Source organism: Mesocricetus auratus, unplaced genomic scaffold, assembly GCF_017639785.1.
Source record: "Mesocricetus auratus isolate SY011 unplaced genomic scaffold, BCM_Maur_2.0 Super-Scaffold_4256, whole genome shotgun sequence".
Lineage (NCBI taxonomy): Eukaryota > Metazoa > Chordata > Mammalia > Rodentia > Cricetidae > Mesocricetus > Mesocricetus auratus.
In genome coordinates this window covers 112,441,415-112,566,962 of record NW_024429182.1, presented here as the reverse complement: position 1 = coordinate 112,566,962, position 125,548 = coordinate 112,441,415, and the positions used below count along the sequence as shown (strand labels likewise).

Here is a 125,548-nt window from a genome sequence, read left to right as displayed (position 1 = left end):
TTACAGTGAAGACAGACTCAGATGAAGTTAAACCTCTAAAGGACTTAAAATGTGTTCAAAAATATATGTAGGCTTGGGGAAAAAAAGAAAGATAGGAACTGGGTGTGGTAGCACACACCTTTAATCCCAGCAATTGGGAGGCAGAGACAAGCAGATCTCTGTGATTTCAAGGCCAGCCTCATGTACAGAGTGAATTCCAGGGCAGCCAAAGTTACACAGAGAAACCCTGTCTCTTGAAAGAAAAAAATAAAAGTAAAAGAAATAGGGTAATAATAAATAATTGAGTAAGTCATGTAAAGATGGAAAATACACAGCAGAGTGACTGCTGAACTTGCAAAGCAAGATGGGACAGTCCTGAATGGTTCCTACTTCATGGAAGTGTCTGCCAGATATTCTGCAGGACACAGAGAAAAATGACTGACAAACTATCAATACAGGTGGGATCACTTCAAATTTCCTGCTTCACTGAAAAGTCTGTCAGATACACTGTGGTGTATGGGCTGAAGATGGATGCTCCAATGTTACAGAGGAACTTTGGGTGACTGACCAGGCAATGAGATGTCTCTGTCAATTCTATAGTATATATATTATCCTTCTGTAGTCTTTGATGGAGTTGAAGACAGATAGTTACGGTTATGGTTTTCATTAGTAATGATAATAGATAGGTTACATATAAAATTTTAAATTCACAAAGATAGGATAGATGATAGAATATTTTCTTTGAATCTTGCTGTTAATAGAATCAATATTGTAACTATAGTTCTTACATGATAACTGTTTTGTTATATATTTTACTATGTTAAAGTTAAACCCTTCTTTTTATTTAGATAGAAAAAGGAGATGATGGAGAATGTTGTTCTGTGCATATGTTTATCTTATTGGTTGATGAATAAAACACTGTTGGCCAATAGGGTGGCAAGATAGGTGTCTAGGATATGGGGAGGATTCTGGGAAGCATAGGTAGAGAGGAATTGACATGTGATCCCAAGAAGTGATGTAGCTGGGCAGAAACTGCCACTAGCTAACCACAGAGATGTGGAGGTCTGTACAGACAGACAGCAAGTGACATAGCTGGGCAAAATCAGAATATAGGCAGGGACCGACAGGAAATCACTCTCCTCTTCTCTTCTCTGTGAAGACACTGAACAGACGCAACAGGATGCCAGAAAGGTCCCTAGACCTTTCTCTGTTAAGACAAGACCACATGGAAATACTTTGATTGATAGAAATGGGTTAATAATTAAGTCAGAGCTAGCCAATAAGAAACCTTAGCCAAGAGCCAACAGCTTTATAATTAAAGAAAAAAAAAGAATCTCTTGGAGGAGTAAGTTGAACTCCCAGCAGGGAGGAATAATGGCAGATGCAGTTTAATATCAGAGTCCTGGTATCCCAGGATATGTGTGTGTGTGTGTGTGTGTGTGTGTGTGTGTGTGTGTGTGTGTGTGTGTGGTGTGTGTGTACACATGTATGTGCCTGTGCATGCATAAGCGAGGTGTAGCATGTGGGCACATGTGCCCAAGTGTGCCCATGTGGAGGCTGGAGGAGAATGCCAGGTGTTTGTCTATCACTCCCCTTCCTGACTTCCTTTTCTATCTTCACCCTGCATAGCACTGGGATTACAAACACATATGTGGCCACACCTGTCTTTTTTAACATGGGTACCAGGGATTTGAACTCAGGTCTTCATGCTTGTACTGCAAGTATTCTTACCTATTGAGCTATCTTCCTAGTTCCTGTTTCTTTATGTGAATGTGAAAGTGTGACCTGCTGCATTATTCCATAACATTTCATTTGTCTCAATTTATAGTGCCACCTAGGCATGAGATTAATAGAGCTAAGGCTGAAGAGATGGCTCAATGTTAGAAGCATTTCTGCTCTTCCAGATGTTCAGTTCCCAGCACCTATGTCAGGTGACTCACAACTGCCAGTAACTCCAGTTCAGGGTATCAGATCCTCTCTGGTTTCCTTGGACATTGCACTCAGGTGGTACTCATACATAGACTCTGGCACATACACACATGCACATATAATAAATAAATCTTTTTTAAAAGACTGATAGCATTCTGCAAAAATACTTCTGTTGAGGAAACTCATTTTAACAATTTGTATAAATTTGTTTGTTTTTATTTCTTCAAGCTATAGGACCACTTCCTGAAATAATACAATAATGATTAAAGAATTATTGGAAATATACTATTTGTTTCCCTTTGAACTTGATAATTTGAGTAGCTTGAACTAAAAATGACTCTCCAAAAGAAATCTCTAGTATAGGAGGCAAGAGACACAAATTTAGGCATGATTGGTTTTAGCACCTAACCCTTTGAAAAGAAGCCCCACAGACTCTATACATCTAAAAATGTTGTTTGAGAATTTATACATAAATATAATATATTTTAATCAAATCCATCCCGCACTAACTCCTCTCCACCTCATCACCTCTCACCACTTTCCCTCCAAATTTCATATATTCTTTTTTTAACCCATTGAATTCACTTAGTGCTGCTAGTACCTCAATGTGGACAGTCTATCAACGGTCAAATATGAAAATAAAATGACTATCTCTCCCTCCAGCAATGATCAGTCACCAACATTTCCTCAGTAGAGGATGGAACTTCATGAGTCCCACAGTGACTCGTGTGGGGATTTGGGCTGGCTTTATCTTCTGCAGGTCTTGTGTGTGCAGTAATAGCCACTCTGAGCTCCTGTGTGCAATGTCCTTGTTATAACCACAAAGCTCTGTTTCACACATTACTACTTCTGCCACTTACAACCTTTCCTTCCTTCTGAGATAATCACTGAACCTCAGGGAGAGGTGTTTCCTATTTAGGTTCAAATACTTGACAGCCTCTCATTCTCTGTGTGCTTCTGTATTAATCACCATCTATTACAAAAAGAAACTTCTTGATGAAGGTCGAGAGCTGCACTTACTTATGAGAATAAAAATACGCATTTAGAATACAGTTTAATATTAAGTCTGTTTAGCTAACAATAGGAGTAGGTTCTCCCCTATGATCTTAGGACCTACCCAGCTGTGGGTCTTGCCCAAGTTAACAGTACCAAGCAGAAGTTTTCTCTTGTTGAGGGGTTCCAAATCCAATCAGAAATCAGTTGGTTACTCCCAAAGCATCCATGCCATTATTGTACCAGTAGGCATGTTTTGCTGGACAAGTTATTGTATTTCACAAGGTTCACAGCTGGATAAGATTGTTGATGACTTTTCTCCCCCAGTAGCTTTCATAGCACCTTCAACACTATGAAAGCTATCCAGTAGGGATGAAGCTTCTAGGTCACTGCAAGATTGATTTCTCCCTACCCTGTGACACAAGTATATGGTGACTTCAACAATAATGTTACCATCAAGTTATGGGAAGATACGCAAAAACAATGTCAATAGCCTGTATTGTTGGGAGTTTAATGGGACCCTACTGAACACAACTTGAAAGAAAGTAATCCACGTCTCTAATGGGGTTTTAGTTTGATAGCCTGTGACATCTGAGAGAGGCATTATCCTTCCTTATAAAGTAACACAATTTTATCTGTTTTTGTATATGAGTGTGTTTAAGAATACAATAGTTTTTTAATGGCTTGTGTGAAAGACTTTTTAGTATTGGTTACTAATCCCTGTTCTCTCTTCTCCACCATGTTCTCCCATCTTTCACCCCATTTAATCCTTCCTGCTCCATTTTTCTCCTTTCCTCGTTCAACTACCTGCATTTTACTATATTCCTGCCTTGAAAAATCTTGCCTACATGGCCCCTTTCTAGTTTTCTGACTTCTACTGCACTTCAATTTTAAACATACATATTAAAAGATTAAAAGCTAGGATTTACATATGAGAGGGAGTATAAAGCACTTGTTTTTCTGTGCCTGGGTTATCTCACTCAGAATGATTTCCAACTCCATACATTTGCTTGCAAATTTCATAGCGTCATTTTTCTATATAGGTGGAAAAATCTCATTGTGCACATGTACCACATTTCCACTATCTATCAGTTGATGGACATCCAGGCTGTTTCCACTTCCTGGCTATTGTGACTGGAGCAGCAATGAATATGGATAAGCAGGTATCTCTGTGATAGGCTATGGAGTCTTTCAAGTACACTCTCTGGAATGGTATCACTGGGTATTATGGTAGATATATTTGTAACTTTTTAAGGATCCTACACATTGACTTCCATAGTGGCTAGACCAATATTCACACCCACCAACAGTGAATAAGTGCTTCCCTTACCCCATGGTCATGTCAGCATTTGATGTCATTTGTTTTCTTGATCTTATCGATTGTGACCACATAGACAAGACCAGAAAATAAGCTCCCCGTGTTATAGAATGGTTAAATAGTGACCCTATGGAACAAAGAAATGATATGAAAGCTACAAGAGAGAAAGACCAAATAACATATCAAAGCAAGTCTATCTTAGTAACAGCTGATTTTTCAATGGAAATTTCTGAAAGACCACAGATACCAGTCCAGACTACTATACTCAGGAAAACTATCTGTCACAACAGAAAGAGAAAGAAAAACTCTTCACAACAAAAGTAGATCAAAGGAATTTCTGACCACCAAGCCAGCCTGACCAAGGATACCAAAAGGAATCCTTCAGACTGAAGAAAAGGACAATTTTATCTGAGAAGTGACAGGAAAAGAACAAACCGTGTTAGGTCAGTGACTAAACAAATGATAACTAAGAAAACAAATACCCCAGATCAACAAACTGATAGTAGTCAACACACAGCTTTCACCAATAACGTTGAGCACTAATGATTCATTGCCCTGAGTAAAAGGCACAGACTATCAGACTGGATTTTAAGACATCATTTTGCTCCCAACAAGAAACACACCTCAGCACCAAAGATCAAAAACCTCCTTAGGGTGAAATGGTAGGCAAACACATTCCAAATTAATGGAAACAGGAAGCAAGCATGACAAACTAGGGAATGAAATACACTTCAAATGAAAACTAATTAGAAGAGATAAAAGTCACTTGAGACTAATTAAGGGAGCAATCAATCAAGAGAACATTACTATGCTAAACATATGTACACCAAACTCAGGTATACAAACAAACTTCATAAAGTAAGTGCTGCTAGAGATACAGCCATAGATAAGTTGCCACACATTAAGTGTAGATGACTTCAGCATCTCACTTGCACTAATGGATAGTTCATCTATGCACAAAATGAACAGAGACGTATGATGCTAAATGTCTTCATAGACACCTACAGAACATTCCATCTAAAAACTATAGAGCACACATTCTTCTCAGCATCCCATAGAACTTACACTAAAATAGACTACATATTGGTGTAAAAAACAAGCATGTCTCTACATATACAGGAAAGTTGAAATAATTCCTTGAATTTTATCTGACCATAATAAATAAAGCTAGATAGTCCAATGCAGGGATATGTATCCACCTGTGGAAGGTGCAGTGCACATAGCTGTAGCAAGCAGAGTTTGAATGTGCTTCTTCAGTAACTGGACTGTAAAATGTCCTTCTTTTATCACCTTTTGTCAAAGGCTTTCTCAGCATCTAATGATATAACCATGTGCTTTTTTCCTTTACAGTTTGTTTATATGGTAGATTACATTGACAGATTTTCATATGTTGAACCATCCCTGCATTTCTGGGGTGCAACCCACTTGATCATGGTGGATGATGGTTTTATGTGCTGTTTGATTCAATTTTCAAGTATTTTTATTGAGTATTTCGCATCATTATTCATGAGGGAAACTGGTCTGTAATTCTCTTTGTTGAATCTTTTTGTGGTTTGATATCAGGGTGATCGTGACCTCATAAAAAGAATTTGACAATGTTCCTTCTGTTTCTATTTTGTGAAATAATTTGAGAAGTAATGGTATTAGCTTTCTTTCTTTCTTTCTTTCTTTCTTTTGGAAACCTGATAGAATTCTGAGCTGAGACCATCTGGCCTTGAGCTTTGGGGGGCAGGGAGACTTTTAACGACTGTTTATATGTCCCTGGGGTTATAATTCTTTTTAAATGTTTTATGTGGTCGTGATTTATTTTGTATGTGGTCTCTTTCAGTCTTGTAGAGATTAGGAATCAAGGAACATACCTAGACATAATAAAAGCAAAATATAGCAACCCGACTACCAACATCAAACTAAACGGAGAGAAGCTCGAAGCAATTCCATTAAAATAAGGAACAAAACAAAGCTGTTCATTCTCTCCATATCTATTCAGTATAGTACTCAAAGTTCTAGCTAGAACAATAAGACAATAGGATACCACGGTGATACAAATTGAAAAGGAAGAAGTCAAAGTATCAGAATTTGAAGACAATTTGATAGTATACATAAGTAAGCTCAAAAATTCTATCAGGGAAGCATATAGCTGATAAACACCTTCAGTGATGTGGCTGGATACAAGATTAACTTAGAAAAAAAAACAGCAGCCCTCCGATATGCAAACAATAAATGGGCTGAGAAAGAAATCATAGAAACAACACCCTTCGCAATAGCCACAAATAATAGAAAATACCTTGGTATAACCCTAAGCAAGAAAGCAAAGGACTTGCATGACAAAAACTTCAAGTCTTTGAAGAAATTGAAGAAGATACCTGAAGATGTAAAGATCTCCCATGCTCATGGACAGTAAGATTAACATAGTAGTAAAGTGGCCATCCTACCAAAAACAATCTACAGATTCAATGCAGCCCTCATTAAAATCCCAACACAATGCTTTAAAGACCTTAAAATAACAAGTCAACTTTGTATGAAAAAACAAAAAATTCAGGATAGCTAAAACAATCCTGTACAATAAAAGAACGTCCAGAGGTATTGCCATCTCTGATTTCAAGTGCTACTACAGAGCTATAGTAATAAAAACAGCATGGTACTGGCATTAAAAACAGACAGGTGAACCAATGGAATTGAATCTAACACCCAAATGTAAATCCACACACTAATTTTTTAGACACCGATTTTTGACAAAGAAACCAAAATTATACATTGGAAAAAAGAAAGCATCTTTAAAACAATGGTACTAGCATAATTGGATGTCAGTATGTAGAAGAATGCAAATAGATCCACATCTATCACCCTGCTCAAAACCCAAGTTCAAGTGAATCAAAAATCTCAACACAAACCCAAATATACTGAACCTGATAGATATATACTGAGCCTGATAGATGAGAAAATAGGAAGCAGCTTTTAATGCACTGGCACAAAGACAACTTCCTGAACAGAGCACTAGTAGCACAGAGACTAAGACTGACAACTAATAAATGGGACCTCGTGAAACTGAGAGCTTCCTTAAGGCAAAGGACACTGTCAATAGGATAAAATGGCATCCTACAGAAAAGGAAAAGATCTTCACCAACTGCACATCTGACAAAGGGTTGATCTCCAAAGTATATGAAGAATTCAAAGAACTAAGCATCGACAAACAAAATAATCCAATTAAAAATGGGGTACAGATCTCAACAGAATGACACATGGCCAAGATATACTTAAAGAAATGTTCAACAGGCCGGGCAGTGGTGGCACACGCCTTTAATCCCAGCACTCGGGAGGCAGAGGCAGGCAGATCTCTGTGAGTTCGAGGTCAGGCTGGACTGACAGCCTCCAAAACAATACAGAGAAACCCTGTTTCATAAAACCAAAAAAAAAAAAAAAGAAAAAAAGAAAAAAAGAAAAAAGAAATGTTCAACACCCTTAGCCATCTGGGAAATGCAAATCAAAATGACTCTGAGATTTCATCTTACATTGTCAGAATGGCTAAGATCAAAAACACAAAAGACAGCTTAGGCTGGAGAGGATGTGAAGCAAGTGAAACACCCCTCCATTGCTTCTGGGAGTGCAAAGTTGTACAGACCCTTTGGAAATCAGTATGGTGGTTCCTCAGAAAATTAGGACTCAATCGACCTCAAGACTCAGCTATACCACTGTTGGGCTATACCCAAAGGATGCTCAATCATACCACAAGAACACTTGCTCAACCATGTTCATAGCAACTTTATTGGTAATAGGCAGATCCTGGAAACAATCTAAATGTCCCTCAGCTGAATGATGTATAATGAAAATGTTGTACATTTACACAACAGAGTATAACTCAGCTGTTAAAAAACAACAACATCATGAAATTTGAAGGCAAATGGATGTAAGAAGAAAAAAATCATCCTGGGTGAGGTAACCCAGACCCAGAAAGACAACAGGCAATACACTCATTTATAAGTGGATATTAGCTGTAAAGTAAAGGATAACTATGTTATAATCCAGAGCCCCAGAGAGACTAAGCAACAAGGAGGCCTCAATAAGGAATGCCTGGGTCTCCCTGGGAAGGGGAGATAGAAGAGACCTGGTGGGTAGACTGGGGCGCAGGTGGAGAATGGAACATGACGAATTGCATCGGGGATGGATGGAGATGGAGAGTACTGAAAGAGGTGACTGGAAGGAGGTAGCATTTTGGGGTTAAGTGGAAATTAGTGCAAGGGAAACTCCCAGGAATGTATGCACAAGGAGGACCACAGCTAAGACTCCTAACAAAAGTGGATGCATAGCCTGAACTGGCCATCTCCTGTGGCTGGGAGGGGCTTCCAGTGGATGGATTGGGACCCAGGCCCAGACACACTACCTTTGACCTACAGTCTGTATACCTTTGGGTAAAGTGAGAATTTGGGCCGTGGGGGGAAATGGTGATTGTGGTAGTAGCCAGCCAATGACTAGTACAGCCTCAGATCCAACCCATGAGAGCGAGCCCCATCCCTGACACTGTCTAGAAAGCCAAGATCCAGAGTCTGGATGGCCCAAAGTCCTAGAATAGAATCAAACATGACTGGAGAAAAAAATGTCAGCGTAATGATGCCTAATGATATTTTGTTGTACTACTCATAGACTAGTAGCTGGCAACAGAGAGCCTTCATCCAGTAACTGATGGAAACAGATGCAGACCCACAGCCAAGCACTGGGCTGAACTCAGGAAATCCTGCTGAAGGGAGTGGGAAGGATTGTATGAGCTAGGTGGGTCAAAGGCATCACAAGGGAACCCACAGAAACAACTAACCTGGGCTTATAGGAACACACAAAGTCTGGGACATCAGTCAGGGAGCCTGGGACCAACCTAGACCCTCTACATATGAGTGAGAGTTGTGTAGTTTGGTCTACTTGTGGGACTCCTAGCAGAGGGAACAGGGACAGTCCCTAACACTTTGGCTGGCTCTTGAGAACCTAGTCCTCATAATAGAGAGGAGCTTAGTCCTATTGAAACCTGATATGCCATGCTTTGTTGATACCTACAGGAGGCCTGTCTCTTTAGGAACAGAAACAGAGGAGGAGTGGATTGGGGGTGTGTGGAGGGTAGGGGAGGGAGTGGGAGGGAGGAGGGAGGAGAAACTACAGCAGGGATGTAATTAAATGAATACATTTAATTAATAGAAAAAGCCTTGTATAACCAGCAGAGGTCAGCAGGGAGCTATGTCCTTGGAAGATCCATGTCTAAGGTGTCTAGACTCTTGGATCCGTAGCTTTATCACTTGGCAGGAGAAGAAGGAGCCAAGAAAGCTCTGCACTGGCAATTAAATGCTACAGAGCCTGGGAGAGACACAATTCTAATCCATTACCAAAGACATCAAGTGTAATCTCCCTTTGTGCTCAGGAGAGAATTGGCAGGGGCCCAGAACTTGAAACATCACCCCAGGACCTCAGAGACAGACACTCCTGGAAACCCAAGACTGCCCAGTTCTTTTTGTGCTCAGAAGAGAACTGGCAGGGGCCCAGAACTCGGAACATCACCCCAGGATCTTAGAGACAGATGCTCCTGGAAACCCAAGACTGCCCAGTTCTTTCTCTGTGCTTATTACACAAAAACATGCCATCTAGGCCCCAGCTGCGTACAGGTGCTTGCCACCAAGCCTGACAACCCTATTCTAATTTCTGGGACCAGCATGGTAGAGGAAGAGACTTGACTGCTTCACGTTGCTCTTTGATGTGACCTCCACGTCTGCAGTATAACACGTTCATTCCACCCACTCCCACATACACACACGTGCACAGAACATGAGAGATAATAAAAAACCTTTGTTAGGTATGCAATTTATCTAAGAGACAGAACGTTAGGGAATCCCTCTGCAATTCCATCACTCTAACAAAGGTTTTGGTTTTCAATAATTTTCTTCTCCAGTCCATATTGCTGTATAATTAACTTTACAGAGTTCGATTTCTCTTTATGTGTTACACTACATCAAAGGCCACTTTTCCACACTGCTCCATGTTCTCCATCAGCATCATCCTAGTAACTATCAATCACTTCACTTCCTGGGTTGTCCTATGTTCACTATATGAAGGGCATTATATCAAGTGTTTAAAATGTATCATCTTTCTGAGACAGATGGGTTGGCCCAGTCCTGCCTAAAGATATTGGGCTGAGAGAAATCAGTATTGCCGGACAAAATTTGCTGAATAAAATGTTAAAGCTTGGCTGTAAAAATATTACTGAATTTTTTCCTTTGAATAATTGAAGCTGTAAGGAGTAAGGCACTTAGGTGCTTGATTGACAGCTGTCAGACCCTCTCTTTGTGCTTGGATCCCTTGAGCAAGGAAGCTGTCACCCACACTTTGTTGATCGGTCAGATTGTCAACCTGACATGCTGGCCATTCTAAATCCTTCTGATACTTCATGGACACTGCAGGACAATTTTGCTCCTGCTGCAAAGATTACAGTGACTACAGCTGCTGTTGAAACCATGGCCTTTTCTTAGGAGCCCTTTCTCTAGTCACAAGTCATGCTCCACATGACTCTCGCTGGCATCTGAACACCACATCTCTAAGTAACCTTGCCTGAAGAGGAATTGGGTGGCCACACGTTTCATAGCTGTTCCCACTCAAGAATTGGGAAACCCTTCTCCAAGTAACTCTGAAGCAAGCCTATGGTTGGCAGAGAGGAAGCTGTGCACACATGAAATTTGTGGTTGGTAACAAAGAAAGCTGTGCACGAGTCTACCCCACCCTTTGGTGGGGGGGCATATAAGCAGTCTGCTTTTGGTCTCTGAGTCAATCTATGCTGTTTTCCTCTTAGGTGCCCCCCTGTGCTATTACACCAATCTCCAGTAACGCTGCTCTCAGAGGGTCTTCTATATTTTACAGCTGACTTTTTGTCTTTATCACAGGTAGAACAAACTAAGCTGGTTGCACAAAGAACAAGCAAACCCCTGGAGCTTCCAGCTCGGATGACAGCGGGTAGATGACTATGACAGAATGATTTCCAGTGTTGTAAGGCCCTGAGAATGCCTGGGGCTGTAAGCCTTTGGCTCACTCAGCTGAGAGGAGATGGCTGCAGAGATGATGAAGGATTGCAAAGGTGCTGAGCAGGCATCAGTGGGTGGGAAGGTAAGACTGGGGAACACTACAAAGATCCAAGTGGCAGAACAGCCGGCGCCAGCCCACTGACATCTCCCTATGGCTGAGAGCTAAGAGCCGTGACAGCAGCAGTTGGGAACTCTGATACTGGCCACTGAGTGCTGGACCATCGGTCTTCAAAGACGAAAGCAGTAAGCCTCTGATTGAAGGACCTTTGGCTATAGATCTCCAGCTTTGAAAGCCAGCATCATAAGTCTCTCATTCCCAAGGCCTAGCTCTAGAAGCCTATGGGTTAGATGCCCAGCCCATAGGCTGCCAACACCTTAGGCTGCTTGCCACCTCTTCATTTCCATCTGATTAGTGTGTGTGTGTGTGTGTGTGTTAAAAGTTTAACCCTCACAACAGTCCTAAAATGAAGACATCATTTTATCCTCATTTATAGAAGCCTGAGACTTGGAGGGAACACTACAGAGACCATACTCTCTTCATAGGCAGGTAGCAGAGTCAGATTTAGAATCCGTGACAGTTACCAGGGTTTCACATTCGGGATTTCAGGAACCCAGAGGCTTTGCTTCTGCCTCTTCCCCGAATGACCTCTACTCGCTTCTCCTGGGGAGACCCCCACAAAGTTTTTAGAGCAAGGTAGATGTTTAGTGAAGATTATCTCTGCAGGGGAGAGGGAGTACTTTAGAGCATGTCTGAAAATGTGCGATTTCCTGAAAACTTGCTCACATCATGTCAAGTCTGTATCTCCTCAACTTCTTTTGCCCCCAACTCCACCATCTTGACACTCTCCAGAGTTCTCCTTGCTCTCCTCCTGTTAAAACTCTGAAATCTTCATAACTCCACTTGGAGTCAATTCCAACAAGCTTGTTCTCTGCCTCTGGTTTCCTGTCCTCTCCCTACTGTTTTCCTCTAACTGTATCTATCTTTTCTCAAGCAGAATAATCGGCCCTCTCTTGACTCTTCAACTCGCCTCTTCACACACCCTGAGATGCAAGTCCCAGATGTATGGACCACTAAACCTATCTTCTTAAAAAGGTAACAAAAGACTGGGGAATGGGGGTGCTTCCTACACCGTGCCCTTTCCCTCACACTCTGCCCCTTCTCCCCATGGTGCAGCCAGGAGACTTGAAATGGGTAACAGCAGCATGGCATGCCCTTTCTAAGTATGAGGGAGAGAGTTCCTAGGTTGATGTTTGCCTCCATGTATCTCCTCCTGTTGGTTCTTTCTCCCTCTGCACTATTGGCTCTCAGGGACTCAAAGCAGTTATATTTTTGTTTGTTTGTTTGTTTGTTTGCATGGGGTTTCTCTGTGTTGTTTTGTATGCCAGGCTGACCTGGAACTCACAGAGATGTGCTTGCCTCTGCCTCCCGAGTACTGGGATTAAAGGCGTGCACCCCCACCACCCAGCAACAGTTATGTTCTTGAGTCTTCCCTTGCTAGCTAAATATTCTCAGTCCTTGGCTTGACAGAACCTAGGGAGCCATTAGCCCAGGGAGTGTGCTGCTTAATAACAGTCTCAGTTTCCATGTGTGACACTATACCAGGAGGATGTGGCAGGCAGAAACTGTCAAACAAGGATTCAGATGACTAGAGCACTAGTTCTGGGACATGGAACTGAAGTCTTGACACCTTGGTTATGCTGCTTAACTGACCTCTGCCTCTATTTCCTCACCTGAAAATGGGTGCAAGTTGCCACCTACTCTACCGTCCTGTAAGCTAATAACTGAAGTGCCCACGATGTGTATGAGTGAGCCCTGCACACAGGAGGCTGGTCCAGCAGGCTGCAGTCATTCCTTTGACTGTCTCCTTTTCAAGTTGCATCATCCATCGGCTCTCCCAAAGTGCAAAGAGGAAGGATGGGCTGTCACCAATGTCTGCTTCTCTCTGCTGTCTAGCCTCCTGAGAGGAGTGAGAGCATGAATCAGCCAGGAAGCTTTGGCCCTGAAGCCCATGGATTGGGCAGGAGGAGGATCTGACCCCCCAGTGGCCATGCTGTGTCATCAGCAGAGGCAGGGAGCCCAGAACAGAGGCATAAACAGCACCTTGAGCTAAATAACAGCCAACAGCTGGGGATTTGCCAAAGCTTCCCTCAAAAGCAACCTCCTCCTCCTCTCTGTCCCTCATCCAGGGATAGAGGAAAGGAAACCCAGCACTAACAGGAAGCTCAGAACCTCCGGGACCCCGATACAGTGCAAAAACTGAGACCAAGACAGCAGGCGACTGGACCAAAGCAGTGCATGGATAATCCAATGTGTGGTCACCAAGCTGCTCCCGAGCTGGGAAATAGAGGTCTTTTCCGAGGTGGATGTCTCACCTTGCATCTTTGGGGCCCTTGTAGCTGATCTGCGCTTCAAACAGAAGCCAAACAAGGCCAAACAGGAAAGAAATCCAAAGCTCAGCTTTCCCTGGAGTAGGAACGTCACCCATCCTTGAGAAACAGCTGCGTTAGGCACCTGGGCGTTCATGCTCTCAACTCACACTTGGCACCGATGATACAGAATCAAACAGTATCTCTGCCCTTGTACGCTAGTGGGTAGACAGAGCTGGGGTGGATCAACAATCGTGTCACTAGACAGCAATGCAGAAAAGCGCAGTGAAGCCAGGCAAGTGAGATGGAAAGAAGAGGAAGAGAATGGCTGCTTGGAAGAGAACCATCATGGTGTCCCACGCCATGTGAGTGAGGATCTCTGGAGGAAGAGCAGTCTGCGCAGAAGCAGCAGACAAACTGGAGTACAGGAGAATTGCTTACCAGCTGCCAGCGCGGGAGCAGTGTGAATGCGGGAGGGGCACCAAGGAAGAGTCCGGAGAAGGGTCTGGTGGTCTTTTACGATGCTCTGAACCATTCAGAATGGGATGAAGGCTACTGCTGAGCTCTGTGCCAAACAGGGGTGTTCTCTGACTAGGCCACTAAAGGGGGATTTTTCTGCTGCTTGGAAGACTGGCCACTTTCAAAATAGATTTATAGGCTAAGGCAGGAAACACAGAGTGAGAGAGGGTACACTGAAGAGGACTCCCGGTCTGGAGGCAGGAAGGCTTTGTCTTCCTGAACTGCATTACATGTGGTTGGGTGGTTTCTCTGAATATGCTCCCCTTGTCGTTCCAAGGCTGTGGTGGGTCAGAAGCACAAGCATCCAGCTTCCTTTCCATAAGGCCAGGAAGTCAGAACACTGTGACCTGGAAGAAACCTAGAAAACAGTAGCCAAACCCATACCAGAGCTGAAACCCCCTGCCATCTCTTTCCAGCAGCTTGAGAACATTAACACCTGGCCTGGAGTGGCAGCAAGGGACTCTTCATCTGAGGCATTGACAGTTCCTGTAGGGTAAGCATTCCCTGATGACTACACTGGTAATTCAGATAGAGTAAATACTGGTTTTGAGCTGCCAAGAGTTTAAAACAGCTAATAAGACTTGAGAGAGGCTGGAAGTTAGCACAGTGCTTGCCTAGCACTCATGGAATACTGCCTTTGACCCATAGCGCCACATAAACTGGGCCTGGTGGCACATTCCTGTAGACATTTCTTTTCCCCAACCAACTCCCTGTGAAACTCACAACACAAATAGAAAAAGGCCTGCTGGCCAGAATAGTAGTCAGGATAAGCTAGGTTATGCTATGATAACAACTCCTTCAACAGGAGTTAGGAATCGGGAAGCTAAAAGAACATGCCTACTTTGTGACACGGTCACTGTACACATGTCCCTTGTTGCATTTGACATTTGTAAGCATACAGGAAGCCCATGGACACAAATTGGGCTTTGACTGTAATTCTAGGGTACAAGTGAAATGAGGGCAAGGCAAAGAGAGAAGGGAAAAAGCAAAGGGACAAGGTCTGCACTAGGGTAGCATTGGTATCAATTCAGTACTTCCAGTCACGGCCACAAAGAAGGTAGGCTTCCACGGAAGCCGGCTCCAGTGATTAGTTACCCACTGAAGCCAAGACTGAGACCTAACTAACTGTGGAAGATGACATCTATTTTGCACAGATGCTATAGGAGATGCTATAACTACAGACTGTGTTCTGACAACGAGGTGAGATGAAGCACGTGCCACACAGCCTGATCCAGCCATTCTATGGACACATATTTCAAAAATATGTAGTTCACCACGTTTTTGCCAAGCAAAAATAATTACCTAATTAAAAAGTGCATCTGGATACTGTACAGTTCTTAGCAAGCAATTACTATTTATTTGCACTAGACACGGAGGAAAAAATAAGCATCCTCTTGTAAAGTTTACCAGTGGGTTCTGAGCCTCCCCTGCCATGCTGCTACTGGCTTACATTTGAAGCCAAGTTTGATTTCTTCAGCAATCCTAAATAAATCATTTGCTTCATGACTGAAAATATGGCAAATACCATGTCTTCACAACTGGTTATCTACCCAGTGAGTTACAAACCGAGAATTGTAACCCAGGGCTGTCTGACCCCAAGTCCATTATTTCATCCGGAGTCCTCTCTTCATGATGACTATGACGGAAATGTATGTGGTTGCCTGTCCAGTGTCCCACTTTGATTTTGTTTTCCTCTTCTTCCTGCCCCTACTCTCTTTCTTGCTCTCACTCCGTGTGTCTATGTGCATGTGTGAGCAGGTGCACATAGATGACAGTGGTCCATACCAGTGTCTTCCTTGAGTGCTCTTCACCTTATTTCTGAGAGCTTCCCACTGTATCAGAAGCTTGATGATTCAGCAAAACTGGCTGGCCAGCAAACCCTGGAAATTCTCCTATCTCCACCTCTTCAGTCCTGGGGTTACAGGAGCAGACAGCCATGTCCAGCTTTTTTTCTCAATATATGTTTTAATTTAAATTAGAAATGTGAATGTTTCACATGTCAGTCCCAGCTACCTCTCACAACCCTCCTCCCTTGACCCTCCACCAGCCCCCCAGCCCCCCACATCATTCCCCAGGGAGGGTGAGGCCCTCCTGGGGGGGGGATCTCCAGAGTCTGTCATTTCATCCAGGGTAGGGCCTAGGTCCTTCCCCATGTGGCCAGGCTGAGAGAGCATCCCTCTATTTGGAATGGCCTTCCAAAGTTCATTCATAAACCATGGTAAACACTGATCTACTACCCAAGGACCCAGTGATTTCTGTGGCCTCCTCACTGGCACTACATTCATGGAGTCTGGATCAGTCCCTTGTTGGCCTCTCAGCCATCAGTCTGGGGTTCAAGAGCTCCCCCTTATCTGGTCAGCTGTCTTTGTGGGTTTCATCATCATGATCTTGACCCCTTTGCTCATCACTCCTCCATCTCTGTCACTAGGTTCCAGGAGTTCAGTTCAGTGTTTAGCCGTGGGTATCTGTCTCTGCTTCCATCAGTCACTGGATGAAGGTTCTAGGATGGCATATAGGATAATCATCAACCCTATCATCAAGGAGGAGCTATTTGTGTAGTCTCTCCACTATTGTTTAGTTTGCCAGTTGGTGTTATCCTTGTAGATCTCTAGAGATCTCACTAGAGTCAGCTCTCTCCTCAAGCCTATAATGACTCGATCTATTTTGGTATATCTCATCCTGCTCTCCTCCATTCTTACCTCGACTCAACCTTCCTGTTCCCCCATGCCTTCTTCTCCCCTCCCCTTATCCCCCTCTATTTTTCTTGGTTCCCTCTTCCCTCCTCCAATGTTCCCAATGTTCTCAGGAGATCTTGGCTCATTCCACTTCTCTGGGGTATCATGCATCTCTCTTGGTGACCTCCTTGTTTCCCAGACTCACTGGCACTGGGATTGTAGGCTGACACTCCCTGATCCATATCTAAGGCCCATATATGAGTGAGTACATACCATGTTTGTCTTTTTGTTTCCTCTAGTGCCATCCATTTGCCTGCAAATTTCAAGATTCCATTGTTTCTCTCTGCTGAGTAGTACTCCATTATGTAAATGTACCACATTTTCTCTATCCACTCAGTTGTGGGACATCTAGGTTGCTTCCAGGATCTAGCTATTACATATAATGCTGCTATGAACATAGTGGAACAGACATCATTGTTGTGTGAATGGCATGCCCAGCTTTATAATGTGGTTTCTAGGGATCTGAAATCAGGAATTCATGCTTACACAACCTGCAATTTACCAACCAAGCCATGTCCCTGGTCCCCCACTTTTCTAAATGTAGCCATGTCAAAATGTGATAGCAGTATCTGTCCCATCAGCAGTTGTGGTTGTCAGTGCCATTGGCTATATACAAGCCCAAACCCTTGGTGCCAGTGTCCCCAGTATGTAGAGCTGTAATACTGGTCTAGGAAGCTGGTAATTCCATTGCTTGGTCAAGTGCCTTACTCTGGTAACAATTTTATGAATAAGGCCATAGTTGACCACATTCTTTCCTGGTCCTCCCATGAGACCAATACACTGAAGATATAAACTGCTTTTCCATCCTGGATTCCCAAGTGATGTTAGCCATGTAGAGCCAATCCACAATCAACCCATCATGGATGTACAACATGAGTCATGGGTGAATAACTGCTTTGAGATGATGAGAATTAGAGGTTGTTTGTTATACAGTACATGTAATTTATCCTAATTGTTGCTCTACCCAGTAGGCATATGCTCCAACTTGGGTTTGTAAAGCCCTCATACAGACATCTTTAAAGTGGAACCCAACAGAGTTAATGTGTTAAGGTGACTAAAGCTGTTACACAAAGCTCTGGGGGCTGCCCATTTTCATAAACTGGAGAGGAATAAAAGTGTGGAATTAAAAAAGAGAATAACTGATAACAGACAGGAAAGACAGGGAGTGGAGAGAGAGAGGCCTTAGAGTTGACAGTGACAGCAACACTTTAAGCTAATGTACTGCTTCACTCTCTGTCCCATTTTCTGGAAAACAGAGGAGCTAGCTGTATCTTCCTATTCATTGAGGAATTCTTTGCTTTGATGAGCAAATGCCCAGAAGGTGCTTAAAATCATACTGTTTAACTTTAAAATCTCAATATACCCTTTCATTTAATTCGCTTAACTACTTCTTGTATCTAAAAGCATTTAGATTGTATTCAGTTTTTCACTATTACAAATTATGAACATTTGTGTTATGTGTTTCATCCAGTGGTCAACGATTTCCTCTTTTAATTAATACATTTATATGTTATGCGTGTGAGTGTTTTGCCTGCATGTGAACCATGTGCATGAAGGGTTTACAGAAGCTGGAAAAGGACATCACATCTTCTAGACTGTTGACAGTTATGAGCCACTCACCATATGGGTGCTGAGAAACAGGGTCCTCTTCAAGAGCAGCAACTGCTCTTAAACTGAACTATGTCTCTGGTCAATCAGATGATTTCCTTAGAAAAGCACCTGAAAATGTGTTTGCTTAGTTTATTGTTACAAATAATAAGTACTCAGTTTGGCATTTGTTCACAATCTGCCTTCTAGAAATACTGTACTAATTTACATTCTCATAAATGCATGCTCATGTATCCAGCCACTTTATTACCACTGAATGTTGTCAATAGTTTCAATTTTTCCAATGTTACTTAAAAGCACGTTCTCCTGTTTGTATTTATTGCATCACCAGAAAGAATGGTGGTTTTGTCTTGTTACTTGAGTTCTTGTATTGTAAATTGTCTCCATCTCTCCCTTCTCCTCCTTGTTTTGGGTGTGGGAGCTAATCCTCCCTTTGTTTAATAATTGTATGACCTTTGCAAATTGTGTTAAGATGGTTACAGAGAAGATATAGGACCACCACTTAACTTTGACATTTGGATACATGGTAAATGAAACTGTTCACACTAAAAAGTAACTTGTGAGCCCAAACATGGTGACTTGTGCCTGTAATCCTAGCAAGCTGGAAGCTGACACAGGGAGATCATGATTTCAAGGACAACCTCAGCTGGCCAACTAGTCCCAAGATAGCTTGGATCACCCAAATAAAAATCAATGAATTATGGTCTATTTGAAAATAAAAATTAACCAAAGTTTGCATTTAAAATTAAAGTTAGCAACCCCTTGTCACGTGTATAGTAAATTTTTCCAGCTTATTTGTTTTTCAATTTTGTTTACCATGTCTCTTAATATAAAAATCATTTGGAATTTTTTATGCTCACATCTATCAGCATTTTCCTTTATGGTTTTATGATGTATTAGAAAGGCTTTCAGAACCCCAAGTTTATGGCAATTACCTATATATATTTGGCTTCATGAGTTTTTTTTTGATTTTTTGAGACAGGGTTTCTCTGTGGCTTTGGAGGCTGTCCTGGAACTAGCTCTTGTAGAACAGGCTGGTCTCAAACTCACAGAGATCCACCTGCCTCTGCTTCCCGAGTGCTGGGATTAAAGGCGTGTGCCACTACTGCCTGCCTTGGCTTCGTGATTTTTACATTCATCATCTGAGTAATCTGTAATCTATCTGGTTAGCGAACTACATAGAAAGCATACTCCTGTCTCCTGATTATAACTGCAGTTATTGCAATCTAATTTACTTTAAAAGTTCACTTGGTCCACTCACTGAAGTACCACCCTCTATCCTGAATTTTTTTCCTGCATTTCTACTTGGTGCAGTGGATCTTGCTCCAGAGGTGGTCCTCTGGGCTTTGCCATGACATTACAGTCACTGCTGCTCCGCAGTGGAACCAAGAACTGTGACACAGATGTGTGGATCCCACAGGCATCGCTTTCCTGACTCCTCTTTTCTATGTGTGCGACATTGGATACCTACTTCCATTGCTTATCTGTGAGTGGCAGCGATGCCATTATCTGCTTCATAGACTTGTAGTAAAGAATAAAATGCACTAACCCTATAAAGCGCTCCTGAGGCAGTAACGCACATATCACTTCTCTGTAATATCCTGCAGGACTGCTTTCCCATCTTCTTCTTTGTCTCCATTTTGTTGACTGTTCACTTTTCCCAACTGGGCCCTAAAATCACCATGTCAATTTACAAAAAAAAATTCTGTTCAGAATTTGGCAATAATTCTGCTGGAAACAAACACGGAGGATCTGATTGGGTAACAGGGTTTCTTTTCCTTGTCCATGAATAAGGCTTGTGTTTTAATAGAGTCAAATTCCTCTATTCCTCCAATCAAACATAAAAGGGTCCCCAGTGTGATGTATGTTCCCAGATAATGTTACCAAGGAAATTTGGATCCTCTCTCAGGGTTCTTAGTTCCATTAATAAAGGAATTTTAAAAACATTTAGAAGAAAGCTTGAGGACAGCTTCGTTCGACTGTGAAAGAAAAACTCCAGTGCAACACCAGTAGCTGCTTTAGAATAGGAAGATGGAGGAGGGCAGAAAGCCATGCTTTCTGTAAGAGGCCAAATGGTGGACAAGCAGCCATATGACAGCGGGTTAAAGCATGCCCCAGCTTTGATACAGCACCAAATACAAAGAGACAGAATGAAGAAATGATGGAAATTGGGGTTTCTGAATTCTTACTCAGAAAAAAAAAAACAGACTTTAGCTGAGCCTCAAGGCATGGCCATGACTCTGTTGAGCAACTCCAGGGGAGTGCACTCTAGAAAGGAAAAGCATAGTATCTCATTAAAGGGATGATTATTTCTCCCATTTCTTTTGCATGTCTTAAATTAGCCTTCTGGAGTGGTGGTCCCGCAACCGACTGGCACGGCCTCTGGATAGCTCTCCTGTTTGGATAGCTTGGAATATCAGGTCTCACCTAAAGTCAGAGGTCGATTCCATTCTTACCAGAAGGAAATAGCTTTCACTTATTGGATCTCAGCAGAGCCCTAAGCAAGACTACTGTAACCGTGAGTTTATATCTCCAGATATTTATGATTGCTCTACTAGTGAAAAGAGATTTTTGTCACCCATATTAATGACAATAACACTGTGAGTTTGTTGTGTTTTTATCATCATGACCTGCCAGTTCATTGGGGGGGGGGAGACTACAATGCAATTGTTGTCTTTACTTTGGATTTTCCTAACACAATCATATCCCTACAAACTGCATTATGTTCCTCCTGGTTCCCAGCTTAAACCCACGGCACATACTAAGACACACTCAGTCAGTAACTTGTACTTCATTGCCTTCTTTCCTCGTCTTTCTCTTGCCTAATTGCCTCCAGCCGACATTCCAAGCCAGCCTCCCAGTCACATCTCTAACTTTAGTGAACATGTCTGTGTAGGTACTGAGTGAGCATAAGGCAGAGGATTCCTCGCAGGAAAGCTTCATGGTTTGGGGGTCTGGTTTTTGCTTTTCCGCCTTACAGAGGGACCTTTGCAAAGCCGGTGCGCCCTCCCCGAGCCGGCGGCGCTGCACTAGGGGCCGAAGTTTCTCCCTGCGTTTCCGCTTGAACAGCGTCCAAGCCTCGCCTTTAAAATGCCAGGGTGGCCTAGGCTCTGCTCACAGCCGCTCTCGGCGGCTGCCCGGGGCTCACCGCGCCGCCGCTGGGCGCTGACTCAACCGCAGTCGGTCTGCTCCGCTGAGCAGGACCTGGAGAGCTGCGCGCCCGGAGCCGCGGGGAAAGCACACCGCAGCGCTTGAACCTCGGGCTTCCGGACCTGGGGGGACTGGCCCATTTGGGTCCCCGAGCGCACGGGACTCGTCTGGCCAGGTAAGACTGCGGGAACATCACCGTGAGCATCCTTCCAGCGGGGAGGGGTAACAGCACCGTTCGCCCGGCGGGAGATCAGTTCCAGTCCCAGGTAGCAGGAGCAGGATCTGCTAATGCAGTGGGGCCTGGCTAAGCACTGGCCGCCAGGAGACCTGACAAGACTGGACTACAGGACCCCTTGGCTGTCCGGTGCCTATTACCTTAGCGGTCAACCTGGAGGGCCAGTCCCGAGCAGCCGGTAAATGCAGCACTTTGGGCTGGAGTGGCTCAGGGCTATGCTTAGCAGCAGACAGCTGCCTTGCCCGCTTGGGTCTTAACACCAAGGAAGCTGGTAATGCTGGGTTCAGATGCATCAGCTGGGAGGTCCTTCCCCCTCCGCCTTTAAGGAATCCAAAGAGTGTGCTGAAACTGAATCAAAGTTACCAATTCTCTCTTGCGAAGTTCAGTGCCTAAAATTCCGTGTGCTTGTGGCTGCCAGCAGCAGAGAACAGATTCTCGTCAGTGTAGTTGATGAAGGTCATGATTGATGGGACTTCTGGGGAAAGTTCGGTCGGTGGCAGTCTTTCTAAAGAAATGTCAAGTTTCACTCGGATTTTTCTCCTGATCTGTGTGCAAAGCCTAAGCCAAGTTTTCAATATTTTCTCCCATGTCAGTGGAGAATGTTTCATGCGATGCTGTGAAAAGTGTGTTATCGGGCTAAATTTGATAATAGTGTCGTGATTGCCCACGGGGAAAGTTCTGGAATGGGAACTGTCAGTCCAAGGCTGTGCATCTTCTCACTGAATGCACCCTGGGGTTCCAGTGTCTTATGGATCTGTCAAGTAGAGGCTGTGTACCCAGAAAAGAAACCTCACCCAGCCTCCCTGCTGCCTTCCTGGGAGAGGCTCCTTGTAACCATTTCTGCATCAGCTTGGATGTTCAGGCCCCACACCCTTTGAAATTTCTCTGGCCTCCTAACTCCCAGCCAGGCAATCTAATCTTCTGGCTGGAGAGTATAAACACAAGCAACCTTGCTCTTTCCCCCAGAGTATGTTGTCTAGTGAATCCTGGGTCCAGCAACACAACCACTCGGTTTCCCTCAGCCTGAGCAAGCCGCTTCCTCAGCAGGGATGTAATAATCTGATTCGTTGCAATTCATGGTCTTCAGCAAAGCAGGTTTAGGTTATCATAAAGCCAAATATCAAGGCTGTTGGTGTGATTTTTAAATTGGACTTTGGTTAAGGTTATTTTTTGGAGGTAGCTCGTGGTATGATATTGCACCAACTTTGCAAACACATGGGGAGGGTTGTGCAAGCATTCCCCCCCTCTTTAGGAAAGAACCCGTAGCAAATGGCCTTACATTTACTCCAACAAGGAACTGTTAGTAAAGCTACTCATTTATTCTCTGTACCGTTGCATTAAGACACTCTGGTTCCAGGGAGTTAATTCTCTAATCACTTTTTGAGTAATGCCATTTATTATTTCTGAGCAAGGTGCAGATAATGAACGCATGAGGCGTAATATGTTTCGGAATTCACCTACATGTGGAGAATCATAGCAACTTTCAGGCTGTTAAAGGGCAAACGTAAGTCTGCAATAAACAAGGTTAGGGTGGAAAGGGGATATGTATGCGCTGGTGAAAAAACACCCATGTATGTGCCTGAAAAAAAAATAACCAGAAATTCAATGGCTGCTTACAAATTGACTTAGTGAATTGTGTCTCTTTCCAGCCTGTTTCCCTACTGAGTTAATGAAAGATTCAGTCATTCTGAATATACTGCCTCACTAGTTAATCTTTCTTTGACAAATATTTACACTATGCAGGCACAATATCACAGCACAGCCTCAGAATCAGCAGCCCTGTGGCGATCCACGTATGGTATGGCTCAAATTCAACACTATTTCCAAGACTTAAATGGAAACTGAAATGACATCGAGGAAAATGTCCTTACATTATCCTGCCTGGCTACAGTAGAGGGAATGGTGTTTATGAAACTACAGGGTTCCAAGTTTCTGAGGTTAATGCTTCTAATAAGTTCAAATGTGGAAGCGAGGCATAATGGATCTGAATTTGGGCATCGAAGGCTCTGGACTTGTTCCATGTCTGTGAATGTTTTAGGTGGCTAAAGTTTGTTCTTGGAGGTGACATTTTTGAGTATTTGATTTGGAAGGAAATGCCTTCTCCTGTCAGAGGGTTAGCAAATGGGAATCTGTGTTTCCTGCTGACTCAGGGTGGGATCTGTGAAACTCAGCTATCCTGGGCCCCTTGGGGTAAAAGTTCATGGGTGTGTGTATGAAAGGCACTGGTCAGAGTTTTGTTTGGACTGTGTAGCTAATCACATGACCTTAAGCAAGTGACCTTTCTGGTTCCCTTGTTTACTAAGTCCTAGGACAATCAATACCAAGTCAATTACACTTCCCTGCCACACACTAAGTACTTTGTATATACATTCAGTAACTTTCACAGTCACATTTTATGTCTGCATATGAGTAGTGTAGCATGTGTGTGTGTGTCCATATGTGTACAGGCCTGCATGTATGTAATAAGTGCACGTAGAGTCCAGAAGTCTACATCAAGTGTCTTCCTCAACCACTCTTCACCTCACTTATTAGAACATGATCTCTCACTAAATCTGGAGCTCACTGATTCAGCTGGACCAGATGGTCAGTAAGACCCAGAGATATTCCTGTCTCTGCCTAGGACTACAGGCATGAGCCGCTGAGCTCAGCTCTTATATGGGTTCTTGTGTTTCTAAGCAGATACTTTACCAACTGATCCATCTCCTCAGCTCTCAGTATCAGATCTTTATCTCTATTTTCTAATGAGGAAACTAATAATTGAAGGAACTACCTTAACTAATCAACGTTGATCAAGCATAAGAAAACTTGGGTTCCAAATTGAGATGTCTGATTTTGAAGATGGCATCTTTCTTCCCTGAACTGTACTCATTGCATGACATTGCTTAAAGAAAGAAAAAAGCCAACTCTGGGAGCGTTAGCACTCAAAATTCACGATGGTGCACTTAGTGGTGACAACCAGTTCCATTTTCTGAAGACTAAACTGCATGAACCTTTTCACGTTTGGGGCCTCTGAACCGGCCCCTTTGCCACTGTCTGTTACTGGCAGTGACTTACCCATTATCCTCTGAAAGCTGCGGTCTGCCTGTAGGACTCAGTGTCTTTATTTATAGCGTAGGGAAATTCTGCCTTCCTTACTGGGGGAATGTGGGAACTGGGACTGGTGATTTATGTGAGTAAGTCCAGCACACAGCAGGTATTTAACACATAGTGCTTAGAATCTTCCTAACTGGTCCCTCCCACAGTCTGCTCCTATGGTTTCACAATGGAAAATGGTGGCCAGCAGATTTCAGTGGCATGTCCTTGAACACAGACTTTTGTAGCTAGACATTCCCTGAAGTGTCCCTTGATGTGTTTCCTTGATGACAATGCTTCAAGCCTTTTCAGATAAAGTGTCCTTGTGAAGTTCATTCCTAGAGTAATGTAGGGAGGTGGTGTCACTGGCCAGAAGAACTAAGGTTGGGATGCCTACTCCCAGAATCCCCCTGGAGCCCCAGGTTTAGAAGAGGCTCCCATAGCTCACAGAGACTATGCACACTCCAAAGCTCATGTAATCTTCGACTGCATCCCCTCTCATGGCATCTGCCTGGTTGCTTGACTAGGACATCTTTTGAACTCATCCCGGGGTGGAGAGCAAAGCAAGCCCTGAGCGAGTGAATCCCTGAGTGTGTGTGTGTGTGTGTGTGTGTGTGTGTGTGTGTGTGTGTATGTGTGTGTGTGTGATATTGACATGGGCAGGGCATCAGACCTGTGGGAAAATGTCAAAGCTTTCCAGACCCCAGGTTGAGGCCCATAGGGAAATGGCAAAGATTTCCTCTGATCTGTGTGTGGATGTTGCTAATGGGTGAAGAAAATGTCCACCATAGCTTCCCCTTGCCCAGCCCTGACTGGGTACCTATAGCCTGAAGACTGCTTCTCTACAGAGACTGTTCCTACCAAGATTAGTTAAACCCGTCTCCTTGACCCAATTGTATACCATAAACCCGGCCTATACCAGCCCTATACCATAAACACGCTGCTGTTCTGTAGTGCTGTGGTGTCTCTAGCAGAAAGGTGAGACCACCCCCACTATGGTCCCCATTTTCTGTCTCTGTGTCTGCCTGTCTTTCTTTTCTTCATTCTCTTGCCAACCCAGTCAGGCCCATTCCTGGAGCAATGCTAGACAAGGCATCCCAGGTCTACACTAAGAGTAGAGTAAATGCCTCCTTGGCCCTCTCCTCAGGGTCCAACCGCAGTTTTGGCACTCAAGACCTTTTAGGATTTTTAAAGTCTATTCTTTTGTTTTGCTTTTAATTGACTCAAAATAGCTTCACGTATTTATAGAGAGACTTTCAAGTGTTTACCACTCACATAGCAAGGACAGGTCCAGGCAGAGGAGTGAAAAGACAGGGCACCTAGCCACTTAGACTTGAACCTCTCAGATGTCTCTTCTGAAACCTACTAGTGACAGGAGATGTGACCCTGGATAGTCAAAAAGTGGCCTCAACAGCATTTCGCTTTCATGTAGAATTTTCACTCTGACCTTTGGGGAATTTTGTGTTCTGTCTCTACAAGATCTGACTCCTAGGTCTTGGCCCCATTAGAATCCCAAGGACTTCATTCCTGCCCTTGGGACAGAACGATGGGAGGTTGGAAGAGGTCAGAACTCTGCCACTGCTCCTGCAATCCAGACTGGAGCAGACAAGGTGAATGAAGTGCATTATCCTTTCAGTGGGTGTGACCTTTCATGCTCTGTGGGCATGATGGCATGTGTTTGTCATCTGGAGACTGACAGCTGACAAATGACCAGATACTGCATGTAAGCACCACACCCCTTTCTTTCTGGCAATGCAGGTTCTCTTTGGCCCAAGTGGAGCTTCTTGTGTTCTAGAATACTATTAAAAAAATGGCTTGTGTTTGTCACACCTTCATATGCCCAGAGCAGACATTGCTAACTGATCATGATGCTGAATAAGACCTTGGCAGCCTCCAGAAGAGTTCCCTATAGTTGACTTGAGAAATGATCCCTAGTGGGGTTCTGTGGCTGATAGGAAGCAGTGAGGAGTTTTAAGCCAGGGGAACAATATAAAAGTGAAATTCCTGAAAGGGGTTGCCCTTCCTTGCTGGCATCCTTGCCTCTCCCAAGCCAAATGAGCATCATACAAAATCTTCCCCTCTACAGTGCACCATGCCCCAAGTGTCCACACACAGACATATTCCTTCTAGGTTATTTGATGCTCTTCTGCTTAGTTTGATAGGGATGTGTCTGTGTCTACCCTGGGCTACTTTAAATTATGTGTGATTGTAGAGCTAAGACATCAGGGAGAACAAGACTTAAGATTCAAAATGTTTTCATTTCTGAGGAGGCAGCCTGCATCCTGGCATAGCAAGGAGGCTTCATGCATGAGAACAGGGACCTCTGGATCTCTGAAGGGCTAGATGGTCCTGCCAGCCAGACCTTCATTAACACCATGGCCTTCATCTTCCAAGATGACCCCACTCCTGAAAAAGTGTTGCCCTCTCTCATTAACTGAAGTCTCAGAGGGGCCCTTGTCTTTCCTGGGCCAATTGATTTGACAAATAGATATTCTGGGCCAACTCCCAGGAAGGGAGTTCCGCTACACTGGCATCAACCCTATAGCAAAATTGTTCACTCGCCAGCAACGCCTATGTCCCCTTCCCCGTGTCCCAGTTACAATATTAATATATTCATTCTTAGCTCTGCAGAAGAATGGAGAGAAGCCGCCACTTTCAGCAAGCAGAGGCAATGAAAGCCATGCTCTCCCCGGCGGCCACATCTCCAAGTGAACAGGACATTATTGTTAATCAATATACATGCCCACTGAAATTCAGCACTCTGAGAATTCATTTTCTCCTGCAGAAATTCCCCTGATTTCTGAGACTTCATCTGAGAGAGACAGAGGACTTTTATACTATCGTGGAGAGGGAGGATTTGAGTACTGCTACTCCCCCACTGTCCCCAGGACCCTTGTACTTTACAATCAGAGGAGGTGTTCCAACCCATGATGCCAAGGAGGGAACTCTTCCCTCCTTGAGAAACCACAGTCAAAGCCTTAGACATAACTTAACCCTTTGACTCTTCCAAAAGAGATGAGGTGTGCTTCTTAAAAATTCTTTAGAAGTTCTGATTGTGAGGGGATGGGGGGTGTCTAAGAGAGCTTCCTACATGTGCACTGTTCCAATATGGAGTAAAGATGGAAAGAGGAAAGATCAGTTGTCAAGGCCCAACTTTGCATAATGACCAATTTCAGAACCATATGAGTACTCATCCTGGAGATACACAGGAGCCTATGCTGTCAAACTCTCCTGCTGTAGCTTCAAATCCTAACTCCACTTTCAAGTGATGACCACACACATCCCACTGCTGCTCTGAGCACCCTTTTCTCCAGGATGAAATGGAGGCAGGATGAAATGGAGCCTCAGGAAAAGCTTTCAGTGGACAGTGTATGACTTACTAAGCACCATGCTCAGGGAAGTGTGTTTGGCAAACTAGCTTGATTGCTAGAGTGCATCCTATCATGCTGAAAACAGGAAAGTGGTGCCCCAAAAAATCACCCAGAAGGCTCATTGTACAATACAGTGAGGAGCCCAATCCCAATCTCCTAGACCAGAACTTCCCAGTATAAAAGCAGTAATGCACATTTTTAACAAACCAATAGAGTCAAGTATGAAAGTCACACGGCACATACGTCAGGGTTTCACACTTGCTTGACCTAAACTCCACATCCCCTGATGTCCAAAGCTCAACATCTGGACAGAAAATTAGGTGCCCTGTTTCCCCTTCTAAATGCACTCATGCACATTAGCTCCCCCAACAGCCTTTGAGAATGCATTTGTTAATTTTCTGCTTTCCACAAAAGTCCTGACACCATCCGTTGTCAGCTGTGCCAGGACCAAGAGCTTCTCAGTCCAGCTAATGCAGCCCCACTCTTCATTGCTCCTGCCTAGAAAGATCATGGGACAAAGACAAGACCTGGATCTGGAAAAAAACACGGGGCTTCTAGCTTTGATGATATTTGTCTCTTTCACCACCTGCTATTGTGTAGCAAAAGCCCAGGATAGCTCCAATTTCAATGTAGAAGTAGGTAGTCTGTCTTCATTTTAGGACCAAGGGTGTGTGTGTGTGTGTGTGTGTGTGTGTGTGTGTGTGTGTGTGTGTGTATGCGTGTGTGTTTCCATCTTTACAGAAAATGAATTTTGGAATTATAGACAATGGGGTCCTTTGTGGGAACAAGAACTGAATAGCTGACTTCTGTGGACTCACACAGTAAGGGTTTACCAGTAATATTTTGTGGCAGTTACGGTTCAATTATGATGCTGCAGATTGAGCCCATATCTTGTGAGGCTAAATGTGTACTCTATCACTAAGTACTTAACCAGTTCTACACTAGAATATTTTCTGGAAACTTTTTTGGGCTTATTCAAGATGTGCTATGTGGTGCTTTCAAAATATTCTGGAGAATATATAAAAAGAAGAAATGACTACCTGTAATCCCAGACCCATGACCAGTATCTCCTCTGGTTTTTGCCTCATTTTTGTATCTTTGTGATGTTCTTATATTACAAAGACCACATGACTGCATTATGTGAATAGGAAGCAGAGTAGACAGTTCATAAGTTCTGAGACCTGTGTGTCCTGGAACAACATGGGACATGGACAGGCAAGACCCTGGAGAAGGTTCTATGCAGGTGGTGGAATATTGGCCCCAGAACCAGGTATAGTGTTTCAAATAGAGAACACAGGGGTGGAAGGGATTAAGCTCAGTGTGGCTTCTTTGCAGTCACTCACCATGATGTAGAGGAGTCTATTCCCCTCCCCCAGACACTGAGAGGGCCACTGAGGCTGCCTCAGTAGGGCTGAGGAGGCACAGTCTGTGCTACTGTTTGCTGGTCTCTCTTCAGACAATATTCTATGATCTTTGATCGGCCATAACAGCTGCCCTGAAGCCACCATGTGGGGCCACATAGAGAATCTCCCCAGGCCAGGGCCTGGAGCAGTGAGTAAAAGGCCTTCTTCAGGACCCCACCTCAAAACCATCATAAGACAAAACACACAGAACCACCCCCAGCAGAGTCCAGTCACCTCCCAGATTCATGATCAAAGCAATGATTGTCATTATTTTAAAAAAATAAATAAATAACCAGGGCAACTTCTTGGGAAACTGCACTTATTTTAGGCTTGAAATAAACAGATTGCCAAGGGCAACATGCCTGGTGAGGCTGTCTGGGGACAGAGTGGATAAACCTTGGTGTTGTAGCATGGCAGGATGACAAAGGCTCTCTGTGTTTGATGACAGCCCTGACTTTAGAAGGTGGACACTCTGGTCACTGGCCGTGAGCATTCCGGAATCTGAGGCCAAACATATAAAAGCACTCACATGCTGGTTCTAATAAATGGTGAGACCATTTTTAAAGCCAACGCTTGGTTCTGTCTCTACTGTCCAAACTGATAGCTGTTTCAAGTTAGGTGGAAGCTTCTGGTACACTGATGGAAGACCATGTCAGAGTCTCAGTAAAGTATGAGGTGTCTGGCTGGCTGGAGGTGCTGAACTTTCCCTTCCCTTTGGGAAAGATCCAAATGACAGGCTTTGGGACCTATGGTAACAGCATTACCAGGAAAATTCACAGAAAGCAATTTCTAGTCATTTGAGCTTCCTTGGCTCCAAACTCAGAGAGTGGCAACTGGGTTAAACTTATACCTGCTGCCAGAACTATCCAAACCCTGACTGTACACATTAGATTTGTTTGGAACAGTCGACGCAGAGGGAAAGCTACCTCCACATTGTCAGTAGAGTCCTGCTTTACCATTCCTGAGTCTAAGACCTCTCCAACTCCTGTGCACATGAGCAGTCTCCTGGATTGCCTGGCCAATGGCTTACCTAACCCAGCCTCCTTCAGCCATCTGGGTTTCTGGTGTCAAGAATGCTGAAAGGACCACTGCAGCTCCTGCCGATTCTGACCCATCCTGCTGCTGCACAGCCCTCACTGTCTAGAGCCCAGGTATCTCTGGCCTCACCCGGGCCTCTGAAGCTTGCTTGCTGGTCTCAGAAGGAAGAAGGCATGTGTAGAGTCTGAGCATGATTGCTTTATGTTCATCCAAAACTAGGCAGGCGATTTCAAGGACTCCTAGCTGTGAAAGGTAATGTGTAGATGCTGGGTTGATCTTTCCATTTCTCACACCCTTAGTGACTAGGAGGTGGAAATAGAGATGAACGAGGATCAGACCTAGGGGAAACTTGGCAAAGCCTCACTCCTTTACCCTCTGGGTGCTTCTCAAGTGTCTACCAGCCACTACCCTGCCCTGGACACTGACAAACGGCTCTTTCCACTTGGACAAAACACTCATTGTTCTACCTCCTCCCACCAGGCTGTCAATCGCAGAGATGGAGTGTCACAATATTCATGAGAAGGTTTGAGAGGACTCACTGACTAGCGATGGGTGGGCCCAGCCTCCAGCCCCCAACTCCCAGCCCAATACAGGACAGTGTCAACAACACAGGGGGAGGGGCTCTGCATCTAAATTTTGTAGGAAAGCAGATAAGGAAGATGAGAATGGCAAAGAACCCTAATATGTTACTCCCATTATTAGCCCTGGAGGGTAACTCTGGCCACTTATGTAAGGCATGTGTGCATCCTGTGTGGACCAGCCTGTGAAAGACACTGCCACTGCGGGACTCAGACTCACCCCTCACAACTCACCCCAAATGATCACCCATATTCTCCTTCTAGAGTTCTTCAGCTTATCTAAGAGATTGTACTGAGGTGACAGCTGGCAAATGGAATCCCCAGATGCCCTGGTACCTATTGGAATATCCATCATCTGGTGTGCACCTTGAACCCCAGGCTCAGGGGACATAACTTCAGTTTTCCACCCTAGAATGGTTTATAACATCCTCCATTCTGTAGGTCACACAGGAGTCCCTGGGGCTCCTTCCCCACCGCCAGGCCTGGCTGGCAGTACTGACTGGCATCTGTTATGGGTGTCAGGTTAGGGGAAAATGTTAGGTATACTTGGCATCACCTTCCTGAGGGAAAGGACTCTGAAAAGTGGCAGGTAGAAGCTGCAGCTCATGCAGTTGTCCAACTAATATCTTATGAATCCAAGGTCCCCGAGTCTCAGAGCAGAAAAGCTTGGAGGCTGTCATCCCAAGCTTGCTCCCTGAAATCTGCACATTCATGGATGGCAAAATCAGACACCCGTGGAAGCCAGGCAGGTGCCGTGATGCCTGAAGCAGATGAGTCTAAGAGACAGGATGGGCGAACCTGGAGAACAGACCCACTGGCAGTCTGCAGGGTGCTGCTTGAAACTACAGTCCCAGCCTAGCCAATCTTCCCAAAGCAATACATTTCATGTAAAATCTTCCAGTGGTCAACACCTTCAAGTGAAAACATCATATAACTTTGTTTGGATCAGCATGACAGTCACCATGTTGTGAGCTTTGGTTTAAGTGCCCTGTGGAAATTGATTAGTGATCTGCGGTTGCTGCAGATTTTCAAACTTGGGGATACTCCAACACAGAAACAAATTGTTCTGGTGGACGAGGACTCAGAGGGAGTTTTAGGTTGGCTTCTCGCTCTTACCTCACAGTGTCCAAATCCTGAGGCCTCTCCATTAACCTCTGCCTCAGACAGATGTGTTACATGCCTATATTCGCAGCAGTTCAGAGGTAAAGGTAGGAAAACACATAGTTAAAGGCCAGTCTGGAATACTTATCGAGTCCAAAGCCAGTCTAGACTGTATAGCAAGACTCAGCCCACCTTCAAAACTGAGGGCTGGGGATAGAGCTCAGTTGTAGAATGTATGCATAGCATGCACAAGGCCTACATTCAATCCACATCACTGGGGGGGGGGATAAAGAAAAATCTTACTGCCCTGGTGCACTGGACCTTCTTCCCCACCGTGAACCAGGCATTGCTGCAGACTTCAGAGATCCAGAATTGCTACCAAGTCCTGAAAGCACAATGAAGGACATCTGGGGTGCGGAAACTCCTTTTAGACAATCTCTCGGCGCTGCCACCACGCAGGTACAGGTACATTCCCCGTCTCTTTAGATGCCCCAGGTCTCGACAGTCTTCATAACATGAAACATAAATAAATGCAGCTACTAGCCCCGTGTCTCATTCCTGCCCTGCCCATCTCATCAGGGTGACGCTGGAATGAAAAAGTGCGATATGGACCGTCTTAGTTAGGGTTTCAGGTGCTGGGGTGAAACGCCATGACTAAAACGCAGACTGGGGAGAAAGGAGGTTACTTGGCTTACACTTCCAAATTGCTATTCATCACTGAAGGTAGTCAGGACAGGAACGCAAACAGAGAAGGATCCTGGAGGCAGGAGCTGATATATAGTCCATGGAAGGGAGCTGTTTACTGGCTTGCTCCCCATGGCTTGCTCAGCCTGCTTTCTTTTTTATTCTTGTTTTTTTTATTAAATCCTGTGGTTTCTCAATTTTATATGTACATATATATGTATATATTAAATTAGAAACAAGATTGCTTCACATGTCAATTCCAGGTTCCTCTCTGTTTCCCTCCCCTCCTCCCATGCCCTTCCACCGCCCCCCCCAATATCTTCTCATTTCCCCAGGGAGGGTGAGGCCCTCCATGGGGGAGTCCATAGTCTGTCATGTCAGCCTGCTTTCTTATAGAACCCAGGATCACTAGGCCAGGGAAGGCACCACCCACCATAGGCTGGGCCCTCCCCCATTGATCACTACCTGAGAAAATGCCTTATAGCAGACTCTCTTGGACACATTTTCTCAACTGAGGTTTCTTCCTCTCTGATGACTCTAGCTTGTGTCAAGTTGACACACAAAACCAGACAGTATATGGACATAACAGTGTTTCCAACCGGGGAGCCTGGCAGGAGAAAGGGCATGCTATCATTCAGCACATCTGTCTTCCTTACTCGTGGGAAGAGAAGACAATGACTTTGACATTTCTGTGCCTCCTCCCAATATACTTTAGACAGATTTCCCAGAGGAGGCCGGGCCTTGTGGGTTTCGGAATGCACTGACCATCAGAACTGATGGCTTTGATTAACAGTGTGTTACTATCGTGGTGTGCTGGAGAGGCAAAGCCAGCCACAAGGTCTCCCTGCAGACACCCAGGACCAGCACCAATGGGCACCTATGACTCTGTAGCTTGTTCAGCTCTGTCATATATGAGGGAGGGAGGCAGAATGTCTACTGTCTTCATCCCACTTAGTTACAAGAGCCCACTAATACCGAGAGGATGAAGTGCAGGGTCCCTGCCCTCACAGTTGCCAAAGCCTTTACATGTCGGGTCATAAGTAACCCAAAAGGGAGTCTTCCAATGGGACTTCCATTCATTAAGATTTCCTTGGGCCTTTAGGCAGAAGGGCCTGTTGAGCAACACATAAACGTGGGAAAACACATACTGTGTTTAAGGATTTAGGGGATTAGAGAATAACGTGTGAGAAGAGGAGATGGAAAAGGGAGGAGAGGGGCAGAGGTGAGGCAGATCTTCACACCTAGGAAATGGAAAATTGGGATGTGTCTTTTTCCGCCTCCTTCTGTCCAAACTGCACTCACAGAGTGGGGTCACTCCTTAGTGGGAAGCCTTCTCCAGTGATGCCCTTCTGGGGTTGCTCCAGCCCTGACTCTGGGGAGGGGCCAAGGTTACCAGTTACCCTACAGATGCATTCACCCCAGCTCCATCTCCTAATCCTCGGTAGCTAGTGCTGTCCTCCATCTCTCTGTGTGAGGACCACACAGTTCCTCTCCTAAGTCTTCTCTCAAAAGGCCTAGTGAGAACAGTATACGGGAGATGAAGCGCAGAGCTCACAGCCAGGTCTAGGGTTTCAGCATCTTTGGGGGTATCTAGTATTGTCTCTGTAGGATGTGGGCTCCTAGTGGACTACTTCAGGGTCTGATAGAACAAGGTGAGAAGACAGGAAGCCAAGATTGTCCAGGAGAAGTTCTAGGCCTCTAGAGACCCAAGAGCCTGGAAGGAGATTCACATTGCTGCCCTGTTATCTCCAAGTGACAGTAACTGCTGTGTGTGCCTTTATTCATTAGGTTTATTTTCCCTTTAGGTGGCATTTGCTCCTAATCTTTGTATCTTGTACAGAGTGTCTCCAATAAGCAGATGCATCTTCAAGAGTGCTTATCAATGAATCAGTGAGACAAATTAGCTTCTAAGATCCTGTTTCCCTTAACATCTTGTCTGGAAAGGTCTCAGGACTTCCAGATGGGAGAGACTCAACTTCACAGGATGAATTGGAACTGACACAGTGGCTAAGAGCTGGGGGATGGGGAGGGAGCAGAGCAACCAGAAGTAATGAGATGAGTGTGTAAACACAGTTTAATAGCAGAGGTGAGCTATGTCCCCAAACGGTACACTGATTAAGACAGGCAAACAAGAGATGAATGGAGAGGAAGAGACAGAAAGGCAAGAAAGAGACGATCTCTCTTAGACACAAAGGACAAAAGGCAGATGCAGGGTTTATGGCTCCTGAAGGTTATGCAATTTGGGAAGTCCTTTGTAATAACAGAATAAAAGTAAGTAAAAAAACCCAAACATTTGGAATGAGTAAAGTCATAGCAAATTACAAATAGTAAAGATGGTCTATTTTTATTCCTTTTTCGTAAAGGAAAAGAATATCTATGAAAATGAATAGTCATAACAAAATATATGAAAAATGAACACCTTTCATTATGTTTCATTATTTATGTGTGTGTTTGTGCATGTGTGTATACATACATGCATGTGGGTGGCTGTGGAAGCCAGAAGAGGGTTCCAGATATCCTGGAACTGGAGTTACAGATGGTTGTGAGCTGCCTGATGTGGATTCTGAGAACCGAACTTAGGTCCTCTACAAAATCAGTACACACCCTTAACCACTGAGCCATATCTCCAGCACCTAAGAATGTTCTTTAAACAGTTTACTACTGAATCTACTTCAAAGACATTTTCAGAAATTCAAGCTGTATCGACTGAGCTAGCCATGCACTTCACTTCCATGGCATTTAAAAGCATGTTTTGGCTGATCTTTGATCTACTATTTATATTTTAATTACTTTTATATAATCATTTCTATAGAAAATATAAATATTGCCAGTCTCCTTGCATAGTTGATCATACTTTATTGGTTTAGCTCAGAAAAAAATTAAATTCCTAGTTCACAATGCCATGAAGAAACCCCTGTCAATGTTCTTTCATGACCAGGCTGTAAGCTTTTTTAGGCATTTCCAATTTTCTCAGGCACCATGAATCTTAATGACTCCATGGATTGATGGCATTCATTAACCAGTCATCTTCAGTGAGACTGGGTGAACTGCCTCTTGTTTCCCTGGGAGTGAGTATTTCATGTCTAATAAACACCAAGTTAATAAGAGTTTCACAGACAATTGGGCCGCTTTAGCTCAAGGCAAGAAAGTGGGAAGAGGCAACAAGTCCATGTGGGGCATCCCAGCAAACATGGAGCATGCGATGAGGAAGGAAACACATGGGAACAGGTGAAGGGTAGAAAATAGCATTAGACACTGGCATGCCTCTGAACAGAAACTGTGAATCAGGATCTATTGATAAGTTGCTGAGCATACAACAGCAAAAAAAATGTGTTCCTAAAACAGTTGACTAGCAGAAAGCCAGGGTTCAACTCCTCCTTACCATCAAATACCCTTGAAACCTTGCTACATGTGAACTCAGTGTGCAAAAGTAGTCTTGAACTAGATAAATATGTGCTATAAATCAACATGAAGTGCAACCCCAATTCAACTTCTCCACACCCCCATCCCCCAAATACTGTAGATCCTCAAGGATTTGCAGATAGGAGCCCAGAGTCTGAATGCTGGCACAATGACTGTGGCTCTCATCAGTTGCAGCCATTGCGCGTAAGTTCTGGGAATTTGCTGAAATAAGGAACCACGTGACCATACTATTCCAGTGTGTGGCTCCTCAGACTTTAGAAGAGGTTCCTTCGAGTAAGGAGGTTGGATCTTAAGCTCCACTACCCTGATAGTAAAATGTACCTCTGTAGTGGAATCCAGAAAGGAAGGCTTCAGAAGGGAAGGGGAAACATAGTCAGGCCTGCAGACTCTAGCTGGAAATGAGCATGGACAGTGCAGACACAGAGACTAATATGATAAGGGTTCCAGTATGCTCAGGACCGTGGAGTAGAGCAGTGAGCGGGAGTGGGCTTCACATAGACAGAGTCAGATGCTGGAGAGCCCAGGACGATGCTCTGCGAAGAAAGTTGCTGGTAATGCTGCCACTGGAGATACTTTGTGTGGTGGTGGACACAGGATAGAGACGTGGGTAGTAAGAGACCAGAGAGGGAACCCAGGAACAGAGGACCCTGAGCTCAGGTGAGACCTGGAACAGGAAAGCTGAGTAGGGCAGATCCAGAAGGCGGAGCTCAGGGCCTGAGGCAGAGGTGATAAGGGTAAGTGAGAGATGAAGGAGGTCCCTTGGCAACGTTCCCTGGCATCACTGTCTGTTCAGGGTACCAACTCATGGCTTGGCAGACAAGAAAGATGTGCTCACTCATTTAGGAAATGCTTATTGTGAAACAGCTAAATTGGAACTCTCAGAACCTATAAGAGGAGTCAAAGTAGTGTTCTATAAAGGGCCAAGATGGAAATACTTCAGAACTTGTCAGCCCTTTGGTCTTTCACAGTTACTCAGCAGCTGAAAGAGCAGTCAGAGATGACTCTGGGTCAAGATGTATGGCTGTACCCAACCAACTATGAACACAGAAATGAAATTTTGTAATATCCATACATTTCATGGCTTTCAGTTTTTTAATGGTGTCTAACCATTTTAAAATGCAGAAGTGAGTGGACTGTTAACCAGATTTGTCCATGGGCTACCAGCCATCCCCTATTACCATGTTTTGGGAATCCCCATTGCAGAGGACATGATCTAAGTGACTCCCTGCTCTCCAGGGAGCAACCCTCAAGGAGCTCTCCATGCTACACCATTTAACATGCCTGCTGTTATGTGACATGTTGAGTAACAGTCTGAACCTGTGGAATTCTGGACAACTCCCAGGCAAAAGTGGCCCACTTCCTGAGTGCACAGTGCTGTGTTCACTCTGAGCCAAGTATGAAGCTACGATCCTGATAAACAACAGCCTAGCTTGCTCCGCCTCAGGAGCACATTACTGTGTGTCCCATTTTTCAGAAGAGCAAGCTGAGGTTCGAAGGCGATAAGGGATGTGTTTCTGAGTGCCTGGTTGTCAATGACAGGGCCACACATGATGCTGAGGAGAGGAAATGGGACCATTATGTCGCAGTGAGAAGGCAGGGAAGGGTCCTTGTCTTGACCACACACTGAGGACTTTGTGGTGCCAGGACAATATCCAGGAGCACCCCAGTGAAGACCTTCAGCTGTTGAGCCTCCTCAGGAGAGAGGCCAGGCTGAAAATGGAAATTGGGACTTGATTTCCCCTGAAGCTTTCCACAGTCTTGTTAGGCCGCTCCCAGCATGCTGTCTGCCCCAGTCAGTCAAACCCACAACTAGGTTATACAAATGAGTGTGATTTAGGGTAAGTTTCTTGTGTGATGCTGAAGCAAGGAGGCCAGCATCCTGACCAGTAACCACAACAGGACACTACAGTTTTTGGGCTCAGGGTACCCCTCCCCTGTACACTTCCTAAAGTTTGCCTTAAGTGGTGCTTTGCATACTTAGAGGAAGAAACTTGTTCCCTGCTACACCCACCTCCTGGGTCTTGGGAACCTCCCAGGTCCTTGCTAGCACCCAATGGGGTAAGGAGGCCCACACACTGGCTCTCTGTCTGTTTAGCTGAACTCAAAGGGGTACCTTGTACCTATCTGGCCCAGCCAGTTCAAGAGTTTTTTTCTTTGCTCCAGTTGAAATCCAAGATCAGCTGAGAACAGAGGGAGAGCCCTGGCTGAATAGCACAGAGAGATTAGGCAATCTATCTGAAGTCACACAGCCACCAAATGGCAGAGCCATTACTCAAACCCTGAGGATCGGTCCCAGCCTAAGACTCTCAATGTCTCACTGCTGCTCCCTCTTGGACCATGGCTAAAAGGACCATAGCAGGTGTGTGCTCAGAAGTGGCCAGAGCAAAGGTACACTGTGGAATACTGAGTAGCATCCCTGGCTGTATGTGATACAGGAACATCTTGACATTGGGGATTTTCCAAAGCATCACAGGGTGGAATGCTAGTGTTTATTTTTCCATAGTGTGAATAAACCACAGCTCCATCTCCCTCTATCCCTGACTCTGATCCTGCTCTGATTCTCTGCACCCTTGACTCAACTGTCTCACTGAATTCATGCATTTCTTAGATTAAGACAATGCATGAGTAATTTGTTTTCAAAGTTTCATCTTAAATGCTCCCATCTCAGGGGAGCAGCCTCCAAAATGCCAGCTTTCCATAATCCATATATGTGTCCCCAAAGCCTCCCCACATGAGGTATACAAGTGCACTCTAATGAGGTGACTATTTTCTTTATTTCTTGGCTTCTACCTCACACCCTGCATACAAGGACCCTCTCCCCCATTACACCACAGCTGATATTGAGAATGGTCTGCCTCATGACTCAGGGTCACTCAGCTTGTCCCCAGCAAAGACCACCCCTGTTCTGAAGATGCATTCCCTCTGTTGATGGGAATGGAGGAAATACCAAGGAGCTGTGGTGGTGATTTGATTCCTGGCCACTCCTCAGAAGCCATGGACAAGTCCTGTGGGTTCTCAAGGGTCACTGGTGTCCAGTGTGGGGGTGGACTGTCTGTCGCAGCAAACATTTCTACAGATGCAATGAAACATGTTTTATAGACGCACACAGCCTCTGTGACTGCTGCTTTCAAAGGACCATTAATTTCAGGGAGATTAATCACTCTCGAGACAGCCAAGCTGGTGGCTTGCAACTCCCTACAGCTGATGTGAGTCATTGTGCAGGTTGTGGATTTGAGACATTTCCCCCAGAATCTTCACCTCCATCACCTCATCTGAGCTGGTGCAGTTTGGTCCTTACCACCTCCATGTAGCCCCAGCTCTAAGATCACTTTGAGCAGGGTGATTGTGCCTTATAGGACTTGGTCCTTGTGAGATGTCCCCTTGTCAGAGTAGAGCAGTGGCCATGCTGTGAGTAAAACACCATTGACAATGAGGTGGCATCATTGCTTGGAGGATCGGGATATCTTGGATACCTACAACCTGATTGGAAGACTGGGCATCTACAGAAGGAAACAGTGAAAACAAAAACACAAACTGTAGATTTATATTGTTTCCTTCAGACACCACCTCATTCTTTCAGTTCAGTAGCTTGCTTTTATTATTTTTTTCCTGCTGAGCATGCCTGTGTTTTAAACACTTTAGATCTGCGTTCTCTTTTATTCTTCTCAGAGATCCAGAGATTCAGTGGGAAATTATTATCCCATTGTGAAGGTAAGGAGACTGAGACTTGGCATTGCATGCCTGGAGTAAGGCCACATTGCTGGCAGTCAAGCAACCAGCCAGAGCTGAGATTTTACACCACAGGACATGTCTGCAAGGGCCTGGTTTCCAGCCTCCCTTGCAAAGATCTTTGGGGTTTAAACTGTGGTGGTGAGACGTTACTGCTGAATGTCTCTGGCTATCTTTAGGTAGCATTGTTGGGGACGGGGGGTGTTACTTGGGGCCTCTATGCTTGAGGTGTCTGTGTGGATCTGAAGGGTTTTTATGAAAGGAAATCTTGGTCAAATGCTGTTATATCATGCTGCCAAGAGGACACTCACTGCCCAACCCTGCCATCCAACTCAGTTTCTTGGTTTGAAGAAGAAAGCTGATTTTTAACATAAAAAAATCCATCATGGTCAAGTATGGTGGCTCACACCTGTCATCCCAGCACTCAGAAGGCTGAGACAGGAGGATTACAAGTAAGATTCCAGACTGGGCTGCTGTAAGCGTTTCGTCGGGATGGGTCAGGACAGGATGGAACAGGAGTGGGTCAGGTATTCTGGCACTCGGGAGTCACAGAATACCTAGTGTTACACAGCTCAGGTGGAAAGGTATCCTGGAGCTCGGGAGCCAAGGATACTGAGTGTTACACAGCTCAGGTAGAAAGGTATCCTGGAGCTCGGGAGCCAAGGACCACCACAGGTTGCAGTAAGCTTGGCAGCTTACAGCCTTGCCTCAGAGAAAGGCTTCTCCGGTGTATCAGCTCCGCTCCGGCAGGACAGGGTCTTCCAGCTGGGGATGTTCGCCTAGTGTAGCAGTTTTGCTCCGCAGGAGGTTTCTCGGGCGAAGTTGCTACAGTTCAGCTCTGCTCCTGGAGAGCCGAGAGCGGAGAGCAGGGAGCCGGGCGGGAGCAGAGTGTAACAACTCCGCTCTGCCAAGGAAGGTTTCCGGGCAAGTGTTACAGCGCTGCTCGCTCTGCTCTGCTCTGCTCTGCCCAGGGTCGCCTCTGCTCGCTCTGCTCTGCTCTGCCCAGGGTCGCCTTTGCTCTGTCGCAGCCGCAAAGAAGATCTTCACCCGAAGCTCATCCAAAGGTGTTTATTGGAAGACAGCTGGACCAGCCAAGCTGAACATACACAGGGTTTATATAGGGGTTCCTGGGGTTGGGGAAGTTTTTCCAGGGTAGGGATTGGTCCGATTTCAGTGCTGAGCTCAGATTGGCTAGAGCTCTGCTCCGGGATTGGTTACTTTTTACACAGGATTAGGGTCAGATTTGGCTCTGGTTTCAGGGCCAAAGTGTGTTTCTTTCTCTGGTCCTTTTTAGCCTTTTGGCTCCAATTTTAGGGCCAGGGTACATTTCTTTCACTGACTCTGATTCCAGGGACAAAGTGTGTTCCTTTGGCACTGGTTTTAGGGTCAGGGTACATTTCTTTGGTTCTGGTTGCAGGGCCAAAGTGTGTTTCTTTGGCTCTGCTCAGGGTGTGTTTCTTTGACTGGTCCCTTTTCCCTACAGCTGCCAAGTGAGACAGCCTCAAGAAGAAAAATCAATTGAGAGCTCCTTGCCAGGGTTTAGCAATGCAAATTGTAAATAATCACATAAAGGGCAGCAGATTAAATGGCAATCAGATTAGAAATGAAAATCCAATTTCCTGAAGATGCTTTTGGCCACTGGTTTAACATATTTGGAGACTGCCAAGACCGTGAACAATCCCTCTGAGACTCAAGGGAAGACAGCCACGGGAGTCAGGGTTATCCCTGTGTTCATGGTAACTCCCATCTCTGCAATTCCTTGCTGCCCTGCCTGGTTCTCAGCCCCCTGTCTTTCCTGCCTTCAGTGCTCTCCATAGTCGGGGTCCACCCTATTCTGGCAGCCATGCTTCTGCCCCCCCATCCATCCATCTTCTTTTCCAGTCACAACTGGAGCTGATCCCCACGGCTCTGGCCCATCCTGACCCCAGAAGCTCCATGCCACCCAAAGCACATGAGATCTCCACAGTTCTTTTGAAGCCTTGTGAATGAATAATCACAAGAACCCACTGTTTGTTCATGCTTGATGACACCATGAATGGAAATCCTTTTCCAAAATATCGATTATGGACAAACGGCAGCAGCTGCTGTTCTCAGTGTACATACAGTTTTTCTGGGTGCTAAGATAACATTACAAAAGTTAATGTGCCCTTTATCATTACGTAGTGTTAAGTACAGGTCTTGCAGGGAGGGGAAGAGAATGCGACAGAAGGCATGCAGGGGGAAAAAAGCCACAGGGATAGTCAGAGATCAACAAACAAAATGTGATGATGCAGCAGAAAAACAACCCTGGCAGTCAGGCTTTCTCCCGAGAACCAATCTTCCAAACTCCCTTATTTTGCTTATCACAGAACAATGTATAGAACTTGGCTCATAAATCTCTCCCATGGTGTTCACCATCTTCATGCTCTTAAGGAGGTGGCTTGCATTCCGGAAGGGAACTCTGGCAGGGGAAGTTAAATGTAACAGGGCAAAGCAAAATATGCAAAGGGAATGGGGAGAGGTCAGAAGACTGTCTCCCAATCTTTCTTATTAGTCAGATGGGACGGAGAGTGTCAAGATGCAGAAAAGAAACTGGGAACAGTGAGTCATTTGGCCAGTGGGACTGCTGGAAAGAGACCTTAAAGACCCCCGCCCCCAATACAAACAAGGAGCAAGAGGAAGAAGCAGAGGTAGGAAGATACTAGAAAAGTTCTAACTGTTTCAGAATCAAGCAATGCCTTTTAGCAACCCACCCATCAAAGGAGAGAATAATTGAGGGCAGAAAACAGTTGGAGCTTATGGGTTACAGTTAAGTCGTTTACAACTTCAAATGAGGACTTGAAAAAAGAGAAAAGGTCAAAAATCAATAATGAAAGTTTCCAACTCAGCAAGGCAGAAAAAGAAAAGTAAATTAAACTCAAAGAAAATCAAAGGTGGGAGATAAAATAACGACAAGAGCTAAAGCAATGAAACAGAAAGCAAACAACGGAGAGCTGCTGGTGCGGGGTCTAGAAAAGTTATAAGCTGGTACAAGAGAAGGGAGGAGGGTGTGGACTGCCGGTATCAGGGAGGCAAAGGAGGCATCACTGTAGATTTGACCAATATCTTAAAATAGCAAGAGGGTTGTGTGAATGACTCCACAGCACTAAGTTTAATTGTTTAGAAAAAAGTGGACACATTTCATAAAATACTGAAAGCAATAGTTATTTAGAATGACTGCAATCCAAGTCTATCACAGGGCCTGGGGTCAGCCACCAGACATAAAAGAGACAAGGGCTCAGGTTCTACAGCACGCAACAGCTGCTGGGAATCCACTTCAGCCAAGGAGCGGACAGCAAGGCCTGAGTTGCCATAGCCAATGGCTTAAGCAATGGAAGTCTACAGGGCAAAATTCAGACAGACTAAAACTGCATCCAGAACCCACATGGGCACAGGTCATAAGCACCCAAGGACACCTTCCCTGGCTGTCACAAGACACCAAGTTATCATTCTTTCCTGTCCTCGTTGTCAGACCTCAAGTAGGCAGACCATCTTCAAGGCTTCACTTGTTGTCTCTGTGCGTGATTAAATGACTCAATTTTGACACAGTCTTGTTTCCAAGGACACAATGGAAGTATCAAAGCTTAATTTTTGAAAATCTTAAATTACAACTCTCACACAAGTATAGATTGAGCAACTGACAATGATTGATTTAGTTCATTAATGAGAAAACTAGCAAGATTGTAAAGCTGGTGCTGTGTGCTGTTATATGACACATGGAGACTGACAGCTAATCTCAAACTCAATAGTATTAAGAACAACTGTTGGGATTGATTAGATGTAAGGTAGAGCTAACAGAAATGGGATTAGTGCCCCTTCAAAGACTAGTTTTAGTCTGTCATCACAACTACTTGGGATGCTGAGGCAGAGGAGGATCACAAGTTAAAGGCCTGCCTGAACTGGAAAGCAAGAGCAAGGTCAGCCCAGGCAGTTTAGCAAGACCCTGTTTAAAAATGAGTTTAAAAGAAAAGGTCTGGAGAGATTTCTCGGTGGTTGGGAGCTCTGGCTGTTCTTCCAGAGGACCTGGGCTCAATACTGTCATCCTCAAGAGGCTCAAAACTGTCTGTGGCTTCAGTCCCAGGTGCCCTCTTTTGTCTCCCACAGGCATTGCATGCACGCGGTAGCCAGACATATAGGCAGATAAAACACACATACACATACATAAATTAAATTATTTTTATTAATTAAAGTTTATTTATTTTACATCCTGGTTGCAGTTTCTCCTCCTTCTTCTCCTCCCATTCCCTCCCTCCACTCCCGTCTACACTCCTCCTCCACTTCTGTTCAGAAAGTGGCAGACCTCCTATGGATATCAATAAAACATGGCATATCAAGTTTCAGTACGACTAAGCACCCACGCTCCCCTTGTATTAAGGTTAGGCAAGGCATCTTAGTGTAAGGAACAGGTTTCCAAAATCTAGCATTAGAGACAGCCCCAGCTCCCACTGTTAGGAGTCCCACAAGTAGACCAAGCTACTTAACTGTGATATATATGTATGTATATATGGCCTAGGCCAGTTCCATGCAGGCTCCCTAGTTGTCTGTTTAGACTCTGTGAGATCCTGTGAGTTCAAGTTAGTTGTTTCTGTGGGTTTTCTTGTGATGTTCTTGACCCCTTTGGTTCCTACAATCCCTCTTCCCTCTCTTCAACAGGATTCCCAGAGCTATGCCCAATACTTGGCTGTCGATCTTTGCATCTGATTCCCTGAGTTGTTGGATGAAGCCTCTCTGATGAAATTGTGGTAGGCACTAATCTATGAGCATAGCATGATATTGTTAAGCATAATTACATTGACATTTTATTTTTCCAGTCATGTTTGGTTCTATCCTAGGTCTCTGGGCCATCCAGCCTCTGGGACCTGACACTCCAGGCAGTGTCAGGGGTGGGCTCACTTTTGTGGCATAGGTCTCAGGCTATACCATTCCTTGGTTGGCCACTCACACAATCTCTGTACCACCCTTAACCTAGCATGTCCCATAGGCAGGGCAGAATGTAGGTCAAAGGCTATATGGCTGGGTTGGTATCCCACCCTCTCCCTCCACTTGCTTGGCCAAAGGAGATGGTAAGTTCAGGCTACATTTCCACTATTGCTGGGAGTCTAAGCTGGATTCATCCTTGTAGATCCCTGAGAGTTTCTCATGCACCAGGTTTTTACCTGAATCCAAAATGCCCCCCCAATAAGATGTCTTTTCCATTGCTCTTCTCGTCCATCCATGCCCCCAGTCCAACCTCTCATGGTCTCATCACCCTGTCTGCCTCAAGTCTATGCAGGAGATCTCTTCTACTTCCCCTTCCCAGGGAAACCCATGCATCCCTGTCCTCCTTTGGCCCTCCTTGTTACCTAGCCTCTCTGGTAACATGGTTATCCTTTACTCTACAGCTAATAACCACTTAAGAGTGAGTACATACCATATTTGTATTTCTGGGTCTGGGTTACCTCACCTAGGATGATTTTTCTAGTTCCATTCATTTGCCTGCAAATTTCACAATGCCATTTTTTGAACAGCCGAGTAATACTCCATTGTGCAAATGGATCAAATTTTCTTTATTCATTCTTTAGTTGAGGAACATCTAGGTTGTTTACAGGTTCTGGATATTATGAATATTGCTGCTATGAACATATATGCCACTCTTGGGCATATACCTTAAGGATGCTCAATCATTCCATAAGGACACTTGTTCAACTATGTTCAGAACTGGGTCCAGGTAGATCGATTCCCAATTTTCTGAGAAACTGCCATATTGATTTCCAAAGTGGCTATACAATTTGCATTCCTACCAGCAGTGGAGGAGTGTTCATCTTACTCCACATCCTCTCCAGCATAAGCTGTCATTAGAGTTTTTGATCTTAGTCATTCTGACAAGTGTAAGATGGAACCTTAGAGTCATTTTGATTTGCATTTCCCTGATGGCTATGGATGTTGAACATCTTTTAAAGTGTTTCTTGGCCACTTGAGGCTCTCCTGTTGAGATTTCTCTGTTTAGACTGTGTGTGTGTGTGTGTGTGTGTGTGTGTGTGTGTGTGTGTGTGTAATGAAACAAAAACATGTATTTGCACAATGGTGCTAATCCTCATTTTTTGTTTTTCTATTTAAATTAGAAACAAGCTTGTTTTACATGTCAATTCCAGTTCCCTCTCATCCTCTCCTCCTCTGCCCTCCACCGACCCCCTATCCCATCCACTTTCTACTCCCCATGGAAGGTGAGGCCTTTCATGGGGGATCTTCAAAGTCTTTCATATCATCTGTAGCAGGGCCTAGGCCCTCTCCCATGTGTCTAGGCTGACAGAGTGTCCCTCTATGTGGAATGGGTCCCAAAGTCCATTCATGTACTAGGGATAAATACTGATGCACTACCAGAGGCCCCATAGATTGCCCAGACCTCCAAACTGACATCCACATTCAGGGGGTCTGGTTTGGTCCTATGCTGGTTTCCCAGTTATCAATCTGTGGTCCATGAGCTCCCCCTTGTTCAGGTCAGCTGTTTCTGTGTTATACCCCATTTTTAATTCAATTATTTCTTTTTTTATGTCTAGTTTCTTGAGTTCTTTACGTTTTGGAAATCAGTCCTTTGTTGGATGTGGGGTTGGAGAAGATCTTTTCCCCTTCTGTAGGCTGCCCTTTTGTTCTATTGATAGTGTCCTTTGCCCTAGAAACTTTTCAATTTCATGAGGTCCCATTTATTAATTGTCCTTAAGTGCCTGTGCTATATTGGAAGTTGTCTCCTATGCCAATGTGTTCAAGATTATTTCCCACTTTCTCTTCTGTCGGGTTCAGGATAACTGGACTTACATTGAGGTTTTTGATCCACTTGGACTTGAGTTTTGTGTATGATAATAGATATAGATCTATTTGCATTCTTCTACATTTGACATCCAATTATGCCAGTACCATTTGCTGAACATGCTTTCTTTTTTTTTCCATTGTATAATTTTGGCTTCTTTGTCAAAAATCAGGTGTCCATAGGTGTGAGGATTTGTTTCTGGGTCTTTGATTCCATTCCATTGATCCACCTGTCTGTTTTTATGCCAATACTATGCTGTTTCTATTACTATAGCTCTGTAGTAGACCTTGAAGTCAGCGATGGTGATACCTCTGGAAGTTCTTTTATTTTGCAGGATTGTTTTAGCTATTCTCTTTTTTCTCCATGTGGAGTTGACTATTGTTCTTTCAATGTAAATAATTGTGTTGGGATTTTAATGCAGATTGTGTTAAATCTGTATATTGCTTTTGGAAAGATGGCCATTTTTACTACCTTAATCCTATTGATCTATGAGCATGGGAGATCTTTCCATATTTTGATATAGTCCAGTGGAATGGCTCTTACTACCTTTTTGTTGTTGTTGTTGCTGCTGTTGTTGTTTTTAGAGACAAGGTTTCCATGTGTAGCTTTGGAGGCTGTCATGGAACTTGATCTGTAGACCAAGCTGGCCTCAAACTCATAGAGACCCACCTGTCTCTGCCTCCCAAGTGCTGGGACTAAACACATGTGTCACCACCACCCATCTAAAAGCTCTTATCTGTGTTGCATAGGCCCTAGTTTCAGTCCCCAGAAAGCAAAGACAGACAGATAGACAGAAAGAAAGAGAAAGAGAGAAAAGGAGTCCCAGAAAGCTTCGTTTCCCTTTTCCTTACACAATCTCACAGCAAAAATCGCTGCCTATGAACAACAGGTCCTCCTCAGACAACAAAACTATCTTTTTCCAACCTCCAGAACAGGAAGCAATACATGGTGGTTGCTTATACACCACCCATGATGCTGTTTTTCTAGTAACCCAAATTGACCAAGTCAGTGGTCAACAAAAAGTACAGAAAGTGAATCTGTACAAATGCTGAGAGGAAAGCCAATAAGGTCTGCAATTTATATTGCTACTGTGTTACTGCCCCAAGGTTAGTAAAAATCAGACAAAATTCTTTGTGTTGTTATCAGGCAATAACCATGTGATGCCTATCAGCATTCTCCAAGTTACCTCTGCCCCTTAGAGCTATGTAATATTCTAATCAATAATAAATAGCAAGTTAAACAAAGAAACAGGACAGAAAATCAAATGACCTCAAAGCCACTAGTCACAGCTGCACCTCAATAGACACAGGAAGACCTGTAGGGACCCTTTGGTTCCATCAAAAGCTTGGACACTTTTTCTCAACAGAAGTGTGTGAGCATGTGCTTGTGTCTGTGACATTTAGGAGGTTATGAATATTTAAGAAATAGGAACTGAAAGTCCTCGTGCTTGCTAATGGAGGCGACACCCACATCAAGAGAGGCTTTTAGCGACACTCATCAGGTCTGCCAGCCCAGCAGGTTACAATCTGCAATTACTTCCCTGCAGATATGGAAACAGAATTGATTTTGTCTTATGTAATCCTACTGATGCTAGAGGTCTGGAAAGACATTTTGGAAATGAGTCAAGAGATTCAGGGTCTATTCAGGAAATAACTCTCATGCCTAAAAGTTCAAGTCCTTAAAACAATTCTAAATATGATCATGCATTTCTGTTTCAGCATGCTTAGACTGGATTAAGAAGGTTGACCTCCCAAAATGACATAGAGTTCTTAAAATATCCACTTTCACTTATGTCAAACTAAAGTTCTATATCTATGTCATCAGTGTTTTCCTACTATGTGGAGGTTTATACTCAAGACAAAATATTGCCCTTTAAATTCCAAATAAAGGAATGGATGTTTTTACAACCACGAGTTATCATAATAATATCTAGATCACAGTTTCTTCATTCTGTGGGACAGTGGATGTTTCCAAACTGTCACCCCATTGTGGCTGCCCTGGCTTGCATATTGATACTTCTCAAGCTTGCCAGGGAAGGAATACTTACTGTTTTCACTAATTTCCCACCAGTTGTGGATTTATATATGGTTAATTTCTGTTACCAGACCCAACAGACACTATGTGTAACCCACACAATACTAATCTATGCCATGTTCAAAGAGAATGCCCCTACCTTATAGTTAGATGTCACTACAATAGTGGACTTCTTTAAAAGTTTCTAGATCTCTCCTGTGTTTACCTCAATGTGAACCTGTTGCAAGAGATCAAGGAAAGATCAGGCAGAAGATATAGAAGTCCTAAAACCCTATCCATCACAATATGGGAGACTTGGAGATTGAAGGAGGAGACAAAGAGAGAAGGTATTAGACAACACAATCTCCTTTCTCAGCTTCATTCTGGTCCATACTAGGGGCTTTCAAAATACCCAGGTTCACATGAATAGTTCACGGGCATAAAACCAGGACTCACTGAGCACAGCACAGAGGATGCTGCAGGACTCTGGGCATGCCCAAACCATAGTTAGCATGTACAAGAAGAATGGAATGGAGGTGATGAGTCAAACACACCTGAACTCATGTGTTTGGTTCCATCTGCCCATGCCTAGTACTCAGGGCACCCTGATATCTCATACAGTCATCCTGGAACATGTGATGGGTAGACAGCAAAGCTACAGTGTTAGGACAAAGAGAGAGCCTTAGCCTTAGTGAGGGCTTAGAAACAGGGGCAAATGTTCCACTTCTCCCAACATGCCAGATGGACCAGGCACATGCAAGAGTCACCCTATCAGGGAACAGAAGCCAGTATGGGTCCAGAACACTCTGTGTGGATCTCAAAATACTCATCTCCACAGCACAGAGGCATAATGACCCTCCATATACCCACACATCAACTGCAGCAGAGGTAAGGAAGGGAGGCGGGACTCAGAACACCTGAAAAATGGAGCACTAAACTCATTCTGGGTAAAAAGTTAAAATAAAAACAGTCAGGTGACCATTTAATCTGAAAAGAGAGTTTTCATTGTGGAAGATCATGGATGACTTGATAAGTTTCCCTCAACAACCCAGAACGGAAGGTGCCTCCAAACTCGAGAATGGCATTAAGTCTGCCCCCAGAAATGCAGGTGCTTTTTCCTTGGACATAACTCCTTGCACACCAGTTTCTTGCTTTCTTTCTCCATAACATTAAAGAAGCTAGAACTTAGGAGTTAAGAGAAACATGGAGGAAATGATGCATTTACCCAAACAGAAGTAAAATTTTAAAAGCATCTGCTGTGTGTATGCAATGAGATTCAGTAAGTCACTAGCTCCATGAATAAGATATGAAGAACAGACAAGTTAACAGACAGAAGAGCCAAAAGACGGGGGCATCCTGCTCATTGCAAAAAGGTAACTGATAGCTTATACCTCTCTCTTTCTCTTTACATCCTGGGGAAATTGGCAAATTAAGAAAATAATAGATGCAAAAGCTGAAGCAATGTTGGCTAACAAGATAGGATGATCTCTGGGGAGCTGCAGAGTCAGGGGAGCAGACAGGGTTGCACTGGTCATCAGAGGCAAATGCTAGACCCCCATGTCAAAGGGAGACCCCCATCAGAAAAGGAACAGAGTGCTGTCCCCAGAAGAAGAGCCACAGAGCCTTGGGTCAGAATGAAAGATGTTTCAGTAAAGAGGGCCTGGAGTACTCTGCCCTGGCAACAGGAGAAACTGAGGCAGTCCAGTGTTGGGATTGGTGCCTCTCATACACAAAGGTCTAAATAGCCTCATGTGTCATACCACTTCCTGTCTGAACTAATGAGCATGCTCTAGGAGTCTCCTAATAGAGCTGGAAGATATAAAGGACAGTGGCTTGAGTCACCACAGAAAACATGGTGGGGGGGCATTATTCAAAAAGAAAATGTCCAGGTGTCTTTGCTAGCCTTCAATGGAGTTATTGTCTTATTTCCTGCTAAAATATATGTCCCAATTAATATTAAATTACTCTCAGGACCTCAACATCTGGAGAGAAGTAATGCATATCAGAGAACACTTAAGAAAGTTTATAAAGCTCTGCCCAAAGACAACCAGGCTGCTAATGGCTCTAGAAGCCACTCTCATCTCTTTTCTAAAATAATTTTATTGCAAGTGTACTCACATGCACATGCATGTATGGGGCATGAGTGCACCCATACCGAGGTGCATATCTAGGGGTCAGAGGAAAACTTGGGAGAGCTGATTTTCTTCTTCCATCATGTGGACTCTAGAGATTGAACTTGGGTTGTCAAGCTTGATGACAAGAGCCCTTCCCCACTGATATATACTGATATACATATATATATATATGTATATATATAATCAATGCTAAAACCCCAAATATCTTGGAATAAACCGAAAAATATTCTTACTAATAAAATTATAGAACATAATTAGTTGACATGATTAAGAATCTAACTTCATATGAATACAAAGACTTAATATCAAGTAAATAATAATTCACCACAAATTCAATTATAATTCCAATGCAAATCCAGTCAGCATCTCTAGAGTTCTTCATTGACTTAACAAGATCTTACTAACATATATGCAGCAAGGAGTTAGGATATTCTTGAATGAAAATTACAAGAGAGACCAGGAGCAGTGTGCTGCAAGATGCATGATAATGCTGTTTTAATGCAACTCCAGACAGTGTGGAATTGGCTCAGATATGGACAGTAAACAAATTCAAAGTGATAAAGCATCTAGAAATGGACGCCTGTGGAGATATGAGCTGGAAATGGCATTATAAATCATGAAGGAAGACAGAGTAGTCAATAACCAGAAGAGGCGATTGCTGATGTATATAGGAAGATGAATAGCTAAAGTCCTACGTGGAAATCAATTTCAGATGCACTATAAGCCTGAATGTGAAAAGCCCATGTTTCAAAATTCTAGAATATACAAGTAGAACACACTTAAAATATCAGGGCAAGAAAGAAATTTAAGAGTCACAAAAGCATAAACAATAAAGGAATAGATTAATTAAGCTTGCTGCATAAAGGCTGTGAATTGAAATTACCTTAACTTTACAAAAATCATTTACATAAACAGGCATACAACATCATGGTTTTAACAAAGATTCTCCCTGGACTTTGTCTGGGCTTGATTCTTGGGAGACTTGTTTCAATTTCCTAGACTTTTCCTTCATGGTCAAAGTTTGACTTGTTGACTGGTGTACAAGGGAAAAGAGAGAGAGAGAGAGAGAGAGAGAGAGAGAGAGAGAGAGAGAGAGAGAGAGAGAGAGAGAGAGAGAGAGAGAGAGGGAGGGAGGGAGAGAGGGAGGAACGCAGGGAAAAAGGAAGGACGAGTTTTGTCTCTTACATCCTAGTGGTAGAAATACCTTCTGTGCAGCTGGAACCAAGTCAAGGAAACCAAATGACTGAGCTGTCAATGTTGTGGAGAGTTGCTGCATCAGCAACCAGAGTCCCAGGGTTCTGCCTCCCTGCGGGGACATATGGGGATCCTTTATCTAGTCTCTGGCCCTGCCTGAGCCTGGTTCTCTTAAACTCTATAACAGCCTCACTAGGTTGAATCATCTTACAGCTTCCAATTCTATATGAAAAGATGAATGATCTGTAATCAAGGTCCACATTACTTTTGCAATGATAGTGAAGGATTGGCCACCTGGTTTTTCCTGCTGCCACTTAACAGTTGTAAAGTTTTTAAGGAGGAATAGTGAAGAGATCAATGCATGGAAACAAATAAAAGATCATCTTGAAGCAAGGAATACCTCTCTAATCTGCAAAACTTTGAGCTCTTGTCCATTTACAGGAATTCAGAATCTCAATTTAGTTCTGCAGAGGGGAATCTGCATTAGTTTAGGGAAAGTACTATTAAAAGACAGTGTGGTTTTGCCCTGTGTCTATTATGAACAAAGCCAGAAAATAATGCTCTGTATAGTGTGGTGGAGCCCTGAAGAACGGAAACACTGTACTAAGAGTTTTTAAATGAAAGCTGAAACATAGACGGATTTTTAAAAATATCAATCTATGTCACTGAATATACAAAGATATAGAATTTGCCATTTCTTTCTGATACGTACACTTTAATGATCAGATCTTGAAACATGTTAGAAATATTCAGCCACATACACCAAAGGTGCGAAGGATCCTTGAACGTGAAGACTTAAGTAATGGTCCACTCTTTTCTCTGAAGGAATGAAGAGATAGAAGTTTGCTTCTATATCTTTGGTAGCCCACAGTTCCCTAAACAAAAATCCAAAGGGTGGAAAGAACCATGAAAACCCCAGAAATGAAGTCACCACAGGGAGAAGAGGCATTGATTGCTGCTGGCTAAGGAGCTTTGTTCTGAATTCCTAATGCTGTAGGTTCTGGAGCAGGTCTGAATTCAGCCATTCTGAAAGCCAGCTACTGTTCCAGCAATGCAGCCCAACTGGGTAAGCAGATTGATGGTATTATGACATTAGGATTTGTGGAAGAGAGCTAAAGAAAAAGGAGAGTCCAATCGCACACTGAAGGTCCACTCTGCAGAACTATGGGGATGAGACTGGAGCCAACTTTGTAGTTGTTTTGTGAGTTTTATCAAGCCAGCCTTTGTCCCTAAGGGTCACTCAACCTGGAAATGACCAGCCCTTTGTTTATAAATAAGCACTTGGTGGTGCTTTAAATCTAAGACAAATATTAAAAATAGGATCTCTGTTGGAATAACTCAGTGGAGATACTAGCAGGAAATGCATTGCTGTTGCTTTAGGACCCACAGTGGTAAGGAGAAACATATGGATAGACAACCCCAGGGTTATCAGAACAAGAATGAGTGATCTTGATTCAGGGTTGCTCCAAGGGAAGCCCATGATCCTTGAAGGATGATGATCAGCTTTGAGAACTCAGACTTGACTCACCTGCTGGAACCCAGCTCATTTCAAAAAATATACTCAGGGCAAACAGTCTATATAGTTGTTTGATTTGGGATTTTCATTCAATTTTGACATTTAAGTTTTTTATGGAAAAGCATCATCATTGAAGTTTCCCTGTTTTTTGGTAGAGTTTTACAGAGAATAATCTCATTAGGGTTTTCATCACCCTAGTTTCTACGGTTCTAGCTTATTTCCTCCCTAGGAGTGTGTATTTTGTTTTTCTCTTCTAGAGCAAATGCATCACAAGTTTGTCTAGGTCCAAATTTTAGCAAAGAACCTGCTGTAGGGTTTGCTTCTAATTCTGCTGATTTGCTTTGTCAATTATTAACTACCACTCTTAACTCTGCTAACCTCGATTCTGATTATACAACTTCTTTGGCTGAGTCTTTGTTTCACTGTATTTGTTTTCTCTTGTTCTATGATAAACATCATGATTTTGCCTCTGAGTATAGTCAACAGCTGCCATCTGTCTTATCCCATGGGTTTTTTACTATATCCTATTCTCACAGGATGATTTTCTAAATATTCTGTAAGTATATTTTATCATTAACCCAATCATTATTTTAATGTTATCTAAATCACAAAGCTATTGGTTTGTCCAGTTGTTTAAGACTTAGTAGTTAGAATGGCTAAAATAAATCTATAGGCAATGAGAATGCCCTTTAGCAGGGAGAAAAGATGACACATTTCTCCATCTCTAAGAGACTAAAAGGAAAGGCACAGATATGGACAGGCAGGTAGGTGGTATGGAAAGATGCTGGAGAGCAACTGTTGGACAAACATCAGGTAAAACTCAGAGTAGATGCTCAAGTTTCCAAAGAAACAATGGACTCTAACACAGAGCATTTGGCAACACGGTAGGCAAGGGGTGAGATCCTCTCAATAGGGCTTTAAGCAAAAGAACTCCCCAAGGTGTACAGTCCCACACTCTGCAAAAGTATAATTTAATATGAGAGACCTGATATCTGTACAGCAGGCAGATGCAAATGGGATAATTGACATTATATTCTGGTTTGTTCAGTGGTGTTGGAGCAAAAAACCATCCTAAGAAGGTCCTACCATCAAACCAAGTCTGCTTAAATGAGAAATGACTCCAATAGGCTCAGAAATTTAAATGAATGGTCCTCTGTTGGTGGCACAGTTTGGATAGGTTGTGGGAATATTAGTGGAGAATTGCTGAAGGAACAGGTCCCTGAAGATAGGCTTGGGGAATTTATAGCCTCACCCACTTCCAATTAACTTTCTCTGCTTCACATTTGCTGTTGAAGATGTAATCTCTCAGTTTCTGGCTCCAGCTGCCCGCTACCATTCCTCTTCCACCATTATGAACTCTCTCCCCCTGAAGTGCAACTAATACAACACAATAAAGATGGCATGTAACAAACTGACCAGTAAAATTAAATGGAGGAGGAGTGGAGGGGAAGAGGGACTGGGAGGAGAGACAGAAGGGGAAACTGCATCCGGTTGTAAAATTAATCAATTAACTAATTATTTAAAACATTATACTCAATAGGGATAAAACAGAAACCACTTCTTTTAAAATTGGGAATAATGTAGTGATGTTCAATGTCACCACTCTTAGTAGTGCATAAAATCTTGGCCAGAACAACATAAAAAGACAGAAAACTAAACAGAGCACCATTAAGGAAGAGGAAGCCTAAGTATCCCAGTTTACTGATTATATAATTCTTTACCTTACAGACCCCAACCGGAAAACTCTAACATTTGAGTAAAACTCTTCAGTCAAGTATCAGAATAAAAATAATTATACTAGAAGAGCTGTCTTTTCAACACACCAAAACTGTCTTACTAAAACAGAAATAAGTAAAACAATTGTATTCACAACAACCACAACAAATAAGATGCCTAGGAATTAATATTGTCAGTGGTGTTAAAGACAATGAAAACTATAAAGCACTGATTGAAGAAACAAACTGATGAAGACTCCACCTTCCTAATGATTCCACACTTTAATGTAGTTTCTCATGTCGTGGTAACACCTCAATCATAAAATTATTTTTATTTCTTCTTTATAATAAAATTTCACGACTGTTAGGAATAGTAATGTAAATATTTTTGGAGAGAGAGGTTTGCCAAAGGGATCACGACCCGCGGGTTGAGAACCACTGCTCTAGAAGCTCCAAATACCTCCCTTGTTGTTTAACAAGATTAATATCATTAAAATGGCCACATCTTAAAATCCCAATGACATATAGGGCTGGAGAGATGGCTCAGAGTATAAGGTTATGAACTGCCCTTTCAGAGGACCTGAGTTGGGTTCCCAGCACCCACTCCAGGTGGCTCACAACTCCAGTTACATGGGATCTGACACCTCTTTTGGCCTCTCTAGGCACGTGGACACACATAAACTCATGCAGGTACTTATATACACACATTAATAAAAAACAAACAATGAGTCTTTTTAAGTTTCAATGAAGTTCTTAGAGGAAATATGAAAAAAGTCTTAAAATTCACATGTAAATTCAGAAGACCCCAAATATCCAAAGAACCCAGCAAACAGAGCAGTGCTGGAGGTATATCTACTTCAACAACGCTACAGTGCCACAGTAGCTAAAGCAGTATGGCAGAAACATATAGCAGACCTGTCAGCCATGGAGATTGGAGGACCTATAAGCAAGTCCACAGTAACAGTCACTTAGTTCTTGTCAGAGGTGCTGAAAACTTACACTGGAGAAGAGACGGCCTTATGTGCCAGGAAAATTGGATATCCACATGCAAAAGAATGAGACAAGAGCCCCGTGTCTGAAAGCAACTCAAAATGGACCTTAAAGTAACACCCGAAACTTTGCAGCTATTAGCAAAAATTGCAGAGGAAATACTTCAAGATGTTGGCATGGGGACTTTCTGAAAAGCACTCCAGGAGCTCAGGAAATCATTGCAGGAGCTGACAAATGGGGTTCTATTGATTTAAAAACTTCTACCCAGCAAAGGAAATTACAGAGTGAAAGACTACCAACATAATGGGAGAAAATCTTTCCCAGCTATTCATCTGACAGGCAATTAATATCCACAATATATACAGAACTCAAAAACGTGGAACACCAAAAGAGACAATAATTATGAGTTTAAAAAAAAAGATGGGCAAGTGAACTGATGGGAACTCTTCGAATGAAGTAGAAATGATTGATCAAAAAAAAGCAATGATTGAATGCAATGCATGAAAAAATGTTCATTATCCAACCATCATGTAAATGCAAAGCAAAAGCTACACTGAAATGTGGGCATGGTGGGGTACACCTGTAATCTTAGCACTTAGAGGCTGAGGCCAGAAAGATCACTATGAATTTGAGGCCAGTCTAGGGTAATTAGCAAGTTCCAGGCCATTTTGGGCTACAAAGTAACTCTTTAAAAAAACAGAATAAATAAATAAATCTTACATTGATATTCCATATCATTCCTGTCAGGATGTCCATCACTCAGAAAACTCAAACAACAAATGTTTACAAGGATGCATTGGAAAATGGAATCATCATTTGTAATTGGGTTAGAATGCAAATTGTCCAATGACCATGCAAATCAGTATAGAGGTTCCTCAAAGCAAATGAAAACCTGGACTACCACATTGATCCAATTGTAACACTCCTATTTACATCCCTGAGAGGGCCCAAGTCAGCCCGCAGTAGACACACTTAAGTATCTAAATGTTTTGATGCACTGTTTACAATGGTCAAGATGTGAATCAGCCTTGGTACTCATATTTTGTCTGTTGTAGGGATAAAGGAAACAGAAAATGTAGTGTTTATAAATAACTAGAATTTCATTCAGCCATAAAGTATGAAATTACTATGTGTAAGAAAATGAATGGAGATCATTGTATTAAAAAAATAAGCTAAACTCAGAAAAATCCTAAGTATCATAAGTTTTCTCTCATGTGTAGACCTTAAGGGCAGAAAGCTCGTGACAGTAAAATGGGACCATTAGGGATATGAAAAGGGATGAAAGCAGGAGGAGACCAGGAGGGCAGGAGAGAGTAATGGAGGAGGAGTAAGATCAAAGTAGATTGCGGGAACATGTAAAAATTACTTTGTACAGCTAGTACATACAAATAGCAACAATAATGTGTTAGTTTATTTGTCATATTATTCAAATCATTGCTATCATTTACCAATATTATAGTTAAATTCCTAAATATCTTTCACAACTTACACTCCTATAATCATATTTTAAAAGCAATATTCACCAGCATTGTCCAAATATAAAAATATACCTAATGTCCTGTCACCACTCCCCCACAAATTTTTGTCATAATAATATTAAATTGAAGATAATATTAAATTGAAGAAGCATGTTCAAAAGTTACTTTTAGCACTTATAGCATTAAACTATTAAAATTGTTTGCATGGATTATTGCTTTATTGATTTTTTCATTCTTTGCATGTCTTTACTCTTTTGAACTCTTCAATTTGTTATTGGTAACAGAAGTACTACTTCGCAGAATTTTTTGTTGTTGTTGCTATGAGTGTTGTGTCTGTCTAGCATGCATGAGTATTTAAGATCCTCTACTGTCTGAAGAAACGGGTTTTGTTGCTCTCACAGCTGCACAGTCCCATTCAGTATTGAATCTTCTCCCTCAGTGCCCTGCAGATACTCTCCTCATCTAAACTGTAGAGAATCTACACTAGCCTAGGAATGAGGTCCTCCCCACCCCCTTAGAAAACCCATTTCCTCCTTACTCTTTATATCCTTTTTGTATATGACAGGATTATCTTTAGAAATCTGCTATCTTTAAGAAAAATGAAGTTTCTTTCCCTCTAAAGTATCTTATATTTGCTTGATCTTTCTAAGCTAAAGACATGAAACTTTCTTCAGCTCAAGGGACCATTCATTTAGTTTTTCTAATGATCCTTCTATTTTTCTCTCTTCTTTTACAAGTATAATTGGATTCTTGGGTAGATGATGGCCTTTGTTGTCAGAAGATATGTTTGCATCAGGTTTTATCAACCAGGAACAGAAAAGCTCTCCTTGGTGTTAAAGGTTGAAGGCATCAGACAAGAGCAGTCATGGACAGGAATCAGACTTCTCCTGTGTTGTCCAAGGCTAGATGTGGAGTGCAGCTATGTAGGGTCCTCTCGCTTTCAGTGGGTAACACTGGTGGGAGTCACCATGGGCTAGGTACCAGAAGGGTGTTCTTAGTAGGGCATGTAGGCCAAGCTGTATCCAAGACTGAGGATGGCATAGACTGTGTGACCAGAGCCAAAAAGAGAATACAGATCCCTAGTTACACACCAGTTATGAGAGCCTAGTAGACCAGGGGCCTCACAGCAAGGTAAATACCAGAAACATAGATCCATGCTTAGTGTCAAGTAACAAAGCTCAACAAGAAAGCAGGCTCAGAGGAGACCAGCATGGGTGTCAAGACCAAACTTACCAGAACTTTCCAGTGGGCATCCTGTTCCAAAGCTAGCGAAAGACTGTGAGAAGATGTAGGCCAGGGAAATAATAACTCTCGCTTTTTGTCCACACAAAAACCCGTTAAGAGAGACCTGCCTTGTTTTACAGACAGGGAGACTCGCCTTTTCTCAAGGTCCTCCACCAATGCACACAAGATTTGCACCCCCACACAGGTGTCTCTGTGGTGTATGTTTTTCTCACATGACACTGTGGAAAAATTATGTAGAATTACTCATTTTGTTTGTTTATGCTCTTTATAAATGATGACAAGGTTGTATCCATCTGTAGGACTGTTCAGTGCCCCAAAAACTAAAAGTGAGTATGTTCTATGTGAGAGTGATTCTGTAAGGGACAAGTGTGGAGATATATTATATATGATCTAATAAAGCTTGCCTAGAGATCAGAACACAAAGCTAGCCACAGCCATAGAAGCTGGGCAGTGGTGGCACACACCTTTAATCCCAGGACTCAGGAGACAGAGGAAGATGGATTTCTGTGAGTTTAAGGCCACCCTAGGCTACATGAGAGTGAATCTGTCTAAAAGAGAAATAGTGCTCATGCTTCTAATCCCAGCACTAGAGAGAATATAAGGAGCTCAGTGCAGTCTCAGGAGAAGTCTGAGATTTGGTGAGTAGTAGTGCAGTCTGGCGATGCAATCCGAGGTTCGGTGGATTGCCTCTTCAGTTTGAGCATTGGTAGAGGTGAGAGCTCTCTGATGGCTTGGCCTCTTTGCTTCTCTGATCTTCAGCATGAACCCCAATATCTGTCTCTGGGTTTTTATTATTAGTGCTACAGTAAGAGTTCCTCAAGGATGCTTAGAGGAGAAGGTCTTTTAGTGCAAGGCCTAGAAAGATCATCACCTAGTTCTTCACTCATAGTATTTTGGGGTTGTTCCTGTTATTCTTGCTCTGGCTTGCCAATGTAAGGTAGAGGTAGAGCTCCACAGCCTGATGGGCCAGCAGGTTGGAAGGATGGCCATGTAAAGCTGCACTAGCAAGCATCCATAGCTTCACTTGGATGCTACAGCCTCTGTGATACCATAGTTAAGGCTTTCCTTGGCTTTGGGCAATTTCTTTCTCTCCCTCTCTCCAGTCCTATGACTAAAATTGCCTGGCACAGCCCATGCCCAGAGTGGGTGCACACCTCCCTCCCTCAATTTGGTCCTTGGTTCAATTTTGAGGTGCAGTTTTTCCAACCATATGTCAGTGAGTCATGTTCATCTATCTCATAGCAAACACTATACTCTCATGTGCCCTTGGTTGGTTTGTTCCCATTTCTCTGAGCTTAGGGGAACAGTGCAGAAATAATTTGTGTCTTTTGTAGACTGGACATGAGGATCTAAAGGATTAACCAGGCTTAGCTGCAAGGTGAGACCCTGTCCCAAAACAAAGCAGATAGTAGCTTTTTTGTAACCACATAGAAACAGTGACAAATGGGCAGGGCTGGCCTTAAAATGGATGATAAATGACTACCACTATAATAGGGAAAGACATCTCTAAGACATATTATTAAAGATTATGAGTAAATATGCACTATTCTGAAACTTTTCAAGACACCCTTATGAGTTTCCCATTGGCCCTGTGATAAGTTAGTAGAGTCTGATAACTTAAAACAACACAAAAGTATTTATTTGTGGTTATGGGAATGTGGCATCCAAAATGCACCTTAAGGGATAAAAATCAAGGTATTATATTATTTCTGGAGACTCCAAGGAAAAATCCATTCCTTTTCTCTTCCACTACTAGAAGCTGCCAAAATTTATTGGCTCCTGGCCACATAAGTCCTGGCTTATGATCACCTTGCCTTCTCCTCTACTACAGCGAAAACTCCCTCTGCCTCCTATATATCAGGATACTTGTGATTACTTAGAGCCAAGATAACTCAGAATAATATATTTTTAACATAATCAAATCTTCAAAATCCCTTAATCCTAAAACATCCACAATTTCCAAGGATTATAGTGTGAATTTGTGGCAAATAATTGTGAACCTTCCATAGTCCAAAGACTCATACTGTTCATGTGTTCTTTCATTCCATCCCGACATCCCCAAACTTTCAGCTCATTACAGCATAAAATCAAGGTCTCAAATCTCATCATCTCTGTAAGACAAGGGTAAGGTGTAAGTATGAGTCACCCCAGGGGAAATTCTTCAATGTCTATGAACCTAGAAAACAAATTATCTTCTTCAGAAATGCAGTGGTATGACAGGCAAAAAATAGCTGTTAAATGCTTTCTCATTTCAAAAAAGGAAAAACAAATGGGGGAAGAAAGGAGTCATTAGTCCCATGAAATTTCAAAATCCAATCAGAAACACTTGACCTGTTTCCAAAGCCTGAGAGTCTACTCCTGTTTAGTTAGGGTGCTCCCTTTTGCACCCACCCTCTCTGTTCTCTGTGCTCTGGGACCCATCCTTTTTCTCTTAGCAGTAACATAACTCTCATCAGCATGACAATTCCAGGAGCCAACAGCATCTTCTCATTTCATTCTGTCCATTTTAATCTAAGCTGGCTGTACTTCTGTTGCCATGACATCTCAAAAAATGGTATCTCTCCTATGACTATCATGGGGATTCACTCCACTAGACCAAAGGGTCTTGCAAGTCTCTTTTCTGGACACTCCCTCTCTAACCCTAACTCCTGCTGAGATGGCTGAGGAGACCCCTGGGTGGCACATCTAATTATTTCAATATTATCAAAAGGTTGTCTAATCCCATCTTTGGCCTTTTCTCTAAGCATGATTTCCTTGCATCAATGTCACAATTCTTGCACTTCTTTTTGCCACTTGGTGTGGTAGCCTGAAATATTTGAGGACAAGGACTAGGTCTGATTCAAACTTAATATCACAAGCACATTATGTGGAGTTAAACATCTCAGTGTGGGACAAATACAAGGAACCAATGTCTGTCCGTTTGGGGTCAGCTGACCATGAAAGCAGGCTCTGAGAAAATGACTAATGTATAGGGTTTAATCTTAGAGTGCTCCAGGAGAAATCATCATAGAATTGGAGGAAGCTGAGATTACTTAGTAAACATGCAGTTTTGGGAGAAAGACATCTTCGCCTCGCTGTACCAAGGTAATTTGATATCTAAAATATGAACAAAATTTGCTTCCACACAAGACTAGTAATTTGGATTACAGCATCCATCTTTAGCTATGGGCCACCCCAGGGTGACAATTCCCAGGTATGCTCAGCTCTGCACATGTAGTATGTTAGGGACATCAGCCTTTGAAACCTAATGAGCTGTTAGGAGAGAACCACTCTGTAGTGGGAGGTTGTGTATATGGAATGACAAGGACGATCTGGCAGACAAATGGCACTAGCACCACATTACAAAACCACACAGTAGAACTGATATGGTGGTGCACACCTTTAATCCCAGCCCTCTGGAGGCAAAGGCAGGTGGAACTCTGAGTTCGAGGCCACCCTGGTCTACAGAGCGAGTTCCAGGACAGCTGGGTGCTGTTACACAAAGAGATCCTGTCTCAAACACAAAGACAAACAGACACACAGACACAGACACAGACACAGACACAGACACAGACACACACACACACACACACACACACACACACACACACACGGTACAATGACCATAGCAGAAATACTCTTTGCTCTTACCTGAAGCAGTGCTATGGGCAGCTTCTAAAAGACCAGAGGTGTCCATCCAGATAGTGAAGTTAAGCCCTGATCACAGTACTGAATTCCACTAGTTCCTCCACCCATGTTCTTCTCAATCCTAACGGTTGTCATGGTTTCCATTATCAGTTGCATGCACTCATCACCTTTTTTTGACAGTCCAACTAAGTGTTCTCATAAAGAGTGAAGTGACCAAGCACAGTCCCACTAGACAATGTGATTGGTTCCCTCTGACCTGGGAAAATGACATCCACTTAACCAATTTGTCAGCTGGGGAGGTGATTCAGATAGGTCACCTTCTATAATGGTTCTGCTTCTATTTATAGAACAACCTGATTAATGCTCATTGTCAGCCTTGATTCTTGTTGCCCTGAATGAATTCACAATGTTACTGCAGCCTGCTGCTCATCCCTTCAAAGGCAAGTGGCATGTTCTCTCAATACCGTTGGTTCTGGAAGGAAGAGGCCAAATATGAGTTCTCATCTGGAGGCCAACAGGAGTGGACCTAGTCCTGGTGTAAGGTGGCAGTGCCCTCAACCCGGTCACTGCCCTGTTTTGAACTCTGTCCCCCAGATCCATATGCTGACAGTGTTTTGAAGGTAGGGTTTTAGGAGTAATTATGGTTAAGATAGCCAATAAGAGAGGCTCAGAAGTGGTCAGAAACACACATGGTACAGATAAGAAAAAAAGATACTTGGGGAGAAGCTACAAGGAGGAATCTGGGGGAGGAGGAGGTGGGGAGATCAGAGGAGGAAAATCACTAAAACATACTTGGTTTGAAAATGTTATAATGACAACTAATACATTATAGGCTAATTTTAAGAATAAAAAAGTTATATAAAAAAGATTAAGTATGTCACAGTAGTGGGATCTCAATCTAATGACAATAGTGGCCTTGTGAGAAGGTACATATTCGCCAGCTGAGAGCGTCCCCTGAGCATCTCCAACTTGGCCTGGCATAGTACGCAAATTTGAACAAACCCTGTGTCTGTCTGCTTTCTTAGTTGTGATCACCATATCCCTAGGTTTATCTACACCTCTGACTCAGACTTTGCTCCCAGATTCTACATTCTACCTATCGATCTATATCTATCTATCTATCTATCTATCTATCTATCTATCTATCTATCGGTTTTTCGAGACAGGGTTTCTCTGTATTGTTTTGGAGACTGTCCTGGAACTCACTCTGTAGACCAGGCTGGCCTTGAACTCACAGAGATCCGCCTGCCTCTGCCTCCCAAGTGCTGGGATTAAAGATATGCACCACAGATCCTTCATTTTATATTCTTTATTTCACACCCTACCTTTTCCTGGCATTTGGAAGGACTCTTTCCTTCTTGGTCTTCTACAACCCAACCGTGATACTGCCAGCCTTGAAAAGACTGCAAGGTCAACTCAAAAGCCTAAATGTCACTTGTTCACCAAGGTTAGAGTCACCAGCATTGAGTCTTCCACCTGAAGCCAGAGGATTGAGGATAAACACTGGCTTAGGCCACTCAGTGTGAGAAGAGGATGTAGTTATGTTGGAACCAACTGAGCAGGTGACTGTGAAAGCCTACAGCTCAGTTCCCAGGATACAGCAGCTGAGTTCCAAGTTGAGTTCCCTCCCCGGAGTCATGTCCGCACTTTGAAACAGAGCTGTCTGGAACTTGTACTCTCATAGTAATTAAGGTTAACAAGCATTCTCCATCTGGAGGGTTGCATGAATGAGTCTGGTCTTTGAGATCACATTCTTGGCATTTGCCCCTGGGCCAGGAGACACTGATCATATTCCTCTAAGGTGAACCTCCAAGATATAGAGCCAAGCAAGACAGGAGTGGGTCACAGGGTAAGTGTGTTGCAGTCTCATCCATGCAGTGAAAAAACTATCTGATACTTACCTGAGGCCACTTGCCTAGAACTTCAGTCAGCTCTTGAAAAACTAGAGGACTTAGCTCTGCTCTGCAACCCAGGAGCAGAAATCTCAGCATTTCTTCCTCTCAGAAAGCCACTCAGTGGCCATGTGGAGACCATGCTGGCTGCAAGGCCTGAAGCCTGGGGAGGGGTAACAGAACCCTAGGCTCACCCCAAGTGCCAATGTGATATTAGTTGGAGACGGCAAGCCAGCCCCATCATTTCCCTGCATCCTAGTCTCTTCATCTATGAACTTCTCAATTTATAAAAACAGTATACTTTTGCAAAAGAAACTCTAGAGGCCCAGTGAGATGGCTGCCCAGCCTGATGACCTGAGATCAGTCACAAACTCACTTGGTGAAGAGAACAGACTCCCCCAAGTTGTCCCTTGACCTCCACCATACACGAGCCATGAGACATATGAGTGAGTACACACACTCACACAGAAAGCGTAGTAAAAACAAAGGAACAGATAGTGAATTCCAGTTACTGATTTCGAATGCTGCAGTGCTCTTGGGTGAGATGGACCCAAGAATGGGAAGGACAGATAGATAGGTAGTCACTAACTGTGTGTTACAAGTCTTTCAGTTTCAGTTTTTCTACACATTTGTGAACACTAAGAAAAATACCTCTAGAAGATACCTACCCCAAAAGTGGCAAAAATTTAAAAGTTTAAAAAGTGCTGGCCATGTAAGGAAGGACTGTAAGTCGACAATATACCACAGGTACTTGCGCATCCATATTTATTGTTATGCCATTCACAATAGTTAAGAAATGGGACCAGCTTAGATGTCCATCAAAAAATGAGTGGACAAAGAAAACATAGGACAAAGGATTTTATTTGGCCATAAAGAAAAATGAACTCATCATCTTTTCAGGAAAATAGATATGACTGGAAACCATTATATTAAGTAAAATATGTCAGATGCAGAAAGATAAATGCTATGTGTTTCCTCTCCTATGAGGACTTTAGTTTCATATATGTGCATATGCATAGGGATTTTGGGGTATAGGACATAAAACTACAAGGGGGCAATGGGAAGGAGAGGAAAGAGACCATAAAAAAGGACTAGGATGGGGAAGAAAAAGAAGGCAATAGAATAAATGTGACTTGAAATCACAATAGAGCATCTCACCAGGGACCAGGGAGTGGGAAAGATCAGTGAAACACGACAAAGTGTATATGAAAATTCCATAATGAAACCCATTTCTTTGCATGCAACTTTTAAAGACTGAAATTAATCTGGAAAAGAAAACCCACCATGAGCTAAGAAGCCTGAGTCATTGGCCATACAGTTTATAATCAGTATACAATTCTGCGTGTTTATTTAGGACTAAATGGCTGCAGGACCAGGCACAACAGAAACTTCCATCTACAGGGGAGTGTGTGGAGGGGCTAGAGGGAACCCTTTCTTCCTGTCCAGCCATGGTCTCACATGGGGTAGAAGTCTCCAGAAAAATCCAGTCCTCTGTCCTTCTGTTCCAGCCACCTACAGCTCTGCTCTCTGAGAAACCACACTGACTCATTGGCCAAGCTGTGATGCTCAGCTGTCCATCTTGCCTCCTGGAGCAGATCAACTCGGGGTCTTCCTGAAGCACTGACCACTCCAGCTGGCAGGTCAGTGGTCCAGGGATGGTTGAGGATGTGGAAGGTCTAAGGGGGGGAACAGAAGATGCTTTGAGGTTGGGGCATGGGATGCTGACTGTCATTTACCTGCTTTTTGTTGTTTTTTTTTTTTGTTTTCGAGACAGGGTTTCTCTGTGGCTTTGGAGGTTTTCCTGGGACTAGCTCTTGTAGACCACGCTGGTCTCAAACTCACAGAGATCCACCTGCCTCTGCCTCACGAGTGCTGGGATTAAAGGTGTGCACCACCACCATCTGGCCATTTATCTGCCTTGTAACTAAGTTTCCATATTTACCAAATGATCCTGGGGGGGAGAGCTGGGCAGGCTCTTACTCTCATGCTCTCTACCCTGCTACTGGCCTTGCTGAGAACTGAGCTAGACCTCCTCTCCTGCCCCACCCCCAGTCCTGTGTCAGCCCACCTATTAACTGGCCAATCCCAGGGCCAGGGGTTGTGCTGGATTTTTGAACACAGGACCAATTTTATTTAATGCACAAGTTCCCATGAAGTAGGTATGCACTCAGCAAGAAGTGCATTGGGCCTAAGAGTCTGGGCCTAAGGGCCCAGGAGTTTGAGGGATGTCCCCAGACTCATCACGGAAGCAAAACAGGGCTGGGGTCTGCCTGACTGCTCCAACCTTGCACCTTCTGTCCCCAACATATGGTTCAAGGCAGGTTGAGTCCCAGTGCAAGCCCTGGGGGGTCCCTGGAAGAGTGCGGTCCCCCTGCCTCCCCCTGCTCTACAGCTCTTTTCTGTTTGTTCCTACTGGCTGTTGAGCCCTCAGTTTCTTTAGAAATCCAGGTTCTACTGAATTCTCAAGAAACATTCTCCACCCATTTTTGGAAGTGTTTTGATCATGCTCTGCCACTGCATTTGCTGAGTGGAGAGTGTTCCCCTCATGACTTTCTGAAGGGCTTTAGGACTGGAGATAGCTACAGAGCACTGCCCTCAAGATGGTCCCTCAGCCCATTCTACCCATGTCCAGCTGAGAGTCACTGTCACGTCACCACCACCACCCTGGGATGCAGATTTCTGGAAACAAAGATTGACTGTAAGAGACAGGGCTGCATCCATGAGTGCCCCTAAGTGGGGTGTCCTTAGCAGCAATCCCTTGACCTTGGGGGTAACTTAAACAGCCAAGTGACCCTGACTTCCTCACTGACTGGCTCTCTTTTCAGGGGTAGAAAATGGTACCAGTCAGGCCAGAGCCCTGGGAGCCCACAGTCACTGCTGCAGGATGGAGGAACCCACTCCTGAGCCAGTCTATGTGGATGTGGACAAGGGGCTGACTTTGGCTTGCTTCGTTTTCCTCTGCCTCTTCCTCATCGTCATGATCATCCGCTGTGCCAAGGTTATCATGGACCCCTACAGTGCCATCCCCACATCTACCTGGGAGGAGCAGCACCTGGATGACTGAGGCATAGGACAAGTCACAGTGTCCCAGGACACACCACTGCATACTCTGGTCAACATCCTGCAAGTGCTTGGAGGCTGGGAGTGGCTATGGTCACCCCAAAGATGGAGAAGGTTCACTTTACTGGCTTTCACATGACCACCGGAGAGAAATGCCGGCAAGCTAAAGGCAAGGCAGTTTGGGGAATCCCGAGGAGAAAAATGCTAATCCATGACTCGGGCAAGTGGGATCCATCATGGGACTCCGCTGGGAGACTAGAGGGTGATGGTACCCTGTGCTCCTTTGGAAACTGAATAAAGAACAGACACTCTGGTCTGCAAACAGAGGTCAGGAGGAGACTGTCCTTCAAAGGCACAGCACAGAGAGGCTGGTGAAAGCACAGGACCCCAACCCACAGCCTAGCAACAGAGAGACAGGGAGGATAGAAAATCCAGGAACTGTCTCCTGCAAATTCTCACAAGGCACACAGCTACTTCCAAATGTTTTTTGTTTTAAGTAAAAGATAGAGGGATATATTTTTCCTGTTAAAAATGAGATGTGCATTTTAGACATTTGGGAAAATATAGAAGAAATACAAATATAATAAAACTATAAATAGAATGAAGGGAGGTGAAAAGCACTGATAATTCAACTTCCCAGAAGCCATCGTTTTGATATATTTCTTCAAGTCTTTTTTACAAGAAATTTTTTAGTAATTCACACCATATGCATGATGCTGCATTGATTCATATGATAGCATGAATACGAATACTTTCTGCCTGTGAAGATACCACGGCTGTTTTCAGTGACTGAGGGTATACTGTGTAGGCCATGACTAAATATAGTCCTTTTCTTTCTCTATTTAATGTTTTCACAATGTTCTCACACAAATTACTTCGCTCAGTAATCTTCAGAAGCTCTGTATTCCAGGAGCTCCAGGCAAGATCTGGGTTCTAGTCCTGCTTCAACCACTCAAAGGCTATACGATCTTGAGAAAGTCACCTCATCTCTAGGTGTCTTTGGTTTCCTCATTGTAGATGTAGAAGGGAAGTCTGTCTGTCAGTGAAAGCAGCCATGCTACAGCGGGAGCCGAGACTAGGCTGCTGGTGATCACTCTTCTCTTTCCTCCATCCTCTTCTCCCACACATTGTCACCTTCATCTATGACCTTGCTGCAAGGATTTTAGGTCAGAATCCACAACCTGCCCCCACCAGCCTCAACTCCTGTGTTCTTGTAATATGACCCCTATGAATCAGCACCTGTGAGCTCCAATTTCCTCATCTATAAAATGGGAGTAACATCTACCTCACAAGGTTGTTGTGGAGATAAGATAGGAGAACATGAACAAACAGGAGCGCCCTTCCCGGAATCTTTCACCCTAGGAATCGAACCCTGCTTTCTGAGAGCCAGAGCTCCTGGCCAGTATTACTGGCCAGCAGAACATTCACAGTGACCTCTTCTATGCATGACACCACAGCATACGGGATCTAATGATTCACATCATCGCCACTATTGTCAGTTTTTTTCACATATGTGAGGTGCATCTATTGTGTCCTTCCAGGGTAGGACCTGCTACCCTATCAAAAGAGACCTGTGCTGTGGATCTCAGACCTCCCCCATCACTTACACTCAAGCCACGGGTCCCCATGCGCATCAGGCTGCCCAGGAGAAAGGTTTCCAATGCACTGTCACTACTAGTTGACCCCTAAAAGTGGACAGATACTGTTGAGGTGACTTTTAAGGGCATTGTTGCCAGTCTCTGTCTCTGTCTGTCTCTGTCTCTATCTCTCTGTGTGTCTCTGTCTCTATATCTCTGTCTTCCTCTGTCTGTATCCCTGTTTGTATTCTCTCTCTCTCTCTCTCTCTCTCTCTCTCTCTCTCACACACACACACACACACACACACACACACACACACACACACACACAGGAGCAGCTGGCACAGGCTCCAAGCATGGCTATGAAGCATCACCTTCAGCCAAGCCTTCCTCAGAAACCTACCTCACAGACTACAGGCACTTCTGTGGGAACCTGTTAGGATGGGTTTACAAAGTCAGCCAGAGCCTGTTCCCAGTTATTAACGACAGGGTACAGGAAGGAGAAGAGCTATGAAGAGCTCTGAAGACTTCCTTTTGGAGCTCTCTGGAGGGATGCCTCAGGCTGTGATCCTCAGAGTACCTGCTGAGGGCAAACCGTACCTGCACACGGGAGACAGCTAGATGTCCATCGTCTCCTCCCCAGACCTACAGACTAGACAGCCTAGAGTCAGAATAGGCAGCCTGGGCCCAGGAACCTACGTTAGCCTGATTTCTGGATGGTAGTGCATCCCTGTTTGAGAAACACTGTCCAGGGCCCCTGGTCTCACACGGCTTCCCCAACCTAGACACCTTAATATTTTTCACCTTATCTCTTTGGGCTGTTTTCATGGCAAGGGGAGATATCATTTGAGGAAAGAGGTGACTTCCAAATCCACCCCACCCCTCCACAGTCAAGCTCCTGCCAAAGCAACAAAGTGGTTGTTTCTACTTTGTGTCCACCCTCTCCTGTCTCATGTCCATCCTCTTGCAAGCTGTCCACAAGTACCTTTGGTTGTGTAGCTTCAGATACTTGTTCAACTGGAATCGCTTTTCACATCATTGCTTCTTCTTGTTTGTAACATTGTGTGTGATTGTATGTGTGTATGGTGTGGTGCATGTGTGTGTGTGTGTGTGTGTGTGTGTGTGTGTGTGGTGCATGACATGAACATGGTGTTTGAAAGTGAGCCTGCACTTGCCACAGTGCATGTGTGGAGGTCAGAGGCCAAGCTGGGGGTGTTGGTCCTCCCTTTCTTTGCCTGAGACAGTCTCTTCTTAGTTGTTCATCACTCTGTACCCCAGGTTAGCTGGTCCACACGCCTTCAGGGATTCTCCTCTCTCTGCCTGCCATCTCCCACAGGAGTACTGAAATTACAGACACGCGCTGCTGCACTCACGGGGATTCAAACTCAGGTCCTCACACTTGCACAGCAAGCACTGTGCCTACTGAGCCAATTTCCCAGCTTCCCCCACGTTTCTCATGTTGAAGGTCTGTTGGTAACAGGATCCCCACGTGCATAGCAATACAGGCCACTACAGAAAATACTCATATGGCTTTCCTTGTTCATTTATACTTATGCTGGAAAGAAATGGTAGAAGCAGCTATGCTGAGCCTGGGGATGGCTCATGAGAAGGAGAAAGAAAATTGATAGCACGCCTCTTGCAAGAAGGGAGGTCCCATCTCTGTCGCTTGATCGTGTGAAGATGAGAAAGGTGGGAGACTTTCAAGTTTTCCTTCTCTTGTGCTCTCTGCTCTGAAGGATGGAGGAAGTGGTCCCCTGGAGACTACAACAGCCTCCTAAGTTTCGGCTGGCTGAGAGAAGTCTCTAGTTGTGCACAAAGGAGGAAACACTGCGGCAAATTATTAGTGCTGGAGGCTGGAAGTTGGCAGAGAGGAAATGAAGAGAGGCTGGAGAAAAAAAAGATAGCGTCAGCTACAAGTCAGGGAAGAAGGCAAACTCTCTATGGAAGAGAATGGATGACAAAGGCATCTGGTGACTGGGCTCAAGTTGCTGCCTGCGATGTGCTATGTGGAAGTCGCTATGCCTCAAGCTCTCAGCAAAGGCGGATGCACAGTCCTTTCACACCTGTGTAACTGCAACAGCGGGTCCCTCTGTGTGGTAGGCCACAGAAAGGGCCCAGGTGTCCCGGAGACAAATCAGGTAATAAAAATGTTAGAAACAGGAAAGCCGGATGATAGCCACCAGGAGGAAGGTGGTCCCTGGACATTCTCAGAGGCTGGTTGATGTTAAGTGTTGGGATCCAGCTGACTCAGTGTGGCATAAAAATGGCCACCACAGCCATTTTCCTTTTCCAATTCAAATGTCCACATTTTGTCTTGTTTTGATGGAGTGATCACATTGTTGGGTATGGAACTCATGGCCTTTTACATGTGAGGCCAGCATTCTGTCATTGAGATTTGCCTCTAGCCCTACAATGTCCTTGCTAGGATGAAAAAACAAGTGGCTCTCCACCCCACAAAATTGCCCCCAGAACCCCAGAGGTTTCCAAAAGAGGCCAGTGCTGCTTTCAAGCGCCAAGCAGAAACAATTGCAAATCCTTTTGTCCACAAGAACAGGTCCCTGTCCCACTGCCTTGCTGTTGAGGACTGGTCCTGCCATGCAGCATGGGTAATATCCATAAGAGTCTCTGTAGATGATGGCCCAGGCTACTGAGAAGTGATCACATTGAGTTTCCCACATCAGTTTTGGCACAGTTATAGACAGACAGTCTCAATCATACTTGCTCCTGCCCGTCTATGCTGACTCCATAAGTCCTTGACAGTCATCTACTAAGACTTTCTCTCCTTCCCCCCTTTCCCCAGCCCAGGGAAGGCTCTCTGCCTGTCAGTGGCTAACAGGAGAGAGGCGCACTTGAAATATTAATAGAGTCAAAGAAAGTACATTCACAGAGTACAGGGAAACAGAATGGCAAATACCAAGGACAGCCCTCAATGAGACAGCAGACTTTTCTAGGCCTGAAGCGACAAGGAAGGACGACTAGATCCCAGCAGAGGTTGCTGCATGGTGGAGTCAGGCAAAAGGAGCTGTACCACAGGTACATCTAATACTCTTACCTAGGGTTGGACTATAGCTCAGTGGTAGGACATCTGCCCAAGATGATTGATATCCTGGGTTCAATCCCCAGAACCAGAGAAAAAGAAAGTCCTTGCACAATTCCAGGCCAGTAGGGCAAGAGCTGCAGATACCTTTTGCCTCATTTCTCAGTCTCCCAATGTCCAAAAATAATAGACACTAAAAGATGGGTTTGCTGAATAATAGGCTCTATGTATGTCAGCACACCGGAATAACTAACAAATAACCAGCACAGCCCACCTGAAGCAACACTGAACAACCATCATAAACTCTGCTAAAATGAAGAGGCAAACGCTAATCCTAAGGAAACAGTCCTGTGGACACCATATTGCCCCAGATAATGTCAGTTTTGCCCCATTTTTACCCAGACCTTACACTGGAATGTAGCCAGTGTAAGGCAGAGAGGCTAGCACAACCTCCTCTGTAGCAGTCATGAGGCCTGGGATGGACAGCAATCTAGGTGACATGTCCCCCCTCCACACCGCATCCCTCAGCTGTGGGGGCATTTTACCTCATTCAGAGAGGAGACAAATTCCTGTCCTGTTTTCATCAAGTTAACATATGCCAAAAGAACTTAGGGAGAGGCTTTGCAGGTCTAGCCAGAAGCACTTTAGAACTCCCGGAAGAGGACCGCTGGAGCTCCTGGAACTGTAGTCCCAAGGCAAAGAACATCTGAGTCGCCACAGAACTAATAAGGAATGTGAATCCTAGACTTTCAGAATAGACACACAGGACACCAGATGTACCAAGTGTGCCAGTGAACCCTTAGGCTCTAGAGTGAGTCTCCTTTTCCCCTATGGGGTAACAGCAATCCTATGGCTTCTACGGTATGGGAAAGATTGCCCGACAGCGCATAAATCCCCTTTTCTGTACACTGGTTCCCCTAATAAAGCCCACATAGCACAAAGCCATCTTCCAGTTTATCAGAATCCCACCATGATCACCCGTAGAAGCATTCATTGTGAGTTACCAGATTCCCAACCCAGAACATGTATGGTTATTATGAGTGTGGAAAACTCAATTTCATGACTCATGCCATTATCTGGAAGATATGTTAACACAGTCATGATAGAAACACCACAAAATTAAACTACCGTGCCATAAGATCCCACATTAAGTGTATATCTAAAGGAAATGAAACCAGTATTTCAAAGTATTTCATTCCCATGTTGATTGCAGCCCCATTCTCAAGAGCCAAGAGCTGGAAATCTTATAAATATTCATCAGTGGATGAGTGGATGAAGAGAATGTGGTACCTAAGCACAGTGGAATCTGATTTATCTGTAGAAAGGATGGAGCCTTGTCATTGGGACACAGATCGAACTGGAGGTCATTTTGTGAAATGAGCCAAGCACAGAAAAACAAGTACTCGTGATGTCACATACAGAGTCAAAAAAATGTTGCTTCCCCAGAAGCTGAGAGGAGAATGGTGGTTACTAGAGACTGGGGATGGGGTAAGGGGACCTGGTCACTATGTCCTATGTTACAGTTAAAGAAATAAGCTCTGTTGTATTACTGTGCTGCAAATTCAAAAGTGCTGGCAGAAAGGATTTTGAATGCCTCTTCCACAAAGAAGTAATGTTTGAGGTGATCTCCAGGGTTACCTGGACTTGGCTCTGCACAATGTGCACACATATCAAAACATCCTATGATATGCTATAAATATGTATAATTTGTGTATCAATTTAAAAAATCAATAAAATATAAAAGGGATAGATAATGTTTTAATAAGTCATTCACTGAAATTAAGTCGTCCAAAAATCATTCTATACTACAGTTTTACCAGTTGTTTCTGAGGGTGGAGGCAAGGCAGATGGAGAAACAGAGTGTCCTCCAGGAGGACAGCTGCAGCTTCTGCACTCCCTACAAGTTGCTGGCAGAGTGGTGACTAGGGCATTGTAACCCATAAAATCTATTGCCTCTGCTGTAGGTTGCATGCCTGAAGTAGATGTTAAGTCTGTATTGTTGAAAGCACCACATGTGCTGGACAGTGGTTCACACCTTTAATCCCAGCACTTAGGAGGCAGAAGCAGGTGGATTTCTGTGAGTTTGAGGCCAGCCTGATTTACAGCAACAGTTCCAGGACAGCCAGGGCCACACAGAGAAACCTTGTCTTGAAAAAAATCAGGAAAAAAAAAAGAAAGCACCACATGCTTTGGCTAAAGGACCTTGAGAAATCAAGCTGAGAATGACCTAGTGGCTCCCTTTATGAGTGGATTTTGTAGAGCCTGAAGGTGCTATACAGGCCTCAGAGGGAAATTTTTCGCTGATGGTCCTCCTTGGTTATTGATCTAGTGCCTAGTATACCATGCTATCAACATGTCAGGCAAGATGTGCCTACTGGTACCATAGTGAAATGGATGTTATAAATGCAATCGACCATGTTCTGAATAGATTTAAGGCCTATCCCACAAGAGGGAACCTATGTTTGAAACTGTCAGCCAGGGCAAATCACAGTAGTTGAGGAGGTGACTGCTATTGTTTGTTAAACAGGAATATGTGCCTAACAAATCATATTCTAAACATTTGTGCATATATTCTTAAATTACTGCAACTATCAGCTTATATCATAGAGGGAAACTTCTTTTTCTTTTTGTAGTGGAATAGGATTTTATGGAACTTCATGAGGGGGTCAACTGGAGGAAAAGTGACTGTTTCTGTGATATAGTGGCCCAATTCTAATGTATAAATTAGAAGAAATAGAAGAAAATAAGAAGACATATGTATCATCCTCTCTAAGGCTCAAGGGACCTTTCAGAAGAAGGAGGGGAAAGCTGGAGAAAGGGGTTGAGTGTTGGGCAAATATTTCCTCCAAAAAGAACCCCCCCCAGGAAACAAAGGAAGGAGCTCAGGAACTCAAAAGATTCAGGAAGGCCAGAAAGTTACAAAGCTCATGAATGAATAACGAATGATTATTATATAGCATGCCTGAATTCTCACTCACCTAGCCCAAGAAGAGTCATGGGTACCTTGTCTCCTTTTATCACTCAAAAACTGGGCCAGGGCTGCTGCATAGAGTGGGGACAGAGGACCTCAGGCAGGGTGGCTTCTGGGCTGCAATGGGTATGAAGGACAAAGGTGAACATCAGGACTCTTGCTCATTCTATCCTTGGACCAGGTGTGCACTTGGAGATTTAAGTCTCTATAATAGCCCATCCGTGTGTGTGTGTGTGTGTGTGTGTGTGTGTGTGTGTGTGTTTCTCTCCATGAACACACATGCATATGCATGCATGCCTGCAAGACACATTGGTTGTAACTCTCTGGGGAGTGCTTAATACTTCAGGGGCCACCCTCTTCCCACATTTCATGGAGTATTGAAGGCCTGAGGTGCCTGATGAAGAACCCCACCAGGGCCCTCACACCTGGAAGAGATGAGTTAATGATTGCCTCCATGGGAGCAGCACACACTGACCCACTGGACAAAACCAAGGACCCAGAACTCTGTTGCATTTCCCACAAGCGAAATGGCTTTATTCATTCCTGGATGAAGGGCGGCAGCAGCATCGTCCCTGGCAGGCAAGGCTGTGGCCTGTGGTTTCTGGAGCCTCAGGCTGGCGAGAGGGCAGGCAGCACTTTCCCAGCACACTGGCCAAAACCAACACGGTAGCCGTCCCCCTGGCAGTGACCTGAAACACAGTAGGGCAGGATCAGCCACAGACTTGCAGGCTTCCTGGTCTGAGTTGCTTCAAAGGGTGGACTGGGGCAGCATGAAGACAAAGATGGCCTTACTCAGGTTGGAAGTCAACCCATGGCTTTGCCTTTCATTTAACTCACTGCGCACCCCCACTGTAGCGGGAAATCCATGTTAAGGGGTATTAAAGACTTATTAAGCTACGACAAGGGGAAAATACACTGATGGATACAGGATGTGGTAAATCCAGTTGCAGAGTCCTTGGAAAGCTGTAGACCAGTCACATGCTGCTTCCTGCTGCCTGACCTGGTCTTCATCAGCCAAGAGAGTGTGAGCCCCTCCCCTTTCCTTTTAAGAGATCATGTCTACAGATGAGAAGCACCTCCTCTATCAGGCCAGATAGCCCAAGGTCATGGGCAGAGTGAATACCCACTATAGCCCCTGCCCTGGAGGCTGGTCCCCTACCTGGAACTGTGCCTCCTGCTAGTCAATGTGAGAAGGAAAAAAAGTGGAGAGAAATGAGATCCCAGCACCCAGTGGAAGAAAACTCAAGCAGACTACCGAGAAGACAGGAGGCCAAGAAGCCCAATGGCCCCCCAGACCAGATGGGCAGCAGATCTTTGTGGTGAAGAATAACAGACACCAAGGCAGGTGTGAGAGGCTGTCACTGTCACTTGATTGTAGGAAAGAAAATGGGTTTGTGTCACAATGGTTCAGATGCCAAAGCAGAAGTCTCAACTAACTGTGAGCTGTGGGCAGAGAAGTGCAGTCTCCAGGAACAGGTCCTTGCAGGTCCAAAGCAGAATGCCAGGTGAGGACAGAAGGCAAGGCTGGGGATTAATGCCTGAAGCCACTTGCTCAAACCGACGGTGTTTGGTTACTTTCTTCTTCTATGTGATTCCTGCGGGGGCCATACTGGGGCAGGGGTCCAGATTCAAATCCTGCCTCTGGGGCTGGAGAAATGGCTCAGTGATTAAGAGCACTAGCTGCTCTTCCAAAGGGCCTGAGTTTAATTCCCAGTAACCATACAGTGGCTCACAAACATCTGTAATGAGATCTGGTGCCCTCTTCTGGCCTGCAGGCAGACATGCAGACAGAATACTGTATACATAATAATAAGTAAATAAAATCTTTTAAAGCAAACAAACAAACAAAAAACAAATCCTCCCTCTGCTTATACCCATCTGTGAGACCCTGATTAAGGATGTGGATTTCAACTGTGGTCTCTATAAATGAGAGATGAGGGCTGGGTACCCATGGGTACCTTGTACACATGTCATATGAACTACATGAGAAGCTACCATATACTCAGTCATCAAGGGACTTGTCTCCTCATGGAGAAAGCAGAAAGCAGGGAAATAATAAGATAAAGAAAAGTCAAAGGAAGCCAGTAGGAAAGAGACAAAGAGAACCAGAGCATGTCAAGCTAGAAGGCAGTATACAGGCCCTAGTGCCCCATGCCTCATGGTCAAGGCAGGACAATCCAGGGCACCTGTGGATCCTGCTTCCCACAACCACACAGAAAAGGACTGTCCCTTCCCTGTATGGTACAAACATCAAGGAGATACGGCTGTCTGCCTCAGCCCCTAGATCTTTTTTTCCAGGCCTGACAGCTGCCCAGACAAGATTTGCATTGCCAGCGGCAGCTTATTCAGGCTCTGTCATAGTGGCATCAGAGAGAGCCAATGTCACATTTTCTCTCTCTCCCTCTTTTCCACATCTGCACTTCAAAAAGCGATTCAACTCAATCCACAGGACTACAGCAAGAGCCTGGGGTTAGCTGGTCGGCACTGGAGCAATACAAGACACAAACCTGCCATACAGCAGTTGGAATACTTGCTTGACATGAAGAGGTCTAGCCTTGGAGAGAGCAGCTCACAACAGGAACTCTATCCTGACTTTGCCATCTGTATGATCTGCCATGATTCACCTCCCTTACACTCTCCTAGGTTTTTGACTTTGCAAAACTGGGGCAATGACACATTTCCAAAGGCTCGGGGGAGTAAAAGATGAAATCATGGAAGTAGACGTGCCTTCAACACAGCTGGACTCGGCAGCCATTTAATAAGTACAGTTGGCAAGGGCTAAGGCCCTGGGCAGTTTGCATGTGACCTACACATGTGGTCCCTACACTTCAAATCATCTAAGTAAGAGTGGTTTACAATGCTTAACACGATACAAATGTGATGTCAAGAGTTACACTGCATAGCTTAGGGAATAATGACAAGAAAACTAGATATTTTCAGTAGATACAACCTATTTTAATATTTTCCCTCTAAGTGGTTGGATACATGGACATCGGAGTATAGAGACCACAAGGTACTGCATAATTATCTGCAATTAGGATCAGTGAGGGCAAAGTGGATAGTGGCCAACCCTGGGGTGTCACTTGCTCTGTACCCTTCTCTTTGTTTAGCCTACTAAATGGTGTACATAGTCTGTGTCTATGCACTTCAGAGTGAGCTGTGAACTCCAATGACATCAGATCCCACACTGGAACCTCAAACCTACCTCACAGAGTAAAGGCTGTCAGGTGTGATTATGGAAACAATAGTCAAATAAGGCTATTTGTGTGGGTCCTAAAACCAACACAAGTATGTCTTATGAGACAAGGAGGGAGGCTTAAGAAGGAGAACAAGACTGTGTCTTGATGGGAATGGGGACTGGAGCTCTGTTGGTTGCACTATAGCTGGAAGGCCAAGAATAGACCTTTCCCCTAGGCATCTGGAAGGATGCATGGCAGATTTCTGCCTTCCAGAACTGTAAGAGAAGACTATCAAGCTCGTGAGTAGTTATTGTTGGGGAAGTCCTGTTATTTGCCTGTGCATTTGTCAATAAAGTACTGTCTGGCCAATAGAAAACCTAGATAGGAGGGGCTAGGAATCCAGGAGGATTCTGGGTAGGAGAAACACAGGAGAGTCAACATGTGACGCCATGGGGGTAGGACGCCGGGAACTATTCTCCAGTAAGAAACATACTTAGATTAACAATTATGGGGTAATTACTTAAGGCAGAGCTAGCCAGTAAGAGACAAACAAGGCCAACAGCTTCATAATTAATATAGCCTCCTGTGTGTTTGTTTGGGACTCATGCGGATCTAGAACCAGGCTGGCACGGCAGAGCCCAGGCGACTGGCGGGGGGATAAACCAAAGCGGCTAGCAAAAGAAAAAGCTTCTCTTAACATAATGGTGATCAGGAGTGGGATCATGAATTTCCACGCAGAATGACAAAAGCTTTAAAAGAATTTTAGAAACAGAAGAACGGAGAGAAGCACAGATTTTTGGTAGCAGCATTTTTCTCAGGTGTGCTCTGTTTTGCTAGCGACAAGCCGAGATTCACGTGGCTCGTTTACCGGAGTCTTCCTGACTCAGCATAAAAAGAAAAAAAAAAACCAGCAAGGTTGTTTTAAGAGACTCTGCTACTGATTGAAAGGGGTGTACGTACACCTGGAAGTGACAGCTTTTGCTGGAGGTCAGCATGGACTGAGGCTGTAAGCTGGAGTCACGCTTACGCCCGCCATCTTGAAACGGCAGTTTAAAACAGCCGTGGTTTTACAGATAAGACACGTGGCCAGAAAAACATAAAGATTTACAGTAAAGTCAGACTTGGATAAAGAAAAACTTCTAAAGGTTTACAGTGTGTTTAAAAATATATGTGAGATTGAGAGAGAAACTGAAACGACAAAGTGGTAAATAAATACAAAAGCCGGCGTTGTGGTGGCGCACGCCGGTAGGATTTACTCCAGAGGCAGAGGCAGGCAGGTTTCCAAAGAGAAACCCTGTCTCAGAGAAAAATAAATAAAAGTGAAAGAAATAAAGTAATAATAGATAAATAAATAAGCCACGTAAAGATGGAAAATACACAGAGAGTCTGGATACTGTACGCTATTGTGTTTTTCAGTTTTTTGCTTGCTCAGGAAGGAACTGCTGCTAAAGTACACTTGATTATAAATGCTGCTGAATTAATCCAACTTCTATCTTTTAAAAATGCCTTGACTTCAAAATTTAAGTGTAAGGATATGTTACTTGGAAAAGGAGTTTTTATTTATGTTTCTACAGAAAATGAAAAGCTAAGGATTCCTTCCAGGCTTTTGTGGTTTGACGAACCAAGACCCCCGGAAGCAGTGGACCAGGTGTTCCAACAATCGAAACAGCAAAGATGATGCAGTCTTACAGGCCCTGAAAATACGGACTTATACAGGTTTCTGAGTTTTGTCATGATCCCCATGGTATAAACAGCGCCCCCTTCCAGCAGGAAGCAGTTTGGAATGAGCGACGTCCTAATTCCCATCTTGTTTATAAATCTTTGTTTTCATTTAAATGCGATGGTTTATAATTGGCTAGTGATCACAGCCAATCTTTTTTAATGGTAAAAAGGGGAATTATGGTATGGGTATTGTTTTTTATTTATTGAGACAAAATCAAGGTCAATTTTGTGATGCTTATATTTCTCCTCTTGATTAAGTATTGTGCTTATACTGATCTTTTACAATGTAATGCATAATTGAATACAGACTATAGATAGTTACTTATAATAGAATTTCTAGTTACATAAGTTAGGTTTCTAGATATACAGAAATATATTTGAGATGGACAGTCTTCAAACCTCTCAAAGACCTTCAGAACATGGCATTTAAAATGGTTTAGGGTTTGTCTTGACAATGAGAAATGTCTGCTCCTGGCAGCACCAATTACGTCTGAGAGGAAGATGGGCATCGCAGAAACTCGTTATAAAGTTTGCTTTCAACATGGCAAGATTAGCCATTTGGGCAAGAAACTGCTCTTGCCTAGATTGTTTGACTGTTGTTGTATAATCTGGACATGCAGGACCCACAGGAAAGTGACTACTGAACTCAGTCTTACAGGGTTCCTGCTTCATGAAGAGTCTGCGAGACTTTCTGCAGGACAAAGAAAAATGACTGACAGACTGCCAACGCAGATAGACAGTTTGAAATTTCCTGCTTTGCTGAGAAGTGTTCCAGACACATTGTGGCCTATGGGCTGAAGATGGATGCCCCAACGTTACAGAGGAACTTCGGGTGACTGTCCAGGCAGTAAGATGTCTCTGTCAATCCTAGTGTTTATATATTATCCTTCTGTGGTCTTTGATGGAGTTGAAGACAGATAGTTATAATTATAGTTTTCCTTAGTTATGATAAAAGATAAGCTACATATAGGACTTTGGACTCACAAGGATGGGATGGATGATATTTTCTTTAGATCTTGCTAAATGTTAATAGACAAAATGTTGTAACTGTGTTCTTACTTGATAACTGTTCTGTCATATACAATTTGACTATGTTAAAATTAAGACCTTTCTTTTGTTTAAACAGAAAAGAGGAGATGTTGGGGAAGTTCTGTTATTTGCCTGTGCATTTGTCAATAAAGTACTGTCTGGCCAATAGAAAACCTAGATAGGAGGGGCTAGGAATCCAGGAGGATTCTGGGTAGGAGAAACACAGGAGAGTCAACATGTGACGCCATGGGGGTAGGACGCCGGGAACTATTCTCCGGTAAGAAACATACTTAGATTAACAATTATGGGGTAATTACTTAAGGCAGAGCTAGCCAGTAAGAGACAAACAAGGCCAACAGCTTCATAATTAATATAGCCTCCTGTGTGTTTGTTTGGGACTCATGCGGATCTAGAACCAGGCTGGCACGGCAGAGCCCAGGCGACTGGCGGGGGATAAACCAAAGCGGCTAGCAAAAGAAAAAGCTTCTCTTAACAGTTATCACTGCACAGCCTAGGTATGGGAGCTGACAGGCATGCTGCTGACTTGAATGACACTAATGGAGCTGCTGGCAGGGGACAGAGGTGACTACTTTTGTGGCAGGGAAGGCTGAACCAGGCTGTGCCAAGCTGAGTCTGAGGGTCCACAGGTTCTGAGGCTAGTGGTGCTGTGGTAGCAGAGGGTCTGTAGTAGAAGGAAGCTGCATGAGCCACACAGAATCCCACACAGAGTAGTGACAGATTGTGTGAGGCAGCAGACAGGTACCACGGGAGGATCTTGGGCAGAACAGGAGCAGAGCGGAGCCAGCAGGAGGACCCTGTGAGAAGGACTGGCTGAAAGGTTGATTGCAGAAGCTTTGTGAGGGCTCCAGCTGTGACCAGTGAGCTGTCTAGAGCATGTCAACTGCGTAGGGAGGACAGGACACCTTAAAAAGACATCCAGCAGACTATGATGAGGAAACGGGTCTAAGGTTCCAGCCCACAGGACAGACTATTGGTACTAGGGCAGCATCAAGGAAGTTCAGGAGAGCATAAGATACACAAAAAGAAATGAGTGGCTGGTAGACTAGAGCAGAACAGGTGGGCATGTAGGAGGTGGTTATAGGCCCCATAGAAGAGTGCCCTTCAGAGAGGGTCCCATCAAAGAAAGGTCCAGATGCTTGGCTCTCTAGAAACAGTTGTATGACACAGCAGAGAACAAGATCTGGATACACATCATTATTAAATCAAGGTAACATGCACTCCATGCTTTATATGCCCCAAGATGAAAAGAACTGGGACTGTACAGATCAGTTGCTTGGAAGGGAAGCCAGACTTCCTTATTCACTGTCTGCAAGGCCTCCATGAAGGGCCAACCTGACTGTGTAACCTGTACAATGGTGCATGAACAATGCTACAGTGTAAGCCAATGTGAGCTACTCCTCATCTCTGGAGTCCCAAGATGTCTTCCAGGGGACTTAGTGGGGGTCCAGTGCAAAGCTGTTGGCATCATCCTATCAAATTGTTATCAAATTGTAAAGATGAAGCCAATCAAGTCTCAGAATGTTGAGTACCTCAATGGTCACACTGTTGGTGAGTCCCTGGGAGGTCACTGGAATGTTTATGACTCTGAGAAGTCATCTTCTAACCATGATCATGCCTTCCTTGCTATTAATAAATATTTGGAGGGCAGAATGGCAACCAAATACATGAGGTCTCCAACTTCCTGGAAAGGGGCTTTGAGAACCTTAGGTACTACCATAGTCATGACCTCTCTGACCCCAGTTCCAGGTCAGCCCATGCCCGTGGTCTGAGACATAGTCCAAAAAGCAAGGGCTCCACCATTACTGGGCAATTGCTGGGGAGAAGGGATGCAAAATGGACTTTCATGGCATTTCCTGTGTGGACACTAACACATGCAGTCCCAGGAGCCCAGGCTGCAGCCCAGGGCATGCCATGCAAACACAGAATTCAGAAATGCCAGTAAGTGTAAGGGAGACAGATGGCCTATGGGGATTGGCGGTTCACACCTGTTATGATGACTTCATCGCCATCCAGCAAGAAGGTCCTGGTCTGCCCCTGGCCCAGATCGATGGCCTTTGTTCCCCTCCAGGACAGTTCCAGCATAGAGCCAAAGCTTCCAGGTTCCTTTATAAGAGAAAAGGAAGGTAATATGTATTTACACCTTGGCAACATAATAGATCAGCTCTAGTGTGGACAATTACAGTGAGACACAGGGGCCCATAAAACTTTTGAGGCCCCTGTGAATGTGTCCTAGTGGCTCAATAAGGTGTGCCTTCATCTTTCCTGTAAGCATGTTATTAGGGGTCCTCTGACCATAGAGTGCCCAGAAAACTGATTCAGTAAGCCATCTCACAACCCTAAACAGTGTCATGCCTAATATTATATCACTGGCAAGAGACTGACACCTCCCAGTCACCATGGCCAGGATTGCACAGAGTGTGAAGCCAACCTATTCACTACCCCACATCATCATTTCCAAAGTCGTGCACCCCTCTCCCCAGGCTCATGGTGGCTCAGGGGTGGATGAGGAGGATGCAGCTGTGAGGTCACCTCCTAGGAGGGAACAGAGGGTTAGACAGAGTGGCTGCTGCTGTCTGGGAAGACAGAGTAAAGCTCTGGTTCTCACACGGGTCTCTCTCTTGGTCATTGTGCAGCAGGGAAACATTTTACCCCCAACTTTCTCAATTTGCCTATCTTCGGTTTGGTGATCCACATGGGTAGTTTGAGACTCACTGATCCACTGATGGTTCCAGAAGCCAAGAGGTCTCCAGGTCTCAGATTGCATCCGTTAACAGTGTGGTGTGTGAGTTGCTGCAGCATGGTCCAGTACATATTCTGAGGACACAGTAGGACAAGTGTGAGCATCCTGCTTTCTGGGCAGGATGTAGTCCATTTGTTCCATGCCTTCCCTGCCCTCCACACTCCATGCATACCTATAATTTATGCCTGTCTAGTTTGCCTTCCTCTGGTCTCTCTACAGATGGCCCTGCTGTCCACATGCTAAGGTTCTGACCCACCTTGTCCACCAGCTCTAACCTCACTTCCCCTGGAACCTCATCTTTCCCAATCACCTTTTCTAAGATGTCTGAAAGCCGGGCCTTCTCAGCTCTTTCTGTCTGCTCAGGCCTATATGTTCATGACCACCTCAGGTCTGGGAGTTCCCAGAGCCATTCCTGGTGAATTATCCTTCCTGCAGTTCCAAGGCCTGGCTGGCCACCCACCAAGACTTAGAACTGATGCCACCCCTGGAGATGAAATGATTTTAGCAGAATGTCAGAGCAGGATGGCAATGAGAAGGTGGGACATGAGGTCAAGGCTCCTGTGCCTGAAACATTGGGAGGTCATGCATGCCCAAGCCTGTGTCTCCCTTCTACAGCCATATTGGCAGGCAACAGATCCCTCAGAAGTGGATCATTCCCTCGGTTCCTCCTCAATCTCCTTACTTCTTTTAACTAGAAGGAAGGTTATGCAAAATAAATGCATCCATTCACAGAGTCTTTAAGTGGCCAAAAAACATACGAAGAGGTACCTAGCTGTGTTAGCCATTAAGGAAATACAACTTAAGCCAGAATACAACTGTAGCAGAATTTCTTAGATGTCAGAAGTGGCAGTGTTCATGTGATGGCTAATCTCAGTTGCCAACTTGATGCAATCTAGAACCAAGTGGGGAAGAAACCACTGTGAAGAACTATCCAGAGTCAGCTGGTCTATGAACACATCTGCGAGGGATTCTCTTGATTAGGTTAATGGAGCTATTCAAAAGTATTCCTAGCTGTGTTTCTGAGTGTGAGTGTTCATGTGCAGTGTGTGTATGTGTGTGTGTGTGTGTGTGTGTGTGTGTGTGTGTGTGTGTAGTGATAGCATGCGCACGTACGCACACACATGTTATAACCCAGCAATTCTATTCCTGGATATGTACCCAACAGAAATGTGCGCACGTGTACTCCAAGAAATGTGTACTACAATGCTGACAGAAATTCAAGAGTGACCAAGATATGGAAGCAATCAAATGCCAATCACCCACTGTGGAGCTGGCACAATTGTACCCTTTATAGCAAAGAGGCAAACAAGTTCCTACTGTAAACAGTAATGTGGCTGAACCTCACAAATTCAGCATTGCCACAATGAAGCTCAGCAGAAAAGACTTACACTATAACAAACCCATATAAAACTGATAAACTGACAAAGTCTGTATGGCAAGAGAAACAAGGAAATGTGGCCTGCCTTGGAGAAGTGATGGTGTAGCTGTAAAGAGGCTATAGGCTGCCGAGGGCAGGGAATTCCTCTTTTTGACATGGGTGCTGGATGCACAGGGATGCTTGATTTGTGAAATCTCCTCAGTTTTCCACACTTACAATGTTAGCATTTCTGTATCTGCACTGTGTCTGTATATGTGTATGCTGTTGTTTCAAACAAAACAAAACATCTCTGCTCTTCAGTGGTGCGGCTCTTAAGAACATATACTTCTCTAACAGAGAACCTGAGGTGGTTTCTCAGCACCCACATTGGGTGTCTCACAACACCCTGTAAGACCACCTTCAGGGATCTGGAGTCTTCTGAACTCCATAGGTGTTTGTACATGCATGTGCATACATACACATATGTACACATAATTTTTAAAATAATAATAAATATTTTTAAAGGTTTGATTAAAAAGTAAGTGGACTGCTGAGATGTCTCAGTTGGTAAAGCTTTCTTCACAGGAATGAGGGCCCAAGTTTGACTGAGTCGTGGTCCACATAAAAATCTGGGAGCAGTGTGTACTTGTAATCTCAGTACTAAGGAGGGAGAGGCAAGAGGATCTCTGAGATTGCTGGCCACCCGGCCTAGCCAGTCAGTGAGCTCCAGGTTCAGGGAGATATGTTGTCTCAAAAATAAAATGGAGATTGACTAAGGAAGACAGCCCCCTCAACCTCAGGCCCCCACGTGTGAGCACACACAGCCTGTGAGGACATGGGATCCAGAGGCTGGCCCTTGCAGGATGTGAAATGTGCCCAGAAAACTTTGGCCACATCTATGTAGAAGCCTCCATGTTGACAGGATGCTGTGATGTCATGCATGTCTAGAAAGGAACAGAGTCATGGAAACTCCAGGCTCTCGGGTTGTCCTGTCATTTAGGTGGTGCTATTCTCCTGCTCCTGTCACTTTCTTCCCTTCCACAAACTGGCCCCCAAACTCACCTTAAAGTTGGACCTGCAGATGGTAGCCGCCTGGCTCATTCCTTCTCCTGTCAGAAATTGAGAAGTGAGACTTGTTAAGATTTAGTCCCACAGGTCAGAAAGGAAACCTTCAAGTTGCTTCCCCTTGTCTGCAGGATTTCACTTAGTCTGTGGAACAATAAGCTTAGAGGGTATGAGAGCTGGGATACGCCCACTGAGGTCATCTAGTCCAGGAATGGCAAATACATGCACCTAGCCTATCAGTTTCTTCTCCCACACCCACAGCAAGCACCACTGACAGAGGCGTGTGTGCCGCTGAGTCTAGACATGGCTTCAGAGTGCCTCTTCCTACAATGCTCCTAATATCCACCAGGCCACTGACGACAACATAGGCTGAAACCTACATGTGAGCTTGATCAAGCACAGCCTGCTACTCTCTAGATAGCTGGTCTACCTGCTACACTTCTGCAACGACAGATAATGTAGTAGCTCACCATTAATGCCAGCAATCCTTGCTAAGCACTTACTTCATGCCGGGGATCAGCTCGTGCTGCCATCTTCTAACAATACGAATCATTAGAAAGCTCCTGTCCTCAAAACCCAGCCCTTCCCTTGGTGCTCGTTGCCCCTCTATAACAGGAGGTGTGCTCTGAAGCCCCACAGCAGGTCAGGGTGCCCACACTGCTGCTTACCAGCCGCGTTATTCTGATGTCGGCTTGGAACCTCAAAACTGAGTTGAGCTTTGTATGTCCAGATGCTGTGATTTCACTCCTGTCCTGTCTCCACCCCCCCCCAACCCCCTGTATCAGTGCCCTTCGCTGATAGACAATGCCCAGAACAAGAGCAAGATAGGAAGGCACTGCAAGGATGTGTCTGTGAGTGAAAGCACTAGCTTGAAATTTACAACCCTGCCACTTAGTTCCAGCCTGGCCCTAGCCAGCCCCACGACTCAAGGAAATCTTCCTCTCTGAGGCTCAGTTTCCTGACTTGAAACATGAAAGGATGGGACCAGCAGTTTCCCCCGGGGGGGGGGGGGGGTGCCACTGTGGCTCTTAGATCTTTTCTTGATGGAGCATTCCGCTACTCCATCCTTAAGAAACTGACTCTTGGGTCTAGAGAGATGGATCATCGGTTAAGAGCACTGGTTGCTGCTCTTCCAGAGGAACCGGGTTCAATTCCCAGCACCGGCTTGCAGCTCACAACTGCCTGTAACTCCAGTTCCAGGGGATCTGACACCTTCACAACAGTGCATATTAAATAAATTTTATGTCAGTTGTTAAGAAAGAAAGATGTTAAGAAAGGAAGAAAGAAAGAGAGAGAGAGAGAGAGAGAGACAGAGAGAGACAGAGAGAGAGAGACAGAGACAGAGACAGAGAGAAGAGCCAGGTGGTGGTGGCACACACCTTTAATCCAGCCCTTGGGAGGCGGCAGAGGCATGTGGATCTCTGTGAGTTCGAGGCAAGTCTCATCTACAGAGCTAGTGCCAGGACAGCTAGGGATATTACATAGAAAAACCCTGTTTCGAAAAACAAAAAACAAAAAAAAAGAGGGAAAGAAACTGAGTCTTCTGCCATTCATGAAGGCTGAAACCCAGGAACCGGCCATAACAACACAGCACACCCTGTGTGTGATTACAGACGAAAGAAAGAAATTGAGGGAACAAGAAGCCAGCTAGAGGTTGGCCTTGGGGAACTAAATGTCTCTAAATGTGTCCCCCAGGCAAACTCCCTTCTACCCTGTGTGTAATTACAGACGAAAGAAAGAAATTGAGGGAACAAGAAGCCAGCTAGAGGTTGGCCTTGGGGAACTAAATGTCTCTAAATGTGTCCCCCAGGCAAACTCCCTTCTACCCTGGACATGAAGATGGCACCTGCCCTTTCCTAGGTACAGGTTCTGTTCTAGTCTAGACCTGGGTCTAGGGATCAGTTTCCCCAGTCACCACCATTGTCTAATAAAACCAATGCTATAATTCCCCTTTCACAGATGACAAACTAGGGCATTACTTGGTGACTTTCCCAAGTCCCAAAGCTGGACAAGGGTAGAGCTGAGACTGGACCTCCATCAGGGTCTGCATAGCAGGCTCCTCACACCACAGCTTGGTCCATAGAGCCAACATCTCACACCACAGCCCAGTCTGTGGCGAGGCTCGGTGGAGGCAGGCCATCAACATGGATCTCGGGGCTATTCAATCTGTGGCTCAGGGCTGAGCCCTGCTTTTCAAAGTCCCATGAGCCTCTGAGATGAGGCTTTCAAACAGGCCCTTGATGAAATGTGCCACACATCTGGGGTGCAGTGTAAGGTGGGCGTCAGTGACAGATGGGAGCAGAGGCGAGGTAGACCCTGGCTGGAAGAGTAGAGTCAAACAGAGTGGAGGCCAGGGTTTCCATGTAGGACAATACCTCTAAATTGGAGGGTGGCCCTCACATTCTTCTTTTTACAAGAGCCCCATACAGGCTCCTGACTGGAGCAGGTGCCTCTAGAGTCACCCAGTCAAAGCTTGGGATCCATTGGGACAATGGCCCCTGCCCGTGTCTGCCTGCTGAGCATGGGCAACACCACTCACCCTGCAACATACCTTTCAAGGCAACAGACAGGTTGATGTCAAATGTGTACGGCTGCTTGTGGCAGAGATACGGCAAGGGCTTGGGGTCCTGGAGGGAAGAGCATAGCAGAGAGCTGGCTGTCAGGAGGGCTGAGTTCCCAGCAGCCTCTGCTCTCCAGCACAGACTGTGCCACATGGCAGCAGCGTTTCTTCTCCAAAGACCGGGTCCCTGCGCACTGCCCACGGCTGGGCAGTGACGATCAGGAGGTCAGAGTGCTAGATTGGAGAGAAGAAGCTGAAGATGGGGTGCATGCGCAGGTTAGAGGTCATAGGGCCAAACGAGCAATGCTGCAGGAAGTTGGGGGGAGACTAGGTTTGGGAAGGGGACCATGCGAGGCAAGATGGTCCATAGAACTTGTAAGGAAAGGTTAGGACAGTAGAGAGGGGCAGAGTGCCTGGAAACAGTGAGTCTGGAGCCCTACTGGGTGCTGGAACACCTGAAGAGGCAGATGATGGTATACATTGTGGGGGGGGGGGGGGGGGAGGAGAGAGCATTTCCCCAAAATACATTACAAAAAATCATTTAGCAGGACAGAAGACCATTCAGTGATTTGAACAGCTGTGTGTTTCCAATGGCAACAGTGTGACTAGTGATGCTCGTGGGGAATACAGCTCCTTCCCAGCGCATGAAGGGTTAAGGCCAAAGCTACTTTAGAGGAAAGCAATGCTGATTAGTCAGGAAGGGACAGGAGTGGTGACAGCTAGACATAAACGGTACTTGGGAAGGTCAGAGGCAGCTGGGGTCCAGGCAGCCCTGTGAAGACGGACCTGGAGGAGGGATGATGAAGGAAGATGTGGGTTATCGAAGGCAGTGGCCCAATAGGTCCCGTGAGGACAGAAAAGGGTGGAGTAGAGGGAGACAAAGGGGAGCGAGAGCAGCAGAGAGGAGGGGAGACAGCTACAGAAGATCCAAGGAGATGGCGTGAAAGCCTTGAGGGACTTTCATGAAGGAACAATTTGCAGGGAAAGTCCCCAAGGTTGTTCAAGCATAAAATTACGTGGATGAGTGAGGGAGAAATGCAGCAGTACACGGGTTGTTGAGACAATGCCAGGGAGGGTGAGGTTGGGGAAATAGAGAGCCCTGAGCAAAACCCTTTGGAGGAGAGTTAGACCCAGAGACAGACACGGGAGGACCAGATAGGCCATTCGATAGCACCACATGGGAGAGAGCCTCTAAGGAAGTTAGGGCCTGCAAGGTGTTGGCTGTAAGGCCATAAAGGCAGGGTGCCTGCAGCGAAGGGGTGGGACAGAGTATATTGTGACAAACTGGGGAGTGAGAGTGAGGGCCGCTAGCCCAGTCCTGGGCAAGGGAGCTGGGAACATTGTGGCACAGACAGACAATGCACTTTTCCCTATACCTCTATTCCAAATGCATTCTACAAATTAGACTCCAGAGGGAGCCATTGCACAAACCAAAATTGCGCAATAGGGCAGCTGTGAGTCGTGTGCAGTTTTGCCAAGCAGTCCCCTGAACTCAGAGAACTCTGAAGGCAAGAAAACTATGCTTTTTCCCTTATGAATTGTGTTAGAGGGAGAGAAACCCCTGGAGCCACAGCTGCCTGGCCACTGCACCACGATCCTCCAAGCACCGCCACTGTCTCTGTATTTGCTCAGGGGCAGCAGGAAAGGGCAGAAGGAGAACTTAGAGCAGGGCTTTCAGCAGAGGGATGCTTACCTGCGCGGGGTTGGGCACCACAAAGGGCATGAGGGCATCCATGGGCACCACCCATGGAGAGATGGTGGTTCCAAAGCTCTTCCCCAGAAATGGCCCAAGGGGGATATATTCCCACTGCTGGATGTCTCGTGCTATGGGAGAAGAGCAAGCTTAGGCCTCATAATGGCTTACAGGTTTACTCCAAGCTGCTTCCTGCCCTTGACCTATATGGACCTCTCTACAGGGCTCTGGCATGTCCGACCTCTGGGGAATGAAAAGAAGGGTGTTCAGTGTAAAGACGAGGTCTTTGGAGGCACTGTGCTAGGCTACAACAAAGGGTAACAAGGCAATCTGTGAGTAGGAGACCCTCTCTTGGGATGTGTGAACCCACGTCCTTTTACACATGGTATCGGAGTACAGAGCTGGGACTCAGATGCTAGGCTACTGTACTTTAAGTCTCAGCTCAGTTTCTGGCAAAAATCCCTCTATACTCAGTTCAGCAGCAGCAGAACAGGATGATGGTGCTGGCGATAACGAGTGGAGATAGGTGCGGCTTGATAATGGCATGGGTACCGCGGGCGCCATCCTTCTACGCATGAGCAAGCCGTTTAGGGAGGCTGGCACTGGTCTACACCCTCAGAGTCAGAAGTCTGTGTGGCACCACCCTTGCAGTCCTTGTGCCTCCTGCCCCGCTCCCAAGCCTGTGTGTACTCCTCAGAGCACAATGCCACCAGGTTAATATTACCACTCCAGTCGTTCATGAGGACCATCCCGAAAATGTGCTCGTGGGCTTTGGAAATGGGGATTGGCTCTCCGAATCTGTTCCCGGGGCCGACAAAGAAAGCCTGTCATAGGGAAAGTTGGTTAGATTCAAGATGACCTGTCACTCTGGGTCACTATGGGTTACAGAGCAAAGGGAAAATATTTCCGAAGTCCGACCAGGAAGTAGGGCTGCCTGAGGACCTGGTACTAATTCACTGGACATCTAAGAGAGGAATTGTGCCCGTTTTCCTGCCAGCCCCATGACAGTTTCCTGACCCTCAGGGTACCACAGGCCTTCCTGCTCCTTCCTTTGTTTCCGGTGCTCCATAACCTAGTATCTGACAGCTCTGTGATAGCCGTGAACCAACAGAACATCCAGTCATGTCATGGGGTGGAGGGTGGGGTGCCTTCCAAGCACAGAATCAGTTACAGTCATGAAGATCAGCTTTGTTTGTTCTGTGACAGGGCTTAAACAATGCAAATTTTTCATCAAGATAAAAAGACGAAAGACTGAAGGGCACCGAGGCAGGAAACATGCCACCACTTTCAAGTCCAGGGCATGTCCACCTCACTTCTCACAACTGCATGTGAGTCTTCAGCGCTTTCATAATAAAGTGCTCAATCTAAATAAAAAGTGGAGCCTTGCTGGGAAGCGAAGGGGAAGGGAGACTTTGGGGAAAGTGATTTTAAATTATAAATGTTTTTTCAAAAGTGGAGCCTGGGTATAAACGTGTTTCTGAAACGGTGAAGGCCCTGCCACAGGTATAATGATGTGGATATGGCCGTTTGATGCTTGTTATTCATGTGACATTCCATAAAATCCCCATGAATGCGAACAGACAAGGCGAGACAGTGCTCCCTCCAGGAGAAACAGTGTTCCCTCCAGGAGAAACAGTGTTCCCTCCAGGAGAAACAGTGCTCCCTCCAGGAGAAACAGTGCTCCCTCCAGGAGAAACAGTGCTCCCTCCAGGAGAAACAGTGCTCCCTCCAGGAGAAACAGTGCTCCCTCCAGGAGAAACAGTGCTCCCTCCAGGAGAAACAGTGTTCCCTCCAGGAGAAACAGTGCTCCCTCCAGGAGAAACAGTGCTCCCTCCAGGAGAAACAGTGCTCCCTCCAGGAGAAAAGAGCTGGGTTTTCACTGCCACTGGCTACAGCACTCACCAACTGAACAATAAGTCACTTTCTCTAACCATATTTTACCCCTTTTTTCTTAACGATATCTGGTATGGAGTATTGACTCATCAACAATGAACTTCCCATCAAATAGCTACAACTCAGGTAAGAAGGAGGCTTTCCTAACACACATGTCTATAAGGGAAACTGTCCCTCTTGCAGTTAGGAGAGTACAAAGGCACTTAACTTGGAGGATGTTATAAAATAACAAAATCAGCTCAAGGCACATAAGAATGTGGAAAATATGGGGGAAAAAACAGACCAGAAAAGCAGCACGTGTTTATAGAACAGAGACCTGAGACAAGAAGGCAGGGAGCCTGCTGACAAGTGTGTGCATCAGGGGACTCAAATTTTCCACTTCTCTGTGTGGTCATGACTTGTGTTAATATTTCGGTTGCAAATAAGTTTAGCCAGTAGGTGAATTCACAAGCACAGAATCTGAAGAAAAAGCATCAAGGGCACTCAACGGTCCGATGGGTTCACAGGGCTGCTATTTATGTCTGGACAGGTGTGAACTGCTGTCCCAGAAAGAGAGCCTGCCTGCTGCAGGCCTTTGTGGATCCCACTCAATAAAACTCTACACATAACGCACCATCTCCAACTCCATGTCCAGGAGCTTGCAGGCACCGTACACAGGAGGCTTTGCTGGAGAGACAGCAGATAAAAGGAACCATCAACACCAGGTTACAGAGCTCATAGCAACAGGACAGAGCTGGGCATTGACAGGGCCTGGATACTGGAGTCACTTACAGTTATCAGGTCTCATCTGCCCCATGGGTCTTCGGATTGGGGTGCCAGATACCACGATGGAGGAAGCCCGGCCATGGTATCCCACAGGTAAGTGGAGCCTACCAAAGGAGGGTGAGAGGATATGGGTGCCAAAGTGGGGGTGTAAGTCAAACTTCAGAAAGAAACAGAGTCGATATACACTCATTATTCAAAAGTTAAAACATGCTCCCAAGTGTCCATGGAAAGATGGATGGAGAAAACAAACATGGTATGTCACACAAGGGAAAATGATTCAGCTTTCAGAAGAAAAGGGGGAAGGGCGTGTCTACAATTCCAGCACCCAGAAGGCAGAATCAGGAAGAGTACCACAAACTTGTGGCAGCCTGGTGTACATAGTAGGTTCTAGGCCAGCTAGGGCTAGCTATATAGTGAGGAGGAAAAATAAAGAACCCAGGTTTCTCTGACCACAGAGTTCTGCTGTTTCCTTTGTGGGCCCTGTCCATCTCCAATACAAAGGAACCCTAGGAAAAAACTCATAAAGCTCAGAACAAAGAGCTATCCAAGGCTGGGGCACACAGTAGATGCCTGTAAAACAAGAATATGGAGAGGAAATAAACACGTTTTCCCAAATATCAAAACACTACCAAGTAAGGTGGGGCCAGGGATCTCTTAGATGAGCAGACAGAATTATGTGGTGAGAAGAGAGCATATGATATGATAAGCACCAATGGTTGTTTTGAATAAAGCAAGAGGTCATGCCTGCACTGCAGTGAGTGGCAGCTGCCCCAAAAGATTTGTCTATACCGCCCCCCCGAAGATGTAATCAATAGCCCTGGATCATCTGAGACTCCCTATTTCCCAGAGTGCCTTTGTACGAGGTAGAAGACACAGAGAAGAGGAGACAGCCATGGGAAGACAGAGGCAGGCGAGAGTGATACAGCCACAAGGACTGTCCATGGCAGCAGGAAAACGGAAAATAAGGGTCAGACTTGCAGGGCATAGCAGGCTGGGCCAGGTCTCCAGGCTCCTGCTTAAGGTGGGTGGATATGACAGACTGCAGAGCTCCAGGTTGTGTTTATCCCCAGCCAATCAGAAACTGTCTGTTCTCATGACCTCAGGGAAAATTATCCAGCAGCTGGTCTAGCCTCAAAGGAGCTGCCTGTCACCAGGGTACCAGAACTCCTCTATCCAAACCCCAGGGATGAGGAAGTGAGGGGCAAGGCTGGGTAAGGAAATGCATCCTTGCCCTCATCTGAACGAGCTGGGGGAGCCACAGCCTTTGGCCTGCATTTCCTTCCCAGAGTAGGAACAAGAGGCCTTCTCTTGTGATGTGATTCGTGGTGGTCCTCAGTGCTGCTTTTTGTACGCCTTACGCACACATTATAAAGATAATACAGGTTGAGCCTCCCTCCTCTAAACTGCTTGAGGCTGAAAGTATTTTAGATTTCTGATTTTTTTGCTTTTTCAGCATGCTTGTTGTCAGAACATAGGTAGTTTGCAAACCAAAAAATCTAGAGATCAAGCATCACAGGGAATCTAATCTCATGTCTGTTCTCCAGAGGGGAGATAAAGGGACCTATCCACAGGCCCTTGATAGCTCCCTCTCCACCCCTAAAGTCATGCTGAGGGAACCAGAAGCTAGGTCGGCTGTTTCCAGAGGCACTAAGTAACATCATTAGTTCTAGTTTTTTTTTCCTAGGCTGCTTTGACCAAAGAGGGTCATTGCAGCTCCTGGGAAAAACATACTGTAAAGAGAGAGATAATACTGAGTTTATCCCAACATCTGGTCTAGGACATACCAATTGGGCATCAGCGCATTCTCCTTGCCCCTGAACATAATTCCAACATTAGTGGCATGTGGCCGAGAGGAGTAGAAGTCCGTGTAGTCTCCTGCAGAAGGAAAACCCAAAACGGCCAGTGACCTAGATGGTGGAAGTCCAGTCCCAAGAGTAGGGACTCGCACCCTTCTTCAAGATTCAAGGACCCCTTCAAAAAAAAAAGTAAGCTCACACTTTCTGAATCAGACAGTGCAGTTTAAGTATGAAACAGCTGCTACCACTCCCTCCCAACTTGTACCACATGTAACTGCTGTGACCCCCACATGGTCAACCCGCCTTTGCTTGATATACGCCTGCTTCCCAGCCTCACTTCTCCCTTACCTCTGTTGGCTTAAACCCTGGAAAATCTAAGGCACCACTGCTGAACCCTTCTCTGGAGTCAATTTCACTGTGCTCCAGTCCCAAGTGTGCAGATCTTCAAGAAACTGTCATCAATCAGGCCGGGCCCAGCTCAGCCCTTATTTCCTGTGACTGGCCCTCAGCACTAAGAACAAGGCATCTTGTCCCTGTGTTTGAACTTGCATATTAGTGCCTGTTGATTGTGATGAGCTGAACATGGAGGTTCGTGAACTCCAGATGCCCCTCTCTCATATGTGAATGAATTACTAAGATCTACTAGAAAACTCACTTAGAGTAATTTGCTTACTCATCTTCCTAAACCTTATACCATCCCAAAGCAAAGCTGAGTGCCTCGATCCCAGCATCTTGGACTAGAAGTGGAGGTGGAAAGATAAGGACAGGAAACACAGTCTGGGAACTAGCTAACTAAGGGGTGGCCAGCCTGAGCTGTAATCACATTCATAGCAGTAAAAACAAGAGGTCACAGCATCAATTAGCTAGAAAGGATGAAAGACCCATAGAAGACAACTAGTTTGCCCTAAAAGTGTAGCACAGTCCTAAAGGGAAGCAAGAGACGAGCCCATCATCCAGCCCACCTTCCACCCAGCTGTGGGCACTAGCATCTCTGGAAGACTTTGCCGAATGGAGAAACTGGTTCAGGAAACCCCATCCTTCCAGGGCAGAACTGTACAGCTCTCAGATCACAGGCATCCCGCCAAGCCAAGAGCAGAGGCTCCCTCTCATGGCTGACATACAAGGATACAGCCACAGGAGGATACAGCCCCATCTCAGCTTCAGGCTATCAGGTTGTACTGACAGCAATTTGTTGACTCAGTCAAATCAGATGCTTGGCCAAATGCATACATAGACCCTCCAGGGCCCTCTGGCTTTCCTTAAAACTCTCTCTCCTGATAGCTCAGAGTGTTCACCCCACAACCTTCTGGGAGGAAGGAGAAAAGTGTTGTGCAGGCAGCCATGTATCCAGTTGCAAACTTGGACAGGCTGCTGCTTCTTTGGGGGAGCAGGCTGGAGACAGCCTGGGCCAAGGTTAACTGTGTGCTGACCTTGGTCATACTGGGATCAGCAGGTAATCCTAACACCCTCCCTCTTTTCTCTCTCCACCAAGACATGAGGATCCAATGCATGTGTCCAGCCATCTAGGCCCACTACCAGGGAAACAGGACTCACCTATGGTAGCAGGAAGGTGCATCTTGGCAGAAGCCTGGGAGGTGAACGCACTGAAACACAGAATCGGAGGCTCCACCCAGTCTCCCAGACCCAGAGCCCTCCCACCAGCATGCCACCCAGAAGTTGGCCTGACGGCACCAAGCTAGGCAGTCAAGCAGCAATGCACAAGGACCCTGGCAACCACCCCAGCCTCATCTCCCTTGACATGTCCCTCTTCTGTCACGTGCTCCTCACCGCTGCCGAAGCTCCTTGTCATCTCTGAGCCTGGCTTGGCTGGCAGACAGCAAGTTCTGCAAAGATGCTCTTGCCTCCTTCCAGGCAGCTTGGCCCAGGCCCATAAAGCTGTTGAGAGTTGTCTAAGACCAAAACAGGATTAGAGATGGCTATGTCTGAGAAAATCCTTCAGCTATCCCTCCCACCAGAGTCTGACATCTCTCCATGCGTCCACAAGTTGGGACCTTTGTCCACATTTTTGTCCTCTCTGCATAGAGCTAGAGAAAGCTGGTCACCTTTCTTGATGCCCTGTCGACTCCTGGGTATGCTCCCCACCATCAGTGCTCAAGAGCTATTATGTGGACAGCAAGCCACGAACTGCACAAGTCCCACTTATCTGGTGGCAATTCTGACTCTGGGCCAGAGGGTGGCCAGGAGAAGTGACAGAGAGGATGTGTGCAAAGCTACTGCACCAAAGAGGTGCTCAGTAAACACCTTACCGTGTCAGGAAGAAGCAGATCCTAAGAGCTGACCTGGGATGAGGGAGGAAAGCTGGACCCATCCCACCCCAACATGGAGGTCAAGCTGGCTGTTTCCAGACGCTGCTGAACACCTAGATGACAGGGCAACCATCCTACATCGACACAAGCAAGACTGGATGCTCCAGAACTGTATCCTTAAAGGACTGAGCAGCCATCCACCATGAACACATGAAGGCCAGGATGACTGCCTCAAGCTGTACCCCAAATCTAGACTGTAAGGCTCATAGCCCCCTTTCTCAAAGTTTTCCTGGGCCTTGAAAGACCAAAGCCTGAACAACCTAGAAGAAAAGGGAGCCAGAGTTACATAATATCCTCACCTTATAGGCAACTTGGCAAGACCCACTGGACTCAGGAGCTCGCATTCTACTGAGAAACCACCCTAAGTTGTCAAGGCTACCTTCTCCGTCACCTGTATGTCTCAGAACAGCTCCCTCTTATCTAGGGATAAACTGTGACTAAGAAAAATACTAACTCATTTGTAGCAGGCAGTGAAATGAAACAATTCATGACACAATGTCCTACCTCATCAAAGACATGCTGGTGTTTGGAGAGAACAGGTCCAGTGAAGAGGTGTTTAATGACACTGAGGTCCAAGATCTGGTCACCGATAGCCACACCAATCCGTGGCTTTGGCTAGGAGGAGAATGACACAGTTAGTTCTGACAGGCCCAGTTCATTCACTGTAACACTCACCCAATATTTAGGGACCTGTGGGTTACTTTGGGATAACCCCCATAAAGACAGATCCAAGGTCTAGGATCCAAGACAAGAAAGAAAGCAAAGCTGAGATCTCTTGGTGGAAAATGAACAGGTAGCCTGGAAGGCAAAGTTCCTAGCTTTGCTTACATGCCTCCGGTGATGAGCTGCTCACCACCTTACCAAGAACCTGAAGTCCTTTTCATACTGGGCCTAGGGCTTTGCTCAGGGCCATTCTCCCATGAGGCAGAGTAGTGAGTGCTCCACATCTACTAGCTCTGTGGTAGCTTGAATGCAGCCGAACTTGGGATGCAGGGTGCTGCAGAAACCTCAGTGCTCCAACCACGTGAATGAATTTCTTTTATATCCCCATAAAAGCTCCGCATGAGTTCAGATTAATACAGTGGCCCAAATATTTTGTCAAGGCTGGTCTCTGAGCCCACAACACTAAGCATGTTGTTGGAAGACTTCACCTCCTGGAGCTCTGTCCTAAGCCAGGCTTTCTTGACACCCAAACCAGCAGTTCTGCCATTCTAGGAAATTCATGAGAGCTGAGAGGCAGAACCTGCTCTTTTCAGTGGGCTGCAAGGCAGCCCCTAGGAGACAGGGGTAGACTAAGGTCACACAAGCCTGAAAAGCTTCGCTGAAGAACCCTTATGTCCTCAGTTCTGTATCTCCATGGGACTCAGTCTCCCCACTCTGCTTCAAAGAACACAAAACTGAGCTACATGGATCCAAGTGATAGTCCACTCAGGTGATGCAAGAACAGACCCTGGGCAGTCATCCTATGCCTTGCTGAAATCAAGAAGGAACCTCTATCATTGGGTCAGCTCTGTGATCTAATCATAGGCATTCTCTGCCTAGTAATGTGTGAACAAAGTCTACACATTGTACTAAGTCACTCTGGTACTATAATAGCTGTCAAGGGAGAGGAGTAATCAGTAGTCCTACCCAGATCTACAGTCTATGAACCACAACTATCACCAGAACAGCAAGGCATCTACAATAAGGTAATAACAGCACTTATATCCCAAGGGTAACCAACAGCTGTTTAATTGGACTTAAGGCATGCTCAAAAGGAGGGAATCCACACCTGTGCCTGTAAAGCTAGTCAAATGCCCGTGGCTTGAGAGGTCACAGACCCACGAGTGGAACCTACTATAGCCATTTTCCTAAACAAATATAATTTAAGTGTGTTCTAAATATGTATCCTTATACCCACAGGTTAAGTATAACTGTCACCCATTATCAAAGGAGCTTCTCTTTTCAACAGAAACCATTACAGAGATCCACAACTGGTCAAAACACAGAGAACAACTCATCTTGGGTGCCCAACCCTGTGATACATCTGCTACTCTTACGACTCAGGAAAAGTCAACAGAGAAGAAGCAAAAAAAGACAGTTAAGAGGCATTGATCCAGGACACCTGTTGATAGAGTATTTCCCCTAGCCATGGCCAGAGAAATGCACCTAGGAACTATGAACAATATAGTTTGATGGGAAATGTCATTCTGAAATCTGTCTCTTATTGGTTGTTGAATAAAGCACTGTTGGCCAATAAGGAAGCAAGATAGATGGGACTAGGAGTCGAGGAGGATTCTGGGAAGGAGAAACACAGGGAGTCATCATGTAGCTGCCATAGGGGTAAGAAGTCCAGACCCTTTTCTCCGGTAAGAGAAAAACTTAGGTTAACAATTATGGAGTAAACACTTAAGTCAGAGCTAGCCAGTTAGAAACAAGCAAGGCCAACAGCTTCATAATTAATAAAGTGTCTTGTGTATTATTTGGGGACTGCAATTGTGGCAGGGCCCAGGCGGATGGTGGGGCAGGTTGCTCTCAACAATAGTTGCCTTAAGACCACCACAATGACACCAGTTGGCCGCCAATACTGATGGGAAATTCCACATGGTCCCACCCCCTAGATGAAGAGCTACAGGAGGTCAATAATTGCCTCCAGGGTCAAGCTCCCACATAGGATGTTCAATTCCAATCTGTCAGCCCTAGACACATGTACATATGAACAAAGCTAAATGCATTCAGTAGGTTATATATGCATATGAATATACATGTAACAATAATAAAGAAGAGATCATAAATATGAGAGGGGGAAGGGAGAAGTTGGAGGGAAGAGTGGGGGAGCAGGAATGATGTAGATGCAGGGCTTACATGTGTAACTCTCAAAAACATTAAATTTTAAATTTAAAATTTAAATTAAAAATTTATTACTAATAAAAGAAGAAGCTGGGCATAGTGGCACACTCCTTTAATCCCATATTCAGGAAGCAGAGGCAGGCAGATCTCTGAGTTTGAGGCTAGTCTGGTTTACAAATCTAGTTCCAGAATAGGCAGAGCTACAGAGAGAAACCCTGTCTCAAAAAACTAAAATAACGATGATGATGATGATGATGACGACAACAACGATAAAGGTGATAACGGCTATAAAGAAACTGCAGCTTACTCTGAAAAGCCTCTAACCATAGATAAAAGAACAATAACTCCAGATTCCCTGGGGAGAGCAAGTCAGAGCTCCTTACTACACAGTCGAGTACTGACAATGTGCTTGTCTGCGCAAATGTTCCTGCCTAACCCACTGGTGCTCCCAGAAAAATCTGAGAGCATCTCTGTTGAGGGCAAAGTACCAGGGGAGGCCAGAGGGAGTATTCTGTTTCCAGAAGGTGGTTGGCTGACACAGGTTAAGGCTCCACACACCTCCTATGTGGAAAGGACGACACATTAACTTTGTGCCCTTGCAACATCTAGTCATGCCCGGTAGTTGTGAAACCACCAGTTGACTCTTCTGATCAAGGCATTCAGCACAGGCGATAGAAAATGGCAGCCATCTGGGCAACAGATGAGGGCAAGTAGACCAACTACCAGGAACCCCTTCTTTCCTTCCTTCCTTCTACTGGTGCTTGCTAGCCAAGCACTCTGCCTATGTCACGGGAAAATCCTGGCAAAGATATTCTGACTCCTTTTAGGTGCAAGCAGCTCCTATAGCTCTATGACTGACACAGCTGAATCAACAGTGTGAGCAAAAAGCAAGCAGAAAATACCACAAACATTTCGGAAGAATGTGTTTTTCCCACCCTAGGAACCCTTGTGTATTCGCTGATAACTCAGCTCCACTAAAGCCGTTTTCAAAGATTTCTTTCTAGTCACACTTTGTGTACAAGTCAAAGTTCGTTTCTCTTGCCCCACAGGGCTTGTGATCAGTTCAGGGAATGCCTAAGAAGTTCACACTAAGGCAGAAAGAATGTAGGCCAGAGGTAAAAGAATCAGACCGCACAGTTTCTAAGCCTGGAAGTGCTTGCATCCTCAGAGTTGCTCAAAAATACAGGGTGTGTGTGTGGGGGGGGGAGTCGGCTGGTACTTTTCCAGGTTGTAAGGTCAAGGGCTAGCATTGAAGTGAATGACCACCCAGCTTCTTGGAAAGAACCGGCCTGCGGGACTACGCGTCCGTTTCTGGGTCACAATAGTCGCACGGGACTGCTGTCCGGGTGAAGGGTGACAGCTCCCATTTCTCTTTGCATCTAGTCCTCGCACAACCCCACAGAAGCTGAGACTGAATTTCAACATCGTGCACAACTATGGTGGGTCATGAGTCGCTTTCGAGCCACAGGCGCCTTCCACCGAGGCTCGGGAGAAACCGACCGAAGCTCCCACCTCCCCGCGCCCGAACCCAAGCGCCGAAGCTCACGTGGCTTTGAGTGGAGAAAACGCCGTAGGGCAGGTTTTGGATGGGAAAGTCGGAGTCCTCGGCCACCGGAATATAGGACATGATGACAAGCACCCGGCAGGAAAGCCCGTGGCGGGCAGGGGTTGGCTAGCGGGACCGTGCTTAGGGTGAGTATCAGTCTAGCCCAGCACTCTTAGACCCAGTGACCTCCCAGAACCCTGCAACTGTTTTTGCCCCAGGCCAGTACCCGGTACCGCCTGACAACACCCCTACCCGCCCCTCGGGACCGCCTCCGCATCACAAGCACCATTTTAGCACCGTCCCCGGACCGCCCCGCATTCTTCGCTCCACCCTTACCCTGGGCCCACCCTCTGTACCACCCAGCTCCCGCCCCGGGACCACCCCATTCCCATGCCCCTCGACCGTCCCGCCTCTGTTCCGGGCCCGCCCCCATTCCGGCTCATTCCCACCGCGCAGCCAGACGCCACACGCCCGGGACGACTGCATTTCTCTCTCCTGAGACCTCCTAGCACCCGAGACCACCTCACCCATCCAGACACATAGGACAGCCCTCTTTATCCGCCCCCAAAATAGCCAGAACCCCGGAATCGCCCCGCCCCTGCCCCGCCCCCGCCCCGCCTCTGAACCCCTGCCTTGTCCACGCCCCGCCTTGGTCTTGCCCCATCTCCAGGCCGGAACCCGGGACCGTTCAGCCCCTACGTCCATAGGGCCCCCTTCCCGGTCCAAAACCTGAGTCCAGGTATTCGTTCTCACCTAGAACGCCCTCGCTCTAAGGCCCCGCCCCTGTCCTTGCTTCACTTCCAGAATCTCTGAGGCTTGGCCATTCTTCAAAGCAGCCCCGCCTCCCTAGGAGTCAGACTTTTTCCCGGACCCCACTTCCAGTTTGCACTTGGGGATCCACCCGGTGACCCCATTCTTCTGACCAGGGTCGCCTCCAGTTCCTCTGGCATCATTGGATACTGCAAACGCTCTGTCCCCAGCTCACCCGCCTTGTTCTAGGGAGGAAAAGAGGCTTCCAAGGCTGTTGCTGGTGGAGTGCGGAGTTGGAGCCAACAAACGGGAAAAGTGTGATGCGCCTGTGTTTCACCTCTCAGGATTCTTCTGCCTCCGCTTTTTTCTCGTAAAATACTAGTGGGAGGTCCGCTACTGAGTAGATACAAGAATTCAATTAGCTAATGTTGATTGACTGCCTTAGATAGTACCTGGCATACACGCTGCGCGTGCCCGTGTGTGTGTGTGTGTGTGTGTGTGTGTGTGTGTGTGTGTGTGTGTGTGTAATGAGAGGGAGGGGGAGGAAAGATTATGATCTCTGGGTCCAGAAATATCAGAAGTAAGGCTAATCACTGACTAGAACTTGGGAGTGCATGATAGTTAAGTGAGGTCTGTGGGAGTACCCCTCGGACTATGGTTGTGTTGGTGCAAATGTTTCAGGGCACAATCTGATAAAATACAACGGATTATTTGCATACTTTTTTATTTATGGAGACGTGCTTTAGGGCCTAAACTGTGTAATCTATATTAGAGAAAGTTCTATGGGAATGTTGAGAATGTGTACACTCTAGCTGTTGGAGGGTGTAATATTTAATATTGTCAGCTTGACTATTGGATTTAGAATCACGATGGAAACACACCTATGCATGTCTGTATGTTTTGAAAAGGTTAGCTGAATGTGGGCAAGAACCCCCCTTGGGCTGGAAGCCTTTGATAAGTGAAAGGCGCCAGCACTGTTCTCTTTTTCCTGGCTGTGGATGCAATATGATCAGCCTCTTCCCTCACTCCATGCCATGCCTTCCCAGGTTCCTTCCCTACTATGGGGCTGCATCTCCTCAATCTGCAAACGTAAATAAACCCTTCTACCCTTAAGTACCTCTCGTCAAGTGTCTAGTTGCAGCAATGAGAAAAGTATACAGACGAAATATTCTGTAGATATCTGTTAAGTCGGCTTTATCTAGGTTGACTTCTGAAGTTTCTTTATGAAGATTTTTAGTCTGTGTGACCTACCTACCGATGAACGAGATATCAAAGTCACTCAAGATTATTGTATCAGAATCTATCTGATCTTTTTAGGTCCATTGGTGTTTGTTCTATGAAACAAGAGCTCCATCCAAACTTAAGTGCATATGTGTTTATGATTGTTATCTCTTCAGCAGATTCTTTTTACTAATATGTAGTTGGTTTTTTTTTTTGTCTCTTCTAGTTTTGGTTTGACGTCTATTTTTTCAGTTATAAGAATAGCCATGTCAGCTTCTATTCACTTGGTAAATTGAGTGTTGCCAGACAGGTATGTTTCTTGGAGGCAAGAGACAGTTGAATTTTTTTTTTTAATTCAGTCAACTAATCTGCTTCTTTGAGTTGAGAGTTAAAGACAATTTACTTTAGGTCATTGTTTTTATCATTACTTTTTTTTTTTAAAGTCAAGGTTCTTATTCTGGTGCTAAGGCTGATCTGGAACTATGTAGTCCAGGTTAACCTCCAAGTTATGGCTATCTCAGCCTCTTTGAGTACCTAGACTATAGGCATCACCATGCCCAGCAATTGAGGTTATTACGGAGAGAAGTGTGTCAATTCCTACAAATTTTGTTGGTGGTTTTCTGATTGATGGGGATGTTCATTCTTTTCTTCCCTATTTGGATCAGGAGCTTCCTTACTGTGTTGGACACAATGGGTTATTCCTTAACTCTTCTTTGCTAATGTACTCCTCTTGTATTATTCTTTACTGTGTTCTCTTGGCTGAGCCTATCTTTTTCCCCCTCTCTGTCTGTGGCTAGAACTCTCCAAGTACACTCTGTAGTGCTGGTTTGTGATCATGAATTGCAATATTTTGTGCTTGTTTGAAGTGGCCTTATTTCTCCATGTGTTTAAAAAAAAAAGTTGTGATAGGCTTTCCTGATGACGTTGTTGAGGGGTCTGATGTTATTCTGATGTTTGCCTTAGTGACTTGTCCTTTCTTTTACTTCTTTTAATGTTCTTTTGTACATTTGTACACTATATAATGAAGAAGTTCATTATATCTGGTCATGCCGATTGGGGTTTCTAAATGTCCCTTGCACTCAGATTCTTTCTGTAGCATCAAAATTTTTTCTTCTCTAATTTCATTAAGTGCATTCTCTGTGTTTTTAGTTACTGCAGATCCTTCTACCCCATTGATTCCTAGATTTGGTATCTTGCCTAAATCTTGGAAGTTGTGTTATGCTTTTACTTACTTTTTTTTTTTAAAGCTTGTCTTTAATCCCAGTACTTGGGAAGCAGAGGCAGGTGGATCTCTGTGAGTTTGAAACCAGTTTGGTCTACATAATGACTTCCAGGCCAGCTATGGCTACACAGTAAGATTCTATCTAAAAACAAACAAGCAAAAAAAACCAACAACAAACAATTCTCTTGCTGAATTTCTCATCCATTTTGCTTACTTTGTCATCTGTGTTGCTGACTCTTCTCTGGGTCCTGAATGGATTTCCTTCCTTCATCTGGTTATTTGTATACTCTTTGAAGACGTTAATCACTCTTTGCATATAAACTTTTCAATATTTTTACCTAGTTTTTCTTTCCTCACATGGCGTAGCCCCCACCCCCAACCCCCAATCATCTCTCACTGTTGGTTAAGATGGCTCATCAAAGGGTCTTTCTCTTTCATGAGATCTGTTAACTGTATTTATGCGGGTTTATTTCTAATCCCTTCTATTGCAGATTTACTACTCTGCCAGTATCATTCTTCATTATGGGAACAATGTAGTTAAATTTTGAAGTCTGCGGTTTAAAAAAATTATAATGGCTATTCTGGACCTTGTTGTCATGCTGATGTCCAATACATATATTTTTTGGATTATTGTAATTGCACTGAAGTGGAGAAGAACAGTCTCTCCATCAACTACTATGGACCAGCTCTCCTGCTCCATCTATCTTTGATTTGTCATTAGTTTTGGTTTTTTCCTGATATAAATCTTATACTTTACTAGACTTACAACTTTTTTGAAGGTAATTCAAAATGTTCTTGCTGGTATGAATACTGACTTGTTTATATATTGCAACCAACATACTTGTTTCTAGTTACCAGAGTTATGCTAATTCTTTTAGGCTTTCTATATAGAGGATGTGCCATTTGCAAATGAATACAGGTTCGCTCTTTCTTCCCAATTTGAGTAGCTTTTCCTATTACATTACTGGAGCAATACAAAATAGGATGGAAACGGAGGAACATTTTTGCCTCATTCTATCTCAGAGGGAAAGTACCTATGTTCTCACTTATTATACTAGATAGGTCTGGGGTATATTTTTCTTTTTCTTTTTTATAAAGTTTCTCTATATTCCTAGTTTGTTTCATTTTTGTCATGAATGGGTGTTGGATTTTGTTGTATTTTTCCTGGACCTATCAATATATGATTTTTCTTACTTGGACTAAGGTGATCTCAGATGTACAACTAGCCTCATAGTCCAAGAATAAGTGCTGTCTGATTGTGTAGTTTGTAAAATACATCTTTAGGTTCTACTCACCAGGTTTTGTTAAGGAATTTCACATTGACATTTATAAGAAGCATTGTCTATTATTTCATAATGTATTTGGTAGACTACATTATAAAGCAGTCTCTCAGGGTTGGAGAGACAGCTCAGTGGTTAAGAACACCTGCTGCTCTTACACAGAATTCAAATTAAGTTCCCTGCACCCACAAAGTGGCTCATGACCACCTATAATTTGCAGATACCAGGCAGGCACAAGGTGCACATACATATGTGCAGGCAAAATACTCATACACATAAAATTTATAAATCCTTAAAAAAAAAAGCAAGCATTCATCTGCCACTGCATTCTACATGAGATCGCAGAGAATCTGTCTAATTTGTTAAATGTTTAGATTCACTAGTTTACCTACCAGGGGTGATTATATAATCTGCCAGGAAGATGATTATACATACCCTTTAATGTATAAAGCCCAGCACTTGGGTGGCAGAGACAGATGAATCATGAATTCAAGGCCAGCATGGTCTACAGAGCAAGTTCCACGACAGCCAAGGCTGTTACACAGAGAAGCCTTGTCTCGGAAAAGCTAAATAAGTAAATGTATAAAACCCTGTTCTGGGGCTGGAGAGATGGCTCAGTGGTTAAGAGCACTGTCTGCTCTTCCAGAGGTCCTGAGTTCAATTACCAGCAACAACATGGTGGCTCACAACCATCTGCAATGAGATCTGGTGCCCTCTTCTGGCCTGCAGGTGTACATGTGGGCGGAACACTATACATAATAATTAAATCTTTACAAACAAACAAACAAACAAAAACCCCTATTCTGTCTGTGGATTTTAGGTTTGTTCCTGTAGTTAATTTTTCACCAACTTGACACACTTGCATCATCTGCATAGAGGGATCCTCTGGTGATATATTATTTATGATTTATTAAAGATTTCCTGAGGATTCAGAAAGCAAAGCCAGCCTTAAGCTATAGAAATCAGGCAGTGGTGATACACACCTTTAATCCCAGGACTGAGGATTAAGAGGTAGACTTGGATCACTGAGTTCATGACTACCCTGGGCTACTGGAGAGTGAATCAGAGCTCACACCTTTAATCCCAGGATTTGCGAAGCATAAGAGATAGAGGCATTCAGTCTCTAACCACGCTGAGGAGAGCATAGCAGTCTGTGAATCTGAGGAGCAGTAAATTGGGGAGCAGTTGGAGGATTGCTCCTTTAGTCTGAGTTGAGGTAGAGGCAAGAGCAGTGGCTAGCTGCTTTGCTTCTCTAATCTTCAGCTTGAACCCCAATACCATTCTCTGGGTCTTTGATTTTTCATGCTACAGGAACCTCCGTTGAGAAAATGCTCCATCCGATTAGCCAGTAGGAAAGTCTGTGACATTTTCTTAATGATGTAGGAGAGCCCAGCCCCTATCCAGTTGTGGGTAGTGCCACCCTTGGGCAGGTGATCTGGGCCGATATAAGAAAAGTAAACCGAGCAGTTCACTGGGAACAAGGCAGTAAGCTGCATCTCCATTGTTTCTGCTTCGGTTCCTTCCCTGACTTCCCTCAATCACTGATGATACACTGTGATCTGGGACTTAAAAGCTAAATAAACCTTTTCCTCCCAAGTTGCTATTGGTCATGGTGTTTATCACAATAGGAAGAACACAAAGTGAGTTCCAGGACAGCCAGGGCTACAGAGAGAAACCCTGTCTCAAAAACACAATAACAAGCTGTTTCAGGAGTCTTTTCATGCACCAGCCCCAATTTCAAAATGGGGCCATCAAATGGTTTTATAATTAACTTTCATTTTTAATACTCACCTTGAGGTAAAGGAAACAAGATTAATCATAATCCTTGGCTCAGGACACTCAGCATTGGTTTAGAAAGCCTTCTTTTGCTTATTGGAGTATTTTGAACCTGCTACCCCAAAAGCTGTCAACTGTCACCAGCCTATGCTGCCTGTCACCTAAGGACAGAGTTGCTTTGTATCACTATCCGTCTCATATGAACTTCACTACAATTTGTAAGAGGTTCATTTTCAGAGCCCTCTTCCCTACATTGCTGAGTACTGAACAGAGCCCCGAGCGTGTTCTCCGTTCTGCTGCACCCTGGCTCCTGTTTTACACTTTGTATGGACCTCATGTTCTACCCACCCCTTTTTTTCAGTAAGGACTTGGATTTTTCTTGTGTGTGTAGGGAAACTTCTGGAGGACAGGGTGTATTAAAAGCCCAGCTTTAAAAGGTATCAACAATTTTGAGCATCAAGCCACTTTCACTAACAGCAGCATGGAAAGCCTCCAATATTGCTACTGCTAGACTTCATTTTTTTGGCAAGTGATAGGCTATCTCGTCTTAATTTGCACTGTAGCTTCTCACACTAAGCAACCCATATTCTCTAAAGGTAAGTATCTTAAGGTCTGTTAGATGGTCAAGTATTAATCTTTTATTCTCTTGGAGTTTTAAAGTGTTGCTTTGCATTTCCATCTTTTAACATTCTTCTCTATATTGTGAAAGGATTAACTTTTTTTCTGCACAACCATTCCATCCAGCTGTATATCTTCTTTCCCTGAGGCAGCACACTATCTTTACCTGACACCAGAGTTCACGTTGGTCTTTTGCTAGGCAATCTAGTGTATTCCATCGCAATCTCAAGGCAACTGGTACTGTTCAGATACTACTATGGAAAGATATCTTCTGGCTTTTTTTTTTTTTTTTTAGTTAACTGGTACAAAACTGTGAAAACTGGCATTCTATCTTGCCACCTAACTAAACCTTACTGGGTCTAGTGATTCCTAGGTTTGCCATTAAAAAAAAAATCATAAAATTTTCAAAACTAGAGCACTGCTTCTGGCTCATGGTGTCCTGGGCTGGTGGCTAGGATGTGCAACGGCACTATTCCAATACACAAAGTAAAATGATGCCTTGTCTGGCTCACTTTGAAACAGTTTATATTTTTTGGTAGACAACTTGGTTTTTCTGATTGGTGGCTTTTACACAGACATTATCAGCTTAAAGAAAATCCCTTCTATAGTTTTTGGTTGTTTCTAAAGACAGGGTTTCTTCTGTGTAGCTCTGGCTGTCCTGGAACTCGCTCTGCAGACCAGGCTGGCCTCAAACTCACAGCGATCCACCTGCTTCTGTCTCCCGAGTGTTGGGACTAAAGGCGTACACCACCACTGCCTGGGTTAGTTTTGTTTTATAAATTTACTATTCCATCTGTGTATGTGGTGTGGTGAAGGTCTCTGGAGTTTGGTTCTGAAACAAGCTTTTGTGGCAAGCACTTTCATGCACTCAGCTATTTCACTGGCCCCAAGAAATCCTCGCCTAGGATGTAGGTCTGTAGAGTGCTTGCCTAGCACACAGTCTGGGCCCCGTCCCCAGCATTATATATACTTCCTTTTATACCTCTCAAATATGTTGTCAGCTACATATTAAATCCAAGGCTGGGACACAGCAGACTCTTTATCAATCAACCAATCCCTTTCTAATCCTGTTATTTTGTTATGAAAGGACTCTTTCTTCCTTTCCTTTTCAAGATAAACTCTTACTATATTATCCAGGTCTGAAGTTTATTATATAGATCAGATTAGCCTTGAATTTGTAGTGATCTGTCTAGTAAGTACTGGAATTACAGGCACACATCACCATGCCTGGCTTACTTTATTCAAATCTACTGAGACAGTCATAGTGGTTAGTCCTCATTTAAATCTAAATAATTTTAATATTAAACAATCTTATATATATTAGTCAGTAATTAAAATTAAGAAATTTTACATCAAAAATTGTATTGTAAAGTACAATTTTAAACAGGCTAACTTCCAGAAAAGTTTGGAAACCAGAGGACAAATAGGTCTTTCAAGGGCTTATAATTTCTACTTTATAATTCTTCTACTAATGCAGTTTGGATGTCTTTAATCCTATGTAATAAAGAAGCCTCCATTGGATGTTAATTTAGTGGGTTAGAGTGCAGGATAGTCAGATGAGTGCCAGAATATATGACAGCTCAGTAACCTAGTTTTGAAAAAAACGCTAAAGTCTTTAACTCATAGGAATATAATGTGTCATAACGAATTAGCATGAATAGATGTGAGACAAAAAGTATACTCTTAGCAAATTAGGAAAGCAAAATTGTAAAAGATTTAAGAGAAAATTAACTACCAGAAAGAAAAAACATCAGCACCTTTTTTTCCTGGTTTTCCTTTTTATTTAATCAAAGACTGGTGAATAAACATAAATACAGCACAATGACTTCACATCATCCTGTATATTGTGCACACACAGACCAATGAACAATAATCTGAAAGAAACTTGTGCACACACAGACCAATGAACAATAATCTGAAAGAAACTTGCAGTCAGCAGTGACATGCATTCAGCTTCTCTTTCCCTTGCTTTAAAAAAAAAAAGAAAAAATCCCATAAATTTAGAATCTCATCAGCACATATTCTCCTGTAACAAATGATTCAGACATAAATAGTGGGTGCAAAGAAACTATATGCTAACATATGTATAACCTTTGTTAATGAAAAACAAAACAAACAGAAGCAGCCATAGTGATTAAGATACATTCAGTTACTGATAACTAGTTGTACCCAGAAGGGCATTATCAAAAGGGAATCGTGCTGCAGAGAAAAGCTATATATACATACACAATGAGAAATAAACTGCAAGATCAACACATGCATGTTTAATACTGGAAAAATCACAGCCCTCCAGAATTTCTCCACATTTGTTATAAAAGCCCTCTGCACTCAACTAAAATTAAAATGATCTTAAAAGGATAATACTTCTTTTCAGCCACAGAAACTGCAATGGAAATAAATGTTCAGAGTCATTTTCAAAACAAAAACAAAAATCTATTCTTCTGATGACATGCATGATTCAAAGGTCTATGCAAGATACGGTGCTCTACATTCCCAAGGACTAGGAAAAAAAACCTCAAGTCAATTTTTAGTTTGCAGATGGTCAAAGGATTTTGTATTCCAGCAGGAGTTCAAATCTTCTGGATCTTTTCGCCAACAACTACTGGATTTTCTTTTCTGATTTTCTCAGCAGCATCAGCTTTGTAATTGTAAGAGCAATTGTGTACATCTGAGTAACGGTGCACACCACAGTAAACATTTCCACACCGGCATTCAAACCCTGGAAATGGATGAATATGTGCACAGCTTGGGTTAGACAGGAGGGTGAGATAGTAAGTTCTTCCCATAGTTCTTGCTTAGAAACACTGTATTTAAGTCTATGCAGAATCATTGTCAAGTTCCAGACCTACATTCTCAGCTCACTAGCAGAAAGCTTCCTTTCTTGCTCCTATCTACAACTACATGTTTGTACTAGGACAAGTCCTGATTGCTTCTCTGAGCTGGCTTCATCTGTGATACGGCCACAATTTCTTCCTATGAAAAAGAAGGCTGCTAAATTGAAAATAAAAAAAATTTTTAACTGAAAACACACAATATAAAAACAAGTCCTGGGGGCTGGAGAGATGGCTCAGGGGTTAAGAGTACTGGCTGTTCTTCCAGAGGACCTGAGTTCAATTCCCAGCAACCACATGGTGGCTCAAAACCATCTGTAAATGAGATCTGGCTCTCACTTCTGGCCTTCAGGCATACATGCAGACAAAACACTGTAAATAAATAAATCTTAAACAAACAAATACAGGACTGGATCAGTGAGTCCTGAAGAACTGCTGCTGAGTGACAATGTAACTCCTTTAATTGTCTCCTCTGCTAAGATCTCAGGAGATATGACCTGTTCTGTGCTTGGAGACCGAGAAGGTGGCATCTGGGATTGGCTTCCCTGAGCCTCAAATGTGAACTACTTCTTAAGGAATCTGAATTACTCTAATAATCAAGTGAGTGTCCAATATACAATAAATACCCAATAAAAGTTGCTTAGCTAGCCAGGTGGTGGTGATGCAAACCTTTAATCCCAGCACTCAGGAGGTAGAGGCAGAGGCAGACGGCTATCTGTGAGTTTGAGGCCAGCCTGATCTACAGTACAGACTGAGTTCTAAGACATCCAGGGCTACAGAGAAACCCTGTCTGGAAAAACCAAATCAACAACAAAAACAAACAAAATTAAAAAACAAAACAAACTAAAAGCTACTTAACTGTAGGATATGCTCCATGGGTAGAAATGCAATTACAGCTGCAGTGAGAGTGACAGTCTTGCTCCTCCAAATCAGGCATTTACGTTATTATTGATTTGGGGAAAGAGAGCTCAGGAATAATCAATATTTTAATCAAAAACTGACATTCACTTTCTTTACCACATTTTAACTTTAAAAACATATTTTTGAAACTTCATGTAACAGATAACTGAAGGGGCTGGGGAGATGGCTCAGGGGTTAAGATCACCCGATTGCTCGTTCAGAGGTCCTGAGTTCAATTCCCAGCAACCACATGGTGGCTTACAACCATTTGTAATGGGATCAGATTCCTCCTTCTGGTACCCATGAAGACAAGAGCACTCATATACATAAAATATATAAACAAATAAGTAATAAAAAGAAAACTGATGCAAAGAATAGCCAAATTAGACGAAAACTAAGTCTAGACCTATAGTCAAGAAGTCTAAAACTCTATGAAACTTTTAAAGGATGTGTTTGATACTAAATATATGTTTTAAATTAAATTAACCTTGGCATCATACTTTAATCTCCTTCCTTAGTGTCAACTTATTCTTTAGCATGAAGTGATCCTAAGGCATCATTTTCTTTTCTATTTTTGTGAGTCAGGATCTGATGTAGCATATGCTGTCCTTGATCTTTCTGTCCCCACTTCCCAAGTGCTGGGATTTTAGACATATGCTAACTATGCCCCCCATCTGAAGCATAATTTTCAATCAAAATCTTACTGTTCTTTGTCCATATTTCTGATTTTTATGCAAGTATTTGGCACAATGCCTAAGTAAACAATCAGCAAAACTATTTGTAGCCGCATCACTTTCCAGTGAAGCCCAGTACAAAGCTTGCCCTGGCCTTAGCCCATAGCTCCGTCATCAGAGAGGCGGCTGCACTTTGCTTGACAGCTACCACTCCCCTTTGTTTTTGTAAACGGATCACAGAGTGCCTGTCCCTGAATGCCCAGGGCATTCTGACTGCACTCAACTATATTCTTTGCTAAATGCTTTTAAATAGTCCCCTTTAACAATTTTGACAACCGAGTTACAGCACCAGGCACGCGCCAGTAATGTCTTCTACACTGCAGCACGCTGCTTTGCTTTTAGCTCACTGACCATGCATAGTCCATGATCAACACTATTTTACATAAAGTGCTTAACAGCTTAACAAAGTCCCTCCAAAATACCATCTCCTTGAAGGTCGGAGACACCTTTGCCCTTCACCAGCATTCGCCACATTGTCCAATACTGTCAAACCCAGTTTACATGAAATTTTAATGTTTTAAATAAACAGAATCTGACAGGCAGTATCCACCACCAATGCTCACAGGGGCAGCAGCCATCGGAACTGTCTAATAACAGTGCACATAAGTTAGTCAAAACATGATCTTAATTTTAACCCATCCAAGGAGGCCCTTACCAGTAAGTCCCACTTTCTTCCTGCACATGAAACAGCGATTCTTTTTTTGTTTAGGTTTTTCAAGAGACTTGCTTTGCTCTTCAGATGGTTGCTGTGTTGTATCTGATACTGAAGCTGACAAAAACAGAAGGGTAGCAAATTTAATTATTCAGTAAGATTTGGTGTTTGAGTGGTGGTTAACCCTCATCCCATACTACCCCATGGATTTGTAATTTAAAGACTAGCCAAGGAACTAATTTATAGGTCAGGAAAGATATTCATATGGGCTACTTATAAAACATGACCCTCTTTTCATTAAATATATGTATACATACAGGTAGAAGGTAATATATAATATACTAATAGTGATTCTGAACAGTGGCTTACAGATTTTCTTCCTTTGGAATCTAAAGTGGGGAGGAGGGGGACACAGAGAGACAGAGACAGACACTAACTACCTAGGAAGTCTAAGGAAATGTATAAGAAGAAAACAACCATATGAAAACTTAACCCTGCTCATGTCTGTTCTACATAGACTTCTCAGAAAACAGGAATACCAATGTTCTCAGAATGTTTCACAAAAAAACCACTTAAGCCAAGTGTTGTAGCACATGTCTATAATCCAGTACCCATAAGATTGCTGTTTGAACCTAGTTTACAAAGTTAAAGGCCAGTCAAAGCAAGAAAATGAGACTCTGTTTCAACATTATCCCTACTCCCAAAGCACTTAAGACTCTAGGAAAAACAATCAGACACAAGGAAACTTTAAGATTAAAACTAACAACAAACAATGCATTTTCATACTAAAATCAAGAGCACATGCACTGCAACTCAGTTTGGGTCACTGCTACCGAACCCTATTAATGTGCCCCTTTTCTGTTACTTGTCACCCTGGCCCTCCTGAGTGTCCCAGAGACAGAGTCTGCAACCTTGCTCAGTATACATGCATCTAGCTTGAAAACAGTAAGTAGCTAACTTGCCCATTTAAGACACCCAGGGCCTTTCCCAGGACTCACCACTATTCTGGCTCATGTCTATAAGCTACCCCAAAGACTTTCCCATTTCAACCACGTGTGTTCTTTATAGTCTCCATCCAATAGCGTTCTCTCATCAATACTCTGTAGTTTCCACCCTAAAACCCATGCTTCATCTGTTGTAGGTGAAAAGCACATCGTTTAAAACTTTCTCATGGTTCCCTACTATTATTCCCCAGGGTAAAGTCCAGGGATTGATCTTCACCATTCCTGTCACCCTCTCCCTGGCCATATCGTATCATTCCTTAAGCTGCCACATGCTTGAGCCACACTGCAGTGACTGAGTTCCTTTGGCACATCTCTCTCAGCTCTTAGGTTCTTTTGAGGTTCTTGCTGTGCCTGATCCTAGCAGCTAACTCCTTCTTGTCCTAGTTGTTTACACTGGTATAACCCACCCTACAGTCTTCTCTCTAGTCTGTGTTCCTATGGTCCTCTCTAAGCTCCCGTAACTGTCTATTTAACCTGGCTTCAGTGAGTTCTTTGAGGGCAGAAACCCTCATCCAGTTACCAGATCCTATCATGATTCCTCTGCCACTCAAGGAATTAATGCCTGTGTATCTGCATTAAGTCACCCATTGTACCTACGTAGGGCATTTCCACAGCCAGCTATTTATAGCAGATACTCAAATACCTGTTAGTAGATTGTAATTTACTTATGTTAATTCATCTAATATTAAACAAAATATGAGAGCAAACAAAACACCATACATTATGAATGAAGGATGAACGTATGGCAATGAAGAATTTTGCAGCATAACTTCTCCAGTAAACAAGCTAAACACAGGCCAGCGAAACTTCTACTAACATACACCCTTACTTCTCACAGCTTTTGAGACAGGGTTTACTCTGAACCTAGGCTGGCCTCAAACTCATTGTTTTCCTGCCTGACCACACCTGGCCACATTGTAAAAAAATTTTTTAAACAAACCAGGGGCACAAACTTCTTTATTTTCTATATATATATATATAAAGCACCCTTAGTATGTGAGCTCACTGTCGACAAGGGGTGAATGTCTTATTTCAGTCTTTGTATCTAAACAGAACTCTAAATAATTTAAAATGTCATCAGAAATAAGCCTGTGCATTTATTTTCCTTAAAATCTATAAGCCATGCATCTAACCTGTTCTCTAAAAAAATATGGTAGTAAAACAAATTAATGCTTTGTTTGTCAGTAACATTATCACAGATTTCTATACAAAATTGGTTTAACTACTGAGAAATTTTGAGAAGTATCCAGAAATGGAGAAGAGTAAAAATTCATGTCCTTCCTCTGACCACAAGTTGTGTCACACAACTCAATAGAGAAACATGCTGATTAGCCCTGAAGATTAAGACAAACTACTGATGGCAGATATAACTTTGAAGTTAAAGACTAGTTGGCTGTCTGAAAAGCCCACAAGCCAGAGGTGATATAACCAAGAGATGGGAACATCTGCTCATTCCAAACTATCAGTACAAGTAATATATAAAGTACTCCGTGAAAGACTGATTCCAAGAAATTACTGTTTCCTTGAGTTGGTTATATGTGAGATTTAAGAGCACAGAATGCCTTATCCAATTCTGTTTATATAAAAGGAACTGTTCAATCCTGAATACAGCTATCTAGTAGCAAAGAAGCCAAAGAATCATAGTCTTAACTGAGTTTAAAGTTAAGGACAGTTTCTTTAGAACTGGCTAGGGAAATGTTAGAATACACTGTTAGTAATTACGAAGAGGTGACTGTCTATGTCATACCCACTGGCCACCCAGCTCTGTGGTGAGGCCAATGTAACAACATAAAGACAGCAAAATCAACAGTACTATGCTTGCCAGTTGAACTGCTAACCGACTAGACATGGTCTACTGGCCACTGTTGTTAAAAGACTTCTAAAAGCACTGGACAGGTAAGAGTGGTTTAACTACCCACATGGAGGATCACATTCAAGAGGAACAAGGCCCTCTGCTCTGGGTCCTGTAAACAGAAAAAGAATACAAATGTAATAGTAAGTACACAACATGAGATTTAAACACTATCTGTTTGGGGCATATTCATAAACACAGTGAAAATCCAAACTGAACTTAGGACATTAATAAGGTAACCCAAAACACTATCTTTTTTAAAAATATTATTTAATTTTATTCATATGCATGTGCACTGATGTGAAGGTGTCAGATCCACTGGAATTGGAGTTACGGACAGCTGGGAGCTGTCATGTGGGTGCAGGGAACTGAACCTGGGTCCCCTGGAAGAGCAGCCAGTGCTCTTAACCACTGAAATATCTCTCCAGTCCCAACCCAAAACACTATCTTAATATGTCCACTTTTTCTCTTAGTGGTGGATACAGTATCTCTGTATACTATAGACTTGGACAGTCTTGATAATTCTCAAGAATCAGATAGATTATGCTTTTTTGGTGTGCCACATTTGCAGAGCCCAAGCACGTTAAGACAAGCACTCTACCATGGAGTTCCAGCCCAGCGAAGGGTCAGAACTGAGGAATCCAGTTGTTCTTTCTTCACTCTGAACCAGGTGCTGACACAGAACAAATGCTGTCCAGAGACTTAATGTAGATGGTTAAAACCACCAACTGAGACAGCTTTAGTTTTCCTTTCAAAAGGAACCTCATTTTCTTATATATGGGTTTAAACTGAGTAAAATTTAAGTTCTTCCCAGTAAAAATTCTATGTAAAATGAGAAAAAAAATAACTCCAAGAGAAAAATCAGACTAGCTCTGTTACTAGGACCCAAAAGAAACAAGTCCTGTTTTTATTATTTTCTAGGAATCATATTAAGTACAAACAGGCCTGGCAAGATTGCTCAGCAGGTAAGGCTGCTTGCTGCCACACGTGACACCTGAGTCCAATCCCCAGAAGCTACACAGGTGGAAGGCAAGAACTACATTGAGCTCCAGCACCTAGCAAGGACATGCTTTTACTCTCTTCAGAATTTAGAGTGAAGATGCTAGTGCACCTGATCATTACCCTTAGCTTTTGAGAAACTCCAGATTGTTTTCCAAAGTATCTACACTATTGTGAATTCCCATAATGTGCAAGTGTCCCAGTTTACACACACCGAAAGAACTTGTTATTGCTACTGCTTGCAGCACTCTGCAGGAGGCCATGAGTTAATTCATTATGAGTAAGCTTTTGCAGTTCCCTGGGACTACTGATGCAGAGTGTCCTTTCACCTGCTGTCAGCTTGTATATCTTCTCTGGAAAAACATCTACTCAGACCCTTTGTCTATTTTTCTTTCCCTTAAAAACATCCTATTAATCCTTTGACAACTTCCCACACTGTATTTAATTTTCTATTAATTTATATATTTATTTTATGTGAGCGTGCTTTGCCTGCACATATATTTGTGCCCCTGGAGCTAGAACTGGAGTGATAGATGTTTACAAATCACCATGTGGGGCCTGGGAATTGAACCCAGTCCTCTGCGAGAACATCGAATACTCTTAGCCACTGAGTCACTGAGTACTGTTGTGCCTAGTTTTCATTGGATTGCCATATTCTGCTTTCTTTCACGCTCTCTTTCCTTATTTTCACAGCTACCACACAGATTTAAGCTAGGATCCCATCATGCTGCCCAAGTGCTCTACCTCTGAGCTATATCCCCTAGCAGGAAATTTTACTTCTTTAAGCATTCTTAACTAGATACATGATGAAAAATATTTTCTGTGCTGATTTTCTGTTCTTTTCATAAAAACAAAAGTCACTCATTCATCCTCTTTGGCTGCTATTGCTTTATGTGTCTTATCTAAGGAACTTTTAATTCAAACACTTTAATAAGAGTTTTTACAGTCTTGGCTCTTACCTTCATGTAGACTTTGGCTATGTTGTGGGTGAATTTTTATATCTTTTATGAAACAGCGATCTAATTCATTCTTCTGGTCGGACTTTCATTTTCCCACTGGAAGACTTTAGACCTTTGTTTAATATCAACTGCCCTTAAACTTCTGAGTATTCCTGAACTATCAATACTATTCCATTGATCTGTATGTACCTTCATGATAGCACTTCAGTTTGAATTATTGTATCTTTTAATAAAGTTTGGAATTGGGAACTGTTAAGTCTTGTAATTTTTCAAGACTGTCTTTGCTGTTTTCACCCATTCTTCAAAATCTGTTAAAATCCCTAATTTCTATACTATATCAGTTTTCCTAAATAATACTCAAGTTAGCCCAACAACAGTTCCTCTGACTGCTATGAACTACTGATTTAGCAACTCTAAGAATTCTGGTTCCCTCTGCTTTGTCCTTGACAGCCCAGTCCTCCAAAAAGCTGACTCATTCTACACCGGAAAGCTTTACAGTCATCCTTTATTCTAAGCCTCCAATAACTTTCAAATCATTTGGGCAATATACAAAACAAGAATATCCTTCACTGTTGTATAGCTAATTTTGCCTCTGCAGTCTGAATTGTTTTACATTTCCTATAAGGTGGACATGATTAAAAGATAATGAAAACATAGTGCAGAAATGTTGTCAGGAGAGCATGAAGATACACAATCAGAAGCTCTGTATCTACACCGCACCTTCTTTTCAGTCTGTACCACTCGACCTGGAGGGCTGCAAGGACAACCAAAGTTCAGCTCTATCTTCAACAAGGCAGCCAATCTAGCAGTGTAGAATGCACCAAAATGCATTATGTACTTTGCCTTTAAGGTAATTTTTGTGAATTGTATGTATGACTTAGAGTTTTCAGAGCTTGAGATACTACTATCATTTTTATTAAAAAGGGTAATCAAACAGCAAACATATGGCAACAGGCTACAGTTTCATTTGGGTCTGAGGAAAGTTCTTTAGAGCCATGATGCCAAAATGAAAGCAGCACCTACTTGGTGGCATCTTTAATTAAAGCAGAACGCAGAGGAAATGCTATTGTGAAATAGCAGTGACACTGGAATACACATGGATAGCAGGCAGCTTGCCTAACAAGTAGATTCTACCTACTTGGGGAACAAAGAGGGCTGGACATGTCAGCGAGATGTACACAGCAAATCCCAGCCCATAAGCACTACACTGTCTAGTGCAAAGAACAGAGTCATAATGGATACCAGGTTCCAGCTCCCCAAGTCATGTGCCTGTGGTGCAGGGGCCTCTTTCTATTCATTAAGCAGATGAAAACATCACTCTCTGATTTGGTCAGCAGAGAAATATGTGTAGAGGAAATGTATCTTTATGTAGGTATCTATATACAATGAAGCATATTATATGTGTGTTGACAAAAAGGAGGACATTTTAAATTTAAAATAAGTAAAAGTGTTTGTAAAGGAGGCTGTTCAGACGAGGAGATTGCTGTTTGTCAGGTGCTTTCTCTGCAAACATGAGGACCTGAATTTCACTCCCCCAGATCCTATGCTTATGAAACAATTGGGTCTAGTGGCACGTGCTTGTAATCACTCCAGTCATTTTATATAACTTTGTCGATTCTGGCCAGTAACAGACTATCTGAGCCTCCACATGCACACAAACACACACACATCAAAAGGAAGCTGGTAAGCTAAGAGACTATGAGCTAAAGCCTAACCCCTTCTCAAACTTAGGTGAAAATGAACCTTACATCTGATTTGTCAAAGACATAACTCAAGTTATGAGTGCTAAGTCTTTAAGAACTTTAACGTTAATACTGATCTAAATGTCATTCAAAGCACACTTGTAAAAAAGAAACGCTAACTTTTAAAAACATTCCACAATCCCTCCTAATACAACATCACAACCACTTTCTCAGTTAATGCACTCAGGGTGGGCTGGAGGAAACTAAGATGTTCTCTCCATATATCAGAATGGTATAAAGTATCTACAACATTAATGCATTATTAATTAACCTACCTATAATCTTCATCTTTTGTCAAACTGTTCAAATCTTATTATACCTCTAATCTTGTTAGTGTGTTTATTTATTTATTTATTTTTGGCTTTTTTTTTTTTTTTTAAAGGCAGGGTTTCTCCGTGTAGAGTTGGTTGTTCTGGAACTCTTCTGAAGGCCAGGCTGACCTTGAACTCAGAAATACACCTGCCTCTGCCTCCTGGGTGCTGAGACTAAAGGTGTGTGCCACCCACCACCGCAAGGCTTGGTTTGTTTTTATGAGACAGGGTCTTACTATGTAGCCCTGGCTGTCGCCCTGGAATCTGCCATGCAGACCAGGCTGGCCTTGAACTCAGAAATCTGCCTAATTCTTCTGGGACTAACGGCATGCATCATAATACCCAGCTGCATCTTTAATCTTTACAAATTCTTTTCAGAGACAATAATCTAAAAGGTATTCTGTTCTAAGACACACATAACTAACTTCTTGGGTCAGAGGCAGCCCTGTTCTCTTCTTTCTCTGCTAGCCTCCCTCTTCAAACCATTTGCTCCTGGAACTCCTCTCTGGTGGTGTCTATGGCCTGAAACTAGTCAGGATTCAGACAGATGACCCTGTGTTCTGTTCCAGTGCTGGCTCCCCTTCTTGCTTTGCTTTCAAACTCTCACTTTAGCAGCCTATACCAGACCCTCTAAATTTCAAGTACAATCCTCACTGCTTTTCTCCTACCTACCTACAATGTCCAAATAAGCTCTCTAAATTTTTAAATTCATCACGTTTTCCTCAGTCACTAACATTTTCTAAAACAGGCTGGTTTGAGATGGCTCAACATTTAAGAGAACATACTGCTCTTGCAGAGGACCCAAGTTCAATTCCCAGGACCCACAATGAGCAGCTCACAACCACCTGCAAGCTCAGGTCCAGGAGGATGAGAGGCCTCGATGCCTGCCTTCACATGCACATGATCATACAAATAATTAAAAATAAATATTTAAAACCGTCTTCTGGAACCAATACCTTTCTCAGACTCCCTGTCTAAAGTAATCACATCACTGTCACTATTATAAAACTAAGCTTTGAGACCACTTGTATTAGTTTATATAACTAGTGGATAACTTAATATTTTTCCTTTTATGCACTTAAAATACCTCACACCCCTACTTTTCCTTAAACTTTTCTGTTTACAAAATACTGTCTACTATACTTTAAACCAAAGACAACTATCTATATTATTTAATCTAAAATTCAACAAACTTCAAATTCCAGATCACCTGTCACCAGCATGCCCACACCACACGATCCAGAGGCCAGTGTACTATCCTTAAGCCCTGCCAGTGTCACACATCCCTGAACTTGTCTTTGCACAGTACACTCCTTTAGATGATAGGATAATATAGCCTAGCAGAGACTAAGAACCTCCTAAATGCCTCCTCATTGAGAATGCCTTCAGATAAGAGTTCCTGGGCCGCTTAAATCCAAGGAACCACTGTGAGAAGAGAGAGCATGGGGTACACACTATGAATGCAAGCAGCTAGATATGACTGCTGCACTGCAGGTCACACGGGGAGAGAAGTGCCTAGCAACCAAGAAGAAAAGCCTGAGATAAGCAGTCAAAATCCACAGCCAGACTCCTGCAAGCCAGTAGTCCCAGTGGTTGGAGAAGAATGTTTTTTTTTACACTTAAATGGCCAAAATAACAGAATACATTATATTTTCCAAACAGATTTGAATCTTCTCTTTATGCTGATCTAATTATGTAAGTGGGAAATGGATCGCAACATTCTAGTCAATTACATATTTGAGAATATAAAATACTCTTCTCAAGACTATCAAAGCATGTACTTATAAGCAGGTACTTTACTAACATCCAAGTCTATGCTAGCATCTGGCCTACAGAATTCAAGTGTTAACAAACAACAAACACATGCTCTCTCATATGCAAACCTTGCAGGTCTTCTGTCTCGGATACTGCTTTGTCCACAGATGTACTGTCCACTTGGGAAGGTGCTACAGATTCTGATAAAAGTGACTGATTTGATACAGGGCTAGAAAAGCAAAAGATATTTTCATTTTTTTAACATAAAAATTTATAATTATTTTTCTTCTTTGGTTTTGAGACAGGGGCTTACTCTTTTTCCCAGGATAGTTGAAAAGCCCTGGGCTCAAGAGAACCTCCTGCCTCCTTCAGGTTGAGTGCCACTGCACCCAATAATAGTTCAGTCTGAAAAGGTCATCTTCCAAATATCCAAATAAACTAAGGGACACAGTAAGTACTACTTACTATAGAACACAGAGACACACTCATAACCTAACATAATCACGGGGCCTGGAACCACAGGCTAATTTGGGCCTGAGGGTTAAGCTTTGGAAACCATGTATCTTTTTGTAAATCCCAAGTACCATATGAATACAGTAGAAAGATGCAAGCCTTCCTTCAGAAACTCTTAAACAGAGTTATAAGTGAGTATCTACTATGGATTTTTAAAAAGAAACCATAGTACAAAAATTCAATAGCTTGTTTCGTAATGAAAAATATGGAAACAAGTCTTTCCCTTCCTCCCCGCTTTCTTTCTCTTGTCTCAAATTGGCTGTGTAGTTGAGCTTGACCTTGAACTCTTGATCCTCTTGCCTCTATTTCTTAAAGTCTGAGATTATAGGCATGTGCCACGACTTTCAGAGGTTAAAACATGGACTTCTGTATGTATTCCTCTATCTCTGACTTCAGAGTTCAAAAACAACAAAAAAGCATAATAAAAAAGTAAGTATTACCTCATGATAAAAACAAAAAGTCAGAGACAAGGCTCTTCTGATTCAAGGCACTAATTACTGGTAGACCAAAGACTGCAACATGAAGAACTAAGCCAACATGGGCTAGTTTAAAGGGACTTCAGCATCAGATCAGGATGCAGTGTGAAAAATAAAGAAAAAGATGTCTCAAAGGGGGATTGAAGACTTGAAAGATCTCTCCCTTGACATAAAACAGTAAAAAGCACCTTGTAACTAGTGAGTAGCAAGTATCAGATACAGTTTTAGGCCAACAGATCCTGCAGTGGCCTTAAAGTGTTCCTTAATGAAGTGATTAAAAACAAGTAAAGGTCAATACTCTTTAGTGTTCATCAGTTTTCGAGTTACCTTTGAGAAGGTACCTTACCCTGGCTGCAGAGATGAGGACGTAGACTCTAGTGCTGACTGAGCGTCTGGGACACTGCCGTCTGTGCACTGTACTGGTAAGGATTCCGACAGACTGCTGACAGAAGCTGCTACAATACAAGCACATTGCACGTTAGTGATTCCAGCAGCCTGGTCCTGATCTAAAAGCAACACAGGATCAATCTCCTTCTCTAATTTACAACTTTGTAGTACTTTGCTGATGGGGGGAAACGTTTGTGGATATACTATGGGTTAAACTCAGAGCCTTGCACATGCTCTGGATGTGCTCTACCACTGAGTTATATCTGTATTCCCTATTCCCTACTTCATATTTTTTCTTTTTTGTTTTAATGATATGAATGTAGCACTGTAAATATTATAAAAACTGAAAGGAGGTATTGCATATACCCCATGAGCTTGCCATGAACACTGGTTTATCTGGGTTACTTACCAGGTGGGCTTATTCTACCGCTGCTACTGTTCTGTCTTTGAAGGTGTTCTTTATAGCACACTGAACACATGCCATTTGTACGAGGGTTTCCGTAAAATCCGCAGCCAGTGGAGCAAAGCATAGGTGCTTGGCTGTGATTAGTTTCTTGAGCCATGTTCTTCTGTTGCACACCTGAAATTTAAAGGATTGGTAAAGAAGTCAACCACAAGACTTCAGTCTTACATTATACAAATCTGCTTTTCATAATGAAAGAGAAACCACATATGTGCCCTTCCCCTAACCACTCCATGACTGTCCCTAGAAACAGGAAAAGAGTAAAGAGCAAAGAACTCTTGGTAACTCCTACTTCAAACTACCTTATATAAAGCAGGTCTGTGCTGGCTCAGAAAATATACAACTTCCCTAGAACAAGGGGCCTCTTTCTGAAGAGACTGTACCATTCAAAGATTAACTTCAGTTTGGACTCTTACAATAATGAGCAATCACTAAGTTTTGCTATAAGTTATACTATTTAATTTCTAGTTAAAGTTTTTTCCAGGTCCACATTAACTTGTGATTCATTATATTTAAAAATTACCACTGAATGTAATATTCATTCTGGTGACAATATGGAGAACTGGGCACAACGCTGGTGAAACGAGAAACGGACTCCATCACTTTGGAAGGCAGTTTAGCCATTCACCTCAATAGCCCTGCTGAACTGCTCTCTGAGTCAGCCATTTTTCCCTTTAGATCCATAGAACATCTACAGTGTAATTCAAAAAGAAACAAAAGAATATACAAAGATGTGCTTCATGAGGTATTTCTGATGCTGATAAACTGAAAACACCCTGAATGTCCAACATTAGAATAAAGTACTAATGACAATATTAATGACAAAAAAGTTCTACAATCAGTAAAATTTTAAATGACTTTCTCAGAGAGAAAATGTTGATAGTGAACATTATACGGTGAACTGTATTTACAATATGTTGCTAACTGGTGCTAAAGGAGTAGCTATTGATTAAAAAATAGCAATAGAAAACATGCAAGAATGGCAATGCTAAGTTTTTCCTGTTATATTCTTTTTTATTAGACTTCAAGTGAAGACACTACTTGCCTAATT

At 43.9% G+C, this 125,548-nt stretch overlaps 3 protein-coding genes across 9 annotated transcripts in view; 1 reads left to right on the top strand and 2 right to left on the bottom strand.

Annotated features, from left to right (window-relative positions):
- The first annotated feature begins 21,312 nt into the window (after positions 1-21,312).
- Positions 21,313-74,308, top strand: Ctxnd1 (cortexin domain containing 1). Of its 2 annotated transcripts, XM_040729015.1 has the most exons (4): positions 21,313-21,819; positions 44,950-45,038; positions 66,394-66,525; positions 67,711-74,308. In XM_040729015.1, the coding sequence occupies exon 4, from the start codon at positions 67,770-67,772 to the stop codon at positions 67,947-67,949; it is 180 nt and encodes a 59-aa protein (XP_040584949.1). In that variant the 5' UTR covers positions 21,313-21,819; positions 44,950-45,038; positions 66,394-66,525; positions 67,711-67,769; the 3' UTR covers positions 67,950-74,308. The 2 variants fall into 2 exon arrangements, with proteins under 2 accessions (XP_040584949.1, XP_040584955.1); XM_040729021.1 differs by lacking the exons at positions 21,313-21,819; positions 44,950-45,038 and having other exon boundaries at positions 65,508-66,525.
- A 1,729-nt stretch (positions 74,309-76,037) lies between these two features.
- On the bottom strand, positions 76,038-102,322 carry Fah (fumarylacetoacetate hydrolase). The gene is made up of 14 exons (XM_005077858.4): positions 102,053-102,322; positions 98,182-98,292; positions 97,139-97,260; positions 96,905-96,954; positions 95,339-95,429; positions 93,561-93,658; positions 93,403-93,455; positions 91,621-91,720; positions 90,897-91,027; positions 89,195-89,270; positions 86,641-86,687; positions 84,194-84,295; positions 83,467-83,584; positions 76,038-76,219 (listed from the first exon to the last, which is right to left on the bottom strand). Exons 1-14 carry the CDS (start codon positions 102,131-102,133, stop codon positions 76,140-76,142), a joined length of 1,260 nt encoding a protein of 419 aa, XP_005077915.1. The 5' UTR covers positions 102,134-102,322; the 3' UTR covers positions 76,038-76,139.
- Positions 102,323-110,677: 8,355 nt separating this feature from the next.
- Positions 110,678-125,548, bottom strand: part of Zfand6 (zinc finger AN1-type containing 6) — a 67,170-nt gene continuing 52,299 nt past the window's right edge. For 5 of the 6 annotated variants that reach the window (XM_040728987.1, XM_040728978.1, XM_040728984.1 and 2 more), the window contains 6 exons: positions 124,444-124,614; positions 123,994-124,102; positions 122,787-122,887; positions 116,960-117,004; positions 114,040-114,153; positions 110,678-111,638 (listed from right to left, as the gene is read on the bottom strand). In XM_040728987.1, the coding sequence (XP_040584921.1) occupies positions 111,490-111,638; positions 114,040-114,153; positions 116,960-117,004; positions 122,787-122,887; positions 123,994-124,102; positions 124,444-124,597 (672 nt within the window). In that variant the 5' untranslated portion in view covers positions 124,598-124,614 and the 3' untranslated portion in view covers positions 110,678-111,489. The remainder of the gene's footprint in view (positions 111,639-114,039; positions 114,154-116,959; positions 117,005-122,786; positions 122,888-123,993; positions 124,103-124,443; positions 124,615-125,548) is intronic. The other variant, XM_040728996.1, reaches the window with a different exon arrangement.

What these genes read in the sequence shown, in the direction of transcription:
- Ctxnd1 (XM_040729015.1), top strand. Translation starts at nt 67,770, where the DNA reads ATGGAGGAACCCACTCCTGAGCCAGTCTATGTGGATGTGGACAAGGGG.
- Fah (XM_005077858.4), bottom strand. Translation starts at nt 102,133, where the DNA reads ATGTCCTATATTCCGGTGGCCGAGGACTCCGACTTTCCCATCCAAAAC. An exon ending in TGGTGCCCAACCCCGCGCAG is followed by an intron (nt 89,271 to 90,896) that starts GTAAGCATCCCT and finishes TCTTCCCTCCAG; the next exon opens with GACCCCAAGCCCTTGCCGTA. An exon ending in TCTGCAGGTCCAACTTTAAG is followed by an intron (nt 84,296 to 86,640) that starts GTGAGTTTGGGG and finishes CTGTGTCCTCAG; the next exon opens with AATATGTACTGGACCATGCT.